We start from the raw sequence: 143,857 nt of genomic DNA on the forward strand, positions 1-143,857 counted from the left end.
GAAGGTTCTTGAATGCGTTGTGTTCTGAGAGGTCAGCCAGTGTGTGGCTGCGTGTGCTCCATTCATAAACTGCACAGGCACTGTTCACTTTGTCCCTGTTGGCCGGAGCCACAGCAGCCAAAGAGGACACGGCACCAACCAGGCGCCACCCAATTAGCACATTTGGTCTTGTTTTGTGACTGTCCTTAAACAAGCAAAAATCATCAACCTTAAATGCTCTAACTGGTGCCAGTCTGGCACATAGGAGACTCTTGAAATCAACAGGCTGCCTGTTCCCAGGAGACTGGATTTTGGAAAAGAATCCACACTGCAAAAACAAAAATTAAGTATTTTGTTGTATTCTTATATTTAGACTTTTCTATTCCTTTTTTGCTGAATAAGAGAATAAATATTATCAGATTGACTTTTGTGTGGCGTTCAGCTTAGTTTCTGTCTTTGCTTCTATGGGAGTACATCAATGAACACTGTTCGCGGCAACTTTGACAGATTTTACCTCACAGTATGCATTGTGCACCTTGTCTTTGGCCTGTCTGTCTTCAGACCATCTGAGATGACGTTAACTCTTTGAGTTTGGAAGGGTATGTTTGAGTTCTGTATTAGAAAGGCTCTATTAGTCTAGTGGTACTGCTGTGCTAATAGCTCAACACTTGACGTAACACTTTTGGCAGCAAAGTTAAGTTTTGTAGTCAGCACAGCATGGTTCAGTCCAGACTGCAGGCATTGTGTCACCATACAGAATATGCCAGCAGCAACAACAGATTATTTTATAGGCAGATGCCTACCAGAGATGATTTAAGTGGAGAAAATAACGTCCACCAATCAAAATTATTAATAAATCCTTCCAACGACAAGGATCCCTAAGCATTGTATATACAATTCTGTTACACTAGATATAACTGGTTTTTAATATGCTTATTCAGAGTGTATCCGTGCTCTCCCCTCGCAGAGCAATGCCGTGGTATGTCGGGAGAAAGAGGAGTCTGAGATGGTGCGGGGTGTGGCGGAGGACCGGGCGGGGCGGTTGACCCAGGAGGGCGAGCGGCTGCGCAGGCGGGTCCAGGAGCTGGAGAACGAGGTGGCCAAACTCAACCGCATCATCGACGAGGCCAAGCTGCAGGAGAGCCGCCTGACTGAGAGACTGGGCCGGCTGGAGGTGAGACCGTGTTCAGTGGGTCCTGAATGTCTTTCAGTGTGGAAAGGCTGCAAAAATGGACCATAAGAAAGGTCGCTTTAACAAAACGCTTTTTTTAATATAAAATACTGCCTTAAAATGACAGGCAATTGGATAAACAAATCATTGCACCTTTTCTCTCATTAATCTGGCTGCTATCATTTTTATGTAACACCTAAACTGGAAGTGAATTTGGAGTTTTCTGGAAACGTTGAGAATGGACTCTCGGCAAAGCTGGACAATCAGAGCCCATCAGATGTTTGTCTCTTTTCAGTGAAGTTGATGTGCACATATACTTGTTATTTTTCCTCACAGAAAGAGAAGGGGGAGCTGGAGGAGGCACTTGCAGAGGTGAAGGAGCAGGAAGATGAGTTGTTACGTGCTAACAGAGCTTTAACTACGCGCTTGGAGGATGTGCAGGTGAGAATTAACTTTGGTCTCACCAGGCAGTGTAACAATCATGCAATTATGTCCAATATATTTGGGCATCTCCAAGCATCTTGCGAGTGCATTGGGTGTTATCTGTAAGAGAGACCTTTTTAATGGTATTTTTAAAGCATTGTTCTTGCCCACTCTCTCATCACAGAGAAACTTGACCAAACTGAACCATGACCACAAGGACCTGAACGAGAGGCTGAGGGAGGAGAAGAGTCAGAAAGAGCAGTTCAAGAAAACGAAGAACGAGATCGAGGAGGAGCGGAGACTTCTTGACCGCACTGTGGAGAAGCTGCAGAAGGAGGTGAGATGTGTGTGTGTGTGTGCTTGTGTGTGTTTGTATATATATTTACACCTGCACGCCTGAGTTTTCCTGCCTTTGTCTTTGCGGCCCACCCGTTGAAGCCTGCATTCTCTCGGTCTCTCTTCAGATGGGCGACATTGTGGAGGCCTCTCAGTCATCCACCCATGAGCTGCAGCTGCAGATAGATGAGTACAAGGAGAAGAACCGCAGGGAGCTCACCGAGCTACAGAGGCAGCTCCGAGATAAAGGGGTGGAGCTGGAAAAATCCCGGCTGACAGCCAAGAAACTGCAGGAAGAGGTACGCGAGGGTGGCCGGAGCTCCGTGTAGAGGGTCCTCCTTTGTCCCGGGGCAGTGTGTTGTAAATCCACCTTGAGCAGAACCGTGAAGTCATGGCTGTGGAATGCCTGCTGGGAATTTTAGGGTGGGGTGGCAGGAAAGCCTGGCAGCATTATTGGGTGAAAGGGAAGAAGAGCGTATTCAGTGGAGGAATTCTCGGTCAGTCGGGTCATCTTGGGAGAGGTGAGAGGTCAAAGGTGAAGGTCCAGAGAAATTCTGTCTCTGTGTATCCTTCTGTGATGGACTGAATGATATTCCCTCGGGAATGCAAACCCCATCTGAATTCGAGACCCGCCTTCCTGCCCAGCTGTGACATCAAATGGGATTTAGTGATATCAGTACAAAAATGGGACTGCTTGTCCTCCCTAATGAGTTCTCATAAATTATCATATCATATTTTTCTAGAGTATACACAGTCATCTGGGAGAATATTTCACATAGGTCCCAAAATGGCAAACCATATGAAATGTTTTTTTAGTTTACTTAGGTGCATATCTATGTCTGTCTTTGGAAGGAAAGGTAATGTAGGACATTCATTTATCATTACTACTTGTGTGTGTTTGTGTATGTAGTGTGTGAGTGTATATACAAATGATTATTTTTCTTATTCATAACAGCCAGCTGGAATGCAATGCCTTTGCCCAGGTTTTTCAAGGCAGTCAGTGCACAGTGTAGTTTGTAACCTCCCAGCTCTCCTGTGGTGCTGCTCCTGCTCTTTAACCTTGTCTTCATGCAGGAATCTGTGGAATGTTTTTGTGGTATATGGGAACAGGCAATATGATTCTTCTGATATGGGTGGGGTCGGGAATGTTTTTGGTAATATGTTTCTTCACTACCACCCACCCCCAGAATTACTCCCCTGGCTCATTGTTATGTATCCCCGTCACATGACAAGCATGAGGGTTATTGTAGACCAAAGGCTTCCAGTGATTTAACAAGCGCTCACCTTTTGAAGCTATGCTTATGTTTTATATGACGGCTTTGTAAATCACTCGCATTTTGGAGGGAAAAAAATATGTGCCGTTTCTGTAGGAATGTTTTAGTGATCTTCAAAGGTTGAGAGGGTTATGAGTGCACTCTTGGGTGTCCAAAACACCGTACTATTGAGTATATACTGTAAGTTGAGAACACTGGATAAGAAAGTTATTAAGCAGGCAAACGTTTCTCTAAATGTAATGCTCTTAAAAATGCTGGTGATTTACTTTTTTCGGGTTTTGCCGAATGTATTCGGCAGCACGCTTTTCAGGAAGTAAACCATACTTTTTAGGGGGAACCACAGAGAGGAAGAGGTGGAGCCATCTTTGGATCCCATAAATTAGAGACAAAGGCTTTTATTATTATTATTTTTCATCTTACTACATTTTGTACATTTTTACTACATTGTCTTTTGAGGGGTGCAGCATTTACTGTACCACAGGAACCCACACTGATAACACCTAACAAGGCTGCCTCTGTAGATACCCCCCATAGTCTGCTAATAGTTTAGCTTCGACCTTAAATATCCATCCTGGGTGTGGTTTCTGCCTGGCCTTCCTGTCTTTTGTATTGCATTTTTCATACTCTTTTACATACGCTTTTTTCTGTGTTTCCTCAGGAAGCATGACTAGAACATCTGTTTCTTTTGGCAAGGCACTTGGTGAATGAATATTTTGCACGGGTTGCAGGCAATTTATCACTGCTCTTGAAACCAATGGTTTCAAGGATTGGCCTACATTTTCAGTTTGATTCGAAGTTGGATTTAGAAAAGCACTATATAGCGTTGAGTGTATTAATGTGTTAATCTATACATTTTAGTGTTGTGATTATGCTCAATAATAGTATTAATGAATGCATGTTAGCGGTGTGAGTGTGTGAGAGAGTGTGTCTGAGAGAGTGTGTCTGAGAGTGTGTGTGTGAGAGTGTGTGTGAGAGTGTGTGTGTGAGAGAGTGTGTGTGAGAGAGTGTGTGTGAGAGAGTGTGTGTGAGAGAGTGTGTGTGTGAGAGAGTGTGTGTGTGAGAGAGTGTGTGAGAGAGAGTGTGTGAGAGAGAGTGTGTGAGAGAGAGTGTGTGAGAGAGAGTGTGTGAGAGAGAGTGTGTGAGAGAGAGTGTGTGTGAGAGAGTGTGTGTGAGAGAGTGTGTGTGAGAGAGTGTATGTGAGAGAGAGTATGTGAGAGAGAGAGAGTGTGTGTGTGTGTGTGTGTGTGAGAGTTGATGCACACCATATGAAAGTGTTCAGGGGCCGCAGTGTGGGAGAGGACAGGAAAGGGCGGGTGTGGTCACATTGCAGAGGCAGTGGAGGCTGTGTCTCTTTCCTATCCCTCCATAACCCCAGCGTCGCCTCACAACAAGCCCCCTGCTTCCCAGCAGCTGCCCAACCCAGGGTCTGGTCATGCTAGGCAGGGAGATTAGAGACCAAATCTTCTCATTAGTTTGCACATTAGTTCTTGGCAATGTGAAATGTCATCATTACCCTCCCCCCCCCCTTTCTCTTAAAGCATTTACTCGCCCGATCAAGTTCCCTGCTTCCATTTTAATTCCGCTGCAGATCAGCCCTGGCAAACTGAAAGAAAAAGAACCCCAGATGCCCCATGGCCACTGAGGAAACTGTTTCATGACTTCCAAAGTTGTTTTTCAAAAATTTTTAACAGTTTTCTTTCCTTTGGCTTTGGAGATTCTAAACTGAATGTAGTAAATGATTAAGGCAACATCTTGTGGCCAAAGATGTAACTGCTAAATGGAAAAGGCATTTGTATGCAGATTTTTAAGATTAAAAAAAAGAAAGAAACGAAATACCAGTTCACTTTCAGACACGTTTGAATTATGAGCTTTTGGCTAATGTGACTACATTATGAAACCTGTGAGGACTGTTGTTCCATCAACAAGTCCTCACAACATTTGTTAAATGTATAATTAAGGCGCTCTTATCGAGAGTGATTGACATTGCAGAGCATTCACTAAGGATACACTAGATGAACACCAATCTGGATAAAATGACAATGAACATGATGCTGCAGTAGACATCGTGCTACACTGAAAAGGCAGAATTGTCTTAAACGGTGGCTGTGTGTGCCTGCAGCTTTCCCACCTGGAGGATGACCTGCGGCACTGCAAGAGGGAACGAGACGAGGTGTTGGAGAGGGGGAAGGGTCTGGAGCAGAGGGTGCGAGACCTGGAAGCCGAGGCGGACGTCAAATCCCACGGCAAGGACGACCGGTCACGACAGATCAAGCTCATGGAGGTACCCGCATATGGAAGGAGGAGTCTCAACACTCCCGTCTCAGTTTGTCATCGCATCATCTGCGTCTGTCCCTCTGTGCTTCCGTGGGTGCTGCGGTGCGGCTGTATCTTTCAGCATCTGTTTGTGCGTGTTTGTCCCTTTGTTTGCGTGTCTGCGCACCTGTGTACCTGTTCTGGTGTCCCCCCCAGAGCACACGAAAGAACAGTGTGATCGCACAGAACAGCTGGTCAGGGGCACGGCAGGTCCTGTGCCTGTCGCGTTCTTGTTGCTGGTAAAACACGGAAGCTCAGAACTATAAACATTGCTATGCTGCGCTGACTGCCTGGAAGGTCAAACAGAATGTTCTCCAGCATGAAGGAGCATGGTGACAGTGAATCCTCCATTTTTTTTAAATCCTTTTTTTGCTCATCTGTATTAATACATGCTTCATGATGTATATGCTGGGAATATGAAATATTTTGTTATCGTGTAATCTGAGATGAAGAATACTCCAGAGGTGGAAAGTCCCAGTGTAAGAAAGCAAAAGTTCCACCATGTGTTTCTTTCAGCCATAAACTCAGGCAACTGATTTCACAAATTTGTTCTACTTGTGCTAATTGTGCTAATTAGCCAATGCAGATGATCAGAAACAAAATTGAGAGGACTTTTACTTTCTGAACATGGATTTTCGACCTCTGCCAGCATCAGTAACTGTAGCAAAGACTGTTTAATTAACTGAAATGGTGGCCTGGTTTCTTCCAGGACAGGATAAAGCAGCTGGAGCAGGACTTGGAAGAGGAGAGGACCAATGGGGACCTACTGATGGACAGAATTGACCGGGGTCGGGAGCAGGTGAGCCACACCTACACTGGCCAGGACCCACGCCCCACCCCATGGTGTAATTTACTAGTTCTGCCCATGTTCCCCTTGAATCCACCGGGTGAACTCCTGGAATTACTCGGTCCAACACAAAAAAATCCACCCCCTCATCCATGTCCACTGAGGTGGAAGAGAACATTTTGTTTGGGTCACAAGTTTGGCAGATTGATTTCCCAAAAGCTTCCTGTTAAAATGCTTTGTGCCAAGGTGTCAACTCTTATTTGGCCTGTGACAAACCTCCCCCAGACCTGACCTTCTAGACAAAGGCTGTCATGGCCTTCGCCATGCGTGGGCTACTTCTTATAAAGCCAGTTTAAAAAATAAGAGTTCATTTAAGTTCTGATGGGGAGCGGCGTGTTATTGAATTGTAAGAGGATCTTGCATAATAGCCTGGCTTTGGCAGTCAGACCCTCTGAGTAACTGTGCCCTTTTTCTGCATCATTTACAGAACTCTCTTTATAATACACAATTCCAGCCAAAATATGAAAGCTGCCAAATAGCTCAAGTTTACAGGCTTTGGAATTAACTTGGCTTGTTACTCTGCTATAAAAATTAAAACACAGTTCTGGATATTGCGTTTTTTCCCCATCTTTTTCGGGGTCAGAAGAAAATCTAAACAACGGAGATGATGCCTGATATGAAAGCTGCTGATTGAGCCGTTTTATAACCTGAGACCCAGGGTGAAAGCACTTTTCCAAGGGAAACCAAAGTCGTCAGCAGCTGCTGCTAAGCCCCGTGCCACTGTCTGTCCTCTGTTAACGAGGGAGCGCTGTTGATGCAGGCGGCAGTATAGATTGTATCTTTGGAGTAAATCATTTCAGTGTAAGATATGTCCCTGTCCAGTGCAGTCCTCATTTTGGCATGTGGACAGCCAATTTACTCTGTGTTTCAAGCTTACCTCACCCCCAATCTGTGTCTTTTTTTTTGGCTTATTTTTCTTTGGCCTGGTTGGCCATGTACCAGAGTCGTATCTGTGTCAAAGTGGGTCACAGTGGCTGTTTGTGCACAGCTGAGTTCCTCAGGTATACCTGACCGTGGACGACTTCAGCAGAATGAGATATCAGCTGACCCACTCCATCCGTCCCTCCATGCCAGTGTCTTTAGTTGTGCTTGTGGATTTCAGCCTCTTGAATTGAATGCAGTACAAACCCTTACTGGTACAGCAGAATCTGTGCTCATATAAACGCAGTCTGCGGTCACCTGTATGGTGTGACACTGGCGGAGAAGGCCCCTCCAATTAAATACAGGATCAATGAAATCCTCCAAAGTAGTGGTGTCAGTGTCAGTGCTTTGAGACAGAACTGCAAACAATGTTAGGAATCGGCCTGATTGGTGCAAGGAGCTGAGGTGGCGTTGCCAAGGAAACAGCAGGGGGAGGAGGAGGAGGAGAAGGAGGAGGATGAGGGGGTGGAGGGCCTCCTGGCCGTGGGGTCTCGCAGTGAGCAGGCTGGCGGGAGGAACACCTGCGCCTCTCCTGGCACCAGGTGCTGCGCTCCTGTCTAAATGAGAATAATCTCTCCGCATCTCCGAAAGCTGATTAGTCTCAGCGGCGTGTTCCGGCTCGCTGACTCAGCTCCCCGAGCGCGGGGCTGCGTGTCTCTCTTATGTGGGCCATCATTCATACGAGCGGGGCCCAGTCAGCCTCTAATTGGCATAAAATATCACCCATTCCGCGCTCCTGTTACAAAAAAAGAGCCAACTGTTCTATATCGATCAGTTGTCTCTCTCTCTCCTGTTTCTCTACCCCCCCTCACGGGATCAGCGCTATTGAATGTCATTAAAGAATGGTGGCTTTCAGTTCACATTGAGTTCATGGTCTAGTTTGGTTAAGGGGTGGGGAGGGAGATTTGGCTGGAGTCCTTTTCAGAATGGAACGTATCGGTCTGGAAATCTGATTTGTGTTTCTTGGCGAAGGGAAAGCGAAAAGCTTCTCCTGCGTTTGCGGACGGTATTTGGAATCGCAAAGTTGGGAAGGCCTCGGCTTGCTTCTTTTTCAAACCAAGGTCGATGGATTTTGCTGTCTGTGAAGGTTTTTGCTGAGCAGAATGCAGCTCAGTACATTGTTTCCTTGGCGGGGAACAGGCTATTCTTACTGCAAATCTTGTTACACGGAGAGAAAGTTCTAATGCAACATTTAGATGGAAATTTCTGTCTGACCTTCACACTGCTGAAAGACTCCGGGCCCTGGGGAATGAACCAGATTTGTCACATCCCTGTCCTTATTCTGGAAACATAGCACCAAATATTATTTATTAACCTTCACTTCCACAAACGGGGCTTACAGAGACGTCATGTGATGGCAATTGGTGGATATGCATCTGTAAATGAAGGTGCATTTAAATAACGGTTTCTAAAAACAAAACCTTTTAGAGTGAAATCAGAAAAACTGAAATTTACATTTTCCCCCCACTTTTTCAGTGCCTGGGTGTCTGTGTAATATCTCTCTCTCTCGTTCTCTCTCTTTCATCCTCTTTCTTTTTCTCTCTCACTCCTTTTCTCTCTTTCATCCTCTCTCTCTGTCTCTCTCTCTCTCTGTGCTGATGACAGTTGGAGCAAATGAGGAATGAACTCCTGCAAGAGAGGGCTGTCAGACAGGACCTGGAGTGTGACAAGATCGCAATGGAGAGACAGGTAGACTATCCATCCCTTTCATCTCATTACTGCCTGGGGAAGATGGCGCGTCCTATTAAAACTCCATTAAGCCCAAATAAAGGACACTTCCCATTGATTCTCCTTTTTCCATCTCCGTCTTTTCTGAAGCACTCAGACTTTCTCTCCTGCTGGGGCTGATGCCTTGCAGTCTGTCAGAAGTCTGCACACTTTCACAATAGTCCAGCCATCATTCAGAATATAAGTATATATTGGGGCAGAGTGAGTATAGTTGCTCTATCACCAAAGAACAAGCTGGCTGTGGGGCACCTCTTTCTCCCATTAACAAAGATAATTTGTTTTTATGTGAAGTGCAGTGTACATACAAAACACTACCCTACACTTCAAAGGTAGGAGGTGGTATGAAATTTCCACCTGAAACTGATCGACTGACCTAGAATCAGTTTAAGGAATGTAAACACCTGTCACAAATTCAAATAAAGGCCTGCAGCTTGCAGATTACATCTTTTGGAAATGACTCTTCTTCTATCCTCCAGAATAAAGACCTGAAAAGCAGAGTGTCCCACCTGGAGGTTTCCCAAAAGTCCAACAAGGAGGGCCTGGTGTCCCAGCTGGAGAGCAGGGTTCAGGAGCTAGAGGAGAGGCTGGAGGGAGAGGAGAGGTACCGCGTTTCACCTGTGCATACCTGCAAAAATACTTGCAGTGAAAAACTGCTTATCTTTGATACTTTTTGTATTATTTAATTATATATTTTGAAGCAAAAGACATGGGTCTCACTTTTGTAATGACATATTTCATCATAGCTACAAGTATTTCCTGATGTAAATCCAGTGTCAGCAAAACAATCCTCAAATTCAAAAACCGTGCACCTGTGAGAACTACTTTCCAAATTCCTTGTCTGCTGAAGTCACTTTTTCTTCTTAGAGCAATAATGTAAGGAACATGTCGAGCCATGTTAAGAACATTATTCCTGTTTACCAAAGTTAGTATTATTTTGGGGGAAAATAAAAATAAATAATGTGTTCAAAATAATAGCAGTGTGTTTAAAAACGTGAGTAAAGCTCAAAATCCTTATAATAGTTTTTATTTCGATGCATTGGGAACACTGCACATTATATCCTAAATCAAAAATGTGTAAATTTTTAAATTACTTTACAGAAAATGAAGAAAAATGAATATTGGGCTGTTCAAAAAAAATAGCAGTCTGCATTTTTCTTTACAAACTCAAATATTTACTGTATAAACTGAAAAATCTTCAGGATTTAGCATTCCTGTGAATCACTAAACTAATATTTAGTTGTATAACCACGGTTTCTGAGAACTGCTTCACATCTGTGTTGCATGGAATCGACCAACTTCTAGCACCTATGAACAGGTATTTCAGCCCAGGATGATTTGACAACATTCCACAATTCCTCTGCATTTCTTGGTTTCTTGGCCTCAGAAACAGCATTTTTGATGTCACCCCACAAGTTTTCAATCAGATTAAGGTCCGGGGATTGGGCTGGCCACTCCATAATTTTAATTTTGTTGGTCTGGAACCAAGATGCTGCTCGCTTACTGGTGTTTGGGGTCGTTGTCTTGTTGAAACACCCATTTCAAGGGCATTTCCTCTTCGGCATAAGGCAACATGACCTCTTCAAGTATTTTGATATAGGCAAACTGATCCATGATCCCTTGTATGCGATAAATAGGCCCGACACCATAGTAAGAGAAACATCCCCATATCATGATGCTTGCACCACCATGCTTTACTGTCTTCAGAGTGTACTGTGGCTTGAATTCAGTGTTTGGTGGTCGTCTGACAAACTGCCTGCTTCCCTTGGACCCAAAAAGAACAATCTTACTTTCATCAGTTCACAAAATGTTTCTCCATTTCTCTTTAGGCCAGTTGATTTGTTCTTTGGCAAATTGTATCCTCTTCAGCATGTGTCTTTTTTTTTAACAGTGGGACTTTGCGGGTGCTTCATAGATTAGCTTCACACAGGCGTCTTCTAATTGTCACAGTACTCACCGGTAACTTCAGACTGTCTTTGATCACCCTGGAGCTGGTCATTGGCTGAGTCTTTACCATTCTGGCTATTCTTCGATCCATTCCAATTGGTACTCTTTCGTTTTCTTCCACGTCTCTCTGGTTTTGCTTTCCATTTTAAAGCATTGGAGATCATTTAGCCGAGCAGCCTATTATTTTCTGCACTCCAATCAACGTTTTAATCAAAGTACGCTGTTCTTTTGAACAATGTCTGGAACGACCCATTTTTCTCAGGTTTTCAGAGAGAAATGCATGCAAACATGTGCTGGCTTCATCCTTAAATAAGGGCCACCTGATTCACACCTGTTTTTTCACAGAATGAATGACCTCACTAATTGAACTCCACACTTCTATTATTTTGAACACGCCTCTTTCAATTAATTATTCAATTACACAGACTCAGGAGCATGTGTATCATGAATGTTGGGTCTGTTGGTTTTCTATGACTCTACTACACCTACTGGTAAATTATTTGCCATGTAGTAATATATTTTCTACCAAAAACAGTGATTGATCAGGTAAGTCATGTTGGACTGCTATTATTTTGAACACAACTGTACATGGCAGGGTGCAGCATAGTAGTCTAGTGGCTGAGGTGCATGACTGGGACCCGGAAGGTTGGTGGTTCAAGCCCCGGTGTGGCCACATCTGCACAGCTGTCGGCAAGGCCTTTAACCCCACATTGCTCCTGGGGGGATTGTCCCCTTCTTAGTCTAATCAACTGTAAGTTGTTTTGGACAGAAGCATCCGCTAAATAACGAAATTATATAACTGAATTAAAATAAGAAGATTTCAGTGCATCCTTGTACCTGAGCCATGCTGACTCATGAAGCTGGCATTCTGGCTCTCCTGCCCTGGCTGTGGAGGTCTGTCGGGTGGCTGTGAGATTGAGTTACTGTAATATCTCCCACTCGCCTAAGAGATAAAAATTTACCATGTACTGCACGTAGACCAATGCATTTCTGACTCTCACTAATCCCACTGTGCTTGGGAGCTGACCTGTTGATGAGGTCCCTCTGGCAGAAACCTGGGCTGGGTGTATCAGGTAACGTGCAGCCCTGTGGGGTTATTGTGCAGTAAGTGTGCCAGGTTGGAGTGCCAGGCCGCACAGACTCTGTCCCGGGGGAAATGGCAGGCTCACCTAGGGCCCGGTCTCCTTTCCAGGGAACGTGCCAACCTGCAGCTGATGAACCGCAAGCTGGAGAGGAAGGTGAAGGAGGTGATGATGCAGGTGGACGATGAGCACCACTCACTGCAGGACCAGAAGGACCAGGTATGGGGTAATCACAGACAAACGCACATATACAGACGCACGCGTACACACACACACACACACATACCGTACATTCACACACTCACACACACAAACATACACTCACTCACACACATACATACAGTACACTCACACACTCACACACTCACACACACATACAGTACATACACTCACTCACACACATGCATACAGTACAGTCAGACACTCACACACGCACACACACACACACACACACACAGACTCACATACACACTCACACACTCATTCACACATACAGTACATTCACACACACACACACACACACACACACACAACCAAACACACACTTCCTCACTGTCTGCGCCTGACGCTGAGGTCATTTGCATGGAGCCGAAAGCATGATGCGTGTCCTTCTGGGACTCCCACTTAGCCGCTGTTCACACTGTGCACACAGCAAGTGCTCACCTGATCAGTTCACCAAAGCTAAACATTCACGGTGTGGATTAGGATCTTGAGTGGGGAAAAACACACACAGGCCTTTACCGCCATACGTGTACAGAAGGAGAGAGCACAGTGGTGTGTTCTCTAGCTGCTGTGCTTAACCCCAGCGCTTCTGACACAGTGGTGTGTTCTCTAGCTGCTGTGTTTAACCCCAGCACTTCTGACACAGTGGTGTGTGCTAGAGCTGCTGTGTTTAACCCCAGCACTTCTGACACAGTGGTGTGTTCTCTAGCTGCTGTGCTTAACCCCAGCGCTTCTGACACAGTGGTGTGTTCTCTAGCTGCTGTGTTTAACCCCAGCACTTCTGACACAGTGGTGTGTGCTAGAGCTGCTGTGTTTAACCCCAGCACTTCTGACACAGTGGTGTGTTCTCTAGCTGCTGTGTTTAACCCCAGCGCTTCTGACACAGTGGTGTGTTCTCTAGCTGCTGTGTTTAACCCCAGCGCTTCTGACACAGTGGTGTGTTCTCTAGCTGCTGTGTTTAACCCCAGCACTTCTGACACAGTGGTGTGTGCTGGAGTAGCCGGTTTTAACCCCAGCACTTCTGACACAGTGGTGTGTTCTCTAGCTGCTGTGTTTAACCCCAGCGCTTCTGACACAGTGGTGTGTGCTGGAGTAGCCGGTTTTAACCCCAGCGTTTGTGAAACTCCTTCCAGCTGAACCTGCGCCTGAAGGCCTTGAAGCGGCAGATGGACGAGGCGGAGGAGGAGATCGACCGGCTGGAGCACGGGAAGAAGAAGCTCCAGAGGGACCTGGACGAGCAGCTGGAGGTGAACGATCAGCTCCAGGGGCAGCTCAAGGCCCTGCGCAGTGAGATGAGGTGAGTTTACTGAGAGATATCCTGCATGCAGAGCCAGCGGCTGGTGTAAACACCTTATGTAATTATCGAGGGTCACAACCATTCCTGTGCCACAGAATTTTGCGATGGACTGGCGACCTGTCCAGGGTGTATTCCTGCCTTTCGCCCAATGTATGCTGGGATAGGCTCCAGCCCCCCTGCGACCCTGTTCAGGATAAACGGGTTAAGATAATGGATGGATGGATGGAAATCCTATAGGTGTCTGCCTGGATCCTCTTTGGGTCAGAATGTATTAAAGTGGCTTTCTGGCTTCACCTTATGTGAAATCCAAATCTATACCTGTGTGTTTGAACATGCAAGATGTGGGTTTCATGGACTACTTTTTCCCCCCAAAACATATATTTTTTTTTCCCCAGTTTGGGGTGACTAAGTGTGCCCATAGGCCCAACCATGTGCTGCCCAGAAACAGATAAATGTGTGCCCACATCCATGAGTGGTGCCGTGCGAATTGTGTGTAATTAGTCATGCTAATTGCTAAGTGGCTAATTGAGATGGCTCAGGTACAGCAGTATAGGGCTAATGGCTGCACAACAGGTGATGCATGAGGCTGGACCTGTGCTGACACCTGGAGGGACACATGGGGGCGACATTGGCTCAGGCAGTAAGAGCAGTCGTCTGGCAGCTGGAGGGTGGCCGGTTCGATCCCGCCCTGGGTGTGTCTAAGTGTCCCTGAGCAAGACACCTAACCTCCAAATGCTCCTGAGGAGCTGGTTGGTGCCTTTCCCATCGCCGTTGGTGTGCGAGTGTGTGTAAGAATGGGTGAATGAGAAGCATCAATTATACAGTGCTTTGGATAAAGAATCTTTTTTACAGAATAATTGTAATGTCAGGTGATAAACAGTTAATTGTGCTTTTAGGGCAGTTCATGAAGTATATGTGTATGGCTAGTCCTGTATGGTATCGTAGTGCCTCTGACAAACTGAAAATATACCCCCCCCCCCCCCCCCCCCCCTCCCCTTAGGCGCAAGAACGCTCCTGTCCCACTCCTGAATAGTCTGGATGATGACGATGATGATGACATCAGCACCGATGGGGAGATATACTACAGTTCTACTTCTGGGTACAGAAGGTCCAGCCAGGACCCCATTGCATGAACACGTTGTGGTGACGGACACTGCATGTAGCTGGACTCCGGTTCAGGCCCGGTCCAGATGATGGGGAGAAGGGACCAACTGGAACGATGGCCTCACCTACGAAGTCCATCAGGTCCTGTGCAGGCATGGGTGTGACCTCTGCACATTATGACACTAAACAGGGTCTAATGCCTGCTTACTGTGTGCTGAGAGGCTTGAATTTAATTTCCATTTCAGCATAATAAACTATTATTTTATTATTATTATTATTATTATTAAGCTTCACGTTAAGTATAACTTCCTAGGTTAAGTTCAATAAATGGCTTTTTTTAAATGTTGTACATAACAATAATCACAGCCACTTTTTATTTGTATCCATGCGTTGCTCTATGAACTGGAAAACAAACGGAGGCTTTGTTGATTCAGAATATTTATTTGCTGTTGAACACATGAAGGAACTCGAAAATGAAGGTGCATGTTTTTAAGGGAAATTGACATGAGGGATTAATCATATTACACAAGTCATTTTAATTCATTGAAATGTATTTATAAAAATGAAGTCATTTTTGCAACTTTCAACAACTTTCGACAAAAAAAAAAAAAAACGACAAAAAAAATAAATTCTACTGAAATGGCTAACCTGCAAATAGTGGAAAAAAAGTAATCAATTTCCTTTATGTCAAAACTTTTTAGAAACTATATTTATAAAAAAATACAAATAATAAAAACTAGGCTAAGTTTCAGTCAGCAGAGCCAAATTGATACACGATATTAGAGTCTACATAGAACGCAATTGAAAAGCATGTAAGCTTGCTGATTACTTTTAATAATGTTTTTTATATAGCAGTTGTATTCAGGTTTATAAATCAGGTCTAACACAAACTGGACGATGATTTATGATTTATGATTTATGTGACTGACCCTCATTTATTAAACAAAAAAAGTATATATTTATATTGAATGACAACTTTATATCACTCAGTTGGAAAGTGTTTTAATTTTCTTCAGTGTTTTTCCTTTGACTGAAGAGTCCTTGAACTTTCTATGACCAGCTTTTTTTGTGCTACAGAAACATGACTTGTTCACAATGAGTAAACAGTGTAATTAACTTCACAGCTAAGTCAGAGCTCCTCAATATTATGTTCCAAACATTCCTTTGAAATTTAATTAGCCCTTATACCAACCTTACCTTTCAAAGTATAAAATGGTATAAAAAGTATATAAGTGGTGAAACTTTCAGTTTTCTTCTAAGGTGAGTTTGGTGACAAGAAACACAGTATTAACATTTGGTCAAGTCCACCTGTTTCCATAAAGAATACTGTCTTGTGTGTGTCTCTGTGTGTGTGCATGTGCATGTATGTGTGTTTGTGTGTGTATGCATTTGTGTGCATACGTGCAAACATTGTATGTGTATTGGGGTGACTCTTGTGCAAGTTTTGTAATGAGGGAGTTTCTATAGAAGTGCTATATTGACAATCACTGACCTATTTCAACACTGTGATGATTTGCACTGTTTGTGGTTCCACTTATGAAGAGCCAAATGCCACCACTGCCATTTAGGGCAGAACAAGCTTTTAGTTCTGACTCCTTGAGTCATTTAGGGGAGGAGACTTTTTAGAAAACAAAACAAACAAAAAAAACTTGCCACTACCTCTGTACTATATTGCAACTGTGCAAAGGCTTAAACCATGTCAATGTATAATAAAGTTATTCGCTAAATTCATGTACCATTTGTCTTTTTTAACGGACACCACAGTATATTTTGGAGACGTTTTCAAAATATTCTTCTACAATCAAAAACATGAATTTGACTAAATGTCTGCCGCTACAGTTTGCAGGCATTTTTGCATGAAGTATCCACCCTCCTCATTGCAATACTGCTTGCAATCTAACCCACATGCAACTGATGCCGACATTTTGAAGTTGTATTCTCAAGGCCTCATAATGTCTGGCCAGAGCAGCTGTATCAATATCTGGGTATTTATTTATATATTTTTTTAGCAGTACTTTGATGCCTGGTGGTGTTCTCCTGCGTACATCCCCAATGCCCTTCCTGAGTTTGTGTGCGTAGCCCTCTAGATCCAGGGGGAAATCTAGAGGGGACGGACAAGATTGATCCCCAGTGTTTATAGGGCCAGAGAGTTTATATGACTTCATCCTTTAGGGAATTTTGCAGCAGGGAATCCAAAAGGAAGGAGGGGGGGGGGGGGGGGGGTGCATTGCTGGCCTATGTATTCAAACGAGACCCAAAGCTTTTGTTCTTGGGCTGTGACCTACATTTGTTGTCAGCCTGCAGCTGACAAACAATTTAACCTCTTCAGCAAAGGGGTACCGTCTCTGCTACCCACCCCCCGTCGGCTTCAGGCCACGTACATTAGGGAGAAATGCAGAGAAGGGACCCCTGCTGTTGTCTGGGGTTTAAAGGGTGGCCATTCCTAGCATTCTTGAGCTTCGGTTGGGTGAACGCTCAAGTGTAGGTATTCTGACAACACGCTGTGAGAGGCGCTTTTTACAAGAGCGGTGTGATTGTATTGCAAACCTAATTTTGCATTTGATGGATACACTTGTAAATTCATTTGTTCAGATCACTTGCCTTTACCCGAAGGCCTGTTTTCATCATAGCCAGAGAAGAATGCGTCATTCAGGACGGATGATATTCAGTGCATTGCCGCCCTCTACCGACAAACTTTGGAAAATATATTCACGCAACTTAAAAAAACAAAAACAAACAAACAAACAAATCAAAAAAACTAAACCACATTAAAGTGAGATTAAGTGTTTAGGGAAAAATATAAACAATAAACCCGTTTCGTGGCCCGGGAAACCATTCGGAGAGTTACACGTTTCAATAAGAAACACGCATTAAACGAAGAATGTATTATCTAGCTATGTATACATAAATGCCCTACATTACATATACTGCAGAATCTGATTTCCATGAGAAAACATTCAGAGTAGACTCCGATGTCATTCAGTAGCTCATTGTATTATTCTTCTCAGTGAATTGGTATATGTATGAAAGTAGCCTGAAATAACACTGGGTTCGTGAGACTGACAAACGTCTTTATACTTCGACTGATGCGTGGCGAATCGATCATGATGCATACGAGTAAATTTTAACGACGAGGTGGTAACAAGCTAATGACTTCCAAAAGAAGGATTCTAACCCCGTGGCAGTTGGGTTTTATTACCTGCCTGTCCGTCAAGTCAGTTCAAACCCACAAAGAAAAATGTGGGGGGAAAGTGGGATGTCCCCTTACGATTCTTCAGCCGTCCCTCCCATTTGACGGCTATCACAATGCTCGCAGTGAAGGGGTAGAGAGCTGGAACGCATTCAAGCCTCGGGGAACAGTGTCCCTTAGATTAGCTCGCGGCTTTTAAACCCGCGTCTATTGCCTTTCTTTTGTGGTTCAGAAAATAAGTGTGTAAATATTGCGCCCCCACTACACGATCTGAAGTTTTGGTGGGTGGGTACTGTGCTCCGCATGCTATGGGAGAGGATAAGGGCGTCCTGTTCCCACATAGATGAAAAAGTAATGGGTTTTAAGGCCGGAAAAAAAGCATTTTCCTTGTGTGAGTTTCCACAGCATAACTGAGAAAGAAAGTAAGCAACGGCTACCTTTTGTTTCATCAATGTAGAAAATTTAGAAAAAGTAAGCAGGCATAACTTCATTTTCGGGGGGTTTAATTGATGAGCATCTTTCTTCATCAATGTGTTACACATACGTAGGCTCAGCTTAATGGTGTTTAGTTTTACATGGTTTGAGCTGAGATCTATCTTGATAAATAGGTTTGCTTTTCCAGGAAATAAAGCTTCAGAAAAGCATACAATAGTGGAAAGACACACAACAAAAAAAAAGCTTCTATAGTCATGAGCTGGTGCATGATTGCAATGATAGATAGCAAATGACGACCAAACGGCAAGTGTCCTGCAAGCTACGAAACACAAATCAGCAATTGTCAAGAGACAAGAATGGTGCTGGGTCAACAAAGTCTCTGTTGTTGGTTACATCACCAGCAGACCACTTGAGCCCTTCTCTTTGACACTCGAAGCATCTAGTGCTGCATGATCTGAGCTGCGTGGCTGGGGACATTTTTAGATAACGCATTTAGAGTACTGGCTATAAAAATACCCCAGGCTGGCCTCTGGCTGCTGTGGACTCAGGTGTGTTTCAACAGTGCATTCACAATTCACAAATGAAAAACTCTGTATTCAGTTCAATGATTCATTTATTGATTGTTTTTTGTGTTGAAATAACTTTGTTCAAACAGGTTTGTCAACTGCGGAACTCAATTCTCATTTAATTGGGGCTCAAGGGGACACACACACACACACAATCAGATGTGGTGGGTGTTATTGTGGGTGGTTCGTTTGTTTACATTCTCCAAAAAGTGACAGATCCATTTTTTTTCTTTTTAAACAGGGCGTTAACAAATCACCCTGGAGTCGCATGTCTTAGCTATCGGCTCAGATTCGTAATGCATCCGGTTGTTCCTGTACAGCTAGAATGGCAAAAGCAGTACAGAGTGAGTAACCTGCCCCATGCATGCAATGAGATCACAGTCAAGGAGGTGCCAGCAATGAAATACCATTTTTTAAAAAGCTACATTTTGCTTTTTAAAATCTGTTCATTTTTTGGAAGCTTTCAGTTGTGTGTGTGTGTGTGTGTGTGTGTGTGTGTGTGTGTGTGTGTGTGTGTGTTACTATATAAGTTGGTGGTGAAAATGTGGTGAAATGGTGACCTTATTTGAATATGGTACAAAGCTGTGTGTTTGCAGTGCTGGTTTTCTGTTTCATCGCTGCCTGGCTTGTTTGTTTCTTTTTTCCTTTCACTGCATTTCATTAAAGCAAGCCCATTGTTCCATGCCTTCATAAAACATCACAAATGCTGTTCATGTTATTATTTCCTTGTTATTCAGTTTAGATGTACCGTCTGCTTAAAAATCCATCATTTTGGTGCACTAAAACTTATAGAATTTTTAAGTTGTTCTGATTATGTAGTTCTTAATTAGTCCTTGAATTCTCCAGTGGGGTGTGTTATCAGCTGTGTAATTAGTTGCCGTCATATGGAAAAACTGGTTGAAGTATCGGGTAAACTCGTCCCACTGCCTGCACGGCCGGGGCCACAACACTGTTGTGATTTCACTAGAGCTGCTTTGAATCCAGATTCCCTCTCCTGTTTGTCCCTTCAACTGACATCTGAAGAACAATTTCACAATTTCAAAAGTTTTGTCACTTCTTTTTTATTGCAAATTCACCTTTTCCTTGAATTCCCTTTTCTTTTCACATCGTAAACTTGTTCCACTTCAATATGTAGAGCCACAGGCAACTTCTTGTTCACTGTATAAAATTAGCTACATTGCTACTGGTTCCCCTGACCATGGCCAGATGTGAGTGGGATAGAGAGTGACCCTCCCTGCCCTAAACTGTCCCTGCGCGATGCTATAGCTGAATTATATGGTTACCCCTGGTGCTGCCAACTTAAGTGGACATTTTCACGGTCAGGATCTGGATCTGGATCTGGATCTGGAGTGCAGAACTATACTGGGAACAGGTGCCTCAATTGGATGTGTCTCCAAGAAGTTCCAGTGAGGATGAAATATTGGCAGAAGTATTGGCAGAAATACATCCAGCCACTACATCTCTGTACAACTGTCACTGATTCTGCTATATTCATAGACAGCTTAAACAAAACACGTTTATCCATCCTTAACTGGAAATATAACTCTCGGTAACATGAGTAGCTGGAGTCTGACAGTAGAGAAAAACTACCAAGAAATATAAAAATAAAGTATTTTTTATTACAGTCTGTTAACTGTTTCCTCAAAGTTACTGATAGTTTTTTGTGGAAAGCACAGCTGAAAGGAAAGTTGTGTTGAGGTAAATCACAATTTCTTCAAAATGATGCTTCACAGAAGGAGAATGGGAAGACCAGTGTCTCAGCAGATGAACATTTCTACCCAACCTCATTGTTCAGCAGAAAGGAAGCAGGCACATGTTTTTCTGTATCTCCAGTTCCCCTTAACTGAGCTCACCACTTCATGTTGAAGGATTTCTAGTGTGCCTGCCATAGAGCAAGTTGAATTTGCAGAAGTTGGAATGACTTGGAGCCATTGTACTGTGGCTGGGAAGTGCAGTCGTTCCGCCTATGGCTGAACCGGCCCAGTCACATCATTCTGATGCGGGTGGGCGGGTCAGTGGGTGGGGCGTGACGCAGGTGAAATGCGGCCCGACTGGTCTGATGAGGGGCCAGGCCCTGAGATGCACCACGGTTGCTAGGCTACCGGCAGCTCCCTCTCTCCAGGTGTGGTCTCTCTGGGACGATGTCACAGAACTCCTCAGCAGGGAGAACCAGACAGTGGATTTCTGCTCCCCTGGCACCGACAGGAATACCAAGGCCCTGCCGTTCTGCCTCTTATCAACCGGCAAAGGAATTCTAGCGCTGTGCCATCAGAGTGGACCCTCTCACCTCTCTCTCTCTCTCTCTCTCACTCACTATCTCTCTCTCTCTCACTCCCTCCCTCGCTCTCCCTCGCTCTCCACCTCGCGGTGTGCAGGTGGTGTCAGTGTGTGTTTGTGCAGAGGGGAGGGTAAGCGACCGGCGGGTCGGAGTGCAGGGCTCTATTCCGTTTCAGAGGCGCCATGTTACGGTACGGCTCCACGGGGAGTGTCACCGACACCCAGGAACAGTCCAGCAAGGTAAGAGAGAGGCCCTGCCGTCCCGGGGTGGCAGCAGCCTCCCCCCGTTCGCCCACCCTGTCCTCCTCCTCCTGCTGCGAGTGTCTCATTGATAGTCTTCAGGGCGCCATGTGATAAGTTTAATCGCTGGCTGGTTGGTTTCTCTCTTTCTCCCACTTCATTTCTTACTTCCCCCCCTTTTCTCTTTCGCTTGATTCACTCTGTCTGGGCTTCCCCCTCACTCACGGCTATGTTTTAATGGCTGCTGATCTCTGTTCTTTTTCCATATGGGTGGCTGGGTATAATTGGAAGGTGTATGTTTGTTGGCTGATATGTTTATCTGACGGAGGCTGTAATGAGAGCTCTCGGGCTGGAGGGGAAGGCTTGTCATGTTTATTTCATCAGCTCCGTGCGCTGAGCAGCGTTAAACTGCTGTTAAAAGGCACTCAAAACTAATGAGCTAATGGCTCTGCTCTCAAATGCGTTTTTATTTGTTGCATTTTTAAATACTATTAAAGCCATAAAAAGTAAAATAAAATAAAATTCTAAGAAACAATTAATTTAATGATTTCAGACATATGCAAGTTATATGTCCCCAGCAAACAGATGGTTTGGGGAATTAACTTTTTTGGCAGAAGAGCGAGCAAATGTAATGCCTTGTGGAAGTTAGATATTTTTGTCTATGTGAGCCACTTTTTAAATTATATAATTAGAGATTGTCTTCAAACAGTCAGCCCTCTGACTAATGACACTGATGGCACATTTTGGTGTTTGTGTAGGCATTGTGCTCGTAGTTCACGTAGTTCTCTCAGCATGACCTGCATGATGTGGCTTGATTAGCATTTTATATTGTCAAACAAAATACCTACCATTACTGTGACTAATAACATTCCCATGTGTTATGTATGTGTAACATGGAATTGTTTTTAAATGTATGCCATTACAATAACTGCTGCTTAGCCCTTACTGTACTTGTAAAAATATGAAAATATTTTTACAAGTGTATGTTGAATGCCTGGTCTGATTAATTCTAACAACTTAGGAATTTGGTAGCACACTATTAGTACAGTAGTAATCTACTAAATATAAGGGACTTATGCAATATTTTGTTCATGGGAAAACATGTGAGTGCTTAGACACGTGGCTTGTTCTATTGATTCTATGTAATAAAGACAGAGCAGGAGCTGAATGAAACTAGAATGTGCTTTCCTGTGTAAAGGAAGCCTATTCTTGTCTCACTCTGTATATCTCAGATTTAGTGACAGAAAATAGTTTTGGACTTTGGACCGGTCTTTTAAAGCTGCTGTTGCAACAGCTGTGAATAAAGGCCTTGATATTACATAACCGCATAACCAATGTTTGTGTTGCCCCGCAGTCACAGATGCTACGTAAATGTGGCCTTTAATTTAAGGTACTCCATACTAAAGAGTACAGTTTTCTGATTTCATTGTATATGCACTTGTTATATTGCATTACTTTGAATTAAATCCCAGCTTTAATATTTTTTTACCTTATTTATCCCTATTTTTAAAATTCCATTTCCTCCAAATTTGGAATGCATTTGTTTTGTCAGAATGCATTTACTATATGTGTGTCTCAGGGGTTTTTAGACACTTAGACAATCTTAGACACAGGATCTAATTTTATAGCACAATCGTGCGACTTACAGCCATATAAATTTACTGAAGACCTTAAATTTATGCACACCATTCTTGGATAACTGTAATAAATGAAATTAATTTAAAATGATTTTAAGCAAATCTGTGCAACTGTTTTATAAATTATATCTTTACAATAGAATTTCAAATATTATTTTTTATAAAGCCATGTTATTAAAGTTGAAATGGAGGGAATGTGAAATTCCTCACCCAGTTCTGATGTGGCCCACAGTAGCTCTGTGAAATATGACACAGATACATGTACAGTATTCCTGAATTACTCCTAAATTTGCATATAATGCAAAGATCTGATTACTATCTTAGAGCAGTCATGTTTTTAATATTAAAATCTATATTTAGCAAATCTATCACAGCACTACACACAGTAGATTCACTTTTGTGTCAATCAGCACAGCACCTGGGCTCATTATTTTTTTTAAATTACAGTGAAAATAAAAGCACCTTCAGAACTCTGCCTGAAACAGTATGTCACTCAATGAAAAAGACACTTTAGTTATTTAAAAATGAATGTAATTTATTTAAAAAGCATTTTTTTCACTGTTTCCATTCTTAGTGATAAACACTTTAGGTGGGTAGAGAGAGTGGGTATGTAGGAACCCCCCAAATACACCAAAAAGAAGTATCTGAGAGGCAAAGGAAATGTGTGTAGTCTTAGCAGGCGCTACTGGAACAGGGTTAATTAAATGTTTTCTAGTTCATCTGACTCCAAATGATTAGTTTCACTGCTCCATTGTTCTAACAGTTCAACATAAGGAACTGCAAATTTCCACCAATAGTGTGGCTCTATACGATCGCTATCTATCTGTGTGGACAATGTCATGGCTCTGGCCTGTATAGCCTACAGGACGGTGGTAACAACAATGTTCCTACTGATGTACTGTCTTTTTTCCTTACTGTGAAGAACTTTGGGCTGTGGGCTGACACTTTGAATGAAAGCTGCTGCATCAACAAAGTTTATGATGTCAAAGTTCATGAATGTTTCTTCATAAATTAACCGTGTGTTTTTCTTGTCTCTGTCCGTGGCTGTGTGTGTACAGAGATATATCCGCCGTTTAAGACTCACCCTGACGGACACGTCTTCTGGACAGGATGCGGCCAGGAAGGTCAGTGCAGACACGTTGAGTCTCTCCACGTGTGCCACACGTCCTCACACGCTTAATGTCCTTAACTACCAGGCCAGAATTATCCACAGGTTCCCTACACTGTGGATGGACGAGGGTGTCAGCAATTTGCTGGAGACACCCTAGTTAGTCCACTATGTAGGAAATGAGTGCACCGTTTGTTTCATGCAGCCTCTTCCTTTCCCTCACCCAACTTAGGAATCTCAACCTTTACCATTTCATGCTTGACCTTTACTCCTACTCCCTGTTTTACAAATTATTGTTTTCCTTTTTATGTTCTATCTGTCGATCTATCTATCTATCATTTTAGTCTTGCTCTGGACCACACCTACTCCTTCTCCTACAACCAACCCCTGTAATCCAGGCCTTACCCTTTGGCCCTTCATCTGGGAACCTGTGAACCATAACGCCCCTTAATAAGTATATAAATTACATAGTCTTTTTCCACAATATCAATCACTTCCATGAGTACCCTTTTATCCTATAAGCCCGTTTCACAGACACAGACTAAGCCTAGTCCTTGACTAAATTAAAGTTTGACTGGCGATTCTCCGTACAACTCAATTTAGTCTTGGTTGAAACCCATTTTGTGTTTGGAAAGCGCCCCTTAGTCTTACCCAATGTCTGTGACTCAGTTTTTTACTATCCTTGTAACTGGATGGCAATACTTGCTGTAATGAAATCTTGTTGACATACTGTACTGTAGTGTTTCTTCAACACACCAGTCTCTCTTACTGACGCTGGACTGTGATCTCTATGTCATTTGATGAACAGCATTCCACAGCTTTTGCGCTCAGACAGGAACCCAAAGAGAGTTATAGTTCTTGTCTTCTTCTTGCTGTGTAACAGGCTTTCGTATTTGAAGAGAACCGATTTTTATGAAAAGGCTCTGAAAATTGTTTTTGTGTGCTGAAGGAAGAAGGGAAGTCTGTGTGCTATATTCATTCAGCTAAAATGTATTTATTTACCATAATCACCCCCAGATTAGTTGATAGCTACAGTATATGGCCTTGTTATTTGCTAGTTTGGTCCCTGAGTTTAAGACATTTGCACATATTTGCAGATTATTAAAGTCTTGCCCATTGTAGTGATTCCTCGCATGTTAACACGAGTGGGTCAGGTCTGTGGTTTACTATGGGTTTTACTGTAAAAAAAGAAAGCCAGCTCAGATTTAACAGAGGTTTAAGCTCAGGGGATACAGGTAGCCTGGAACTGCAAGGGCACATTGAATATGACTATGATTATTGCATTATTGCAGCCGATTGTGGCTAACATATGCAACACTGGAGTTGTGGAGTCAGCAGCAGGTCTGCTTTTCATATTTAGCTATTGTAGAACATAATATTTATATATTATTACTTATGTGTGTGTGTTCAGAACCAATAATGGTTGAGGACCCTGCTACTAACTAGTTGAATATACACTCACTGAGCACTTTATTAGGAACATTATTATTACTTATTCCTGCAATGATCTAATCAGCCAATTGTGTGGTGGCAGTGCAATGCATAAAATCATGCAGATATGGGTCAGGAGCTTCAGTTAATGTTTAAGCCAGCATCAGAATGGGGAAGAAATGTGATCTCAGTGATTTCAACTGTGGCATGATTGTTGGTGCAGATGGGCTGGTTTGAATATTTCTGTAATAGCTGATCTCCTGGGATTTTCATGCACATCAGTGTCTAGAGTTTACTGAGAATGGTTTGAAGAACAAAAACCATCCTGTGAGTGGAAGTTCTGTGGACGGAAACACCTTGTTGATGAGAGAGGTCAGCGGAGAATGGCCAGACTGGTTCGAGCTGAGAGAAAGGCTTCGGTAACTCAGATAACCACTCTCTACAATTGTGGTGAGCAGAAAAGCACAACATGTCGTACCTTGAGGGGGATGGGCTACAACAGCAGAAGACCACGTTGGGTTCCACTTCTGTCAGCCAAGAACAGAAAGCTGAGGCTGCAGTGCACACAGGCTCACACAAACCGGACAGTTGAAGACTGGAAAAACGTAGCTGATGAATCTCGATTTCTGCTGAGCCATACAGATGGTAGTCTCAGAATTTGGCACTAGCATCATGAATCTATGGACTCAACCTGCTTTATGTCAACAGTCCAGGCTGGTGGCAGTGGTGTAATGGTGTGGGGAATGTTTTCTTGGCAAACGTTGTGCCCGTTACTACCAATCAATTATCACTTGAATGCCCTATTTGAGCATTGTTGCTGACCATGTGCATCCCTTCATGGCCACAATGTACCCATCTTCTAATGGCTACTTCGAGCACGATAATGCACCATGTCACAAAGCAAAAGTTGTCTAAAACTGGTTTCATGAATATGACAATGAGTTCAGTGTTCTTCAGTGGCCTTCCCAGTCACCGGATTTTAATCCAATAGAACACCTTGTTAGAATGGGAGAATCTCAAAGGAATGTTTTCAGCATCTTGTGGAATCCATGCCATGAAGAATTGAGGCTGTTTTGAGAGCAAAGGCAGGCTCCTATGCAGTATTAGTTCCTAATAAAGTGCTCAGTGAGTGTATGTGTACATCATATCTGTCATCAGGGGGTGTGTCCCATTTTCATGGCAACGTGCGCCTGTTTCTACTGCTTAAACCGGGGTGGCAGCGAACAAGAGAACCCATTGTTTTTACATGAGGACAAGCAAACAAGAAAAAACAGGTGGGACTAGACAGCCAAGAGAGCGAGAAAGGGGAGGATGGAGAGAGAAAGAAAGAGAGGGAGAGAGAAGGCCAGTAGCGCTGTCTAGGGTTTAAGATGAGAAGATTCTATTACGCCCGTGACAATGACAGAATAGCAGCGGTCTTGAAATTAAAAAGGGCGTGTCTTGTAACCCTATCCTCCAAGGGGGGAGGGCCAATGAGCAGGCCCACTGCCTCTGTGTGTTGTAGCACACCTGTCCACAGTTAGCTGCCCAGCTGTCCGTTGACCCATCAGGCAAGGAGCTGATGTGACGACAGCAATTCTTTTAGTTCCCATGAAGCCTGGCTTCCATGTCAGTGCAGTCGAATACATATGGTGCCCTCCATAATGTTTGGGACAAAGACCCATCATTTGTTTATTTTCCTATGTCCTCCACAATTTGAGACTTCAAATTGTTTTTTGAGAATAAATCACATCATATTGTCAGATTTTAATGAGGGCATTTCTATACATTTTGGTTTCACCATGTAGAAATTACAGCAATGTTTGTACATAGTCCCCCCATTTCAGGGCACCATAACGTTTGGGACACAGCAATGTCATGTAAATGAAAGTAGTCATGTTTAATATTTTGGTGCATATCCTTTGCATGCCATGACTTCCTGATTCCTGTGACCTATCAACATCATCAGAGTCTGGAAATCTTATTTTCAGGTTGTCCAACAAGAGATACTAAAACACTCTGCACTTCAATGGATCTCAATGGGAATTGGGGGGTGGGACTAGATTCAGCTGTAAATTATGCTAAGACAGTATGGCTAAATGGCTTTAAGTCATCAAGGGTCCAAGGTATCAAATGCTGCTGCCAAATATGCAGTAGATACGATAAGAACAATGGTTCGAAGTTATTATTGGCAGTGATCCGTGTTCGGTTTCTGTAACAGCCGTTGCCCTCCATCCCATCTGCGGCAGCAAAGGCTTTCCGTCTCGATAGGCATGGGTTCACAGTTCCCACACCGACACCAATTTCTGTTCCCACTTCTCTGCTGTCAGTTAGATTTGGCTGTCTCGTCCTCCGCTGTCTCTCTCACTCACACAATTCTTCCTCTGTAAATTCTGGTTCAAAACTGTAAGGTTGTACTTCTTTGTCAAAATCGAAGAAAACTCGTCCTCTAACTCGGCAAAGTCAGAGCTGTCCGTTATATCACTCAGGCTAACCAAGTTAGTTTACGTGATATTTATATGCTAAAGTTACTGTATTTTTGTGGGAGTGTCACGTGATCTGGATTGGTGGCTGTCCATAAACCAGTCTCGGTGTTCAAGGGTGGAGTTTGAGCGCCCGTTACCTTCTGGGTAACACAGGCTGGGGATTCAAGCCAAACACGTCCAGTGACGCCACTGGACATGTTTTCCCTTGGAAGTTTTCCCCCATATTTAGGACACAGCTACACAGTGATTCTAAAAAGGCCTACAAACATAATTTAAGCATTTAATCCAAATAATCTCAACTGAAACAAGCGTGACAGTGCTCCTTTAAGTTTAATATCAGTTAACATACCAGTTTCTTCCAAAATGCCTCAGGACTAAATAAAGCTGCACAATGTTTTTGAATTGTTATTGCGCAATATCATCCCTTTTCTCAATATCCTTGAAAAAATCTGTGGTATATTGATAGGCACATTTGTTACATTTTCTCTGGTGAAGCTCACAAAAAGTTGCCGCTAGGTGCATCCGCAACTTAGAACTGTATCTTTATAAAACAAATTTGGTCAATTTATGCAATATTGACCAAAAACATTAATTTAAACATTTATTTTTGGGATTTTCTTTTCAAGTTAACTTGTGACCACTGTACAATATCCCCAGAGATTGTACTACTTTTGTATTGCAAATTCTGCCAGGATTATTACAGTAAACATATCTAGATATAAACTGCCTGTCATGCATGACAAAAATGGCACCAAAAAAACCTAAATAATGAAAAGCATCCAATAACTCTGTCCAGAATGATCATGTATAGATACATTATCCCAAGTCTGAAGGAGATAATTATACAGCGGTAACCTATTGTGATCATCTGGTCTTCATGACAAACCCTTTTGATGTTGTCGTAGTGCTCATTGCCATCAGCCTTATTGTATATCCTAAAACCATGATCATTCTACGGGCATTTCATCCTCAGGTTTATCTACACTACCGTACCTATAATAATAATTAACTCCTTGATACCCCAAGCATCTATAGTTCAGGAAAATTAACCTGCTTTTCATATTAAAGATTTATACAACAAACATTTTTGTGTTATGTATGTTTTAGTTAAACGTTGTATCAGTCCGTTTAGAGCACTGAGGAACAGGTCCTTTTTATTTTTAATATATTCTGAAGATATCAATATACATTTCCACCTCGACATTATAGAGTGTTATAAAGTAGAAGTTAGAACATCCAATTTGCATATGGAAGGGAACTGTATATATTTTGGAGAGCATGCTGTATGATTATGTATATAATAATATACTGTCACATTACACTAAATATACTGTATATGAAACTGTATATACATTGTATACTTATGACATATACTTACAAAGATCATGATATATATTCCTTAGATTTTGGATGTACATTTGTATTAACATATATTTTCATCAGACGTATAAATGTGTAAGGAATGTATTAAATATACGGGTCTTTGTTCTACTCCAGGTGGTCAATGGCACCCAGAGGAGGAAAAACGGTTATGCCCAACAGGAGAGGTCTGCTGGCACAGAGCCGTCTGTGCAGGTAGGTGGGCTCTTTGACATGTAGCCATACCCCCAGAATACCATTTAAAATGGGATTCAATCCCTGATTTCTCAAAGAGAATCTATTATCTGTATGATATAATCCCTTTGTTTCAGTCCATGATGCCCTTGTGGGTTGACTATATGGGATATGATTGCCCATTAAATTAATACATAAATAATTTAAATATTCTCTTATAACCCTTCAGACTCATAGACAGGTAACATGTGCACTTCTGAAATGCACATCAAAGCATACAAAAAGAGTACATTACACAAACACAAGATTAAAAATTTTACAAGATTTAACATTTAATTGGTTTGTGAAAAATATGTACACAGACGGAATTAAACTTTTTTTTAAAATGTCAAAGCACTCGTAGCAGTCACCCATTTTCTGGTGCTGGCCAGTAGTTCCGTTAGTGAGTTATTTCTGATTTTTTTTTTTGTTTTTTTGAATTTTCCTCGATTTCGTTTTGCAGCAGAGCAAACTTCCACTGGGTTGATTGGAAGGTGATTTGATTCACCTGCAGTGTGGGAACTGACTCTTAATTGGTAATTGAAAGCAGCCTGGTGCATCAGGGTGTGACAACGCTCTTTCTTTTGGGCTTAAAAGAGGTGGAAACCTGCGCGACTTGTTGATTTTCTGATCCTACCTTCTTGCAGTTAAACCTCAAGGCAGAAACCATAAGTGCACAAATTCTGAACCTTTAGGGCCACTTTAGAGAATTCTTTCCTCTAATTGCTTTCAAATGTGAGGCATATTTTTGTGCTTATTTGCCTGCACCAGGGCTTGAGGCCCTATCATTGCAAAACCTCTTGGCTAGCCCTAATGATGTCCTTGCCCTGCAAGTTTTGTTGTTTTGTGTTTCATTTACTGTTTATTTAAAAATTCTGTTTCCTTTATTATTGAAGGGCATTTATACATTATTTTACTGAAGAGACATTTGTTAAACTTTGATAAGTCTTTCCTGCTTCCCCTGGTTGGGAACTGGTTTGATCATCAGTACTGCCACACACTGTACATAATGTTTTTCAGAGAGGGAAAAAAAATCTGGCAAATTGGCAACAAAAACTGGAAATTGATATGTTGAACCAACACTGAAATCTCCTGGCAGTAGCAATGAAATTCTATGACTTCTGTGCTGTAGACATACAAGTAAAGGTCTCTACACAACTGCCTCTATATGTGTTTATACAGACAGCATGATAGGGCTGCTATCTCCATGAGTCTGTGCTTATTTACCAGGCTGCAGAAACTTGACACCACCCTAGCATAGCATTCAGGACATTTTCACACTGTTGTCATTCCTCAACCTCTATATTCAATCACTCAGCAATGTTTCAAATTCCTGAGTAAACAAACTATCACACCCTCTCACTGACTGGCTGACACACACACAAACACACATACAGTACAAACAAAAACATGGCCGAAACACTCAAACACGCATACAAAAAAAACCACACAAACATTCACTTGCACGCACACACACATACGTATACGCATACACGTGCACATGCACACACACACACATACAGGCGTTGTTAGGTGCCAGGAAACCTCACCAGGCTGATTCTCTCCTGCAGAACACTGGGGTGGTCACGAACGGGGTGAGAGGGAAGCCCCGGGTGTTCGCCGTGGTGCAGCGGGTGGGCGTGGACAGCCAGGAGGAAGTGACGGCGTGCGAGTGGCCCGTCGATCACCTGAGGGACGAGATGAAGTACATCAGAGAGGTGAGCGGGGCGGCTGGCTGCCAATTGGCCAGAGCCCGCGGGAGAAAAGGCCTAGACTCAGCCAATCCCTGTGCAGTATATCTGAATCCGTCCACTGCTGCAAACTGCAGGGATCTTACACTGACTGCGTGTGCCCGAAAGCGGATTCACCTCTGTGAGTAGAAGGGCGTGTGGGTGTACAATATACAGAATCGGTTCGTCAGGATAATATATTGCTTTGGCCTCTCGATGGTAAATACTTTACATCCTGTCTGGTCTGTAGAGCAGGCGTTAATGAAGGGGCTCTGACTCTCCCTCTCTCATAGGTGCGAGAGTCACTGGAGAAGGTGCAAGAGAAGATGAGCAGTCAGCTCGACGGCATGCAGCAGTCGGCACAGAGGCTATCACAAGACATGAAGGTGAGGGGGCAACATCTCACAAAGCAAGAGGGGACGGGGTTACCGAAAAAGAGAAAACATGGTGACAGCTAACACTTGAATTTTGTGCAGTATTTCTGCAGCCATAGTGTTCATTAATGAGGTCATGCCTTGGCAGCCAGCGGGTCATGTGACATCCGTCTCGCTCTTCCTCCAGGTAGCCTATGATCAGAGGCAGAGCCTGGAGTCGGAAGTGCGGGTCCGGACTACGGCGATGGACAGCTATGACCAGATGAACAGCTCCCTCATTACTTCTAACATAGAACTGCAGGTGAAGGAGGAACACTAATGTCATGTGGAACTGCCCCAGTGCAGCGTAGGGGACCTTAACCACATCATCTGCTGCCATTTCTTAAGCTGAGAAACGGTATCATAATTAATACTTTTTTTAAAGTACTGTATGCAGTAAGTTTTAATATTTATTTTTGAAATGATGAATTTCATCTATACATAGATTCTTGAAGATGACTTGAAGAAGTGTCTCCAGTTTGTCACAGAGTGAATTATTCACTTCCCTTGACCTTGGACTGAAATGTAGATGTGTGTAATGGCAGAAATCCCTGCTGGAGAGCTGCTCGAGTCGCGTTCAGAACCAGGAAGACCTGAGGAGTCTCCGTAGCTCCCGTGAGCAGGCTGAAGCGAAAGTGATGGAGCTGGAGCACCAGCTGGCCACTGCCCACGTCGAGAACAGCAACCTCAAACTGCAGGTACTGCACTCCCCCTCACATGCAGATGGTATGGCCTAGACATGCTATTTACAGAACTGCTGAGACGCCTAAAATGAGAATTTTGAGGGGGGTACAGAGCCAAGTAGTTTCACTGGTAATGGCACTGCTGTGACTAGTATTTGACAGCATAGTGGCAGTTATTAATAGACAGGGTAGGGCGGCCTATAGCGTAGTGGTTAAGGTACGTGACTGAGACCCGCAAGGTTGGTGGTTCGATCCCCGGTGTAGCCACAATAAGATCCGCACAGCCGTTGAGCCCTTGAGCAAGGCCCTTAACCCTGAATTGCTCCAGCGGAGGATTGTCTCCTGCTTAGTCTAATCAATCTAATCAATCAATCTAATCTAATTCTTATAGAGCATCAGCCAAATGCCAGTAGTGTAATGTAATGTAGATGGATTTACCTGGAGAATGCCACTGCCCAACTTGTGACTTGCCAAGCACCTGAGGGAACATTCCAGAAGTATTTGGGACAGACGGCACATTCCAGTGGCTGTGAGCATTAACAGGGATGCCAGCGAGATTTTGGCTGACAGACTCAGTGACAGTCGCCTGAAGTGTCAAATGTGTCAGGTGATCAGAAACACTCTGACTCCACAAGATCACATGCAGCTCAAACGAAAAGCATTGGAAGCAGGTTATAATCATGAATTAAGTCATTTTAATAACATATTTATGATTTAACACTTTAGAGCAGGGTTGACCTTCCAGTAGGTTTTTACTCCAGGAACAGGGTTGGGCAGCCCTGCTTTGAAGCTTTGCTTATGTACCTCAGAGGTGGAGTCTGGTTCTATTGTTCTCACCTGTGGTTCCTCATTCCCTACGTCTCTTTCCATTTTATCACCCCGTGACTCCTGTCACTCATCCACACTCCAGTGTCTGCATTCACATCTGATGAGAGGCTGCTTATTCATAGAATATTTGTGTATGGTAACTGGGAGTCTCATTCGATTAGGGCGCTGATCGAATCCGGACATCATTGTGAATCGCGCATGAGCACAGCTGCAGCTCCAGACATTTGGCCATTCTACATTAGTGGGGTGATTTTAGTTTTAATTTTTCTTTATTCAAGTTTTCTATACAATTTTCCTTTGCATTTCAATTTAGTTTCAGTTATTTTTCTGGGCATTTTTATTTCAGTTTTAGGACACACATTTCTGTTTTGCTTCAGTATTTGTTCTGGTTTTAGGTTAGCCTTCATCTGCACCACACCTTCCTTGAAGCACCAATATTTGTGATCGCCTGTGCCCATACAAAAACATGAAGGTCTCACCAAACTAAAATTATTAATCTTGGGAGCTGTCTGTCTGTTCTCTATTTTGCCTACTGCAAAACATATTTGTACTGTCATATTTTGAACAGTGGAAGGTGAACAGTTTTTTTCATGGTTTTAGTATGCTTACCACACATTGAGAAGATCCTCGACAGCTGGTTGCCACATTGTGTTTGCAGTAATAACTATGCACTTGCTTTAATCAGGAACATTCATGCATTCAAAATGTTTCCAAACCATACTACTTTCTCTTTTATGCTAACCAGATGCTCATGAGCTTGTGGCTGTCTCCATTGTGAAAAGTGTCCTTCTCTTTGCAAAAACATGTCCAGAATCTTCCAAATCCAAATACAATACCTGTATTTTAATTTCCGTTTAGGGTTAGTTTTTATTTTAATTAAGGAATTTCCATTTCTGTTTTTTGTTCTAGTTCCAGCTAACAAAAATAAGCTTGCAAATTATGTTGGGAATTAGACCTTACCTTTCAAAAGTTTTATGCCATCAAATTAACATTAATTTAACTACGCTTAACTGCACCTTCAGTCAGCATTCAGGTAGTTGTGCATATAAATAATGAGAAATATTATCTTCTATTGTGGAAAAATGGTGTGTGACCAGAAAATGTCACCTGCATTACACAGCCAGTGTGTCCTGACCCTCTAACCATGTTATGCTTACAATATTTGGTCTGAATGGTCTGGCTGTTTCCCATGCAATCCTGTGCATTAGGTAGAGTCCTGCCAGGAGACCACCGACAGGAGGATGAAGCTGCTGACTCAGAGACTGCACAACCAGTACGAGGAGCAGCTGGAGGAGACGAAGAGGAGGCACCTGGAGGAGATCGAGGCTCTGCAGGTGCTGCCTGATTTGTGTGCTCCCTGCTACTGGTCCGAGAACTGATCTGAGATCGGCTTACCCAGCCCCCTGATCCCCAGCCAGCTCTAGGATTTTGGTGCTCCAAAACAAGACAAAACAAAACCTGGGGGCCAGTGCTGGGAATACTGCATAATTAAAATGTATTTTAAACTTAAATTGTGTGGCCAATTGAGTGGATGGTTGTGGCTCTGAACTATTGCATAGTGTTTATGCCAGCAGCAGACTACCCTGATCACAGAGCCTACTGCTGTCATTCCTCTCACTAAGTGAAGCAATAACATATGAATCAAACATACCACCTCTAGTGGTGACTTGCTCAACTGCAGTTTACTATCATTATTGGTCAACGATTTTTATGGTCAATGGTCTGCATTTATATAGTGCCTTTATCCAAAGTGCTGTACAATTGATGTTTCTCATTCACCCATTCACACTCACTCACACACCAACAGCACTTGGCTGCCATGCAAGTCACTAACCAGCTCATCAGAAGCAATTACTCCTGAGCAATTACTACTCTGACCTCCTGAGCCAATGTCACCCCCTAATCAGACTAATTTCCTGTACAGTCAGAGTAACATTCAGAAATACACTCAAGCTGAAATAAGAGCAGAACAAAGTAACATTAATCTAACAAATCAAAACTAGATTTTCCTCTGATTGAAAACCAGGTGCAGATCTCAGAGTACGTGAGGCGGATTGAGGAGGCAGAGGAGAATGTCAGGATCGCAGAGGCGAAGATTGCTGAGCGGGATGAGAGGATTAGTGAAGTGGAACGTCTCCTGGACTGCATGGGCAAGGTCAGCCCCGAGTGCCTAACAATGCCTCATTGTGAACTTTAATTAGCAAAACTGCCAAAAACACTGCACTGTACTGTTTTTATGGGATGTTCCGTCTGGATGCTTCTTTGTTTGATCTGTGTGCGCATATCTGCGCATGTATTTTGCAGGAGAAGACACAGCTGCAACTGCAACTGCAGGACTGTGAACGCCAACTGAACAGCCTGAAGCAGGCCGATCAAGTGGATGCAGCTTCAGTCAAAATGTAAGGAGTCCTATTCTCCTCAGTGTTGTAATAAGATGTAACACCTTCTGATCTGAAAAATGTCCTTTTGTTGGGCTATACTATCATTTGAGTGTTACAATAGTATTATATCTCTATAGCTCTTCCCATCTATCTGTGGAACTCAAGCATTTGTATGGTTTCTTTGTTGGGTATGAGCAGGTGTAGAGCTCACAGTGTGGAAGGGTATGAGCAGGTGTAGAGCTCACAGGATGGGTGTAGGGTATGAGCAGGTGTAGAGCTCACAGGATGAGTGTAGGGTATGAGCAGGTGTAGAGCTCACAGGGTGAGTGTAGGGTATGAGCAGGTATAGAGCTCACAGGGTGAGTGTAGGGTATGAGCAGGTGTAGAGCTCACAGGGTGGGTGTAGGGTATGAGCAGGTGTAGAGCTCACAGGATGGGTGTAGGGTATGAGCAGGTGTAGAGCTCACAGGGTGAGTGTAGGGTATGAGCAGGTGTAGAGCTCACAGGATGAGTGTAGGGTATGAGCAGGTGTAGAGCTCACAGGGTGAGTGTAGGGTATGAGCAGGTGTAGAGCTCACAGGATGAGTGTAGGGTATGAGCAGGTGTAGAGCTCACAGGGTGTAGCGTGGGAAGCTAAGCGGAGAGCCAGGGGCGACCAAAGGTAGAACTTTTTTTAACCAACACGCGAACGTGTTAGTCACTAAATCCCAGGGAGAACCGAAATAGGGATACCCAGCTAGGAACAGGACTTCTCCCGGAACAATGGGAGGAATAGAAATTAAACAAACCAAATTTCGAAAATAGTAAACAGAAAGGTAGCTCAAAAACGGCTAGCGAACGTAAAACAACCCTTAAGTAACCAGGGCGAACCAATAACTTTGGTACCGTGCCAAATAGCTGGGCACTGAGTGAAAACCAAAAGAAAATACAACCTAGCGAGAAAAGCTAGGCACGAAAATAAAAACCTCGAGGCGCAGCGGGGACAACGTCCCTCTACCATCGACTCACACGAGTCCAAAAGAAAAAACAAAACCCTTGAGGAAGGCGCCAGCACACACAACTCTTCCAGCTGTACGCCTTCCTTACCTTTTAGATATTTCTCTTACTTTAGCAATGAGAGAATTACCCACCAGCACCGTACCTGACTCGTATAGGTTTAGAGTCTACCGGGCGCTTTACCGGCTTTGTGCCAAGGGCGAACGGTTGAACACAAAAGCACAGAAACTAGTCCATGCTGGTCTTAAATACTCTCCCGGGAGGTAATTCCCCTGGCGTAAACGAGGAACAGGTGGAAACAATTATCCTCGGCCAACTAGTGGCACCAGTGAGAATTACCTCCCACCATGACAGGGTGAGTGTAGGGTATGAGCCGGTGTAGAGCTCACAGGATGGGTGTAGGGTATGAGCAGGTGTAGAGCTCACAGGATGGGTGTAGGGTATGAGCAGGTGTAGAGCTCACAGGGTGAGTGTAGGGTATGAGCAGGTGTAGAGCTCACAGGATGGGTGTAGGGTATGAGCAGGTGTAGAGCTCACAGGGTGAGTGTAGGGTATGAGCCGGTGTAGAGCTCACAGGGTGAGTGTAGGGTATGAGTATGTGTGCAGCTCACAGGATGGGTGTAGGGTATGAGTTTGTAGAAGGCTCATAACATGGTGTAGGATATGAGTAGGTTTAGAGCTGACAGGTTTGAGGGTATGAGTTTGTATTTGGCTCAAAGCATGGTTGTGTTTCAGGTCAAAGCAGCTGGAAGGGGAGGCTACAGATCTGCAGGAGCGAATCAAACATCTTAATGACATGGTGTTCTCTCAGCAGAAGAAGGTGAAGGGAATGATTAAGGAGGTACGGAGGTTTCTCAAACATGGCAATGCCAACACACACACACACACACACACACACACACACACACACGTACTGTATGTACACACACACGCGCACACACGCACACACACACACACACTCACACACGTACTGTATGTGCACACACGCGCGCACATGCACACACACACACGTACTGTATGTACACACATGCACACACACACACACACACACACACTCACACACGTACTGTATGTGCACACACGCGCGCACATGCACACACACACACGTACTGTATGTACACACATGCACACACGCTCACATGCACACTCCCTTTCAGTCAAATTATGAAGTGCTATGCATTGTGAAAATTGTATTGTTAACATATGACAATGTTTCACCTTGTACCAGTTTTTTTCTTTTGTGAAGAGTAGAACTCGTAACCGTTTCTTCTTTCGCTGTGAATTCACAGATTGATGCACTACGGGCAAAAGTGGCTCAGAAGGACACAGACATAGCAGATTTGCTGGATAGAATTGCCATTGTTGAGTGTGAGGTAAGACCCAGCTGGAACAACATAACTACAGCCATGAAGCGCAACCTAGGGACACTTAAAATTGAAATGATTGGTCATACCAAACATTTATAAATCTTCCTGATTTTTACAGGGCGATAAACACATTTCTTGGAAATGATTCTCACTGATGAAATGATTCCAGATTCCAGGTCAATTTCAATGTAGTGTAGATACACAAGCTAAAATGATATGTTATAACATATATTACGGAACAACGCGATAGATTTTGACAGTTTTCACAAGAAGTGTATCATATGAAACAGGTATGCAGGAAATACGTGGATTCCTCTGTAGAAATGTGAATGTCACGTCAGAGCAATTGCATGATAAAAAAAACACTGAAACATTTTGGTTTGCTTCTTTCCCCAGAATAACGAACTGGAAGACAAGCTGAAGTACTTCATGTCTCAGCAGAAGGATCCAGAGGCCGTATCCACCAGAGACATCGGGGTGGACTGTGAGCCGCCTCTCAGGTGAAGAACACCACACCGTCTCATCGCCAAATATATTCCATATGCCTTTTCCTCACACTTGTAATAGCCAACCACACTGTGCCCTTGCGTCACAGTGTGGTTGGCTATTATAAGTGTCCCCACCTGGCCCACCTGGATCTACACGGTTAGCAGAGTCGCTGACGCCTGTCCGCTCCTCTAGTACACCTGCCCTCCAGCCAGTGATTATTTTCCACACTGCTGGTTATACCTTGTAGGAGCCACTGCTGATCAGTTGAGTGGCACTCCCCGGCTCACCTCACATTGTAGCTGCTTGGAGAATCACTGCTAATGCTGTGGTAGGAACTGAGGAACCTGGGGAAGTTTAAGCCCACTTCAACGCTTTATGGTGGCGGGGTCGAGCCAACTATGTCCTGCTACTGCCGGCTAATTCCCATACACAGTCCTCCAATGACAAATATGCATAATATCGTTCATGCTATGAAGTTCAAAAAGACATAAAGAAATGTATGTTGGCAACTGCAGAAATCGTTATTTTTCTAACTGATAATAACACTTTTATTTTCACAGCTCTGAAGTTGAGCCAGAGGCCGCAGCCCCGGTCTTGTCCAGGCCCGCGGGGCCTAGTCCCGTTCCCCCGAGGAGAGTGGAGTCCAGTGCGCTGAAGTACTCCCAGAGCTCCCAGTACGGCTCACGGCTGCAGTCCAGCACCCTCCAGCACAGCAGGGTGGTGACCAGCCGGACGCAGTTCAGCCCCGGCCCCCACACCCTGCCGCGACCATACCTGCCTCAGCCCTACTCAGCACAGACCTCCCTGGGCCTCTCCCGTCCACAACCCTCTCCTGTCTACTCATACCCACGGGCAAGAACCCAACCGGGTAGTGTTTACACTCCCTACATGAGGCTCATGGAGATGTCATCAAACGTTAAAATTGTGTGAGGCGAAGGTCTCGCTGCGTTTGGGAGTGGGCTACAGGTCTTGCTAATGTGCACAGTATTGCAGTAGATTCTTGACATTGTACGGAAGTTCCAGTGTTACCTACATCTGTTTGCCTCGGTGGTGCCGGACATATCAACTCTTATAGCTCGGTGTGAAGAAAGGATGCCATTAGATTTGTGTAGTGGGCTTCACACAACATGTACTCAGTGAGCACTTTATTAGGTACACCAGCAAGCTAATACAAACATTTAATCAGCCAATCGTATGGCAGCAACTAAGCATGCAGACGTGGTCAAGAGGTTCAGCTGTTTTTCAGACCAAATGTCAGAATGGGGAAGAAATGTGATCTAAGTGACTTTGACCATGGCATTGGTGCCAGACAGGGCGGTTTGAGTATCTCAGTTTTGCGGGCAAAAACGTGTCGTTAATGAAAGAGGTCAGAGGAGAAGGGCCAGACTGGTAGAAGCTAACAGGAAGGTGACAGTAACTCAAATAACCACACATTACAACAATGGTATGCAGAAAAGCATCTCTAAACACACAACGTCTAATTGGATAGGCTACATCAGCAGAAGACCAATGAGTCTAAAATACCTAATAAAGTGCCCACTTAGAGTATAAACATAGTAAAAACAGTATGATTATGTGCACATGTAAATAATTATTGATGTACTATACTGTATGTAAATGATGCTATTTTGATGCATTTTATGTTGACTTTGTTTACAGGAAGTAGTGATAACTTTTCATACTGTTTTAGACTTTTAAAACCATAACATTTTTTAAAGCTTAAATTTGTAATTTAACGGTATTATATTTTTTCCCTGAAGGGTATTTTTTGTTAACATTTTGTGTGGATAAATGTACTTACACAACATTTTTTCAAATTATTTACATTATTTTTATGCCTGTTATTTATATGGTTTCCTAATTTACTGATACCCTGAGCAAAACAATGGAGTGGTATATGCTACACTTGCTGCTTGAAGTGAGCAGTACACTGCATTAAAAATGGGTAATAGTGATATAAAATGACTACCACCTGACATTCAATGGCACCGAGACATATCATGTGATGACACTGCCAGACTTGTGTGAAAATATTTGTATGAACTCAAAATATTTTGAAAGTGACCATGAGTTTGGTTCCATCAAGTGCCTAGTATACTAAATGCAGAGATATGTGCTTTGTGATGTAAAAGCCAATATAATTTATGGTGGCAAAATAAATATACTGTGATCAACCATTAAAGCTATTAAAGTTACATTTTTCATTGTGCTGAAATAATATGATGAGCTGAAATGTACCATTAGTTATGATCAGTGGTCAATAGATAATGATGAAGTAATCATTTCAGAATGCAAACATGTTGCAGATACTGCCTATGACAATTCATGCACAGTAAAAGTTCAGACATCCCATAATTCCAGGTCCATAACAACGCCCCCTACATGACGTTTGGCTCAATGTTATTCTCATACTATTCTCATAATATCTCAGCTTTTAGATATTAAGCCTTTCATGCAAATTCCAAGGAGTATATATTGATATATTGATTAATGTAAAATATAGCCCCAGGTGAAGGACTCATGGAAATGAGGTAGAATGTGGCAGAAGGAAGCATTTAATTGTCATTGTCATGAATGGTTAAATTGCTACTGATACAGTGTCAAATGTAAACTGTACTCAAAAATAATGAATCATGAAAACACATTTGCTCATGGTGGGGATATTTTCTTTTCAGCTGTCTTTATTATATTAAAAAAATAGGATTATTCAATTTGGGCATTACCTCACTTGGACTTGTTTTATTCCTCCAGATTCTCTCATAATTAACTTTGAACTGAAGTGCCATTTAGGATTAACAGTCAACCACATGCAAACACACTCACATGCTAATGCCAACACTCACACTCACATGCTAATGCCCACACCCACACTCACATGCTAATGCCCAAACTCACATGCTAATGCCCACACTCACATGCTAATGCCCACACTCACACTCACATGCTAATGCCCACACTCACACTCACATGCTAATGCCCACACTCACACTCACATGCTAATGCCCACATTCACACTCACATGCTAATGCCCACACTCACATGCTAATGCCCACACTCACATGCTAATGCCCACACTCACACTGATTAGAAAATTCAGTGATGGGCTGTCAGACACTGAAAAACCTTACAGGACCTGGGTCACTGGCTGACTGATCTTGTACATGTGAGCTACATTTTATTCTACTAAAAAGCCCAAAAGAGGGTCTTTGACTGCGGCAACTGACTACAGTCACTGCATAAACACTAATCACCAACATCAAACCTATTGTCCCAATGAAGACATTACAGAGCCCTGTTTCTTTTGCAAAATCTTAGAAAAGAAAATGCATACAGTAGGTGTCAGATGTTTGAACAGAAGTTTGAACTTTGCCTGTTACACTGAAACAGTATATCAGAGAGGCTCCTTGCCCCTTGAATACTGGTCTTAATTAGGCACTCATATTTTCCAGGCATAAATAAAATGACTGGTACCAATTCAGTTTGTTCCAATGTTGGATTTCTTCCATGATATCCAGCCAATGCAATCATTAAGTGCATTGATATGACTGGGCAGGAAATGAACGCTGCAGTCAATATTAGCCAGTGCCTTTTTATTTAAAAAAAATGCAGATGGAAATTACATTGTGGATACTTGTGCAGGCATCCATCTCCTTCATATTTTATATTAAATGCAAATGTAATGATATTTGTGAGACACCAGATGGCACTAGAGAGATGATATGGTTTCTCCAGTCTCCTTTTGCCAATCGTTATAGTTGTTACCACATAAGATGTGATGTCACAGGGCACAATATTTCTTGGAGGATCTCTTCGTAGTACGACCATTCAAAGAGAGTATGTTGAGAGGAGATGTTCTGAACAGACAGATAACAGACAAATGCATTCCTCTACCCAGTTTGATGGCACGTCGTCAAGCCCTAATGCAACAACAGAATGCATCCTAGAGCTCCGTAACGATTGGGACAAATACACATTTTTCTTGATTTCATTCCATTCTTTGGTATGGGACCTTCACTGTCACCCCAGTGAGATAAAAAATGTTATTTCTCAAAACATACATAATTTAGGTAAGCGTAATATAAAAGCCCCCTCTTGGAAACAGTCTCAGAACACTTGATGCCGTAGATTGCTGGCTGAATGGCTGTCAGCTTCATTCCAGTTTTGAATCTAAAGTATTGAATTAAGTCATACATAATTAATCTTGTAGTAAAACAGACACCTCTGGCCTCGCGTCTGGCAGTGCTGAGGCCCCAGCGGGTCTGGATGTGCTCAGAACCGGATCGTTAGCGTCACGCAGAATCTATTTCCAAAAACCTTTTACATGAGGAATTTATCATGAAGTTTTAAAACTTTTATTTGATTTCAGTCCTCGGCTCCCAAACGACAGGAAATCTGATAATATAGCAATGTGTCTAGAGCTTGACCCATACAATATTGAAGAGAGGAACAGTGTTCCACAATTTATGTTTTCTATTCAAGTGAAATCATGCCTTCTAATTGTGTACATTGCAAATGAAGCTTGCACATCATAAGAATATGCAGATTAGATTCTCTACAGCTCTACTGCCATTACTGTTAATGTTATTGGCACGGTTATACGATTATAACTAACTATAGTTGTGCCCTGTAGGGGACTTCAGTGTTAATATTGACAACCATATTTTCAACTAAGGCGGCACGTATGGTACAGTGGGTAGCACTGCCACCTCACAGCAAGGAGGTCCTGGGTTCTAATCCTGGTCGGCCGGGGCCTCTCTGTGTGGAGTTTGCATGTTCTCCCCATGTTTGCATGAATGAATGGTGTGTGTGCCCTGCGATGGACTGGCGACCTGTCCAGGGTGTATTCCTGCCTCTCCAAATGTATGCTGGGATAGGCTCCAGCCCCCCTGCGACCCTGTTCAGGATAAGCGGGTTAGGATAATGAATGAATGAATGAATGAATGAATGAATGAATGAATATTTTCAACTATGCTGAAACCTACACAACAAGGAACATTCAATAGAAATGTAAATAAATCATATTTTTGCAAATGTTTTGTCATCCATGACCCTTGTATTTCAGAAATGTGAATATTTCCAAAATGTGCACAAGTTTCATTTGAGGTTTCAGAGAGAAATTCAGAAACAGCTGTTGTGATGGGCTCGTATTGCATTATTATGAGTGAATTGTATATAAAACAGGGATCGGGATGAGAGGGTAACAAGAGAAGGGATCATAGCCCAGGGGTAGCCTGTGCCCATACAGAGGACTTGCATTTGGCAAAGTCAGCTGCCCTAAAGACTACAGCACTCGACTCACCCAAAAGTATTTTAAAATTGAATCAGTGCCCAATGCGGCTCAAAGCGTGAGGTTGTGCAGCAGGCTGGGGGTGTAATCAGGAGCAGAGCCATTAGGCAGTGAGAGGCATTAAATGAGGAGAGCTGTTTTATGATCATGGTCCGGAGCTGTGGGCTGTGTGATTTGTATATGCATTACTTGCTTTGCTCTTTGGGTACTCAAATGTCCTTGTAAAGACCTGGCGGTGTTGAGGTTGAGATTCATTGAGAATCATTTATTTTTAACCGTTCACAGTCAAGAGTATTTTAAAGACATTGGCCAGTTTCTGCCTTCGTTTTTGCTGAATCATAGATAAAATGAATTTATGATGAATTTTCAACACTGTTCGATTTTCCACCCTCAGTCAAAAAAAGGATTTCACTGTTTTTTTTCCCCAAACACACTGTCATGTGGAATAACGGCAATAGCTCATTATTTAATGGCCATCTCATAAAATAACAGGATTTATAAAGTTAAATAACAGAATTTATACAGTGTATTCCCTTCATTAAATGTTTTTTTTTTTTTACAGATATCCACAGGATATATTTTTACAGTGTGAGATGGAGGATGGGTGAAACTGCATAAATGTATGGGTGCAGTATTTCATCATAACACATTAATATACATTATTTCAATGTCCTTTGATGCTCTTTTCTGTCTTTTCAACATGGAGGACAGCATAAACTGCAGATTCCTTGTTTGAATCTGAACTGTGACAGCTCCAACTGAGCAAGGTACCCCAAGTAGAAATGTAAAAAGTCAAAAAGCATAAGCAACATAAGCTGTGTCAGTCATTGTGAATAAAAGTGTTTGAGAAGATGTCCTAGCTTATTGATTATTCACCATAACAAGCAGTAACACAAGCAATCTTTTAAAATCATTAAAAGATTGAATCACTCCACGCATTTGCCTCATAAGACATTAATGAGAATAAATTCCGAAGAACTTGCTTAGGCCCAAATTACAAAGCTATGAGGCAATAGCCAGTTTATGGCTCCGACTGCTAAATTTGAGGCCCCAAATTGCAAATAGCATTTTTTTCCACCTCATATTTCTGTCCGATTTAAATAGTCAGTGTCCTGGAGGATTGAATCAGCGCTGATGCAAACTAAAACACATTGAGAAACAGAATAAATATCTCAGTGGGAATGGGGGGTATCCCACGCCCAAGTGCTTTTTAAATAACGATCCTCAGCAGTTAGGCAATCTCCGTGCTGACTGACCAGGATGAGAGCAGCCTGCTGGGAGGATCTGTTCCCAGTCCAGGGCCTGCCTGTGACATCATCAGTGCTGGACTTGAAAACCAAACTTGAGTGTAACATTAGTGTGTCTGCCCAGATTGCCTTGCCAAGTAAAGACCTTGGTGTGCAATGTTTTTTAAGAACTTCTTGGCCAATAACTAGTATCCTAAGCACAATTATGTATTCAATGCCCAGCACTGAAAAGATCTAACTGATCCATTCATTCAATGGCCAATTCTATGTGTGCTACTGTTTAATGTAAAGAGCTCCCACCTTCATCATCTTTCAAATTGTTTCAACCTGTGCATTCTACATTATGTGGTCTGAACCAAATAAAGACAATCTCTTCTATTTTCAAGCCACTGTTCTAAAAAACAGTTCCCTCTAGTATCCTGTTCTTTTACATTAATTTGTGCCCTAAATGTTATGAGATGGCAGAAACCAGGCCAAAACCAGGCCTAAGCCAAGCCTAAAAAGCAAATAATTGAAGAACCCTGTCAAAAACGTCAAAGTGTGGTTAGAAAAAACTCCACCTTATTCTATTAGTTTTTAGTCCTGAGGATTACTATAAAAAAACAATTCTATTCCACGGTAACACCTGCACATATTTTTGATATACCTGTATTATTTACAGTCAGCAGGTACCACCTAAACTGGCATTTGACACATATACGTTTTTTTATTTATTTTGACTCCATTTATGGTTTGGGGCTTCTGAACATTTATTTAAAAATGTTCAGTTTCTCAGGAAACCTCCAGACCTTTGGCAAGGGAGCGGGCCGATAATGGGATGTGGGCGACGTGTCCCAAAAAGGAACAGACTGTTTGTCTGTTCTCTCCTCCTTATCACCCCATCCCACCGCCTGATATTGCATTCATCACCAGATAGGACTGCTGATTACAGCCAGGCAGCCGACTCATTAATAACTTCCAGATGTGTTCGGTTTTCAAACGAGAAACACCTTCCTGGTTCTCCAGAGATCTGTAACACGTCCACAAAATGTGACAATTCATAAAAGAAGCACATTTTCCCACAAGCCGCTCCTATACCCAGTGGGCTGAATGCCATCGACCATATGGGAGACCCCATCACCTCCCCACAACGTGTGCTCCATGAATCTATCCACGCTTCGTAAACACAGTCCTGTGTACTGGAGCTCTGTCTGGAGGTTTTATTTCCCGTTTTCCCTCATTACTCGCTAGGCTGAGAGTGGAGTGCATGTGAATATACTGTAAACATACACCATACTTCCGCTAATCTCTCCATCTCTGGCCCTGAGTCCCGTGGCGGGCATCCCATCCTCACAACCCCTCTGGCCTCTTGTTCTCGTCTTCCTCAAACTGACGAGGGTCAGGGTCTGAGATGTCTCTCTCTCTTTCTCTTCCTCTCTCTTTTTTGTTAATTTATCCGTTTGGTCTTTGCGAGGACCACACAGAGGGACGATACGTGAGGAGCACGTCTCGTCCGGGGTGGCCCAATTACGGAGGAGACGCAGGGCGACAGGATCACACGCGGGTTGGCGGAGAGTAATCGGCGTAGACAGTTTAAAACCAGCCTCACATAGAGGACGGAGAACAACCTGGCAATTCCCAAATGGAGTTAAAATAAAAACAACGTGTGTGTACTTTGGCACCGTCCTCAGTTGGCCTCCCACCCAGTGACGCAGCCATACGTATGAAGCAGGACACCAGAAGATAAATGTGTCTCAGCACCCCCCTTTTCCACCATAATTCATCTATGCCTCGGTTTGTTTTAATGGTGTGGCCAGCGGCTGGAGGAATTGAGAGTCAGATTAAGAAATGACTCATCACTTTCAACTGGATTAAATCAGATGAGATGTTTGGCAATTTAAAAAAAGAAGGGTAATCATTTAAATTGTTTACGTGTGAGGAAAAAGATGGCAAGGCCTTGTAAATGTACTTGTTGAAATCAGTGACTCGTACACTTGCAAAACATCAATCCTTTTTTCCAGTATCCTGATCAGGAAGATTGATGTTCTGGGGGCAGTAGTTATTCTCACTGGCTAGCAGTGGTATAAATGGCAGATCAAGCCATCGTCTCAGGTGAGAATAATGTCACCACCATCATCATCCGAGCATCACTCACGGGTCACACATGAGGAGACAAGAACATACAGTAGGCAGAGTCATATAATACATCACAAATAAGAAACCTGTTTTACCAAGCCCTGGTCTTCTCTGTTCCTGGAGTGTCCGTTTGCGGATACACACACTTGTTTTTGTTCCAAGCAATTCACCATTCACTCACACACTCATACCTACGGGCAATTTAGACTCTCCAATCAGCCTAACCTGCATGTCTTTGGACTGTGGGAGGAAACCGGAGTACCCGGAGGAAACCCACGCAGACACGGGGAGAACATGCGCACAGAGAGGCCCCGGCCGACGGGGATTTGAACCCAGGACCTCCTTGCTGTGAGGCGGCAGTGCTACCCACTGCACCATCCGTGCCGCCTCTGTTCCAAGCAATTCTCCTTTTTGATTTTATGAACTATCCATCCATCCATCCATTATCTGAACCTGCTTATCCTTAACAGGGTCGCAGGGGGGCTGGAGCCTATCCCAGCATACATTGGGCGAAAGGCAGGAATACACCCTGGACAGGTCGCCAGTCCATCACAGGGCACACACACCATTCACTCACACACACACTCATACTCATACTCATACTCTTACTCTTACTCATACTCTTACTCTTACTCTTACCTACGGGCAATTTAGACTCTCCAATCAGCCTAACATGCATGTCTTTGGACTGTGGGAGGAAACCGGAGTACCCGGAGGAAACCCACGCAGACACGGGGAGAACATGCAAACTCCGCACAGAGAGGCCCCGGCCGACGGGGATTTGAACCCAGGACCTCCTTGCTGTGAGGCGGCAGTGCTACCCACTGCACCATCCGTGCCGCCTCTGTTCCAAGCAATTCTCCTTTTTGATTTTATGAACTAGGCCATTTTAAATGTTTTTTTTGTCATCAGCTGTAATGTATTGACTGATGGATACACGGCAAATTGTTTCCATTATTAGGCCAATAAAGATATAAAGTTCATAGGTAAGATCAAACCACAGCATAAACATCAACATCAACAGGAATTTACTAAATATTGATTTGCTTGGTCTCGTTAACCTTCAACAAATTACTCTGTCACCCCTGCCTATGTGTCCCACAGCCTGGTGAGTAATAAACCACTTTTAGATTACTATATATATATATATATTTTTTTTTTAAAAATATATATATATATATATATATATATATATATATATATATATATATATATATATATATATATATATATATATATATATAAAACAAAATATATAATTAGATTCTGATTAGTTTTTCAAGTGTTTTGTGACTCCTGTCTGCAGATCAGTTTATTCTGTGCCATCTCACACACTCTGAGTGAGAGGCTGGCAGGTATAGGAGTGAATCTGAAAAATGTAAAAGTTTTGTTTAATTGTGTTCAAATAGCCCTTTCATCCAATTCTCATTGGGGCAGTAAAACATGAGAAAACAGGAAAAAAGCTTTTGAAACACTCTCACTCTTCTCTTAAAAAGCTAGAGAGGGCGGTGCTTTGGCTCACCTGGTTGACAAAATGGAGAGTCAATCGAGCGACAAAAAAGAAATCTGAAACCTCGCCGTAAGCCAGGAATTGGTCCCGGCCCTTTTCCATCTGAGTGCAGCACTGGCATAGCCCTATATCACCTGTTCCAAGGGCCTTGCTCGCATCTGGCTTGTATTTATAATTGCAGAGAGCAATTTTATTTTTCAGTGTGCCTCAGCAGTCCGCTCGTATTTCTGAGGTAGGCAACGACAACTTACAATGAAATTTGGACCAGTGCCGGTCTCTAAATTTCTCGACGGGACCCTTGGGAGGTGTCCTTATATTACTGCAGATACTGCAGCTTAGAAACATGCCTGTTACTCAGCTGCTGATGTCACAATCCACCGATGACCTCATGTTTATTTTTATGATTTTAGCAGGGAAACTCAAAACAGAAGTGCCATTAGCCACGTCTGGAGAGGATCACGATAGAGTTCCTTCCTTCCTTCAAATTATATCAGTTTTGTAGAAGATTTTCATTCATAATTTTATTTTTATAAATTATTTTGACTATTTGAAGGTCGGTTTGGAAGAAGCGTCACTCACTTCACCCCCACTGATAAGCCAAATCAAAAACCTAGTAAACCTTGCAGATTTGTAAAAGCTTTTTTTTTTGCTTTTTTATGCATTCAGGACGACAACAACCCAGGTTACAGAGAACCTATAACTTCCTGGTTACAATTTCATTAATTCATTCATTCATTATCCGAACCCGCTTATCCTGAACAGGGTCGCAGGTGGGCTGGAGCCTATCCCAGCATTCATTGGGAGAAAGGCAGGAATACACCCTGGACAGGTCGCCAGTCCATCGCAGGGCACACACACCGTTCACTCACACACTCATACCTACGGGCAATTTAGATTCTCCAATCAGTCTAACCTGCATGTCTTTGGACTGTGGGAGGAAACCGGAGTACCCATGGGAAACCCACGCAGACAAGGGGAGAACATGCAAACTCTGCACAGAGAGGCCCCAGCCAACAGGGATTTGAACCCAGGACCTCCTTGCTGTGAGGCGGCAGTCATACCCACTGCACCATTTGTGCCACCATGGTTACAATTTAATTTTCATAACCTTTCAGTCCCTCAAAACTAGGAAGTACTAATCCAGCAGCTCAGTCCAGATGCATATTGAAATACTTTTAACATCATACCTAACCCTTGTGAACTCTTGTACTTTGCATAAGTAGCTGTTAGTGGCTGATGTTGGGAAGGGCCTTCAGGCCAGTGAAAGGGAGTGAATCTCCCACTGCCGTGCAATGAATCCCTGTTGTAAGAGGAAGAGAGAATCCAGCTAACTCCCAACTGAAGATCAAAGGTCAAATTTGAATTGGCAGCACAGATGTGCTGCAGCTTTCCTCTTTACTTTAAAATAAATCACTCCCAAATCAGGGGGGAGGTGTTCCTCCAGATTTCCATATCAGCTGTACTTACTGACCCTGAGCAACAACAACCAGCAGACAGTTTCAAACATTGACTCCAGCAAAAGAAGTATACTGTCAAACGTACAGTTCGAACAGAAAACAGGTCTTCTACATTTGAGGGGAGAAAGAAGCTGAATTATCTTGCCACAGTAGTGTTGTAATGTATCAAGCCATCCTGATACAGCAGGACTGATAGATCAGGGAAATTGGAAACTTAACCACTGACTGGTTAAGTAGGCACACACACCTGGGTTGCATTACCAAATCAGCTCAGGGTTTTGAAAGTGTGCTTCTACTCACAGTTGGTGTCTGAGCATGGGAAACAGAGACTTCACATGGGAGAGAGTGACTAGGGGCCAGTTTCACTGACAAAGATAAGCTTAGTCCTGGACTAAATTGGGTTTTATATGGAGAATTACATTCAAAATAGGATTTAGTCAAGGACAAGGCTTAATCTGTGTCCATGAAACTGGCTCTAAATATATTACAAAACTTCACACTAGCTTTTCTCCTGCTGTTGTTTCAATTCATTATTTAAGTCATAACCTTAAAGAAGGGTCCTCAAACCCTGTTTCTCTCAAAAAGATAAATATATATTCTGGAGAGCACCAGAACAGCTCTCTCTCCCTGTATCCCGCTATTCTGTCCCTCCCAGAAGTGTCGCTGGTTGTGACACCTGCAGAGTCTCTCACAGTGATATATTGTTATAATTTGCACCTGGAGAACGCTGATAACACAATTAAGAGCTGTACCAAATGAACTCTCCACTCTCTGCCTCAAGCACCTGTCTTAATTCCACCTGCCTTGATGGAGTGACCCGCACAACTGTGCCAGTGTCTAGTGGTTTGTAAAAGTACCCTTGCTTGGGTCCACCACCCAAAATGAATAATGTTTGGATTGCTTGCCTCACTGAGGAGGAAAATGGAACTTGTTTTTCTACTTTTCCAGGATTCCACAAAAGGCAGCGTCTTATTTATCCTGTCCAGAGTCAGATATGAATTAAAGCTTTGAGCTTTTAACAGGCTACAGTCATAACTCTGGCCAAAATGGAATGGCGAGCTTTTGACAAATCAGACCACCACAGAACAAGGGGACATGATGCCTAAATAATGAAGTAAGTCACTGCAATCAGTTTAATATTCTTTAACATTAACATAGTCACATATGTTTTGTTCAAAATATTTTAATGTAAGTACAATCTCAATTATGGAATATCAATCTTGAATTATCGAGTTCAGCGTACAAATTCACAGTAAGACCCTTTTGCTGAGCCCCACCTTTTTAAGGATTTTCTTTTTTACTGCTATACAGGTACAGATAACAGAAATGTCCAAATTATCACAAACAGGATGATAAAGAGTGTCATATGGTCAAGGTTCGAAACACAAACAAGGAACCTTGAAAAAAAGGGGGGCCAGCAGTCGTGCTTACATTATGTCAAAATGGTAAATAATAAATTACTTTGTGTAAAGTTATATCTACCTATATATAATTTATTTTTTTCCAGAGTTGAATATGTGCTTTTTAATCACTGAATTTATTGAGCATTGCATTTCCTGCAATGTCCTACATTTCTTACAAAGGAAATATAAAAGAATGTAATAGAAAAATCTATAAAATGTGAGGGTTAAATTGGAATATGATCAGAGAGGAACGTAGCCTGTGTCATGTGGCAGAGGCCACGTACATGAGAACTTTTGAGAAGTGCTATATAAAATGAACAATTGAGCTAAAATAGTGAAATTGCATGTATTCCAATTGCTCCAAAGCAATAAGGAAGCTTCCGGATGTAGTATTTTCTCTCCATATGCAGCATGTCTACTCATGGTGATAATCAAATGGTAGATATCGTAGATTCTCATCTTGTTAGTCCACGTCAGCATAATGTTGCTTTTTCCTTTTAATTTTTTGGAATTTGAAATGAACAAAACTAAAACCACTTCATGGTGTTATTTCATTTAAAACTCAACCTTCATTTAAAAACCACAGGTTTGTCTTCATGTGTGCAGCATACAAATCTTCAAGTTGGTACCAGGGAATAATGTTAAGCTAGCTTGCTGGGACTCTGCAGTTTAGGCACTTCAGAGAAGCTAAAGCTCACTCATGTCACCACTGATTGATTTGGCTGGATGTCCTGATTGAAGACTTAGACAAGCACAACTACCTGCATCGATGTGTTTGTCAGATTTGGACTGGAAAGCAATTTGCCGGCTTTCTTTCTTTCTTACAACCTGATCTCAGGCAAACGCATCGTTTGTAGCAAAAGCTTGTGCAATATGAACAAATTCTTCTCTTAGTATACCTTTAAATAACCCCTGTCCGAATCAATTTTCTCTCTTGCAGGCATTATAGCAAGTTACCAACAGGGGGTGATGCTGTGCTGGGAGTGAGAGGCAGCAGCAGTGACGCAGGGAAAGTCTGTCCAGCAGAATGCCCCCTACGAGTTCTTCTCCAGCACCTTCATCGTGATAGTCTTCACCTCTGAGTACTGTCTTAAGCCGTACTCACCCCTGAAAAACACCCAGAAGCATACATATTAAGAATGATACTGATTTAACATTTTGAAGAGTAGGCTTTTAGAATGTTTTTTTCCCAAAAATTCTAAGTCAGTGTTCTAGAACTGTACCAGCAGTGATTGTTACATTGGTGTCAGAATGTTCAGTGAAGAACATTCTTGTCATATATTTGTGGATCTAGGATCTTAAAGGAAGTAGTGGTGCTGATACATTGAGTTAGATGCAGACTTCCCACAGTTCCATGGGAGGTAATTTAGGCATTACGCCTTTGTATCCTAGTAAGCACCAGCAAAAGTGAAACATCCTTAAAAGGGCAGCCTCATGAAATAAACCCAGGTGAAGCAATACTAGTCTGTGGTTCATTCTTAAATATTTATTAACATTATTCAGAAGTTCTAATTAAAAGCTTCAAGATGACACACAAATTAAATGTATACACGTTAAATCAAGATTAAGTGAGGTGTTGATCATTTTCCCAAGAAAAGAGAGCTTTAATCTAGAGCATTTATGCGTGTTGATGTTTAAACCACTTGGTCCTGGAGTCCAGCAATGTATGATGCTTTTCATTTCACCTATTAACAGAACTGTAACAAGCTATTCGTCATCGTTAATTAGACACTTTAAGTATCTAATGAGCAATGATTTACCCTTTTAAAGCCATATTATACCAGAAATAGCTTTACACACAATGACAAATATGGACATTTAATCAGTTTAATTAATCCTGATTTGTGGAACGGGCCCCACGTCACTGAAACTAAATAATTTGCGGAAAAATACAATATAATACAAATTGCAGCAAGCCAAACCTGTATTGCATTAAGTTTAAGGGAAAAATCCAAAAGAACATGAATATATTGTTCATAACATCATAACAACCTTTATCGAAACCGACTTCAAATCGATCAAGAAATTGGATGTAAAATTAAACAGCATGCATAGTTTGGGAAACACTGGTGTGAGATGTTTATCCAGAGAGGGAATTGCAAGCATGACTTTAATTCACACTCTCAGATTCTGGGCCAGGCATCATGGGGGGCGTGGACTTACATTTCTCGCCCATTTCCAGACATCTTGAATCCTCCAAACGGACACTGGGACCCCAGAGCATTGAAACAGTTTATCCTGCAGAATACAGGCACAGGCTGTCCATTAACTCCGCAGGTCCTCTCCTATGTTTATTTGTTTAATCACTTCTTCCAGCAAAGCTATCTGATTGTTCTCACACGATGAAGCCTTTACATTGGCAAAGACGGAAGACCCACAAAAAACCAAAACAAGTGATGTAGTTGTTTATACTGTAGCTATGGACCAAGTCTGACATCTGAGAAAACACAAAGCACGAATTTATGTATTTAAACGCGGGTCCCCAAACAATCACTAAAGCATACAATAGGCTGCGTCATAGGTTAAATACCCTGGAGGATCATTAAAAATGCCTTACCAGACCGTACCAGCCTGCAGGGCTGTGGATACCGTCATGGCCTTGTTGATGTTGCTGGTGAACACTCCCGCCGTCAGGCCATAGTCAGAGTTGTTCGCTCTTTCGATGACTTCTTCTACGGTTTTGAACTTCATGATCTGTTGAACGGGGCCGAAGATCTGCAGGAGGCCATACAGTATGTCATTAAAGGAGAGAAGAGCACTAGGATTCCATCATTACCGCAGGCCTTAAGAAATATGTCTTTGGCCCAAACATTATGGAACTCACTGTATGCTTCACGTTAAAATTAATATAGTTAGAGCTCCCATGCAGTGAGTGACGATGGCTTGTCTTCCTACCTCTTCCTTGGTGATGCGCATGTCATCTGTGAGGTGTGAGAAGACGGTGGGCTCGATGAAAAAGCCCTTGAGCCCCAGAGCTTTGCCCCCACACTCTAGCCTGGCCCCCTCCCTGATTCCACTGTGGATGTAATCCAGTATGCGGCTCTGCTGCTCCTGACTGATCTGGGGTCAGAGAAAACGGCACATTCATCCATCCATTATATTACATTACAGGCATTTAGCAGACGCTTTTATTCAGAGCGACGTACAATGAAGTGCAAGTCAAACCCAGGGACAGATGCGATGTGGACCCTAGAGGAAAGTACAGGTCTGAGTCCTAGCATGATCACATAGATACTACTTGAACTCTTGAAGAGTACATCAACTTACCAACTAGCAAACCATGGTTGGCAGCTAGAATACTCCAATACTCCAATAACTATAAATAATGCTATTATAAGCTATGGCATACACAAGGCTAAGCATAGTAGTATAGTCATCCGTTTTCCAAACTGGTCAGGGTTATGGGTTTTTTTGGGGGGGGGACACATGAGCCTATCCCAACACCCACCAAACCACTTCCGTACCTGCGGTCCCTGCTCGGTGGTGGGGTCGAAGGGGCTCCCCACCACCCTCCTCTTGGCCCTCTCCACGCTCCTCCGCACAAACTCCTCGTAGACGGGCTCCTGCACGTAGACGCGGGAGCCGGAGGTGCAGCACTGCCCGTTGTTGAAGAAGACGCCCTGGTGGGCCTGCTCCACCGCCACGTCCACTGAGGAAGAGGACAGACAGTGAGAAAATACTCCTCCTCACCCAGGTCTGCTGTCTGAAGGATGTACTGAGGATGAGTTCCAAATGAAAGACTCATATCGTATAGTGACAATATGAACATGTCTGCCATTAAGTCTGCCAGTAATCACAATGCTAAACAGGTACAGTGTAGCTTTCTTCTATGGATTAAGAGGAAAACCCAGGCAATTGCTCCTTGGTTGCTAATTGATCGCCTATTGTTCCAGTAAAATGGGCTCAAATTGTTACAGTCTTGGTATACAATCTATTGCAGTTACTCTAGATGCCAATATGAATCTTACACTCAATTAACACAAATATGCAAGCATGCATGCACAGACACACATGCACACACACACACACACACACACACACACACACATACAGTTCTGTATGTACACGGACCCCAATTGTGTAGTGTTTATCCCAAAAAATACACTGGGATATCTCTGGTCCTCTTTTAAATAAGAATTTGTTGGTCATACATCTACATTCTCCTGGGATAGTGCAGAGCGACACTGAATGCACCCGCACGCATGTCTATGTGCAATTTTGGGCCTGACAGAGAGCCATGGAAAGGGCCTAGCCAAACAGAGACTTAAGCCTTACAATCCGCATCCGCAAAAATTATGTTGGGATTCTTCCCTCCCAGCTCCAGAGTCACTCTCTTTAGGTTGCTCCGTCCTGCTGCTTCCTGGATCAGCTTTCCCACCTGGGAAGGAAACAAAGATTCACAGAGATATTTGTACAAATATTAGTACAGTACTTACATGGATATTGTAAACTACAACATAATTATATGACACAGAGCAGGCTGTTGGCAGAAACTCTCTCTACATCGTTTAGGGCCACAACCTTCCCTGAGCTTCACAATTCAAGTTTGATGTTTTTTTCAAAGACATTTTAATTTCACAGTTTTGCTATTATGTGTCTGTGGTGGTTGGCTCCCCGTTCCGGGATCGCTTACGCCTCCGACCCAACCCAACTCATTCCCACACCACGATCGCAACTTTGTATAAGACCAGTTATACTACACCGATGACCATATGTTTCATTCAGAGTGAAGGAATCCGAACGGGTTAAAATATTTAACTAGAAATGGAACAATGTTTATTCCATGTCTGGTTATCACACACTTACTGTATTTTACTGTTTGTTTGTTGCTGTATTGTGCTGTATAAGTGTTATATTGTAACAATAAGCATATTCTGAGATATCATGCCAAAAAAGCAGATTTTTAATTGAATTATTGTAGGCAGATTGAATTGTAGTAATCGGAGCACAATTTGTGGGTGGCAGGAAAGGGTAAGAAAACAATGGACTGAAAGTGTCTCTCTTTTAAATCAAGTTGAGGACAATTGAGTACAGGGCCCACATATTATGTGGGTGGAGACCATACTTTCTGGAAGAAGGTCTGGTGGAGAAGTGTTAGGAGCACTTGGTTCTGACTAAGAACCAAGAAAGAAGGAGAGCAGATTGTGTAACAAACCCACCTTCTCCGAAAGTCTCGCCTTGCCTTACGGGGTTCCAAAATATGACACTCAACCAATGATTTACATAGTAAAGTGAGTGCTTATTACAATGACTGTACGCATTGCTATCGCTACAGTAATCGCGGTCGTCACATTTTCATTTTTGTAACATTTTCCCAGAAAATGCGCAGAGCCGGGAGGGGGGGCGGGGTGGGGGGTCAGAGGGTGTATTCATCCCGGCGGGAGCAGGTCAGACGCCTCTCTCACGCGAAAGATGACGTAACGGCGGAACGTCCGTCTGTCACAACACCGCGGGCTTCGTGCATCTGAGCGAGGAAATGAAAAGGGAGTACTGACCGGAGCAAGAGGGCCAGGCGAGAGAACAGCTGCTGGGGCCAGAAAGCATTTGTCTGGCATGAATCATCCACCCCCCCGCCTACCCTGGACTGGGAGCACCACACCCACGTGTCCAACTGCGATGCTTTCAGACGCTTCAACACCCACCTAAACGCATGCCATCCTGCAACCCCCATCCTGTACCACCCCATTGGCCACTGGCCGTTACCTACACTGTAAATGCAAAGCTGATGTGAATCACTGTCTCTGCATTTGATGCTCAATCTCTCTCCCAACTACACGAGCGCTAACATAAGTTAGCTCTTCGGGGAAAATTCCCTCATCACTCGTAATGGTCAGAGGAAATACCGGCGGGCGCTGTGGTGTATGAGATACGACTGCAGGGGAACGATAATTTGTCACCGCCCGTGGCAACACCTCTCAGTCTATCGCCCCAGGGTGGTTCCTGTTCTGGTTATTATTTTACAGGGACTTCAAAACTGTCTTTCAAAGATTAATACTGCCATACCCCACTTCCATCCCCCGAAATAAACTTTAAATGTCCAGATTCAAACCATTTTCGATGCTTGGTTTTTACAACAGTTGTAACAAAATCAACAAAACTTAAGTCTTTCTGATCGACCGCAATATGTGACTATATTAAATATTAAAACTGTCTGAAACTGTCTTTCAAAGATTAATACTGCCATACCCCACTTCCATCCCCCGTAATAAACTTTAAATGTCCAGATTCAAACCATTTTCAATGCTTGGTTTTTACAACAGTTGTAACAAAATCAACGAAACTTAAGTCTTTCTGATCGACCGCAATATGTGACTATATTAAATATTAAAACTAGATTTTTTAAAAATCTGTACATTTGTATATGGCAATAAAACATCAATAATTTAGGTTACTTTCTCGAGCTAGCATGGAAACACACAGTTCATGTGCACACATAGTTCATGTGAAACGGTACATTTGAAGACACGAAAAGCCTGTAATCTTTCCCGAGTACCATTCAATTAGAGCTGGTGCCGGAGCTTTTGCTTTGGTTACAGTTTCTGTTTTTCCTCCGCAATGGCGATCTGTCATGTTTGCAGCCATGTTGATCCTTGCAGGGCACCACACACAAACAGCTCTGCTTGCCATGACATAACTCCCCTCCGCTGACACTGAGAATAAACACAGAGCTGGTCCCACTGTCAGGAACTGAGGCAGAAACATGATACACCTGATCTATTCTAAACACGCAGAGCTGAGCCTCACAAACGGCAGAAATATTTAACAGTATCAACTCATTACATCCAAATATATACAAATAGGGTGATTTAGAGCTGGTGGTTAAGTACTGTAAGGACAAGCAGCTTTGCTCAGCTAATAGAAGTGTCATAGACCTACAGTAAAGCTAATCAAACTCCATAGAGGTCCAATGGAAACATATTCAGTGTTTTGATTTGGATGAGGATGGTGCTTATGTCAGATTAAGAGCTGTTCTTGTTTGTGATCGGTTCTTTCATTTACTCAGAGAAAGAAATAAGAGAGAGAAAGAAAGCCAGAGATGGAATGTGAATGAGTGAGAGTGGGAGAGAGAGAGAAAGAGAGGAGGCATGGAGGTGGGATCATTATTATGCAGCGATAGAACAATAATCCAATCAGAATTATCACGTGATTGGCCAACATGGCTGTGATTGGTCAGCAGGGGTAAAGCAGTGCCTATGACTGAAGCTCACGCGGACAGCCTGAGACCAGCATACAGAACAGGCCCAGGTCTGCACGAGATGGGTAGCCCCACGAGGCCTTCTCCCTTTCCGACCGGCCTCCTGTGCCCTCCCCGGTCTAATTCCTCCAGTCCCAGGCTGCTGGACATTAATCAGAAAAGAATCTTTAAAAACAAAAACAGGGCAAAGGAAAATTCCGCTGGAGGTTTTTCCTCCTGCACGTGACTGCAATACCGTCTCCCACAATGACCATTTCTAACATAACTCCAAGTAGTTTGATCACAAGGCCCTTCAGAACTACCAGCCGTGATCGCTCTCCTGTCTGTTCTGCACGTCTTGGCACCTGCACCAGTTTCACCACAGAAGAAGAGACAATGAGAAGATAGGGAGTGATGGCCTCCCCGCTGTGTCTCCGGATCGTTACCTCAGTCGATCCTGTGAAGGCCACTTTATCCACGCCCATGTGCTCGGCTAGGGAAGCTCCTGCCGTTGGCCCGAGTCCCGGTACAATATTGACGACTCCCGGAGGAAACCCGGCCTGTCAAAATAACGCGAAAGGAAACAAGCCTCAGAACAGGGGGGGGAGGGGGCGGCGTAGCCAAGCTAAACTTCACCGAGAGATAGAGAGAGAGTCGCGCCCAGCCCTCCTTCTCCTTCTCCACAGAGACTGGGGCTGGGCCGTTAGAGGACCGTAAAGGCTGTCAGTGTCAGCGAGGTGTGGGACTGCCTGTTGCACTACCTCTCTGATGAGCGCCCCCATGTACAGGCAGCTGAGAGGAGCCAGCTCCGATGGCTTCATGACCACAGTGTTCCCACAGCACAGCGCCGGGGCCAGCTTCCAGGCAGCCATCAACAGGGGAAAGTTCCACTGCACACAACGGAGAGAGAGAGAGAGTGGAGGGAGAGAAAGAGAGGGAGAGAGAGAGTGGAGGGAGAGAGAGAAAGAGAGGGAGAGAGTGAGAGAGGGGGAGGGGGAGAGAGAGAGAGAAAGAGAGGGGGAGAGAGGGAGAGAGAGAGTGTGTGTAATGTAATGTAATGTAATGTAATGTGTGTGTGTGTGAGAGAGTGTGCAAGAGAGAGAGAGATCACTAATTTGACCACTTGCAATCATTGCTATGCCACTCTTTATTTAGAGTACACACTGTGTAATCTTCTCATGCAGTGACTCAGTGGCTCCATCCTTCACTCATACATTCACTGGAACACAAACACCATGCCCCCCATTCCCAAACAAATCATATAATACTGCTGTGAAATTCTCATTCAAAATGGTGAAACATTGACATGGCAACACTGATACTAACCACAGATGTTACACACACATACAGCACACACAATCTCTCTTAAATCCTCAATCTGTCTGTACGTAATTTTCTGCCAATCCACACAGCACCGATACGGGCCCATCCACACAACCTGTGCAGCAGACAGCCTGGTCTGGCACAGCCCTTCCCCTGCGTCTTCACCCACATACTCACTGAGTGATAAGTGTTTAGGAGACTTCCAGGAACTTCATCCATCTGTTTCCACAATGGGGTTGATCCGGGCCCCCACCTTCCAGACCACCCAGGTCCCCAGACACACACCCTGCCCCCCCCCCACCCCCCAGGTTCTGACACATGGTTCAATTTTCTGAGTTGGAAAACTAGCAGGACAAATTTCTGCTTTATTGGACTTCCTAGAAAGTTGACGCAATGCTTACGGGTATGATCTGTCCACACACTCCAACGGGCTCGTGTCTGGTGAACGAAAAGTAATCTCCGTCTTCAGTGGAAAAGACACAGAGAGAAATAGAGAGAGGGAAAAACAGAAAAAGAGACAGAGAGAGAAAGAGAGAGAGGAGAGATGTGGGATCATCATTACGCAGAATCCATGCTTTTATACTTTACAGCATCAACAACTTCTTATGTTTTAACCAGGCAAAATAATTGTGATCGCTTCATATCAGTCCTGTTATTCCTTTGTTAAGTAAACATTTCTGCCCGGGAATTAACTGAAACTACATCCTGAAAAACGTCCTGGCTGGGAAAAATGAAAAGAGCTATTTAAAAACTTATGTCATTGTGTAAAATGGGGAAGGATGCAAACATATGTGTTAATAATCTGCTAACATTTCATGCACTGCAGTGTCTGTGTGGAAACAGTTGACCGTCTGACCACACAGTAAAATGTCCAGCGTTCATTCAACTCTAACAGATTACAAATGAGGGACCAATAGTTACTACAGTAGACCCAAATTGTATGCACCCTGTAAAAGTCAATCTAACACTGAACAGTTTACTGTGCAGAAGACCATGTGAGGGTGATGACGAGGCTCTGCTGACTCAAATAAATTCAGTTCACTTTTTTTTCTTCAAAGCATTCCTGAATGTGCCCCACTGTGACATACCCATCGGAATAGTTAGGCCATGGATCTTATCTGCCCATCCAGCGAAATATCTGAAGGTCTTGATGGTGCCCTGCAGATCCACATAGAAGGCTGAGAGGAAGGGCTTTCCACTGTCCAGGGCCTCCAGTGTCTGTGGGAAAAGCATGTGAATATGAGATTGGGGGCACCCAGGACCTGGTTTGGCTGCTTTTGGAATACTCTGTGGTTTCCGGGTGGTTATTTTGTGAGTTTATTTGCACGATGGCATGATGAACCTGACAACAGAGTGTTAAAAGGATAGTCTGCTTTCTGTGTGAATTTTGTAAAATATTATTTAAGTATAGATTTAGTATATGCTTAAGCATATGCTTTAAAATGCATATCCTGTGATAAAGGATATTTTAGGCACTAATGAAAGTTTATGAAGACCTGCAAAGGCCTGAAGACCTTCACTATGGCAGGCATCACGGCATTCAGGGCCTTGTGGTGCAAAGCGATTTTAAACAATCTAAAACATAGACTCAAACTGAAATAACAGAAAAACTCCAGCGAGTGGACTCTGCCTTTAAACCCTGATCCTAGAGGGTTTTGTCTAATCCTTAAATGGTCCCATTAGCTGATTTTTCCCAGTAAATGTATACCCTTTGCATTTGCCCAAAATAACAATTCCAAAAAAGATGCAGCAAGGGATAATGTTTAATCCTCAGCTGGGAATGATCATTTGTGAACATTTATTTAATTGTGATATATGCCAGGCTGGGTAAACCAACTGAGCTCTTAAATGGGAAATAAAGCTTGTATTGGGTAATGACAAAACCACATAGATCTAAAGCGATTTGACATCCCAAGGTCTGGAATGAAACTACTGGTTCATTTTAAAACAAAAAAATCTTTCAAAATTTCTCTTCAATGCTTTCTCTGTAATGTTTAAATCAACAAGTTTTTCTTTTTAATACGATTTTTTGTCATTCATATTGATTGGAAGCATGTGTAGCTGCCCTCAAGATTGAAAAACTTCATGCGACGCAAACCACAAGAATTCTCTTGCTTGATTCAAAGCTGTTCCTTCTGCAGTCATTAGCGTGAACATGGCACATTTCACACCCCCCGCATCAGTCAATGAAGACTTCAATCATCAGCACAATGAAATGCCCAACAGCTGTACAGATCTTCTCATGACTACACTAGAGCTTAAACACCAACCTTCTGGGTCCCAGTCATGCACTTTAACCACTAGGCTACATGGTGCCCCCAGCGTGTTTTCCCAGCTTTTGAATGCCTTTTTTGGGGAACACTTGGCTTTATTTCATTTCATAGTACTTACATTGGAAATCAAAACAGTTTACCCAGTAAATACTAGATAATTACCAGGCCGTAAAATAATGGATGACCCAATGTTATTTTACACATAGCCCATTCTCCGACCCAGAGCAGCTGTCCAAGGCAGAAGTAACTGAGCACAGAGTACTAAATCCTGGTGACACTCACTGCAAGGTAGGCGCCGTCTCGCTCCACCAGGTCGGCCATTTTGGACAGCAGTCGCCCACGCTCGGAGGCGTCCATCCTCCGCCACACGGAGCCCAGGGAGAACGCCAGACGGGCTGCCTGCACTGCCTTATCCACATCGGCCTAGCAGCAGGGCATGGCCAAACCACAGGAGGGCGAGAGAGAGAAAGGTGTGAGTTTGGGTGGGAGAAAACTCCTTTCACTCCCAAACTCACTGCTATAATTAGCCATGTGTGCCATATGTATGTCATATGTATGCCATAGGTTATAATAGCACTTGCATATAGTTATAATAGCACTTATAATATAAATATTTTAGTATTCAGGGTATTCTAGCTGCCAAACCGTGGGATGCTAGTTGGAAAATTGATGTACTCTTCAAGGGTTCAAGTTGTATCTACGTGATCACTCTAAGACTGTACTGTACTTTCCTCTAGGGTCCTCAGCGCACTTGTCCCTGGGTTTGATTTGCACTTTATTGTACGCTCTGGATAAGAGCATCTGCTAAATGACTGCAATGTAATATAATGTAAGTACGAGTTGGGGGTGAGATCGGGATTAAGTGAGATGGGGAGGGGGGTGTGTGTAGAGGGGATGAGGTAGGGGTGATTTCGGCAAGAGGCGGCTGTGATATGGGGTCACATGAGGGATTGACAGAAAAATACATGAATTCTCCTTGAAGGAGGGAACCCATCCTCCAGGATTCAGTACCCAGGTGTCCTTCCCTTCCCTTTTCTGGGAAAATCAAAGCTGCCTGTTCCTGATTGAATCCTGACAGGCCCTCTGTGTACCCCAAGAACAGTCCGTTTCCTCGAAGGGCAGCCGTTTTCCACACTGTGCTGCTGGGGGAGGAGTGGGGGGGCCTGCATGCCCCGACCACATTAGACTAAACTCGAGCTGTCATTTGCTTTTGTCTTTGGACAGGAGAGGAGAAGAGGGTGCCAGGCGGAGAGGCGGTGGAAACTCAACACGGCTGTACCACCAGCCTGCCATGCCGGCCACATTCAGCAGGAACTATGAAAAGCAATTATCTTCATTTTCTACAAAAGGTAAATATGATGACAATTGTTTCTGAAGCTCTTAAGTAACGATTCCTTACCTTCTCCCCTTCGTGCACATCGCAGATCTTCTCCCCGTTGGAAGGGTTGTAAACGGGAAAGGTCTTTCCACTCACTGAGTCCTGCCACTCGTTGTTTATGAAAATCTGCAATGGGAGAGAGGGAGAGAATTCATATGTGGTACTAAGCTGGAAAGTACTCAAGATGGTTATTTGAGATACTTATGAAATGGAAATGAGCAACAAAAAAAACCGATGGCCAAAAATGAACATGGAAATAATGTTTTAAATCTCCCCTCTGACCTGCCACAAAATAATTCGAATATACTAATACTGTGGCTACAGAGCCCCCTCGTCACCATAGTTTCAATATAAATATATATATATTTAAACGTGGAAATCTGGACTCTTGGTTTTGCAATCCGTACAAGGCAAAACGAACACATGGATTGCAAAACTGAGGGTATGAGGTATTTTCACTTTTTGTTTTTCACCCAGGGTGAACAGGGGGGCTCTGTACTGTGGCAAATATACATAAAGGCCATACAGGTCAAAGGGTCAAATGACATGTTTATTACTTTGCTGAAGCACTGGGAATTAAATATTTTATCATGGACACCCAACATCATATTCTTAAATGGACTGTTTATTCAGTTTTTGTCCCAAACAACCTTCATTACTTTATAGAACTGATATAGAGGTAATGGTGCTTTACTTTATAAAACCCATATAGAGGTAAAATATTGGAAAAGTGGAATTTCTAACATCAAAAAATGAATATCCTGGTAGCCAAAGAATGGTCTGTGGGAAGAATTCTATCCAGAATAGTCCAGTTTACATAAACATGTCTAACAGGACAAGATATCGAAGGGAGAACTATAACACATGCACATATGCACACACACGCACATACATCTACACACATGCACACACATGCACATACATGCACACACATGCACATATGCACACACACGCACATACATGCACACATGTGCACTCACAGGCTGCAGTGACACCGATCTTGTGAAGTAGTGAAGTCTTCCTAACTGTACCCGGAACCACCTTCAAAATCATGCCCGCAAAGAGACCTTTTAACCTTTGCCTGTGTGCATGCAGTGGACTAAAGACCCTCTCTCAACAGTGTGGGGGTCACTAATTTCCACCACATTGTTAAAATTAAGTATTGAACCCTGAAAATGGAGCCATTTAAGCTGCCACCAATTTGCGGAGCTTGAAACTGTGAGTTCAAAGTGTTTCAAAACACACTCTCTGTAGGAAATGGCCACTGCCTAGATCAATATCCAGCTTTTAAGGTCTAATAAAACTGGATGAAGCAAGAGGTACATAAAGGCATGTGAAAAACATTACTGTAGCGCGAGGAAGAGACACTGAGGAAGTTCACATCCTTTTTGCCATTGCATGGAAACATCGTTTTTGGAAACATAATTTCCAGACACATTTGAACTGTAATAATTATAGTAACAGGCAGTGAGGGAAGAGGTGACCTGTCCCCTGGCCTGTGTGTGTGTTTTCCCACCTCCTCCAGAGTGTCTGGCACAGTGAAGCCACACCCTTGTCCCATTCTCACGCCCCGCGACCGTGCCCTTTTCTGTTCTCGGGCACAGTTGGGGGCACCTCTCCAGAATCACACTTCTGTTCATATTTTTTTCCCATGAGTACGGATTGTGAGAAAGCTAAAACTTTCCCTTCCTACACTTTAAAAGACAAACACTCATTAAAAAAGACATGGGGGAAAATGAAAACTTGTAAACCTTTCCAAGTCGTTATACTTCAAAGCTGATGCGACAGTACGGTACAGACAGCTGCTTGGCTATCGGTTCTATAGCCTGGAGCTACACAATAGCATTGCCTGCTCCAGGCTAAAACCATGTACTGAATACTGTGCCGGTCAATCAATCAATTAATCAAAATTCACGTCAGGAGCAATTGTACAATCACATTATACTGCACTACACCAATTTAAAGCAAAGCACTTACATTTTTAACCATATAAAAAGAAATAAGAAAATGGCAAGAGATCAGATTAGGAAGACTTCACTACTTCACAAGATCGATGTCACTTCAGCCTGTGTGTGCACGTGTGTGCATATATGTGCGTGTGTGTGCACATGTGTTATGGACTCTCAATCAAAATGTCTCAAGGGTTTATAGAGCCATTTATTGTTACATAGGGAACAATACAGGTCTTCCAATAAAACATAAACAGCAACTTTCTATTTTATTTCATTTTTTCCTCTACATCAGGGGTCTGCAACTCTAGTCCTAGCCAGCCACAGACTAGTTTCCATCAGAGCAGTTGACTGCACAGTTGCCTCATTTCACCTGGTTACTTGGGTCTAAGTTTGGTGCTGATTTTAAGGTGAAAACAAAAGCCAGCAGACTCTCCAGGACCAGGGCTGCTTTACTGTACTTAACCCAGTCGAAAGTGTAGCAGTCACCTATCCTATGGTGCTTGCTAGTTTCCTTCAGCGCATTCGCTTGTTCGATTATTTCTTCGATCTCGTAACATTCAATTTGAGATTCCTTTGACTCAGCACTTGATTATAGGGCAATGTGGATCAGCTGTTGATCAGAGTATTAGTGGCAGGTAAAGTGGTCATTGAGAGCAGCTGTGGTACATTTTCTCTTAGCCAATGAAGGTGTGATGACACCCCTTCCTGTTAAAAGAGGCAGGAAATGGCAGATTCTGCTTGATTGCTGAGCCCTCTTACATGGTCCTTGTGTCAGCTGCTTTATTTTAGTTGCCAACTAAACTGGTCTTTTAGAGGTTTCTCTTTAAGAAGTCTAGCTGTTTTCAATATGTTTTATTTAAAATAAAATAAAAACACCTATGCTAGGGCGACCAGCAGAGCTAGTCTTGGCGAATCACTGCAAGTCTGTATCGCTTGATCGCTTGCCTAAATGGTTGCTTAGCCATGCATGCTTTATTCCTGTTGTTTATGGGTGTTAAGTTCTGAAAAGCCTGAACTTATTCCTTTCACAAAAATAAAACCGCTTCAACTGTTCCTTCACATGGCTTTCCACACCAGCTGATTTATCAGATATACAGATGCTTGGCTATAATTATTAGATCAATTCTTGCAACAAGATAAATACAGGGATTGACACGCACATACACGCACACATACAAACGCACGCACGCACATACACATGCGCACACACACACATACACATGCGCACACACGCACATACATGCATACACACACCCATTGTTCAAGATTAGACCAATAAGGTCTCGCATGAGGCTTAAGGTGAAGGTGTGAGCCAGGAGCACAGGGTGACACCTGTGGTGTAGTGGGGCGACTGTATGTCACTGGCTGATCGATCATGAGTCTCCTCAGTGGGATGGTGTTGTCTCTTTCCTGCTGGGGAAGAGCAGACCTCCTCGCCCAGGGTTACACCTGCAGCTTGCGGTGCCGTATGGGGGGATGTATTGCCCAGAGTACCCAGCACACACTGCAGGTGAGCAGCTGTTGCTAGTGAGGGATGAATCTCCCAGCAGTAGAGCTCCTGTTTGACACCTGTGTGAATTGCAGCCTTGGCAATTATCATCGGCTCTAATGCCGGAGCAGCTGTGGCTGGCTGAGCAGAAACCACTACTATTCTCATTATTCCAAACGGGAGAGAAATGGGGACGCAAATCATATTTTACAAAATGTGTACGGGAGCATGGTTGTGACCCCCAGATAAAGCATTGATTCCCATGAAAAAGCTGGTTTCCTCCCATTGATTCTCTCCAATCCACACTCACAGGCAAGAAATAATTATTTTTGCTGTATAGCTTTGTTACACACTGTAGTTAAACAGAGTTGGGTACCACATGAACCAGAGATTGCAGTCGAGAAACACACAGCTCATAATATTCGTCTTAAGGCCCACTGCCATATAGCCCCATTGTCGTGGGGACCAAGAGTGTGCACAATAAATAAAGCCCTCTGGCCAATGGGTCTGCCTGATGCCCAACTTTTCACCCAAATGTCCAGTTTTTCACCCAAATGTCCATATTTTGATACAGGTCTATTAGTTTGTAATGCTTTCGTGTCTGAATCAGCCCCTGGTCCATTATGTTTCCATATTAACCCCCACCCCCTGTCCACCACCAGTTCAGAAAGTTCCCACCTCATAAGCTTCCGGCTGTAATTTTTGGTTTTGACAAATCCTAAAAATGACCCTGCTGTTGGCCACTGTTCTCAAATGGAGGGGATATGTGGATGAATTGAAGACTAATAACCAACACAAACACAGAGGCATGTGCTAGTTCAGTCGAATAGGCCAGTGATTAGGCTCCATATAGTGGTATTAAGACGCACAGAGGGGATGTACCCCAACTGAACTGGGGAAAGTGAACAATCTCCAGGAGTGGTATTTATCAGAAGGAGAAGTGCAAGGAGAACAGCCTCAAATAACACCTGACTACACACCTGGCACATTAACCACATGGTCAGACATATGGGCCAAAGTCTGTCGGTAACTGCATGGAAAACAGATGGCCACTGCTGCCCTCCAGGACTTGTTTGAAATCTGTTTAAAGCAGGAAGCTACTGTATAGGCCCTAGTTATTAAGTCTGCAAAATATTCCTGATAATTATTTTTCAAATTAAATGACTTTGAGCATTTCTGACAGTTGGCTCCTCATATGTAAGTTAATTGTACACTATTGAGCGTGGGCATGTCTTAGTAGCACTGGCTGCCTTGCAATAAGATGACCCTGTCAGTCAGCACAGCTGATCTTACAGTAAATAGGCTGAAAATTGCCTGGGAACATTCCAATCAATCAGTTGTCTGCAAGATGCACCATAAGCACTAATCAAACAGTCAGTTCATGAAAACCATGAATAAAGCTTATGCACACGCACACACACACACACACTCACTCACTCACTCACTCACTCACTCACACAAATTATGTGCCCTCTAGAAGGCAACTAATTCACATACAGTTATTATTGTTTTGATGGAATTAAGTATTAAGAAATATGAGCCTGAACTGTCTCCCATGTATAACCAAGAGTTGTAATCTATTCAGAAGTCACCCACAACCTGCAATGAAGCCATTTCATGCACCTGTTTGCCCAGGATCTGCTTAAATGTGACAAAATACTGTATCGGCTACTTCAGCTCCGAATATTTCTCTCTCAATTTGACAAATGTGTTCCTACAATTGTATTAAAATGAAAAATTGCCATGTAATAGGTGGCTATGGTGATCAAATTTCCTCTAGCACCAATTTCTGGCATAGAGCAGCATTTAATTGCATTACTTTTCTCCATCCATAGGCACTTACAAGTTATTTATGAATCCAGTTTTCAAATCATTTCAATAGAGAATGTATCTGTATCGTTATGGGCTGTCCGGTGTTACATGCTACATCTTAAATAAAAACATTTCTTAATATTCAAACAAATCGATTTCATTTTTAAAATTACACAAAACACGTAAATAAAGAGGCGTCTTAAGTTCGCATCTGGAAGACTCCGATTCATCAGGCATGCATTTTCTCATCAGCAAACATGCGCTAAAGTGAAAATTACTGTAGTTACTGTACTATCCTACTGCGACAGAAGAAATCCCATGAAACAAACACTTAAAAAGGCAGAAACTGAAAGATTTAAAGAGAGTTTGGAAAGCGGTAAGCCAACCTTCGTGTATTTTATCTCCGGGTTCTCCACGGGCGAGGGCATCAAGTGGAGAGATGCCATGAGTTCAGCGGTATCGGTCCTCACTTCACCGATGAGTTGTACTTTACTAGACGTCATTACGCCTGGGTTGCAGAGTGCACTGTCTTTCACAGACTTGTTTTCCCAAAGATGTCTGAGTATCACTTTTGAATCCGTCTCGTTTATAACCAGATGTCAACTTCGGTCCATTTTTATTGGACAATCAGCAGGGCCGCCCTCCTGATATAATCAAAATAGAACGCTTAGAAACCACTTGTGCCTACTCATAGTGGAAGACCCCCCCCCCCCCCCCCCCCCCCCCAATCTCCCAAGAAATCCTGGCAGACTATGTGAGAAGATTTCTTAAAAATATTCTGACCGTATTAATTTGGCTTTTATCTGAGTTGGATACACAAATTACGCCGAAAGGCAAATTAGTAACTGAGGGTGAACAAATTGTATAGAGTTGAGAGTTTTACTTTACCATTTTCATTTTGTATTAAAAAACGAAGCCTAAACCTAGGCGCCCGTGTTCAGGCTGGCGTTTCTTTTGATTAGAAAAACATATATCATAGCTTGTGTTTAAATGGTATCATAACTGGTGACATTTTCCAATAAAACAAGCTGGAGCTGTGAAGGTGAATGCGTGACTAAAAACGAAATGCAACGGAAAATAACCCCCACAAGGTGGCGCTGTGTAACTACTAGAATTGATTCAGCAAGCGTGTTCCACTAGCAAACCGTAGTCTACATATGTTCGTCAGTGGTCATTATACGGCCCAAGTTTGGAATTGCTTGACTCAAATCTTGGGTTAAGATTGGGTCTGCGGGAAAGCTGTCAGTAATTGCGATGGAAATCTCCCAGAAGCTCTCCTGAGGGGAATAACTTTTTTTCTCCTCCGTGTTAAAAACATCTCTGCGCGCAGAATTATTCCCTGTGGTGAATTAATTAGCGATCGCTGAGAAAATGTGATGACTTGCACGTGTGTGCAAGCGTAAGTGCAAAGATGTAATGTCCGGGAAAATATCCCACTAGTACTTCAATTATTAATGTAATAATAATTTTCTGTTGGCTTCTGTCCTAAAAATGTCTTGTGTGTTCTAGTCAACGCCTTATGTTGGAAACGCTTAATCAGGACAGGCTATCCTTAATCTGTTCCTCGAGGATCATGAATATGTCATCATGTACATTATATCATCTTGATAACAAGTATATGAACAACGGTTTAAACATTATGAGATTAATATGCCCCTCATCTACACACGTGTCCTATTACTGTATATTTCTTGCGTCTGACCGTTGAGTTCAAGGCTGTCTCCCATTCTGGCTGTGTAGTAGAGTAGTAGATTGCACTGTAGCCTATCACATAGGGTACATTTCTGGCATGTAAAATTCTGTATTCGTCCCATTCAGTAAAAGGACATAACTAATGTATTTTCGAAACACTCTCACCTTGTGATTTAATGCTGAACGGCACACACGAACGAACTTTTGTCATTGCATTGCATTCATTGTCATTGTTTAAATGATTTGAAATAAGTAATTTAATGTAAACAATGATGTAGGGCACTTAACCGTGCTACTATATAAGGTTATAAAATCAACTGAAGGTTGCATAACACCGCCTTTAATGTAGTTCATTGTAAGTATAAATGATGCATAGAGGCACTCTTGGCACACAAAATGACCACATTGGGCCAATTTTGATGAAAACTTGATCCTTGAAGGCTACCAGATGCTTTACAACAGTGTTTTATTTTTTTTATTTTTTTTAAGTAATGCATTGTTGCTTCTTGATGACGGCTTTAGTTTTATGATTCGCTGGTGATACAAAGTTGCAAACTTGTCTCGCCAATGCCATGCGATATTTATTGGTTCCCAAAGTGCCGCTCATTAAAGTTGAAGGTGTAGATATAAAATGTATTGTTTATATCTACAAGTAATATATCTGGAGGCAATGCGAAATAAGCAATTGTCCCGCAACGTCAACATAAATCCTCTGCGTTTTGTTTTTGCTCCGGTGAGAGATAATGTAAATATGTCTAATTAAAGGATGCAGACCAATGGCATTCATGGCAACAAATTCACACATTGTTGTCAGTAAATCAAATAATGTGAGGTCATAAACAGCGCTGCATGTGTTAAAGATGCCGGGGGTCAAAACCAGCATTAATGGTGCTTGTCAGACCAGTGTGCAGAACGTTGTAAGGGGAGGTGGGATTATATGCCGTGCAGGCACAGAAGTAAGCGCACTTCTCGTCAGTTCACTGTAGTGAAAAGTGTCGGTGGTCAGTTTTATTCTAAAATATGGAGTTGGAGCAGAAGAAACGCAGGAGACCCCGCTGTGGGTTCAGACATAGCATTATCAAAGAATTCTTGGCAGAATTTCTCGGGACATTCGTATTAGTTGTGAGTATGTCCTTGATTTAATGTTTGTTTATATTTATATAAACTTGGTGATGGTGATGGTGACGGTGATGATGATGGTGATTATTTTCATTACTATTATTTTGAGATTCTTAAATTCTAAGAAATTATGTGTACATCACATGATGTCAAAAGTGCTTTTGTTTGGGTACATCAGGTGTATGATTGCAACTATTTCCATATTTATGTTGTTCCATGTATCTGCAGTGTATAGTGGAAATTAATGTGTTTACATTAATGTGTGTTACAGTTGTGACCAATGGTAGTTTTATTGTTGCACAAGCATGCCTCTGAATGTTAACCCTTTGCCCTTGGCAATTGTGCTTTTTACCACTTTCTGTGGGATCTCTGCAGGGAAGGACAGAAGGAATTGTGCTGTTAAAAATTATTATTTGTACTTCATATAAACTCAATATAGGAACACGTGGGACTGCTGTTAATGTGATTTTGCATTTGCACCTGACCTAATCGCCACCCTTCTCCACTTGAAAGACACTTCTCACTCTGAGGTGGGCGATCTGCTGAGCCTGATTTGTCTCTTTAATTAGTAGCAGCCTACTAGAATTCCCAAAAAATTTGAACTTAAAATACTAGAGCGGCCTATATTTAGCCTGTCATCTGTATTATTTCTCATTTCGTCTTAATGTGTAATTAAATGCTTGATGTTTATTTCTTATTCATTTATCTTTCTGGCACATACCCTTCTGGGAACGATTCTTTTGAGCCTAATTAGACAGTTACTCTTGGAAAAAAGAGAGTTCCTCTTCATAAAGTGCACAATGACAATAAATGGAAGCGGGGGTGCAGCGTTTAATTCTGGGCGCTGTGCAGATGCTTTTCGTGGACCCCCTTCTGAAAGCCAACCATTTAGACCAGGCTGTTTGAGGCCCCCTTGGGTAGGCAGTTCCACGATTCCCACAATGCCCCTGAACGGAACACATTGCCTCTGTACCTGCAAACCCTGGCGTGTTTGTTGACCCCCTTCTCTGTGCCAGCTGTTTGGGTGTGGCTCAGTGGCCCAGACGGTGCTCAGCCGGGGGGCTCTGGGCGAGACCCTGACCATTCACATCGGCTTCACCATGGGGCTGATGATGGCGGTCTACGTCGCGGGGGGAGTCTCAGGTGAGAGCCTCTCTGACAGAATGTCCGTTTATCCACACAGGCGTAGCTCAGAGTATATGCCGGGAGAATATTCATCCCTGTGTTAAGTCCTTCATGTTAACATCTTAAGCTTAGATGCTGTTTTGGAAGTGTCTAGGGCGGCCTGTAGCGTAGTGGTTAAGGTACGCGGTTCGATCCCCGGCGTCGCCACAATAAGATCCGTACAGCCGTTGGGCCCTTGAGCAAGGCCCTTAACCCTGCTTTGCTCCAGAGAGTATTGTCTCCTGCTTAGTCAAATCAAATGAACGTCACTCTGGATAAGCACGTCTGCCAAATGCCATGAATGTAATGCAATGTCTAAAGAGACTAAAGGACATACACTCACCAATAATTTTATTAGGAACATTTTTACTTTATTACCCCTACTTATTTATGCGATTATCTTATTTGGCTAGTTAAGCTGTTTACTCATATTTGTGTGGTGAGGTGTGTGTGTATATATATATATCTATAAATAATAATTCTGATTATCAAATAGGCCCTAGTCCTTATCTTTGTTGTACTGTTAGTAGTTGAAACTGTACTTTCCTCTAGGGTCTTTCAGCGCACTTATCCCTGGTGATGGGTATGCACTTTGCACTGGACGTTGTACGTCGCTCTGGATAAGAGAGTCTGCCAAATGCCATTAATGTAATAATGTAATGTTATCTAATCAGCCTATTGTGTGGCAGCAGTGCAATGCATACAATCACGTAGATACGGGTCAGGAGCTTCAGATAATTTTCACATCAGCCACCAGAAATGGGGAAAAAATGTGATCTAAGTGACTTTGACCATGGAATGATTTTGGTGGCAGGATGGTTTGAGTACATCAGAAACTGCTGATCTCCTGGGATTTTCATGCACAACAGTCAGTTTACAGAGAATGGTGCGAAAACAATAAAAGTGAGCAGCAGTTCTGCAGACAGAAATGCATTTTTAAAGTCTAAAATACCTAATAAAGTGCTCGCTGTGTGTATATGTCAAGGAATGTCTTCATAGGAGCATTTAAGAATGAGCTTTTTTAGTCTATTTCAATGCAGGCATTTTCTTTATTGGTGCACAATATAATTAATGATTGGTGTGTTGTGCACTGGGCAGGAAAGGGAAGTCAGTCACCCCTATGAATAATGGCTATGTCTCAATGCCATATTGCTTGTATCTTATTACTTACTAAGTATTAAATTATGAGCTGTGCAGGATTATGAAATATAAGGTTAACTGGGAACATCCTTGGGGGTCACTGCAAAAAGAGAGCTTTGATGCGCTCGTAATAAAGATATAAGACAGGCAATATCTTTAATGTTATGAAGCAGCTCAGAGGTCTTGCTGAACAAGATACATTTGTAAGCGTTATTCATTTGATGAAGTGGATTTTCTTTTTCCAAATCTAACAAATGAGGTTTTTTTTCTTGCCTTTTCTCAATGAGGCTAACTCCTGCACACCCTGTACATTTATTTCACATTTGTGTATTTGTTTGTGCTGCAGGGACCCTGGTGTCCCCCGCCCAATATACTGAAATGGCAAATATGATCATTGACAGCTTTGTTTATAAGCATGCTAGAGAATGTACTGAAGTGACAGTAAAACTGCATACACAGACATTGGACCCACACATGTTATGTAACGAATGGATAATTCATGGAAGCCAAACGAGGGTAGAGTTCTTCAAATGGGAAAAAATGCTCTCTGGCAAATGACAGAGAGAGATTCTTCACCTCCAGCGATTTCCTCTTGCCCGCTAGCTACAGACCTGGAGCAGCTGTGAACTGCACAAAGCCTCATGCCAGGGTGCTGTTTTCTCTTCTCTATTTAACCTGTTACATTGAGAATAGTCAAACAGGCAATGTATCTAAATAAGAATAGATGTCTTTATTTGACACTGCAACCCTGGTCCTGGAGAACCGCAAGCGCTGCTGGTTTTTGTTCAAATCAGCCCCCAATTCAGACCCAAGTAGCCAGATGAAGTGAGTTAACTGTGTAATCAGCTGCTCTGATCGATTAATTAAGTGCCGATTAACAATGAAAACCACCGGAGCCTGTAGCTCTCCAGGGTTACAGACCCCTGCTTTGCTGATTTGTTTCTGTACTAAAAGGGAATCTTGTCTCTGACAACCATTGTATAGAGACTGCACTGCAGAAAACACTAAACTGTGTTTTATGCAGTGCCACAAGCTGCAGATCCCCAGGAATACCCTGTCGGAGGACTTCAGCGTTTTTGTCTTCCGTGGCGCGATGCCACCCAAGCACAGTCGTGTTTGCTGTCCTCAGATCACCATGGCGATGGGATTATCTCACTATCCCCGCAGTTGAGGCAGATTCAGAGAGATTATATCAGGCCCTGTTTGGGCTCGCTGTTTCAGCCCGCTGTTATGGATGCTCGTGTACGGGCTCCACAGATCAATGTCTGGTGACCGCTCGTGGGCTGACAGAGGGCGTCCGTGACCTTGAACATTAAATGAAATGCCCGCCAGCACCATTGATCCTGGACCGGGCTTATCGCTCCACAGCGACACTGGCCAAATGTGTCATCGATGGGCTCCAGGCGTTGCTCAATTGACACAAAGCCATAAGAGTAACAGAACTGGCTTTGTGGGCTATGTAGCCGTCCTGCCAGCTGTGCATCTGTAACACTTGGAGGTAACCAGCGGGTTCTCTAGCTGCCAGGGGAAAACATTTCCAAAAGAATGACTTCAAAATCAAAACCTATAAATAGCATTTTGGCCATGCATTATCAAACTGGAATAGTAAAACTGTCCATGTTCAGCTAACTGTGGTAGACAAAACAAAGCATTCTGATGTAAATAACTGACATTTCTGCGGCCATTACTGCTGATGCCACATTATCATTACCGCACACAACCCTGTTCTACCATCCGCGCCAGGGGCCCATGTCAACCCTGCCGTGTCCCTGGCCATGGTTATCCTGGGCAAGCTGAAGGTGGTGAAGTTTCCGGTCTACGTGGTCGCGCAGTTCCTGGGCGCATTCGCGGGCGCTGCTGCCGTCTTTGGGCTTTACTATGGTAGGTTTGAAATTTGCGTCGAGCGCCCTTATCGTTTCATGATCCTCACCTTATCGTTTCATGATCCTCACCTTATCGTTTCATGACCCTTAATGCAGATTGCTATCAGTTAGCTTGTGCTGAGTTTCCTGCCCGGTAGCATGCATTCCTCTGCAAGTGGAAAGCAAATGGATGGATGGTATTGATCCTTGTGACACTCCTAAAATGGGCGCCTGAGGCTGCTGCAGGGTTCAGAGACGGGCACAGGTGCACCAGGTCAACAACTGCGGCAAACCCACAGCCTAGTTATCCCACTGTAGTACTCTGCATCCAGGACAATGTAGATATGCGGGTCATTGAGTGCACAGTATCAAAGGCTTGTCAGTGTCACAAGTTTAGGAGACAAAACGCAAGTCACTAATTAGAGGCTGGTTTATACGGGCGATCGTCGCTGCAATGGGGGACATCGCTGGTCGCAATGACATTTGGTTTATACTTCTGTGAAAGTTCGTGAACATTCTGCATTTTCAGTCGAGCAACGGGGTATAAACCAGCCTTAAGCGTGCGTGGCAGTGTGCACTGGTAGGCTGTTTATGTATTAATTTACAGTCATTTTTCCTGTTTAATTCCATGTCCCCAGATGCCTTCATGGACTATTCCAGTGGAATACTGTCAGTGACCGGCATTAATGCCACTGCGCACATCTTCGCTTCCTATCCTGCCAGATACCTCTCAGTTCTCAATGGGTTCATAGATCAGGTGCGAGACCTGTGTGTGTGAGTGTGTGTGTGTGTGTGTGTCTTTGTCAATCATTGCCATGACAAACTCCACAGTGACACAATTCAAGTTAAAATATACATTGCAAACAAGGAGATGTTACCTAATACATGTGTATGAACCTGTCAGCAAAGCAACCTTTCCACCACAAAGGCAATGATTGGGCCATTTCAGGCATATCAAAACAGGCTTACAGCTCTGTCTCACCTACGTGTTTGTGAAAAGAAAATCCAGCAGTTTCTGGAAGGATATGATATGTTATATAATTATACCATATATTATACATGCATGTTTGTGATATGCAACGAAACATTTGTCTGGTATTCCTGTGACAACTGCCTGTAAAATGGAACTTTTGTTTAATTTTACTGTGCAATTTTGAGGTAATGGATTAGGTTAGTTGAATTCATGTTCAGTAAGTATGGGAGCAAACAGTCCATCTGATTTAATTAACGAAGAGCACTGTGCTCTTTCAGAATTGTAGACAGGGCGGTCAGCTTTGATTACTTAAAATTGATTGCCCCACTTCCGAAAAGTACATCCATTAGCCGATTTTGTGGATTCTGCGTAGTCACTTACCCTAATAAATTCCCCGTGAACTGCAAATCCTGACATAGGTCTGTGTCTAACCAATATACTCTATCACAAACTAAAGTGGGTTATGTCAGGGTGGCTAGCTACAGAACAAAATAAAGAAAAAAACCAAAAACAAAACAATGAACTCTTCTGTACCATGCATTCAAACGCACTGACGGCTTTACCAGCTCAGTCGTATATCAATGTGAAACCGAACGGGACACTAAGCTGCTCCCCTTGTGTAGGTGATCGGGACGGGCGTGTTGGTCCTGTGCATCCTGGCCATCATTGACGGGAGGAATATCGGAGCGCCCCGGGGGATGGAGCCTATGGCCATAGGTCTCATCGTCATGGCGATTGGGGTGTCCATGGGCTTAAACTGCGGCTATCCCATCAACCCTGCGCGGGACCTGGGTCCCCGCCTCTTCACCGCAGTGGCGGGATGGGGCATGGAGGTGTTCAGGTAATTTTCTGGGAGGTGACTCCTCCCTTCAGCTGCTGCAGGCGCTGCAAATCCAGCATCATGAGTCAGTCCAGTCTGACTGCTATAGAGCTTCCCCGGCCTGTTTCTATGATAGGAAATACACTCATACAATGTTTCAATTGGATTGGGAGCGACATGCAATTTACTTATGTACTTGTCCTCTTCCCAGGACACACAGCGGTTTTGCAAAATCTGCAGCTCGTAAACATTTATGGTCTCTGAGAGTGTTTAGAGTCTCTCTTGGTGAAATGGGAGGTAACGGTGACTAATGTTGGGAGTGTGCAGAGCTGTGATTCAGACACATTATCTTGCTGCTCTTTGTCCAGGGAGAGGGATTGTGGATGCAGGGCATGAGGGTGGCACATTGTTTTTTACTCTGTGCATCACTGCTCTCTTGCCGAATTGAATTAACACTGCCGTGTTTCCTACATCAGAAAAGACTGGACCATGTGTGCTCATCATTAACCCTTATTCTATTATAAATAATTATAATATTGTAAATTATACTCATAATACACATTAGAATAATAAAATGCATACAGTAAGAGACTCATAGAGAACAATAACAGAGTCATAGAGAACATTCATTATGTGATGCAAACTTAAATAACAGTGCCAATAACTGTTCTGTGTTCATTATACAGTATATGCTACATTGCATTGCTACATACTAGCTTTATGCTATACTGATTGTCCAAACCTTTTCCTCTGATGAATCTTATCTTGGTTTATATTACCAGAGAATACCATAATGTCCAATAGTGTCCACACACTTATTGGCTGATTAAAAATGAACAGAAAGACATTGCATGACCATGCACGTGAGGGATTGATATTGGAATGGTCATGGTGGTCCGGGTCGATCGGTGAGAGTGCACTGCCCTGGATTGCTCAGCAGAAGGCACTGTTTTCCCCATGGGCCAGTGAGCCCTCAGTCTTCTTCCTGGTGACAGATGCCTGACTCACTGACGTACGTGATTATGCAGTTATTTCTGACACAGAGATCAGGATGTTCCTCAAAGCTTTACCCCACAAATATGTATCAAGTATGATGTAATCTTCCCATTTTTAATTATGGATTGACATAAGAGCCCCTAAGTCTCTTTTGTTTCCATGGGATTGCCCTGTATAGATTGACAGAATGTTATGATGTGTAGAACAGAAATGCAAGTGCGTCAACTCTGCCAGACTGACGGGTCCATGCAGGGAAAAGTGTTTCTTTAGCTTTGCCTTACTGTTAGATACGTATGATGTCCTGGCACAGTAGCCCCTGCGGGACTCTCTCCCGAGGTTCACAGCTGAATGCAGAGTACACAGTGTGTACTCAAATAACTCAGGAATCTTAGATTAGATTTGATTAAAACAAGTAATCCACACAGATTTCTCTTTTGCTAAATGTGGCATATACAACACACAGCATACATTCCAGACATAAAACACATAATAAATACTCACAAAAGATTTTCCAACAAAAATGTGAAAATACACAAATATACACTGGTAATTATTCAGAATTTTTGGAATTCAGAATGCTTACTGCATTTGGAACAAAATACCTGATATTGTGACTCTTAATGGCTCTTATATCCTATATCGCCTTCCAGAGGGGAGTTGCAATCTTCATTTAATTGCAAACTCTTCTGTTCCAAATGTCACGTTATCTCTTGAATCTGCGCATCTTGGGAGAGAATCCTGCAGGTGCCACTGTCCTGGTGCAGATCTGCAGCTGTAGGGGTTTACAGGACTAGGGGCCTGATCACAGATGGCCTAACCCTGGGTAGCCCATGGCAGATTAATGTTCATAATCCCCCCACCTCCACCCTGAGCTCCTCAACCTCCGGATGCTTCAGGGCTGCAGGTAGCTCACAGTGGCTCAGGCACATGTTGGCCTTCCACTACTAGCCTCATTGCACTGAGGCATTAGAAGCATGTAAAGACCGACTGTTATTAACAGGGGGTTGATTCTGGTCTGTTGAATCTGGGAGATGTGGTTTAGGAGCACACCACAGCGGTGGGGTGGGGGACGATAGGGCAATGAGCTCTCTGCCTGTGAGACACATGTACATGATACACTGTTATTACCATTCTTATTACAACATGATTTATTAAGGAGGTAGAGAAACAGACATTTATGAGTGAAGAAATATGGATAGCATTGACCAAAGGAGGGATAGAAAATGAGATGAGAGATAGCGATAAACAGAGGGAACGAGTCAGAGGGAACGAGTCAGAGGGAACGAGTCAGAGGGAACGAGTCAGAGGGAACGAGTCAGAGGGAACGAGTCAGAGGAAGAAATATCAGAAAAGCCATTAGAGACACAGTAATGGGCAGATGAAGCACATTCCCTCCTTGTCTCTGTAGCACGGCAGGGTACTGGTGGTGGATCCCTGTGGCCGGGCCCATGGTGGGGGGCATTGTGGGTGCAGTGGTCTACTTCCTCCTCATCGAGCTGCACCACGCCCGGCCGGAGGAGGAACTGCAGGAGGAGGAGGAGGAGGAGGAAGAGGAGGAAGAGGATGACGTCAAGGACAAGTATGAGATGATCACCATGAGTTAAAAGGGAGCCGGCTGGGGAGGGTCACTTCACAGGGAGCTCCTCTCTTCCTCCTCCTGGACAATAAAACGAGTGTCCCTGTCGACGGTCCTGAGAAGGGACCGCTTTGTAAGTGTGCTGAGAGAACACTGAAACCCTCCAACTTCCCTAAAACACACTTTTCTGTACTGTATTTCACACAATGAGATTTGTACTGAGGAAGCAAACTTGCCTGTTGGATAACTGCACTCCATTTGTTTTGTCATTTTGTTTAGTATGCAATCATTTGTTCAATAACATATACATGCTATTGTTGTTTATGGATCTACTATATTTATTTTGGTAAGGGGCTGGACAGTTTAAAAACCCACTGTTGGAAGAGGAGTTGATATTGAGGAAGCCCTCAGATATAAGGTCTTTGGGTAAACGTTCCCTTTAAAAAACAAAAAAATCTTTTTTTACAATGAATACCACCGCAGTTCTGAAAAATGACAGACTTTTACCAATTATGCTCCACTCTTTTCATTTATTCATTTTTCATTCTTAGTGTGCCATCAATATGTATGTTAAATGTTACCGGAGTCAGTCTGAACATACCCACAGAGCCATATTTCATGGTAATGCAGATGAGAAGACCCATAATTCCTTTTTATGTTGCTGGAAATCATCAAACTTGTCTTGGTTTAAGTGATGTATGTGAACATTGTTTCCACGGGAGCATGACTAGAAAACAGCAGGGGCTGCCCATAAGTTTTAAAACAATATAGAGCCATGAATGCTTTCACTCAGCATTACATCTGTCCCAGTACACTCTGGAGGTCCCTTGCATGTTAAAGTTATGTGTGGTCTCCTGCGATTTACTGTATGACTGTTTTGGCCATTGTGGGGGTGATGTGTGAAGCGTTATTATCTGTTTGCGTATTGGCAGTGATGAAACCCTGGAGTGAAGTTAGATCTGAAATGTTAATACTGAACCAGCTTGTAAAAGCATCATTGGCCCTTTACTCTATCAATGGTGAAATTGTACACTTGATACTATGCTGGTTGTAGCCTCATGATTCTTTGGTTTCTTCTCATTCTCCTCATCCTCCTCAGCCTTCTTCTCGCAAAGTACAATTAAACAAAGCTATGTTTACCTTGACAAATAATGCCACAAATGATGAATGTCTCATTCAGCACTTTCGTTTGGTTATGCCAAGGTTTTTGGTTCTGCCAGGCAGACTTTAGTCTGACGTTTTACCCAGTGACTTGAATGGCCTGTATGCCTGAACACCCGTCTTTTCTCTTTTCACTGTCCTGGGTGTCTCACATTTCATCTGGAGATGGTTATTACACGGAGGTACAGTGCACATATTTACAGTAACCCAGTTGGAAAAATGTGGTCCAGCTGGCAGATATCACAAAAGTCAGATCCGAAAGCAGAATGAAATTGATAGTGGGAAGAGGGACAAAGTTCATTTGGCTTTGTCATACCACAACACATCCTTAAGACACCTTTCATCTGCTTTTCTGCCATAACTGTTTGCTTGTGCGTAATCACTGCACTTAATGAAGGCAATTTAACCAGTGCACTTAATTTGGATAGCTGAGCTATAATGCTTTATAGAGAGGGCTTCCATCACTTATTTTTGAGCCACATTGTCGGAGGAGGTGTACTGCCCCCACACCTGCCATTTTCAGTGCTGCAGTAAAACCATTACTTGTAAATGGTAAATTTCATTTATATAGCTCCTTTATCTAAAGCGCTGTACAAGTGATGCTTCTTATTCACCCATTCACACTCGCATACCAACGGCGATTGGCTGCCATGCAGGGCACCAACCAGCTCGTCAGGAGCAATTGGTGGTTACTCAGGGACATTTCGACACACCCATGGCGGAATTGAACCGGCAAACATGCCAGGCAACTGCTCTTACCTCCTGAGCCAATGTCACCCCACTTGTTACTTGTGATCCGCAATTCATAGTTTTTTAGCTGGCTTGATTCTGACATTTTGATTCAATTGGAAACCCCCTTTATGTATTATGTATAGAGGCTTAAAAACAAAAACAAAAAAACAGTATGTAGATATAGAAAGGTTTCTTGTCACAATATGAATTTGTTGCATGGTTGCTTTGTAACTTAATGGCTTTTGGTACATTTCATTGAAGGTTTATTTGATACTCTTCCAGTAAAGTGATTCAGCCATAAGAAAAAAGGTTTTGCTGTTATTTTCAAAACTGCTTTTGTTAAAATACTTCTGTTATTCAATGAATGCCCAACCAAAATTGTACTTTGAAGTTTTTACATTATTAAACTTTAATATGTGTTTACATTTTCTGTGACTGTCATAATTTATTTCTAAAACCATGTATGAATGTCATAGTTAGGATAAGGTTATATGAACAGGGATGCACTATTGAGAAACAGTTGTAAACATGCTTTATATTATATCAACCACTGAAATACTGTTTTTCACTAAAAATATTAACAAATACACAGCTTGCAGATATGGTCCATGACACGTGTACGACTTTTTCACACAACACAAATTAATCATCCCAAGAGATAACGCATCAAATATCTAGGGCAGCCTGTAGTGTAGTGGTTAAGTTACATGAGTTACAAGGTCGTTGGTTCGATCCCCGGTGTAGCTACAATAAGATCCGCACAGCCGTTGGGCCCTTGAGCAAGACTCTTAACCCTCCATTGCTCCAGGGGAGGATTGTCTCCTGCTTAGTCTAATCAACTGTACGTCACTCTAGATAAGAGCGTCTGCCAAATGCCAATAATGTAATGTAATGTAATGAATGTGAACTAACATCATAATGAGCGTTGAATGGAATAAGGAACTCTGTCCTGGCAGAGTGTGTTTGCTGGTTTGTTACCAGCAAACACGGTACATTACATTTCACACTGAAATGTATCCGCCGGCCAGAATCAGTAACCAGCCACGCTGTATGACAGGGAATAAGTACGGGATAGTGACTGAGTTTCATTAGCACGTACTGGGCCTTCCTGTACAATACTGTTAGGGCTTGCCCATCTGAAAGAGTTTATCTGCTTATTTTAAGATCAAGATATACTTTATTGATGCTGGTAATTTGTCCTCTGCATCCTAGTGACTTAGGAGCAGTGGGCAGCAGCAGTGCAAAAACTGACTGTATTAACAGGCATTTTAGTCTTGTAATGAGACTCAAGATCTTCTTTTCCAAGTAGAAAATACAAGCTTGTTTTAAGTTAATGTTTGCTTGACAAGTGACTTTTCTTCCATTGACAATGTTAAAATGAGATGTGCTTAACAAGTGACATTTCTTTATTCCATTGGCAAATCTTGAAATTAGTAAAATTGGTAAATCTTGTCAGGCAGAGGATGATAACATATGTAAAATTTTTCCACGTGTTATCAGTATGTTTTAGCCATTAAAAAAATATATTAAAAAAATACATTGTGCCAAATGCAGACTTGTGCAAAGATAGTAGTCGCTATCCCTGCAATACATTTAAACAGTGAATCAGTTTTAGCGTGCCTTGTCAGTCTAGCCACAAGTACAGTCGACAAAGCCCCTTTCTTGGTATCAGCTGGCATTAAAATCTAAGAAAAAACCATTTGTCCATCTTCCATTGCATTCGAGTGTCCTCCATGAAGGTTTGAGAAAGTGCTTGAGTCTGTTAGAGCTTGGTGGCCCTTTCTGACAGATGTGCATCATCCACTGGGTTACTTCTCTTCATCTGCATTACCCTGTTGATGGATAAAGTTGAGTCAATTCAGCTGGTCCAAGTCAAAGTGGATAACGGCCTATATATAAACAACGAACAAACCCAACAACCACACTACTGTAACAGAGAAAAACAGAAGGGGAAGTGTTTGGTCTTTGGTGTTCAAAGAATGGTCTGCAATGGGCCTTGCATTGCTGCCTGCACATTGTATGATGCAAAATTAGTTCTTGATATTTGGGCAAAATGATTTGGGCAGAATGACCAAGTTCCCCCACTAAAGGAAAGAACCTTGCTTGTTCTGACTGTACATCAGGGGTTGATGTCCATTGATGATGAACTTCTAAGTAGACAATGGACATTCTAGCGATGTTTCTCTGAGCTAGCACGTTTTTAGAATTAGAAACTATTCGCTATGCATTCAGTTCGCTGGACCCTTGCCCTGAAAATGACACTGACATTACCTTAATTCTTGTCTGTGGATTTCCAAAATGCAGAGAAGAGATCCCCCCCCCCCCCCCCCCACACACACACACACACACACTAGTTTTGCCACCCACATCCAAAATCAGAAACTGTTGTCGCTAAAGCAATAGTATCTTAAAGTAGGTTCAAACAATATATCCTGGTACCAGTGATTGCACTGTGAAAAAGGAATGAATGCAAAAAAAAAAAAAACCCACACTGGCCCCAGGCCTGGGCCAAAGAGGGGTTAAACACATTAAACTAACTTTGAGAAATAACCTCCCAGAGTACTTTTGGAGTTCTGAATCTTACCGGCTTTCCTCCAAATCCTCGGTGGAATCAGGCAGCTCTTTCCTCCTGGTCTCAGGCAGTAGGAAACAGAAACTACCGGAAGCCACAGCCAAACCGCTGTACACCAGCACGGGAATGGCGCTGTGGTACACTGCCAACATGTTCAGCACTGGAGACAGCATTCCAGCTACTCTGGTTACCATGGCTGCAATACCATTGGCTGTTTGTCTGAAGAAAGACACAGACCAACGCATTTAATCAATACTCATAGATGGTGGCATGGAATAATCACAAAGAGAACCAGATATTTAGATCCTATTAAGCTCTTTAAAAATAACTTTTTATTTATTTATTATTTCAAAATGGAAATAATAATGTACAAGTAATCGGAAAAAGGACTGAATTCAAGGGGCCGACACAGCTGTAGGCAGAAATACCGGATATAGGTGGGGAACAACTCCTGGACATAGACACTGAAGGTTGTCCCTCCCATGTTCATGAACAGCCTTCCTGCAGTTGCAAGCGCTGTAATAGTGATTGCGCTGTCTGCAACATAACCACATAACGGACCCATTCACCAGCACACAGGAGCAGGACGTGTCACCTGAATGCGCTAGAATCACACCGGCTATTTACGGGGTTAACATGTCAAATATGAATCAGCTAAAGCCAAATGACAATAATAGATTATACATAACTGATATTGTGTAGAAGTTATACATCTGAAAGGGCTTGGGGTTTATAAATGTCTATGTATGTTGGTGATACTTCAAAATGCATGTCAGATAAAAAATGTAATGGTCATGGTTTCGCTCATTAATTCTGCTCATACCTGACTTAGACCTTGTCTAATTAAACTAGACAACTATTTTTTAGTCGATGTTAAAGAACAAATGGATTTTATTTTAGTTTGATTTCAGTTTTAGATAGCCATGTACATGACTCTCCATTCATTCTTAATTTCAATTACAATTATTGGAAAAAGTTATATGAATGCGAATGAAAATTCTCCATTCACAGAATATTATGAATCTATGCCATTCTAAACATCAGATACAAATAATTCAATTTAAAGTTCAGTGCAATAATTCAAATATTTTATATAATTATGTAATATCGTATAATTCATTAACATGGTTTCCCCCATTTTCTCCTCAACAAATACACCATGCAAAGAGCAATGCAACTGAAGTATGCACCCCCCCCCTCACACACACCCCATTCAGCTGCTCACCTCACACTTACCCCTCACCTGCCCCACACTTACCACCTACATGTCCCCGAGAAACCCCTCATGCACCCCTCACATGCTTGTAAACCAGTGCGTACTTACACGATAATCACACCGTACTACACCAAACTACTAGCACTGATTGGAGGAGTGATGGTTAGCTCTTAGGGTCGCTACGTCAACTCTTAAGGTTGGCAGCGGTATGAACTCTGCAGAACAGTGTCTTACTGCAGGCGGAGGGTAAGCTCATTGGTTTTTCCAAACCAAGTCGTCTTATGGCCTACCTCAAAACATACCTTGTGGAACAGCCAAGAGCAGAAGACTAATAAATCCACCCAGCAGAAGAACGGAGGCCACAGTTATCTTCCTTCCCAAGGCTTCCATTAACCAGGCACAAACTATTTGAGCTGGGATCTCAGTCAGGCCAAAAATGAGCTGCGTCAGAAAGATGTCCATGCCAAACTTTCCCACATTCAGCGTTATGGAGTAGTAGCCCACGTTTAGGGAAAACCTGTGGTTTCGTGGGAAAGACAAACCTTTACCTGAAAATTAAAATTTACATTCTGCAACATTTGTGAAGGTCCTGCATTTTTAGCAATTTAATAACCCATGACTGAATGGTACTGAAATTTATCAGAGTCTGGCATATTGAAAGATCTAGGCAGCTGGATGGCCCATTTGCTTAAAGCTCAGTGCTGTGGTGCATGGATGAGCCCAACAGTCTCAAACTGAATCCAGACCACGCTAGTGTCGACTGGTCGCTAGCTCCATAGAGCATGGGAGGGCTCAGTCAGTTCGGTGTCCACATTTCATTGCTATCCAACAACCCATGCTGGGTGATCGGGCACCAGTGGACTGCATGCTGCAGCTAAAGTCTTCCTCTGACTCCACTCTGTGTGCTTAGCTGTATATTTGGCGGTGTGAAAAGAAGGGGTTTCCGAGGAGAAGCGCAGATGTCTACACATCTCGCAAGTGGGGCTCACGCACGAAAGCATCTGTGGTTACAGATGATTGGCCGTTCCAAATTGGGCTGGGAATTGGATATGCTCAGCCCCAACAGTCTCAAAAATGAGGCTTTTTCTAAGTAATTCAGTTAACTGTACATGTAGAAATTGTTGGAGCTTTATACTGTCAGTATGTTGCTTTAAAAAAACAAAAACAAAAATCATAGTTATTCAACCATGAACCTTACCATGCAAATAATACAGTGAAGAAGTATTTTCTGAGCAGTGGTGACGTGATCAGGTCTTTCACAGTGCCTCTCTTTTCTCCTTTTTTATTATTGACAACCTGCAAAAGAAACATTTTACACCTCTGTGTTGACACCTATGCCATACATTGTATTGGACATTTGTTCATGCATGAACAGGATTTTCATGACCCTTTAGTGTCCTTGAAGAATTAAATAATCAATCAGACAGCAATTTCCATTTCATGATGTGGAGGGCCATACCAAGACTTATCACATCCTGTATGTACTGTGTAAGGCCTTCAGCTGGTAACACTTGTAATGCCATTATACTTTTCTATTTAAAATGTAATACAAAACAGAAATACCTTTTCCATGATGTTGTCAGGTATTTGTTTTTTATTGACGGCTGCAACCATGAGGATGAGCTTTTCTGCCTCTTCCGTTTTACCGCGGTCAAGCAACCATCTGGCAGACTCTGGAATTATCCTGCAGAATTATGGGAAACGGGCAGTGACCAGGGATTCCCCACCAAGCTCTGAACTGCTTCCCTGTAGCTCCTCAGTTGAGCAGCAGAGACTGCTTGTCAATCAGAGGAGTGGTTTCATCTCCCACTCAAAATCTGAACATTTATTTCACCCTACAATTTAGACAGGCATGTAAATAATACATAGCTATTGTTGGTTTTCCTAGAAGCAGGTTAGTGCTGCATTCTCTACTCAGAATCTGTATGCTGCAGAATCTGGAATAACTCAATCTGCACTGTTCCACACATCTGTACATACAATCAGTGAGCAATTTATTAGTAGACCGGTACACCAGCTTGTTAATGCAAATATTTAATCAGCAAGCTATGTGGCAGTAACTAAATGCATAAAAGCATGTAGACGTGGTCAGGAGGTTCAGTTGTTCTTCAGACCAAATGTCAGAATGGGGAAGAAATGTGATCTAAGTGACTTTGACTGTAGATTGATGGTTTGTGCCAGACTGGGTGGTTTTAGTATCTCAGAAACAGCTGATATTCTGTGGTTTTCACAGTTTGCAGAGAATGGTGCCAAAAACAAAAAACATCCAGTGTCCAACAGTTCTGTGCGCAAAAATGCGTTGTTAATGAGAGAGGTCAGAGGAGAAGGGCCAGACTGGTCAAAGCTGACAGGAAGGTGACAGTAACACAAATAACCACACATTACAACTGAGCACACAACGCCTCAGACCTCCAAGTGGACAGGCGACAGCAACACGAGACTAATAAATACGTAATAAAGTGCTCACTGAGTGTGCATTCTGAAAGGTAAAGACGAAACCGTTTCTTTGTGCCTGAAAGCAGGCCGGGGCAAACTGTAAGTCAACTAAAAAGCTCATGAATACATAAAGCACACTTGCCATATGTAGAGGATGAAGAGAGCCCAAGGGGAGGCGATGACGTACTGAACGCTCCTCCAGTCACGGATGAAATAGGCGACGCCGGCGAGTGCAGTCTGCCCGACGCCGCCCAGCATCGCGCACAGAGCAGAGGGGTAGGTCCTCTGGGCCACACCGATCCACTCCGTGGCTGCACGGGAAATCCTCACTGAACGACAGCCCCGCTCAATACATCTCCACCAAACTATGTCGACAAGCACTTCAGTTTCAGCCTCAACGATCGTATACTTAAATCACAGAAGTGGTCACTGTGTGGAACAGCCTGCCGGGACATGTAGTGGAGGCAGAAACGCTGGGGGGTTTCAAGACCGGGCTTTTATATGTGTAAACTAAGCTTTACAGTTTAGTGGTGGGAAAAGGCAAGCATTGCTGGGCTGAATGGCCTGTTCTCGTCATTTTGTTATGTTAACTTCTGAGCAGAACATGGTGCACCAAAGTTGTGACCTTTTCATAAAATATAAACTTTTTCCACATTGTGCAAGTTGGAAATCATCTTTAGAATATTTATATGAGTAGGCCTTAGAAATCATCATAAATATTACTGCATCCACATGACACAGAGCTGTCCGGACTGAACAACAGCTTCATCAGCAGAACAATGTGAAAAGCAGTCAGCCTCTATCATATGACAGCAATAAAGCAGTCCTGGGAAAACCCATTTGGCGATAATAGACTAAGAAAAGAACATATGAAACAGATTTACACCTGACCTGGCAGAATGATGCAATGCATGGTCTATATAAATGTTACATAATACGTAGACGCAGTAATGTGTCAAATGCATTATTTATTTCACATTCCCCCTTTGTTTTCCTTGATTATGAATTGCGCCCTTCTAGTCCAGTCAAACTGGGAACACTTTGCATGTGTTTTTAACATGAGCAAATCTCAGATAAATCGATGCCATAAATAAAACGTTTTGACAAAAATGTGTTGCCTACTGTCTAACTACTGTAAGGTGCATCTCTTACAGACCACAAATACAATGTGTCAGTTATTAGCAGGATCTACTGTAAGGTATAGGTAAAGCAGGGATCCTGACTTAAAGCCACCCTACCCTGAATCATCTATTCATGCATCTCCAAGCTAATGACCAGGGACAGGGGTCACAAATTAGCCTTGGCTAGAAACCCTACATGCAACACATCTGCTTGATGGTGTTGGAACCTGTTATAATGTGCTCTGCATTGTCCCTGTCAAATAAACCACTAAATAAATAAAAAACACAATATTTCTATATATGTGTCTACATTTTCTTTCTGTTTAATCATGCACAAAAGTAAATGACAAAGAAATTAATACATTACCCAGAATTATGTAGTTCACCCGATAACCTCCATATGAAGTTCCAACAATAAACTGGGCTGCTAGGTACACATAGAAATTGGGGGAGAGTGCGGATCCAACACTGGCGATGAGCATGAGGACCACTGGAATCTGCACTGCTCGCTTTCGCCCAAACCTGTGGGTACATCATGTCCACGTACAACATGAGCTGATATACACTACATACATACACTCACCGAGCACTTTATTAGGAACATTTTTACTTTATTACACCTACTTATTTGTGCGATTATCTAATCGGCCAATAGCGAGGCAGTAGTAGGGTCAGGAGCTTCAGAGGTCAGAGGCGAAGGGCCAGACAGGTCAAAGCTGACAGGAAGGTGACAGTAACGCAAATAACCACACATTACGACAGTGGTATGCAGAAGAGCATCTCCGAACACACAACTCATCATAACTCTAAGTGGATAGGCTACAGCAGTAGAAGTCTAAAAAAGAAGTCTAATAAATACCCAATAAAGTGCTCACTGAGTGTATATATGCACAGTATATACCTGATTCAGTTCATGAAACAGTCTTAGTCAAGTGTACAACTCTTTAGACCTTTTGGAACATTTCTGTGTTACTTAAACTTATGTGTGGGGTTTATATGGTGTAATTATGTGTACTTACGACTCAGCCAGGGGGCCAAAAATGAAGGAGCCAAGAAGGATCCCACCCATAAAAACAGACTGCGCCATGCCAACAAAGTTTGCCTTTTCACAGACCAGATCAAACTGGAAAATGAAACAACAGCACGCTTACAGTAATTCTCCCTTACTGTACTTGCTACATCACCCTGCATTCGGCACATGCTGATATTGTTGATATGAGATCACAAATGAATTACACAATGTAATCTGAGTTTCATTTAAACATGGATCCTCTATATTTATGATCTATTACTGTACACTCAAAATAGCTTATAAAGCGTAAACACTGAATGTGCGTGATGGCATTAGACTATCATACAATGCATTCACGCTGTACTTACATCAGAGACGATACTGGACTTGTACACCGAGGTGTCATACACCCAGCCGTCTGAGCAGCGAGTGGTCAGGTTGATACCGTACTCCCTGATGGATTCGATATCCCAATCCACGGGTGTGAACATCTCGCAGCTCTTGAAGGACCCATCCTGGTCCCGGGGCAGAGTGAGGTTGAGCTGCTCCTGGGTGCTGAGGTTGGGGCTGGCTCTCAGGATCCAGTCCGTGTTGCAGTGGTGAGCAGAGCCGGCGTGGGTGAACATCACGCTGTAGAAATGCATTGGCAGTATCATGGTGGGGAGAAGGAGTCCCGCCAGCAGGCGTTTCTGGAACCGGCCGTAGTCGCCCGCGGCTCTCAGGATCTCGCCGAAGTCTGCCATCTCCGGAGACCTCTCCTTCATGAATGCAGGAGAAATGGTATTTGGCCGGGAAGCGCAATCTCAAGCAATCTGAATTAATGTTTAACCCGGTCTCCGGTCAGGCCGTGACAGGGTAAAGAATATGGAAATGGAATATGTTGGGAACGAAACAAACACAGCAGGCCAACCAGTAACTCCGGTCTTATAAATATTTAAATAAATAAACCTCCGGGCTCGAAGTGGCGTGTAGCCAACTCCCAACAGAGAGGTCTCCTCCCAGGATTGTTTTCAAAGATTATAAAGAACAAATAAAAAAGTGTGCTTTTGGAAGGATACAATCCAGCTTGTAGGAATTTGGTCCTTTGTGAAGTAAAACTAGTAGTCCGATATTCAGGTTAGCAACAATGTATTAATATTGCAAAAATAGTATTTAATTACAGTATGAAGCATACCAGGTAAAAGCAAGGCAGTTCAATTACAAAATCATGTTAGAAAGGGATGAGCTTTTATGCCTCAAGCCTCCTGAAGTAAAATGCAGGTACTTGTCCCTGATTGGGTGACAGGCAGAGGAATACACATTATTTTGTATGCATATGATCTGATCAAGGAAACCAAATGGTCATTCTCAGCAAAGCAGACAGTGAACCCCCCTTGATCATTCAGTACGATTGAGGTGTTAGGTGACCATCCAAGAACAATGAAGCTGGAAATGTATTCTTCCCTACAAGCTGGAATCACCTGCTGCCTCTGCACAATTCTGCCACCTCAGTGGAATGCTCCCAGAACTGTTAAGTCGAAATAGTACTGTATAGATCATGGGTTTTCCACATACACATGGCACACTGGGTGCAGAATAAAGATCTTAAACCATTTAGAAATAAACCACAGGTAATGCAAGTTACCTGTGAGTCAGCATCCAGCTGTGTTACAGGTTAACCATGTTTGTTAGAAGTACAGCGATAACATCAGCAGGAACATTGTTGCTACTGCCATCTTGTGACTCGTTATTTGATTTGTTGCTTTCCTGTAAACCCTGGGTATATAGAGGGGAACTGGGAATGGTTTTAGGAGACGCACAAATATGACCTCCTGCACACCATGCGCATATAGCCATTCACAATACACCTTTGCACATTGTCATTCTATTTTTGCATTGCACGTTGTTAAATGAATTGTTTTCATTCTAACCTGCATCCGCTTGACTCGCACCACTGCACACCAAGTATTTTACAGTTTATATTAGAGAACAGACATAGAATACATGCACTCTGTAGTTACTCGCCTATATACCAGTGCCGTCACAAGATACATAATTGTATCACTGTAGGCTATACAGGCCATAGGCAAGTCCGCATCTACACAGACAGCAATCGTATAGAGCAGGGGTGCACAACTCCAATTGCCTTGTTTTTAATTTGCTGACAGCTCTATAAATTTCCCTGGTTCAAGCCTGTACTTGAGCACAGTAAAATCATTAGGATACACTTGCAGTTTGCAGCTGTGGCCGGTACTCATACACATGTAAGATAAGATAAGATTGAGTCAATTAAATAATTAAGACCAAAATTTGGCACGAACACCTGAAACGGATCGGCCCTTGTTGTATACCCCTAGTATACAGTCACACTATTGGCAGACAATTGCTGTTCCTTTTGTTGAACTGTTAGAACAGAGGAGCAGTCAAACTAATCTTTTGGAGTCAGATAAATAAGAACATTGAATTAACCCTGTTCCAGTAGCGTCTGGTAAGACTACACACGTTTCCTTCGCCTCTCAAATACTTCCGCTTTTTGGTGTATTTGGGGGGTTCCTACAATACACGGGAGGAAACAACCCTGCACAGGAGTCCTAAAGGATAAAGCAAGAGTCAAAATCTGATCAGTAAACAAAACAAAAGGGGCTAGGAGAGCGTCAGAGTCAGAAAAGAAGAGGCAATGGTCATACACAAAGTAAATCAGAGTAATCAATAATAGGGGTTTGCAGAGCTAGTCTATGTAGATCAGTACGACTGCCGGCCTTTTCAAAGAAAATAACAGGAAACGGAAATTGCCAATCCCAGGCAAACTGGAAGTGAACGAAGATAGTCGTGCATTCAGCAAAGATGCAATGTAAAGAAACTGTGAACAAAAGCTTACGACAAAGGTCATAACAAACTACTCTTAAAATGATTTGGCATGGGTGATTCAGCAGATATGAGGATGAGTCATCTAAATACAAAAGATTAACTATATTAACAAAAGGTGAAGGGTAGGCCTGGACATTAAATAAGTTAGTGATAAAGGAAATGTATGAAAGAAGCATCTATTTGTGTCTCCAAAAGTATTCCCAAGAATACCCAACAACTACTACTACTACGAACAATAATAATCATGATCATCCAATGACGGATATGATGAGAAAGAAAAAAGACTGATGAAGCAGGCTTGAGCTTTGGTTAATGTCAACTACATTAAATCAGTACAGCAACAGACGGCACTGTGGGTGATGTCTGACTTGTTAGAGAATACCTGTTCAGTTTTGATCAGTCAGTTCAATTAGTATTTGATATACACTCAGTGACCACTTTATTAGGTAGACCTGTACACAAGCTTGTTAATGCAAACATTTAATTTGCCTTTAATTTAATGTGTGGCAGCAACTAAATGCATAAAAGCATGCAGACATGGTCAAGGGGTTCAGTTGTTTGTCAGACCAAATGTCAGAATGGGGAAGAAATGTGATCTAAGTGACTTTGACTGTTGGTGCTAGACAGGGTGGTTTGAGTATCTCAGAAACTGCTGATCTCCTGGGATTTTCACGGACAACAGTCTCTAGTGTTTGCAGAAAATGTGTGAAAAACAAAAAACATCCAGTAAGCAGCAGTTCTGCGGACAGAAACGCCTTGTTAATGAGAGAGGTCAGACCAGACTGGTCAAAGCTGACAGGAATGTGACAGGAGAAAACCAGTAAGTCTAATAAATACCCAATAAAGTGCTCACTGAATGTATACTTGATCTCTCATTATGATTGCATTGACAGTGATAAGTGAGGAATCAGATTCACACTCTCTGCCATAGGGAGCAGCATTGCTCCCTCAGATAACCTCCAGGGACACTGGCAGGCAGAGGTGTGAAGTCCAGTGGTCAGAAAGGAAAAGTCCTGCCATGTGTTTCTTCCACCCATCAACTCAGCTGATTTCACTAAGTAGTTCTGGCTCCTTGCTGAAGAATTGGACTTATTACCAAATCTAAGTGGTTGGAACAAAATACTGGGGAGGGTTTTTTACTTTCTGGACTGGATTTTCTACCTCTGCTGGCAGGTGTATGAGGGGCTGAGGGCTACTGGCTTCTGTCTGAGAGATGCACAGGACCCTGCAGAGTACTACAAACAAGCCCTGTTTGTGTCTGACGGAAGAGCCAAAGGTACTCTCTGTTTGCCTTCCTCTCATGTTTACTATCACTGTGATAACAGATAGGCCCTTAAACTCTCTTCACGACCGCTGGATCTAAACCAGGGGTTCCCAGGCTTATTCGAACACGGCTGATGTGGATGCAGCCAAGCACTAAGCCACTCGTTCCTACTTACCGAGGTCTTGATTAAAGACTATAATTAGTTAATTAGTTGAATTAGGTGTAGTAGGGCTGGGCTAAAACAGAAACCAGGAATGTTAGCAGCTGCAATTTACCAGAAGAGGAAAATCTTTTTTTCCCATTGATTAAAGATTTCCAGATGGCTGGATTTACATGAAATGTTATTTACACTAAATGTAAATTAATGCTCAATGCATTTAATAAAGTGAATCCATTAAATAATACAAAAATAACTAGCTTACACTGTCTTTTCAACTGTTGACAAATTATTTCATGGTTCAGTGTACAGTGATTTGTTTTTAAGGGGCAACATATCTGGTAGTATTTCTTATTTTCACTAGATTTATATTCACTGGTAGATTTTATTAAACTGTTATAGCTATTCAGTAAGTTCAGCCTACTCAAACATGAAAATGATGGATCTGAATTCAACTGAGTAAATACAATTTTTGTATTGCTAGTATTTTCTTAGTGCTCTGCCAATTTGCATAAATACTTATTTGTTCTCTATAGCATCTCTAAGCTTTTGGGGAAGTCTCAGTATATGTTAAAACACACAAATTACTTTGATGCTATAGCGTCTGTGTGAATTGGCAGAGCACCAAAAAAAAGTTTGCAGAAGGTACAATATTACCCCATGGGACTTCAAGGTTATCAGTTGAATCCCACAACAGGGGACATGGGTAGATAAAAGCCACCATTGTTTGCATATCCAGTGAACTCCTGGAATAAGCGTAGGTGTAATTTATGGAAGTCACTGGAAAAAGCTTATGTGGAACAGCATCCATTGAAGACACACACGCACGCACGCACACACGCACGCACACACGCGCACACACACAAGGACAGGATGTCTGAGCCATTCCCCAACCTACATCCAATGGTGCCTCAAGCTCTGTAGATAAAACATATTCCACGGCGCTAAGGTGTTCACCACTAAATTAATTATTTGGGCAACAGTGGTTATGTAAAAACATTTTCACAAACTTTGCTAATTCAAAACCTTTCAGTCAAATAGACAAACTCACCCAAGGCATAAAGAGATAAAAAGCTCTTAGAATGAGTTCTCCCAGCTACAGCATGCTGAAGAATGTTCCATGTGTTTTTTTTGCACAACAATGTAAATCTATATGGCTTTCAGATAAGCACATATTACACACAAGGCCAACAGATACAGGGTTAGGGTTAGGGTTCTTTTTACTTTGTCTTTTTTTTTGTTTTCTAGACAAGAGACTAAAACATGTCAAAGGAAGTCTTCGTAAAAGTCATTTACGAAGACTTCTTCAACACCAAGTTGTTTTTAATCCCCATAATTCATGTTTGCGTAAAACTGCGAAGCACACAGGTCAGATTTGTGACTCCCTCTGTCTCATTAACTCTTCCCTTAACACACTCCCACACAGCCCTTCTGTCGTGTGGTCCAATCCAGGGAGCCCCTGCCCCTCCCTTCTCCTCTGCCCCGCGTGTACACCGTTCCTCCTCACCTTTCGGCACCGCAAGCCTCCCCTTCACCTCCCGGCAGGTTCTGCACCCCCTTGGGCTGACTGCCAGCCTGACCACCTCCCCCTCCCCAAAACTATCCACTCCCTTCCACCTGCCTTCCTTACCTACACCATCCTGAGGGTTTTGTTGATTCCCTTGGAGGTCTGCAGCAGCACCATGGGAGCCCTGCGGTGTTTTATACTCCTGCTGGCAGTGTACCACCTGTCTGATGGAGGGAGGACAAGAGGGAGCAGAATAGGTGAGCGAAACACTACGCCTTTAACTGCGTCTCTTCGTATCCAAAACAAGTTTCAATTGTGCCCTCTGGGAAAAGAAATAGCACTTTTTGATGAAGATAAGCTGCTTGATTCTGTGTTTGGCTGTAGCAGGTGACTTCTTTTTAAGTGATATTTAGTGCCGGATTCAGATACTTGAAAGGTAATGATATGTGTAACAGACATTGGTATAGACCCCATTAAATAGACCCCTTATATTTATTTTACAGTATTTGTCACTGGTGTACATTGTGACTGTTCTATTTCTGTTTGGAGCAATGCTTTTATATAGCCTAACTATTAACTAAATGACTTTTGGGGTTTAGGTGATGTGATTGCATTGAATTCAAGACTTCAACATATTTTCCAAATACCTGGGGAAAAAAGTGGCCTGGGTTAATTATTAACATCATAGCAGAAACCACAGTCTGTGTGGAGTTAATTCCACGTTGTTTCAATGAAACGCATATATAATTTTCAAAATGCTCACACACAGACATTGGACATTCACTACATAAGAATATGTACCGTATCAAATTTTAATAGTCCATTTGTTTTTTCAAGGCTAGCTTTTAGCTTCTGAGCATGTCAGACATTAAACATTAAACTGAACATTGACACAGCCTGGGGGAGACAAGATAACTCTCTCCTCCAGAGATTCAAACAAACAGAGAGCAAACAGTAAAAGAGACTTGAAATGTACACTGTTTATGTATGGAACAGCTCAATAGTGTTTGTGCACGAATACCCATTGGGTTTATCACCATCATCTTGGGGTGCTTTACTGCTACATAGTTTAAATGAGTTCGGTGGTAACGAACTACACAACATGTATAGCTGTGGAGAGAAGTTAAATAGGCAGTTTCTATTCATAAGTACATTGAACGATATACCACTATGAATATGTGGTAATACTGTAGAAACAAGTTGAAAACCACGGGAACTGAATAGTGTCTCAATCTGAGTTGACAAACAAAAGGACAGCCTTATCATTAAACCTGCTGTATTACACATTTTTACAGTTTTAGCTGTTTCAGAAACAAAGAAAAACAAGCAGCACTGTATATTGCTGACTCAGGGGAGGTTCTTTGAACTGATACACTGATAATAATTGTTGTATTTGCACAAGCTAATATATGAACCTGCTTAGGAGGAATGTCAGAATTTGATCAACTCTTGATCTTTTCTACTCAGATGTTTAAATTCCTCCCTATAATTCTATTAACTCGCTGGTTATCTGATCTGTGGGCATGCCATGGAGTTCATAAGCATTCAGAGAAGCTGAATAGCTGATTTGGCATTTTTTACAGAACAGAGCAATAGATATCACTTCATACCAACAATACATTGACAGGCAGCAAATAACCACATTATTGCTGAATAGCTACAGACAGACAAACTCACTAACAAGCTGCCATCCAACAGCTGTATTTTGTAAATGACATTCTATCCGCAGTTGTAATGAGAGACAATGGCTGCAATGGGAAAAATATATACTTTTATATACTATATTATAAATTATGACATGATTCTTTAACTTGTCACAACAAATACAATTATTGAAAGATCGTTTCCTTTTCCTCAGACAACAGAGAACCAAATGGAAAAGTAAGAATGAAGGCCCCGTACGTTCACAGATCCAGCTTCCAGCTGTATTCCGACGGAGACTCAGTGGAGGAAGCCTGCACAGTCCTGCCTTTTCAGCCTCAGACACTGGAGTCCTGTAGCTTCAATGCGAGCAACCCCTTAATCATCATCATCCATGGATGGTCGGTACGGGAGGCACTGCTGTTCACCCATTAAGCACAGGTCCCCAGCAGCTTGACTGCCACAGAAACAAGACGGAGATTAAAGGTTTACCGTGGCACTGGCCACATGCATAAAACCTGCTCTCACAGGAGTTTCGGTTTGAATGTGAGCAGTGGTAGCCCAGTAAATATTGCGGGCACACTTTACAGTAAGGAAACATGAATTGGGATTAACTAATGTAGTTAATGACATGAATCAATTGATGTATAAATACAGCAATTAATCATGACCAATTAGCAATCAACCTTTGGAGGGGTTAGCCAGTCACCATGCAGTTACACAATCACGACCACTAGCGACCACTTTAATGTCTTGGCTTTCATAATTAATATGTCTCAATGTCAAATTCATTTCTAAAATAGCTATAGTTTTAAATGTTTAAAAGGTAAAACGACGAGGTAGCAAGGGAGTTAGGAGGCTAGTCAGTTTGCCACCATTCACAACCACTAACAACCACATCAACTGCCTTAGCTATTCGGTTTCATAGGATTTTACTCAAATGTATTCGCTTTCGTGGTCTGTATGTCTTAATGTGAAGAGTAAATGTTCAGAGTAAAAATATAGTTTTATACATACGATGACAAGGTATAGCCCCAGAGTTTCGTTAGCCCAGTGTCGGTCTCCCAGCCTCACTTAACTGCCATCTCGCGACAACACTTTGAAGCCGTTTTTCTACATAAAAAAAGCTGAAACGTTACATATTAATTCGGCAGTAGTTAGTTAGTACATTAGTTCATGCCAATTCATGGTACCGTCGTTGTAAAGTGTTACCAATATTTCTAGGGTAAAATATGATCATTTCAAAATGTGTAATTTTTTAAGTCACTAACAATGTGCCAGATTATATAGATATATTCCACAATGAAAATAGAGGCTGTGGTAGGATGACTGAATTTGGGCGTTTTGGGTACAGGTGGACGGGTTGATGGAACCTTGGGTGCCCCAGCTGGCCGGGATCCTGAAGTCCTCTCTGAGGGACGTTAATGTGATGATCATTGACTGGCTTTTCCTGGCCCACCGGCACTACCCCATTGCAGCACAAAACACCAGAGTGGTGGGACGAGAGATCGGCCAACTTCTGCAGTGGCTCGAGGTGAGGAACCCAACACCCCCATCGGCCCATAGCCCGGTGCTGGTAAACTTAGGGCCAGGTGATGTTGTCCATAGGGTGGCCAGCTCTACACCCATACTGTACTGTACCAATTCTGCCATGGTGCCAGGGGCTTAATGCCCCATTGTAGGACTTTCTGTTCTGTGATCCAATCTACAGTCCCTGCCAAAATATTGGAACAGATAGGTCAATTCCTTTTTTATCTTAGCTATACACTGAAGACAATTGAGTTTGAGGTCAAAAGATGTACATGAGATGACCGATCTCACGGAACATGTGACGGACAGGTGTTTCTTGTTGCCAAGATGTGTCCTGTTAGATTGATTGGTTAAGCAATAAATACTACTGAATGTCTACTCTAAGTTTTAGCCTTGGGTTTTGCCTGTGAAGACTGCATTTGTGTTAGAAAAAATAAACCAACATGAAGACAAGAGAGCTGTATTTGGGGAAAAAGCAAGCCATTTTGAAGCTTAGAAAACAGGGGAGATATTGCACAAGCATTGAAGAGAGCTTCTACAACCACTCAGAATGTCTTGAAAAAGAAAGAAACTGCTGGCATACTGAGCAGACATCGGACAGGTCGACCAAGGAAAACAACAGCAATTGATGACAGAAACATTGTGTGAGCTGTGAAGAAAACCCCCAAAACATCAGTCAGTGACATCAAAGACAATCTCCACAGGGCAGGGGTGAAGATGTCTAAATCAACCGTTGAAGGAAAGACTTAGAGAGCAGCAATATAGATGCTATACCACAAGATACAAACAACTCATCAGTCGTAAGAATCAGAAGGCGAGATTACAATTTGCAAAGAAGTACAGAGATGAGCCACAAAAGTTCGGGAACAAAGATTTATGGACTGATCAGACCAAGATTAATCTCAACCAAAGTGATGGAAAGTGTAGAGAAAATAGGGAATAAAAACATACAAGCTCATCTGTGAAGCAAGGTTTGGGGTCAGTCATCTTTATTGATGATTTAACTCATGATGGTAGCAGCAGGATGAATTCAGAAGTCTACAAAAACATTTTGTGTACTAATTTACGGAGAAATGCGTCTAAACTATTTGGGAGCACACTGGCAACACGAAATAAGACTTCATTTGGGAGAAGAAGTTTTAGGCTGGCCAAGTCAATCACCACACCTTAACCCAGTAGGGCATGCATTTCCCCCCCTTGAAGAGGGAATTGAAGGGAAAAGCCCCTGAAACAAACAACCGAAAGAAGCTGCAGTAAAAGCCTGAAAAAGCATCACAAAAGAAGAATGCAACAGTTTGGTGATGTCAGAGGGTTGCAGGCTTGACACAGTTATTGCAAGCAAGGGATATGCAACCAAATATTGTGTTATTTACTAATTTACTTAAATATGTTCCAATACTTATGCTCACCTAAAAATTGGGTGGTCTGATACCAAAGGTGCTATGTTCAAAGTAGTTTGACTAGGTGATCAATACCAGGAAATCACCCAAACTCTCTGGACGTGATAATAACAACTGTGAATTAGCTATGACGTGCCCCAACTTTCCAGTAGGCCAGCGGTGCAAACTGTGGGTCATAAGTCTATAGGGGAGGGAAGGGGAGTGGTTATCCTCGTGTGACATACTACAAGGAGAACATTCTCAATCGGCTGAAAATAGGACAATACATTTAAAACGCTTATTTCTCCAAAACTAAAGAACGGATATATTTAATACTCTCATTGTGTCTCTTCAATGCTCTCTTGTGCAAATTGCATAGAAAACCCGAGAATGTGTGACCAACCACCATGTTACTCCTTTAAGGAGTTACTCTCTTTCTTATGCTTATGGCTATGCATCATGTTAAAACACCTGAAAGTACTTTTTCTAATGCTTAAATCTGGGACTTAGTGTCTGAAAGTTGTGCTTTTATTGACAGGAGCATTCTCACTTTGCCCCAGAGAAGGTTCATCTGATTGGCTATAGTTTGGGTGCCCATGTCTCAGGGTTTGCTGGCAGCCACTTGACTGGATCCAGCAAAATTGGAAGGATCACAGGTGGGACACCTGATGTACTGCATCAATGCTAATGAAAATGTAACAGTTCAATTTCAGTGTAACCATATTTCTGTATTACAGGTCATTTTAAACAGTCATTTAAAAAGCCATATTATGTCCTCAAATAATGCCATTGCTTTATCAAAGTTTACTTGAATGTGCCATTTTCAAAACGCACCTTAACATCAGAGCTCAGAATCAATGATTCATGAATGAACTCCGTTTGCCAAAGTATCTGGTGATGCTTGCCCTCCAATCATTGGCTGTAGCAAATGATGAGCAAGAGGCATTTAAAACAAAACACACGTCATTTGTTCTGGTCCTGCGAGATAACATGTTTGTCAATTTTCTGTTTTATTGTTCAAAAGCCAAAAATCTGTTGCAACTCAGTAGGATAACTGCCAGCCTCACCCTGATTCACAGAAATCTGAGTTGACTTTGGCTGAGTTGAAATTAGGCTTTAAATGGGTTCATTTGACCATATCAGGGCTGAAAATAACCGGATGTTTGCCTTGTGAAATTCTGAGTAACTTTTTTTATTTTTTATTAATGAGAGCCAAACATTTTAGACATTTTCATCTGTAAAAATGCACCTGTATCCAATTTTGTCTACTTAGTCTCTGCTGCATGATTCCCAATCCCTTAGATCACCACCTTGCTGTACTACCTGTTCGCTTTCCTGTTCACTACCTGTTGTCTCTCCAGGCCTGGACCCAGCAGGCCCCCTGTTTGAGGGGATGTCCGGCACTGACAGGCTGTCTCCCGACGATGCTGTATTTGTGGACGCCATCCACACCTTTACCCAGGAGCACCTGGGCCTGAGCGTGGGCATTAAGCAGCCGGTGGCTCACTTTGACTTCTACCCTAACGGGGGCGCCTTCCAACCCGGGTGCCACTTCAAGAACCTGTATGAACACTTATCAGAGTATGGGCTGCTGGGTATGTGCGTCACGGAAATAGCAACAAAATGTCTACTTTTAAACATAAATATCTGCGGAATTTCATCTGCTCCAGAATCATTATCTACTGTACGGGACAACAGTTTGACCTCTGTATGTTTCTTTAAAAAATTAGTTGATTACAGTTCATCTAAAGGGCAGTCACACAATATTGTCAAAAGCACCCACATGTAGTTACTGATTAATAACTCCACACAGGCATTGATTGGATGATACCTACAAACAGGTACTTACAGATGGAACTCAAGGTAGAGAGCTCATGGGAGAAATTAAATTGTGATTTATTTTAGCTAAATAACACACAAGCAAAGAATATCATATGGGCATGTAATATTGGTCTGTTTTACATGGAAAACAAGCTGTCACTGCAATGGGATTTTTCTTCGCTCTATTGTTCAACAACATTTGAAGGGTTCTCAATCTATTTATTTTTTTACAAATATTAAGCAGTAGTATTGTAGTTTTTTTGCTGTGGCCAAGTTGAACTTTACCAGTGGTGTAAACCTAGTACAAAGTACACACCTTACTGTCTCAAATAAAACTTGAACAAACTGTACACTTTAAACTAAATGTTATAAAATGCAGCTGCAATATAATGCTCATTTTATGAATGTTGGCCCACTGTATGTCATAGCAGATGGCCTGACAGTAAATTGATTGGAAATGAGCTGTGTCTGATAACTGAAAAATGTTGTGTAAGATCTAAACTTCTACTGCGCTGATTCTATGATTCCAGTGTAAATATATTACAGCTATATTTACTCTAAAATAATATATTATGACCATATAGTGTACCTCTTTAATGAAGGCTGTTTAATGGGGAAGTAAGCTGCAATATTGATTAATCTAAATCTGAAGTGAAAATAAGAAAATGAAAAACATACATACAAACTATCATAAAAAAACTTCATACATTCTGAAATGTCTCGCATACCCTAATCCTCCACACACACATGCGCACATCTAGGTGTCTATTCATATAAACCTTTCGAGGCATTTTTATTTGGGCTGTGATCAGTTAAACACGTGCACGCTCTCTCCTCCTCCGCGGGCAGGCTTCCAGCAGACGGTGAAGTGTGCCCACGAGCGCTCGGTCCACCTGTTCATCGACTCGCTGCTGCACGGGGACAAGCAGAGCACAGCCTACCGCTGCAGCGACGACGGCTCCTTCGACAAGGGCGTGTGCCTGGACTGCAGGAAGAACCGCTGCAACACGCTGGGCTACAACATCAACCGCGTGCGCACCGCCACCAGCAGGAAGCTCTTCCTGAAAACGCGCTCCCGCATGCCCTACAAAGGTCAGCTCGAGGGCACTCCCCGAGACCCTCCCCCCCCCCCCCCCCCCCCCCCAGCCACAGGATGGCGCAGCTCTACACAGGAGTCTGGCCGGCAGGGGTTCTGTGCGTGTGTGTGTGTGGGGGTGGGTGGGTGGGTAGGATGATTCCCAGGGCCCCGGCTGACAGAAAATGGTGCTGTAATTGCACAGGGATGGGCTGGTGGGGCCCAACGATTTGTTCATGGCAGCACCCCTGCCTGTCAGACAGGCATTTCAACATTGTGACGTGCATGATACTAGAGATGGTGTTACTCTCAAAGCAGTTACTTACATCTCATTAAAATGCAACATAGGCGCTTATTTTATCTGCACTATATATACATGCTCAGACAAGTACATACAGTACAGTGGAGCGTGACGAAAAAAATTCAGTTGGTAAATTAGCATTTGCAATGTTTCGTTTCCAAAATTACATTATGGATTAGCCTTATACCCTTACTGCCTGTGGCCATGCCATGATCTCACTCAGGCTTCAGAGGAGATTAACTGTAATATACTTAAATAATCACTCAACCACAGCAACATTTGACCACTCACTAATTTATCACGCAGTTATTCTTACAATACTTCATTTATCATGTGTATATTAGCCAGTTTAACATATGTCCCTTAGAAGGACATTCCCCATTTGATAAATATTATATGTGTATGTGTGTAAATGGCTTCCAAGAGAATTTGATTAGTTTCTTTCTTCCCTGCAGTCTATCACTATCAATTCAAGATTCAATTCCTGAACCAGATCGAGCGCATTGAACCCTCCCTGACCATCTCTCTCATTGGGACCAAGCACGAGAATGAGAACCTGCCCATCACTTTGTGAGTCCCCTCTGTAGGACTGTCCACTGACCTCTGACCTCCCCAAAGATCAGACAGCATAGTGCTGTTTTCCAGTATGTGGCCACAGCTGGGTTTACTCAGTAAAAACAGCAGAAATGTGTGCTGTTATGGAACAGTTTACAGTGGCAGCAGCTCTGCAGACAGTAGCTAGAATTACTACAATGGAAGCAGCCCCTGGTCTCACCCTTTACACCCTTTACCACAGAAGAAGAGCAAAGTGCCCGTTGAATGATAGCAAATCAAACAGCTGGGGGCCTGAATAATTGAATCTTTAAAATTTTAAGAATCATTTTGAAAGGGAAGCTTTGATAGTCCACGTGTGGGCAACGCAAGAGACGGGGCTTTCTCTGAAAGACAACTATGCACCTGGCTGGCTGCCCTACCATGTCCTGTGCACACCACCCTGAGCAGCACAGAGCCGCGCAGAGGTACAGGACTGTAGCGGTGTGTGCTGGAGGCGGGGAGCCCGGCTCTGCTTCCTCCCGTTGGATTGGAGGGGGAGGTCAGAGCTCTCCCAGAATACCCGGTCGATCCTGCAGGGCCCCAGGGCGGAGGAGGCCACAGCCTGCCGCTGCGCTTTTCGGCAGGCAGACGGGAGCGGAGCGCCGCCCGAGCACACGCATTTCCCATATTAGCAGCGATCGAAGCGAGTGATCGTTATCGCGCCACGCGCAGCAGCATGTGTGCGTTCACCGTGCACGCCAGACGGGGGTTACTCCGGGGCGGAACTGTGAGGTTTCCACTTCAATATAGCTTTAATTACACCAGTTGTGTAGGAAAACGGAAGGGGAAAAAAAAAAAAACCACAATGCCTACATGCCCTCAATGACACCAGTGTAAACAACATCTATACCACGGCAGGATGAAATCCGCTCAGTGGAGCCAGTCTTAGTGAAGGACAGGCCAAACAAATACAAGTATCGTTTTTTTTTTTTTTTCATTTAGCGAGAAGTGCTTTTTAACCTTTATCCTGTGTGTAATTCTCTATCTCTGTTGCTCCGTCTCTCTCAGTGTGGAAGAGATCTCCGGTAACAAGACCTACACCTTCCTGATCACGCTGGACTCAGACATCGGCGAGCTGCTGATGCTGAGATTCCACTGGGAAGGCAGCGCTGTGTGGGCAAACTTGTGGAATAAGATGCAGACCATCATTCCCTGGAGCAAGATGGCGAAGGCCCCAGAGCTGACTGTGGGAAAGATCTGCGTCAAGTCAGGAGAAACACAGAAGAAGTATGTCCCGTTAAAGATGCTCCCTTTGAGCCGGGGTTAGGCCAAAACAGAGCCACAATTGCTAGAGCGCATTCATTGGTGGTTTGGTTATAGCCAATGAGAGGCGAGATGACTGGGAAGCACAACACTTGTTGTCACGTTGGGTCACGAGAGTTTCTGAAAAATCCCATCTTGTGAGAGACAGGATTGATTTGAGAGATTGATTGTGAGTGTAAACATTAAGTGTGTGATGCATTATCTTAGCCCAACCGTTGTATGTGCGTTCTGAAAGACAAGAAAGTAGTGAAATCTGTTGTTATGTGTGGGGTCTCCCACATTGTGAATATTGGTTGGGATCTGACATGTCCTGTAGAGTGCACCAGGCTTTAGTTGCTGATGAAAGGTGTGTTTCTCCCCTGGAGAGAAACATTATGCAACCAACTCTGACATGGCATAATGCAGCCTTAGTTACATAAGCGCGTTAAAGGCAAGGGAAATGTGTAGCTTGTGAAAATGCACATACTCCTGAACGGGGAGGACGACGCAATAATCTTCTGTTTGATGTACAGGTCGTATCATTGCAGTGCCGGCCCCGCCCCGGTGCAAATTATAGTCCGGGCCCCCCTCCCCTTCACGCATACTTGCAGTGCGCATGCACCAGCAATTCAGAACCACAGTGAACAAAACACAGGGATAAGCTCTAACCAGATAGCAGTAATGGTGCAAACAGATGCGAGACAACATCATAATACTACATTACTCTTTCTGATTAACAATGGCTTAACGGTAAAAAGCAAAAATTCTGCTCACTCATTGAAAAGGACATCCAGTGCAACTTGCGGTCCGTGAAATCATCCCCCAAGCTTGACAGGTGCAAATTTCGGGCTCTTGTCATTTTAGATTTTAAGTATGTACAACCGACTCTCTTGTCCCATTCTGCTCCTTATGCAGTTTTGTGTTTTGTTTTTAGTTTTGAGAAAGAGCGTTTCGCTGTTGCGGCAGTTACTAATATGGTGACATTGAGAACGCAGTGCACACAAGGCTGTTTCTAGTAAAAAAAAAAGGCTCTACCTTTGGCAGTTTTGTTGCTTTCCCAGTTGCTCCTTTTTTACTTTTCTTTTTTTTGTGCACCACTCAATTATATTCAAGCATTCTCTCGAATTTTATACAATAAGGTAATCACGATAGATCAAAGCCCAGTCCAAAGCAGGCCAATCATGTGATTAGTCGTCAAAAACAAAGTTTCCAACAAACCCATGCTTAGCACAATTACAAACAGATTCAAATAAAGTATTTTTTATAAAGTAGTTTTACTTACAACATTAACGTGTCATTTGCTCTACTGCCAAACTAAAACAAATGAAAATCACACATTGGTTTGAAAACATGGATGAAATATGATATGCTAATGATAGGTATTTTTAGCATGAGTTCGTCTCTCGGCTCATCTACACAGTCTTTGTCACTGACACACAAGCTCCGCCCCTGTATCACTGCCTCTTTATTTGGTCTTGTCTCTGTGCCAAAAATAAATCAGTGTGCCAAGAATTATTGTATATGAGAAACAGGGGGGTAGGCCACCACATACTGTATACCCGTCAAAGTTTGAGATCTATATGCCACGGTAATCTTCTAAATTCTAATTTCATGCCATAATTCATCCAAATGGCATGGTGTGTGTTATTTAGAAACCCTCTGGGTTGGCATATATACTGTATTTTCAACATGGGGAATCCCACACCGTCTGAAACAAACACATCACACATAAATATCTAAAATAAAACATGACATGAAAGGTTTGAATCAATTAAACTAAATGAGCAAAAACAGACAGTTTACAGCTTGCCCAAAAATGTACTAAAAACGTGTACTCAGCACCCTCTAGTGTAGAATGTATTCAGTTGCATATATACAGTAGATATAAAACAAATGTCAATATAGTAAAGTAGCACAAACAGGTATACAATTATTTTTTTCTTTTAAAATAGAAAATATGAATAATAGGACTATTAATTTTGAGTTTTGTCATTTGTGACTTTCAGTCTGACTTCGTTAAAATATCAAGTATCTGATTCATTTAAAAATATTTTTTCACAGGACGTCATTCTGTGCACAGACGGAAGAAGAAAAACACATTCCACCGTCGCAAGAAAAAGTGTTTGTGCGCTGTGAAAGGGGTCGCAGAAGACACGGGAGAGTGTACAGCTGATTCCTGTGGACTTTTATAAAGGACGCCAGTAAAGAACAGGGCGACTCGATTCAAGAAACAAAAACTGTCTGAATTAAAATTTCTCCTTCCACAAGGATCCTCTGGAGGTTCATATTTCGTGTGAACAATATTTTACAAAATACAATTACTATCGATATGTATATGTGTTTTTGAAAGGTAATATTTTGTGTGTATTTATATGTTCACACACACACACATAAAACATTATAAAGACAAAGGCTTGTGCTGCAGGCTCAGGTATAAGTGTGCATTTATACTGGATTAAGCTCATTTTAAAGGGGGCAGAGTAGGCTGAAGACCTGACTCAGTAAGATACAGTAAAATCAGCTGCATCCAAGCAAGATTAAACTTTTGTCAGACAGAGGAAACGCTCATGCGAGTGCACAAATTCCCACCGCTGGTGCTTAGAAATCTGGTATCGCCTGGCTTTCTGCACAAAAAGCACTTTTCCACATTGATGGTCTGTTGCCTTTGGTGAATGAGACCCACAATTTCAAGCATTAGCCAGAGCTAGAAGCATTCGCTGTGTCATAATCCACAAAACCAAGAATAAACTAAAAAGTTAAAATGAAAAATCTGTGAACATGTCTTTGAAAGTTTCACTGTTGACATCAACCGGAGCTCTTTGTATGTGCCAACCAATACAAGAATCCTCTAAACTGGTGGTTCCCTAACCTCTCCACAGATATCCCCAGCCAAATCCAGGCATTTGATGTGTTGCACCTCATGCACACCTGACACAAATAGTCAAGAGTTTGACCAGTTGTATCAGGTGAGTTTGAGGTGGAACACATCACAGACCTGGATCCAGTAGTGGGCATGTGAGCAGAGGTATAGGAACCACTGCTCCAAACCATCTCCTCCGCATTCACTGCACCTGACATTTCTGTAGTAACCCCTTCAAACAGACAACAGCGACATAGCTTTCTTTTGGCTTGATTTACCTCTTGCTAATGCAGACCCAGCTCAAGGGAAGCTTGTTGCATGAGTGTTTGTGGGTAGTTGCCGAATAAATTCTCCCACTCACAGTACAGCCAAGTTGTTCTCGGAACAGGTTTATTGAAGCAGGAGTTGAAGAAGTATGTCTACTGTATGCTGTATAAGTACACCGAGACCCTTACTGCACTGAGTTTGTTCCCAAAGCATTCATGGTTTTCTCCCAGCCCGACCGTTGGGAAGCAGCGGTTGTGGAGATGGACCCTACACACAGATGTGATGATGAGCACTATCCATTGCAGCACAGTCATATTCCTATCCCATTACTGCAGCTAAGAGATATAAGTTACGCCATGATTTCCCCCGGTATTTCTTTCATGACTTGAGAATAACGTGTATGCATGAAAAAATAATTATTAGTTATGTCTTGGGGGGAAGTTAAAACAGGTCACTGGAGCCTAACCAACCCAGTCATCCTGAAAAGAGTATAAATTAATTACTTTCATATCTACCATCCTGGGTTCTGTCCTGGACTGTGCACTATGGAAGAAACGGGATAATGCACAGCATACACATACATATACTTGTCTTTGCAAACGCACAGGTATTAGTGTGCACCACATACTTGATTTCACCAAATAAACTATTTTACTTTTGGCTACAAACTACCAATCAAAGGGAAAAATATACAGTTCAGCAATATACAAATAAAGCTGTCAACACTATTTTCATCATGTCTATTTTTATTAATGCATTTCAAGTACTTCAAAAAAAAAAAGACATATCTTTGCACAATACTTTCTGCAATTTTTAGTAAAAATTTTCAAAGTGAACAAAATGCAGAACAAAAGAAAAAAAAAAGAACAAAGCAAATTGTATATACTGTATAAAACACAGCGGACATTAAAATCAGACAGTAGTATTAGAGTTTTTCACCTTGTGATCTCCGCATAAATCACCTACCACATTTCAACTCAAATTGGACATTTCAGTGCACGTTTCTCTCACAGAATTTCACTGAGACAAAAGAAAGGAAGTACTGGAAATAGTGATGTCAGGCATTTTTCTCTTTCATCCACTTTTACCCAGACCATACCACAGGATAACACAGACAAGAGAATGAGAAAAAAAGTATCACTCTCGAGATTTACTGTTGAGACAGAAAGAAAGAAAGAAAAACTTACATATCACTACGCAACACAAGCCCCATTCCAACCAGCACAATTCCAAAATAAGGTAAAAGTAAAAAATGGAAACCAAACTCAACTTCGCTTGAAACATTTCTCTGCGGAGATCAGATACAAAAATTCGATTTTTATACATGTATAAAAATGCCTGTTATAATCTTTAAAAGTAAAGTGAGTTCTTCCATTAACTGTACAAGTTTACAAGGAAAGGGTGTGGGTGTGGGTGTGGGTGTGGGTGTGGGGGTGGGGGTGAGGGTCGGGGGTGGCTTCGACATGGTGACCTGCATGGCTTCTCCGGTTGTTCCGGGTGAACTCCCTGATGAGTTGTGTAGGAGAACAGTCCTCCCATCTCGTAGCATGATGGCCCAAACATATATGCATATATAACTGGGACTTTTATCACTATAATTTTAAAAAACAACAAATGCTAGGCCTCGTCTTTGCTCCGTTTACACCGCAAACACTAGTCTATATCCAATCTCAGGAGCTTGCTGGACCTTCAAAAAAAGCGCTGGCTGCCTAAAGCGGCCCATTAAAAGTAGCTCACTTTACTACAGGGAGCCCAAGTCCAGTTTTGGTTTCTACAGGATGGAAAAATAAAACCCAAAAACCGAAACACATTCAGGTATTTTTTATTTTTTTTTAACAGTGCGTTCCCTCCCGACTCTCAGACTATTGTTAAAACTGATTAACCATTAGTCGCTTTGGAGATCATCTGTTCAGATGCATTGACCTGCATGATAGCCCTCTCCCTGATTCAGAGAAAGCAGTGCTTAAGTCTTCACCGAAAACAGAAAAGGCAGTGTGGGGAAGGGCATGGGGGGTTGGTACAGTGTGGGGAAGGGCATGGGGGGTTGGTACAGTGTGGGGAAGGGCATGGGGGGTTGGTACAGTGTGGGGAAGGGTATGGGGGGTTGGTACAGTGTGGGGAAGGGTATGGGGGGTTGGTACAGTGTGGGGAAGGGTATGGGGGGTTGGTACAGTGTGGGGAAGGGCATGGGGGGTTGGTACAGTGTGGGGAAGGGTATGGGGGGTTGGTACAGTGTGGGGAAGGGTATGGGGGGTTGGTACAGTGTGGGGAAGGGTATGGGGGGTTGGTGCAGTGTGGGGAAGGGTATGGGGGGTTGGTACAGTGTGGGGAAGGGTATGGGGGGTTGGTACAGTGTGGGGAAGGGTATGGGGGGTTGGTACAGTGTGGGGAAGGGTATGGGGGGTTGGTGCAGTGTGGGGAAGGGTATGGGGGGTTGACGCAGTTGGGGGAGGGGTATGGGAGGTTTGGGCAGTTGGAGGAAGGGTATGGGGCGGGTCATTCTTCATTAAATTCAGGCACATTGTTGGTGTCTTTATGCACGACTGATGTTACATTATTGATCAGATCCATCTTTTCCGTATCGTGGGGTTTGGGAAGCTGTGGTTCATGGGGGAGGATGACTATGGACAAGGGGAGGGGATCCGATTGGTCGCCTTGACTTCCTCATATTACGACCTGCATGGAGATCTGCTGTACGGAGGAATTGCAGCCAACAAAGTGTAAAGTGTGAATTTAAGACCCTCCTCTACTTTCACCCCACGGGCTGTTATATTTTGGAAACATTCACACTTTAAAGATGCAAGATGCTCATAATTACATGGACTGCTCTAAAATGGCTGCTACCTCAGCTGCCTTCCATGGCTCTCTGGGGGAAGGTGTGTGCACTGGGTGAAACCATCAGGGTATGATTTGGTCTCACCTCATACTGTAAGACTGCATAAATGTGCAACACAAGCACTCCTCCTGCTGGGCGTCTACGCACTTCCATCCCGTTTTTATTGTGGTCTTAACTCATGGTCCTCGTGATAGGACATTTTAAAAATTTTATTTTCCATAATTGCTGGCATCTAAACATCAAACTCAATGCTGGCATGTACAGAAAGAGAGATTATACTGAGTTATTATCATAATTACTGACAAGAAAGCATACTGTACAAAGTACTTGTGTTCCCAAATACGTGAATGTCCTGTTGATGAAATGGGGGCCAGCACTATTTTCTGTAGACTGGCCTACATCTGGCAAGCTAAAGACCCAATTAACAGCATGAAGAAGGCTTGTTTAATTCCTATTAAGTGAACAGAGTAGCTGAAATTGAAAGAAAGTGAAGAATCGATCAAACTGGCGACTTGAGCGCCACCACGTGGGAGGAGGACTGCGTTGCAGGAGCCGGCCCAGGGCCTGACTGCACCCGTTACTCACAGTGGGAAAGACCATTCGACCGAACCATCTGCTGCATACAGCGGAACAAAACATGGCAAAAAGAAAAGACAATGTAATATAGCATGATGAAAGACACGGATACTCTCAAACCAGCGCATTCCGACAGCTTATTGTACAGCATCTCAACAGTTTCGGAGACATCTTTTAAACGCTTGAAATTCCTTTAGAAGGACGCAACCCCTGCATGCGGCACATAGCAACAGAACCTCTCCTGCTGTCTCCTGGCCTTACTGTCATTCCCGTTTTATCCTATTACTGATGGATCCTAAATCCTGGAATAATGCCAAATGGAAGTAATTTGACATTGAATCCGTATCAGTCCAGCCAGGTAAAATCAAATTATGAAGTCTTAGGACTGAATTCCCCAATGTTCCTGTGGCCACTGTATTATAATATTAAAAAAGCGTCAGGATACCTGCTCTATTCTGCTCTCCCATTACTCCAGCCTTTCAGCCTTTCCTCTGTGTTTTAATCCTGAGAGTTTCCATTCCATCAGCAAATCGTCCTTGTCAAACAGCAGAAAAAACGAACATGACACAAGGAAGAAGAAAATGTGGGGGAAAAAAGAAGAGATTTTTGCGATAGCTGTACAAACGGCACACGCAGGGGCGGGCGCATGAGAAGCCTGCGCTTCCGGATTCTTCCATTTCTCAAAAAAATGTTAACATTGGCAAGTAGGTCTTCTGCTCTGAGGTTGGTCTGGCTTCCTAGGGGTTCATTTGGTGGCAAAACCCAAGTCACCTGCAGTCAAGTTCAACTCCACAGGAGAACATCTCGCCCCAGATGTGACGCTGGGAGAGGGGGATGGGGGGGGCTGAGTGGAAGAAAGAAAGCACTACGCTATCCCTGACTCCTTGCCTTCCAATAAAATAAAACATTTGAGTAGGGGGGGAAAAAAGTTAAGACCACATTTAGAAGAAAATCTGTGATTTTCTCACCTGTTCCTCACCGAGACCTTTTCAAGAAGAAAGGGGGAAAAGGAGTTGCTTTTTTAAATATATATTTATCTTTCCTTTTTTAAAAAGCTATGTGAAGTCAGCTTGGCTGGCTCCAGGAGCACTGGCGTGTGGTATAATTCTCTTTATTTCATTTGTTATTTTTTTGAAGGTATTCATCTCCGTTAAAAACGGGCTGCGCTCTTGAGCGTGTGGATGAAGAGGGGGGGGGGGGGGGGCGGCGCTGCAGGTAATTCTTTGGAGTGAAGTTTTCCCACTGTAGGCACGAGGAAGAACCAAGGCAAAGGGCGGCCGGGGGCTTCAGCGTCTCATCTCGCCCATCCGGTAGTTCTCTCTGTGCTGCCGGCCGTGGCGCTGGGGCTGGGCCGGGCCGCCGCGGTCTGGAGCGCTGCGCTCCGGGTCCCTGCGCTTCCTCCTCAGGGTGCCTGCGAGAGAGCCACAGCCACAGGACCGCTCAGCACACACACCACAGCCACAGGACCGCTCAGCACACACCACAGCCACAGGACCGCTCAGCACACACACCACAGCCACAGGACCGCTCAGCACACACACCACAGCCACAGGACCGCTCAGCACACACACCACAGCCACAGGACCGCTCAGCACACACCACAGCCACAGGACCGCTCAGCACACACACCACAGCCACAGGACCGCTCAGCACACACACCACAGCCACAGGACCGCTCAGCACACAAACCACAGCCACAGGACCGCTCAGCACACACCACAGCCACAGGACTGCTCAGCACACACACCACAGCCACAGGACCGCTCAGCACACACACCACAGCCACAGGACTGCTCAGCACACACACACACGACCAAAGCCACAATACTGCACCCAGACCTGTGTCCTCAATGGATTTACACTACTCTGCGTCACCTCTAACACCCATAACTCTGCTGGGCAGCAGTGGCCTGACCCTAATGTAGACACTCCACTGCTCTCTGAAGAAAGCAAGGTGATTATCTGTCTGTTTGGCTGGTTATTTTTAACTTCAGACCTTGTGAGTCATTGCTCAGAGAGATTCCTCTAAATGTGGATTTGAGGGTGTGTTCTGTGGGTACAGTCGCTGAGGCTGAAGGGATCGTATGGAGGTGCAGTCAGGGGTACTCACTGGGCAGGGGTTTGGGCGGGGGCAGTTTGGGGTTGCTGCTGGGGGTGTGGACGCTGCAGATCTTAATGAAGCCGGCCATCAGCATGATGAGAGCAATGCCCATCAGCAGCACTGCCCACCAGTAAGCCTGTAACACACACACACACACACACACACACACACAAATGACAAACACAGTGAGATATTGGCTTCTCCAGATGGTAAAATCAAGGCTTCATAACTGAGGGCAACGTCAGTTAGTGATGTGATACATTTTGTTTTGATGAAGAGGCAGAGCACGGAAACAAATCACGATAGAGAAATGTAGCTGTCATATTTTAACCGTCAGGTCATCAGCTTAATGATGTAGAAATGCCTTTTTCATCACAAGCTATGAAGTGTGGGCCTTAAGACTGTTTGGATGACTCGTCGACTGCGGGCCGTCGCGGAGACACTTGCCACTATCCACTCGGCGATGTTCTCGTAGAGCTCGGGGTTGAAGATGGCCTTCTTCAGCCTGGCCAGGGGCCCGTCTGCGTCCACCAGACGGCACTTCATGAACACGTCGCAGTAGCCCCGGAAGTCGTTGCAGGGCGAACCGGGCTGCAGGGTGATCACCCTCCTGTTGAAGTACTTCGCCCACTTCTCTGAGCCCGTGCTGCTGCAGGTGCTGGGGGTCACTGCGGGGGCGAGAGGGGAGCGCGGCTCAGCCCAGACCACACGGCTCACAGACAGAGAGGGTGTGAGCTCTGTGGTTAACAGGACAGAGAGGGTGTGAGCTCTGTGGTTAACAGGACAGAGAGGGCGTGAGCTCTGTGGTTAACAGGACAGAGAGGGTGTGAGCTCTGTGGTTAACAGGACAGAGAGGGCGTGAGCTCTGTGGTTAACAGGACAGAGAGGGTGTGAGCTCTGTGGTTAACAGGACAGAGAGGGTGTGAGCTCTGTGGTTAACAGGACAGAGAGGGTGTGAGCTCTGTGGTTAACAGGACAGAGAGGGTGTGAGCTCTGTGGTTAACAGGACAGAGAGGGCGTGAGCTCTGTGGTTAACAGGACAGAGAGGGTGTGAGCTCTGTGGTTAACAGGACAGAGAGGGTGTGAGCTCTGTGGTTAACAGGACAGAGAGGGCGTGAGCTCTGTGGTTAACAGAACGTGATGACTGTGAGCTCAGTGAAACAGGGCGTGCAGTTAAGGGAACGTGACGGCTCTGAGCTCAGTGAAACAGGGCGTGCAGTTAAGGGAACGTGCGGGACTCACTCCTGTCCTGGCAGCACACGTGGCAGAGCTCGGTCTCGTCCTTGCCGTCGTCGCTGGCGCAGGTACACACCTCCAGACTGTACTTCTCACAGATGGAGCCCGAGCAGCCCTGCGAGAGAGGAGGAGCTCTTCACCAACTACCCACACACACTGCAGTCTGCTGCACATCACGGTCCTAATCATCTGATCCACGCACATACACACGGGCAGCACATATACACAGGCATACACACACGCACGTGCACACACATGCACACACACACACACACACACACACACACACACGCACGCACGTACACACACACACACACACACACACACACACACACACGCACTCTGCACTCGACGCAGAGGGCTTGACACGCACCCCGTTGACGCAGACTTGGGTGTCTCCGTGGCAGGCGGTGAGGTTGGCCTTGGGTTCGGAGGTCGGGCACTGTGCAGTCTGCCCGTTGCACATGCCCTGGTGGGCGCACTCCGACTCCTCCCGACACTTGTCCACGTTGGACTTGTACCCACACTCAGGGGTACAGCAGGGCCCCTGGCTGGGGCTGGAGCGTGGACAAAACACCAGAAAAACCTCACATTCCAAAGTCCAAACGCAAACGCATGTCACCTACCCACACACAGGGTGGGTAGGTGCCAAATGGCTCTCTACAAAATAAAGAATAAAAGAGATGTGCCAGTGCCTGATTGGCTACTTGCCTGCAGACTTTATTAGGCTTTAGCTTGCATTTGGTGCCTTCTGGTTGGTCGGCGTCAAAGCAGCACTCTTCTTTGCACTGGTCCTTGTAGCCACAGTCGCACTGCTCCCCGTTCTCAACCAGCCCGTTTCCACAAATAGGCTGACCAGACTCTGCAAACACACACACACACACACACACAGACACTATAGTGAGCGTTCTGCTGCTGCAGCCGTGCATCACCCATTGGTGGTGGTTGAGGCGAGTTTCCCCCTCATCACTGTAAGTGCTTTGAGTGTCTAGAAAAGCGCTAAATAAATGTACTGATCTGTCTATCCATCCAATATGCAAGTGACTTGCTGTTGCTTTAGTGGAAGTGTGACATTCGTGTCACTTCTTCCAAATCTCAGCACTGACAGTGTAGTCTGGCTCACATTAGCCCGCCTTATTGCAGTTGAGTAAGATGATTCCAAGCAGTCTTCACCCCGTCAAACTCTGTCTCCACGTGGGTAAGAACCTATCCATGGAGCAGTTCACCCCCTCTCTCCCTGTCTGTCTCCCCACTGGGGAGTACTCAAATCTCTCTGTGCCCTCGTTTCACTCTGGAAGAGGCCTACTCATGAAGCAGGCGTGTCCGACTGTCACTGAGAACCCGGATAAACCCACAAAGAAGTTCTCTCTAACACTGTCTCCTGTTGGAGAGGACAGACCATGAAGCAGCCGCGTTTCCCCCCGTTTTCCCCAAACGTACCCACAAAGCAGTTCCCCCTCTTCTTCTCCAGGACCTGGCTGATGTTGCGTATGCTGCACAGGGAGAACTTGTTGTTGTGGAGCTTGTCCCCGGACGTGGCTCTGGCGTACATGATGTAGTTCCCCTTCTCCTTCAGGTCCGGGCTTTTTGACTCCCCCGGGGTGCACTCCGTCCCCGAGTCGTGCTGACAGAACAACAGAAGAAGAACAGTTTGACCTCCGGGCAGTCGCTCCCGTTTGTGCCATAATGAGAAATAACAGCGCCGTGTGGCGGATGTTTCCGGAACAGTGGCGGCCCCCTGTGGAGCCTGCCGGCGTTGTGCCCTCCGCGACCAGAGCACGGTTCCAGGAACTCACCGGGGAGCCGAAGTTGTGGCCGACCTCGTGGGCGAAGGTGATGTGGGACACTTTCGGGGGGACGTGGGAGGCGTAGTTCTGCACGGTGATGATGCCGGTGTTCAGGGATTTCCTCTTCCCGTCGGAGTACATCTTGCTCTTCTCACAGATGCCCCCGGAGCTTCCTGTGACGACACAAGACAAACCGGAACCTTACATGGGCAGTACTTGACCCCAGCCCGTCCACAGCTCCCAGCTTTTTGAGAAATATGGCCACTAGGAACCCAGCCACTCAGTTCAGCACGAACCCCCAGTATCATCTGCATGTGAGCTTTACGAACAGACCAACAGAGCCTGCAGGACAGAGGCAGGCAGTGCCACCCTCCTGCAGGAAATCAGTCATTCTCCATCGCAGGCTACGTGCGCAGAGGGGCGAGGGGAGACCCAGATGCCTCAGAATACCCTGCAGCACACATTCAGTGTGTGACCCGTGTGTGTGTGTGTGTGTGTGTGTGTGTACTACATATCCCTCAGTCCGACCTCCTGTTTGAGAGTTGCGGTGCTGTGTTGGTCCGACTCAGACCCTGTTATTGGGCCTGTCAGCGGGCGTAGCGCAGCGCGTGCTGCTGAATACACGCTGCTCATTAGGGAGCTATGCCAGGGGGGCGGGGATCAGGGGCTCTGGTACTGCAGAGGGAGAGAGATTCACTATATACAGACACAAGAGGACACGCACACACTCACTCACTCACTCACTCAATTATCCTCTCTCACTAACTCACTCTCTCACTCACTTCATTAATCTGTACACCAATCCATCTTCACTCATTCAATCATTTCCACTCTTCAAACCACACTCACCCGTTCTCTCACTCAGCTGTAGTTCCTCCAGAGCGATGTGAAAGACTTAAGACTTATAGCAAATTATCGGAAGGGTTTCCTTCCAATTATTGCTGCTAAAGGTGGCATAACTAGTGATTAAGTTCAAGGGCAATTACTTTTTCACAGGGTACTTTTGGGAGTTTGATAACTATAGAAGAAAAGAAGCAAAATAGTAATTTCAAAAATTGGTGTTTACTCAAGTTCCCTTTTGCTAATATTACATTTATCTAAAGATCTGAAACCATTTAGTTTGACAAATATGGAATGATAGAGAAAATCAGGAAGGGGGCAAATACTATTTCAGGGCAGTGGAAATGCCTACCCCCACCATTTGCATTTTATTTCTCAAACAGATTGTTCAAGAAAATAAATAACCACTGAATCTAGAAAGGGACATCTCTACGTGTGAAACGAATGATATAATTGGATGCAAGTAGAATGACGTGGAATAATTACACATTGACTTATTTTGCTATTCAGTGAGCATTGGCAATGGCTTTATCTTGTTGCTATGACAGAATACACATTTTTGGTGGTTCAAGAACATTTTTATATACTCCCAGATAGACCCTATTGTTCGATGTGTCACGCTACTTGCAGATGAGCCCAGGCAGGGGGTGCTGGTTAAATGGACTAACTATGCGACAATGGGGCTATAGCCATTAGCATGCCTGTGTGAAGGGCTTAAGGTAACAGGCCATTGCACAGGGCTCCCTGGTCTGTTTTCCTCCGTTGGTTTTGGTAGATATTTGAAAAGGCTCTCCCAGAATCCACCGCACAGGATCAATATGCATCCAGCTAACACCTCTGCTAAGCAGTCGGCATTGATTTCTGCCGTGCTCATTTTTCAGCACACGGGGTCTGTATTCCAATAAAGCACAATGATAGCTGCACTAGACATAACCCCATAATGGGGTGTACTGTATATGCTTTTTAAGTGGAATAAACACGGTCAGTGAGGAACAGTAAACTTAGGGAAGGGTTTGGAGTCTAACCAAGAGCACAGATCTGTTTCTCGGACTTGGGGCCTGACGAGGGACAACAGGACTGTGGTGTGAAGGTAATTCACACCAGAAGGGAGTTTGGACACTCTGGGAATGTCGTGCTTTACAGAAATCCCAGGCCTAAAGCCTTGGGCAACAGTGGCATGGAAAATCTCCCTGGTGAAATTTAGGAAGAACCCTTGGAAGGAAGCAGAAGGGGGAAGCCCATCCTCCACTGGGCAGCTCAGGGTGTGGGTTTTTACATTACATATACATTATACATTATACATTACATTAATGCCATTTGGCAGATGCTCTTATCCAGAGCGACGTACAGTTGATTAGACTAAGCAGGAGACAATCCTCCACTGGAGCAATGCAGGGTTAAGGGCCTTGCTCAAGGGCCCAACGGCTGTGCAGATCTTATTGTGGCTACATCGGGGATCGAACCACCGACCTTGCGGGTCCCAGTCATGTACCTTAACCACTACGCTATAGCCTAACTAACATTCACGCTAGTGAAATGGCCGGGTGACCTGAGCTGGAGGCACAGAGGGCAGGTGGGGGTAGGCACACTATGTGAAAAGCACTTCTTCGTGACACACAGGTACAGCTGAACGGGGGCCGCAGTGGGAAGAGGACCCCTGACAGGTGTGTGTTCATACCTGCAGCAGCCCCCACCCAGGCCAGACCCAGCACGCCGTCGTCAAAGTCCCGGTCCGTGAAGATGTAGGCCAGGCAGTAGCTGTCGTGGTCCTGCTCCGAGTTCAGCTCCAGGAACTTCTCAACTCCGATGTTGGCAAAGCGGAAGGGGTTGTTCATGTCCTTCTCTGAATCCGTATCGTTAATCTGAAAAGCCACGAATGCATGGGTTAGTTATGGGAGAGGACGTTGAGAATGGGAAAAACACACACACACACACACACACACACACACACACACACACTCACCCGAATCCTCTTCACCATGAAACTGATGTTGCGGATTCCCAGGAAATCTGTGCCCTGGTAGATGGAGTTGATGGCCTTCACATGACTGGAGATCTGGAATAATGGGGCAACAAATGCAAATATTAATTTAAATCAATTAGCATTGACAAACCAACAGTACCTCTATTGTGTCTCACTCAATCCGCACATATACAGCACAGATCCTCGCCTGTATTTAATCCACTAAAAAAATGCATATACAGATACTCCAATTATTACATTACATTGCATTATAGTCTTTTAGCATATGCTCTTATTATCACACCCATTCCTCATAGCAAAAAGTTGGATGTATTTTACAAAAATATGAGGTGAGACAATTTGACTCGTTTTCAAGATTTGCTAATGGGGAAAGACATTTCACAGATCACCAATTAATAGTAAAAACAAGCATGGGACAGTGTGTGTGTGTGTGTGTGTGTGTGTGTGTGTGTGTGTGTGTGTGTGTGTGTGTGTGTGTGAACAGTACCTGTGCGATCACAGCCTCTCTGGTGATGTAGTACTTGAAGAAGAGGTGGTCTGTCTGGATGAAGAGCTGGCAGGTGTGTGTGTGTGTGTGTGTGTGTGTGTGTGTGTGTGTGTGTGTGAGAGAACAGTACCTGTGCGATCACAGCCTCTCTGGTGATGTAGTACTTGAAGAAGAGGTGGTCTGTCTGGATGAAGAGCTGGCAGGTGTGTGTGTGTGTGTGTGGGTGTGTGTGGGTGTGTGTGTGAACAGTACCTGTGCGATCACAGCCTCTCTGGTGATGTAGTACTTGAAGAAGAGGTGGTCTGTCTGGATGAAGAGCTGGCAGGTGTGTGTGTGTGTGTGTGTGTGTGTGTGTGTGTGTGTGTGTGTGTGAGAGAGAGAGAGAACAGTACCTGTGCGATCACAGCCTCTCTGGTGATGTAGTACTTGAAGAAGAGGTGGTCTGTCTGGATGAAGAGCTGGCAGGTGTGTGTGTGAATTTCTGTGTGTGTGTGTGTGTGTGTGTGTGTGTTTGTGTGTGTGTGTGTGAGAGAACAGTACCTGTGCGATCACAGCCTCTCTGGTGATGTAGTACTTGAAGAAGAGGTGGTCTGTCTGGATGAAGAGCTGGCAGGTGTTCTTGGGCAGCTCCTCCGCTCGGCGTTTCCGTAGCAGCACCGGCCCGTCGGCCCGCTCCTCCTCCACCACCCGATTGGTCTCCTGTGGGAGAACATGGAGGAGGGAGCAGCGTTATGGAGGCAGAGGAGACCAGGCTTCCAGGAGGCTTTGGAAGAAACCACTCACAGTGCACCTGCTTCCTAACATTGTTCGTACTGTCACTGAATTCTGAGATCTATTAAAAAAAAAAGATAAACACTGCATAAAGACAAAGATTTAGCTAGGTTTTCTATGGAGAATCTCCATTCAAAATACAATTTCACAGAGGACCAGGCTTAATCTGTGTCTGTGAAAATTTACATAATTTGTTTTACTAAATAAGACAGATTGCCAATGAGATGAGACAGTTTAACTCATTTCGAGATTTGCCAATTGCCAATTAAAACAGATCAAAAAAGTTAATCTTATTTTTTCTCTTGAGTAGAAAATATTCATTTTCATTATGGTCTCATTACAAGACCAAAGCATTTATTAATGTGTCATTTGCAGTGTTTATATAAGTTACTCCAGCAGGTTTTAAGTTCATGTCATGAGAATTCTATAAAATTCTGAAAAGGTGTTAAATGAAGTGCACTCCATTAAAATAGAGGAATAAATACTAGCGTAAGAAACAGGGTGTAGTTAGTTAGTTACACTGCTACTGTATGTGCTCTGATGTAATGGTTTATGCACCTGTAAAGCATGGAGGCTATGCATCACACAGGAGTCAACACCGCAGCAGTTAAGAGCAGAGGCCGACAAAACACCGGATTCAACCGGTTTGAGCCATTCTCTGGAATCACAGGCTGACCATCAACGCCATGGGAACGGGAAAGCAGAGTTTATCTGCGTTCGCTTTCCTTATCTACCCTTTCATTTCTCCCCCCCACACACAGTACCTGTTGTGTGTGTGTGTGTGTGTGTAAGGATACTGACACCATTTCTAGGAGCGGACAGTTGCAGGGTCTCTGCCAAACTGTAGACACGAGGCCGGAGCACCAGGCCAGAGCCCTGACTAATGACAGTGTGAAAGGAGGTGACGTGGAAATCGATGTTGGTGTCTGAAGTAAAGTGTGACAGGGGAGGAGGGAGCAGCAGCAGGGCTCAAGGTCAAAGGGATGAAATAAGCCTGTGGCCTTTTCTGAAGTAGGACCAGGAGCACAGCGCAGAATGCAGATGAGCACACAATGCGTAATAAACACAAACTGGGATTATGCAGTGTATGCAGTGAGTATACAGTATACAGTAACACATATTCTATATGCAGTGTACAGTGAAACTGCCAGCCAGTTTAGTGAGATTGGTACACTCTGCTGAAGTCTGAGAATGTAATGTAATGTAGTCTAGACTGCAATTTTGTATTTATTATTTTTAGTATTTTAGTTTTATATTTCGAATAAGTGCCTTCTATTGTTTCTATTATTTTTATACTGCCAAAAAGGTGAGACTCATTTAATTTCAAGAATTGCCAGTGGGGTAAAAAATTTCACTTGTCAAGCAAACTAACTTAAAAGAAGCTAGTATTTTTACTTACACGGCTAAATGACTTGTTTAGACAGGTTAGTCTGCAGTGTTGGGCGTCAAACACACACTCACCTCAGGAGACTGCTCCACCGCAGACTGCTGGTACTTCTTCATCCGTTCAAACACAGAGTGGTCGGCACAGCCACCTTCAGACCCATACTTGTGTGGGTAAACTGGGGAGAAGAGATAAGACCGCACTCTGTGTGAGCCCAGACTCCCAGCACACAGCCTTTTTACCCAGTTCTTCACCCGGTTCTTCTCTTCTCTCTCCTTTCCACTTGAGGATATTTTGTTAAATGGTAGGAAAAAAAAGAAGTTGTTTCTACACACCTCAGAATAAACAACCTGACCTAACCAAGGAGAGGACTGTGTGTAACGGACTTCTTGAGAAAGATGTGATGGCACCTTCACCCTCTCTCTCCCCTGTCTGAGCAAAGCGCACGCTAATTTCGGGACACGACTAAGGGTGCCCACCCAGAGAGGCTCAAACCCCACCTCGCACACAACCTGCCTCTAATCGAAACACCGGGAAGCTCTACGTTTCACCCCAACGTTATTTCACTGTTCTTCTTCTGGAGAGAACAACACACAGGGAAGCATTCTCACAGAGAGAAATGAGACAAACCCCCCCTAACTTCATCAAGCACAGCCCTTTCAGAGAGATTTCATAAGTTGTACACATCAAGCATTTCAGGACGATTCCCCAATGGTTCCTTTATCCTTTTTTCATTTTCCTTTTATTTGAGTCTGGTGGGGTCATAGTGTCCTGTGTACATTCCTACAGCCCGAAAACACACACAGAAGCAGGTCGTCACAAACACTTATTGGACAGAGCCTGAAGGGTTCATATAGAGGACAGAGGTTTGTTGGTGCCTAGTTGTCTGCGATGAAGAAGTAGAGATAAGGAACATGCGATGTAGAGATCTTAGCTTAGGTGATAACAGAGCCCACTCACTGGGATTAATAAAGACAACATCTGCCAGCATTTCATGGTCTCATTTTATAAACGTCTAACACTCACAGGTGGATATAAATGCACTGAGACAATCAAGTGAGCGCTAATTAAACGGTTTCAAAGCGATGTCTGCGAGCGCTGGAAGCTCTTCTCCAGCTCGTTAGCGGCCCCTGCAGGGCTCACCCAGCATCCGCAAGGCGGGGCACTGAGGAGCGGGGCGCGGTCCGACCGGGCGCTCGCAGAGAGAATGCGTTGCCGTGGGGTTTGTGTTTAAACACGCCGCGTCCCGCTGCTCTTCAAACCGCTGCTCGTCACCCTGCTGTGTGCTGCTCCATTACCGCCCAGCTAAGCCCCGTCACTCAGCCGAGGCTTTGAGGCGGCGCGGGTTTAACGGGCGCCTTGGGACGGCGTTCCCCGCGCGTCTCCCCGGGGAGGCTCCGCTCAGCTCCCCCCCCGGGACCCCTCCTGCTCACTGAGGAGGCGCAGAGACTGCCAGGCCTCCTCGAAGAGGAGAGACTGTGCTCATCTCCTCCCTCCCTAAAATACGCCAGCTTCCCAGGCTGATGGAGCGAGGCTTACGTTGGTAACAGTAGCGTGGGTTCTGGTCCCAGCACCAACACAGCAGAGCAGAGCTGTGAGCAGGTTAAACGCAACGGCCTCAACACAGACAATTCATCCATTCTCCCTTCAGTGTCGACAAAACAACCTGTATTCAGTACTTAAAAAATCAGAACCGGTCATGAACTCTCCTGAATAGGATCTTCTAAGAAGGTTAGCTGCTTTGTTCAGACCAAAGCTTTCATGTACAGGATGTCCTGTCACATGATGCCTACATCAGTACAGACTGGACAGAGAGGACCAGGCTCCTCTTTAACACGGTAGAGACTGGGGAAGAGGGGCTGAACAGCACGGATCTTCCTTTATCAAGACGCAACGCAGCGTGGGAAGGCCAAGAGGAACCAGTGTTTCCACAGGGTGCACCCCCCCCCCCCCCCCCGCACACCCCAGCAAGGCTGCTCTTTTGAAAAAAGTTAACTTTTATTGCTTCACACATTCCGAATGCCAAGAACGTTTTTTCGAGTCTATTTATAGGCGGTTTCGGTGAAAGTCAGAATGGAATCGAATGGGCCAAGATCACATTCCCCAAACAAGGCAGTCCCTAATAAATTACCGCGGCTCATTTGCATGGACAGGAACGGATAAGGAGTCATCACCCAGCGGCTCGCCCAGGCTATGGGCTGTGGGGTGCGGGGTGTGGGGGGGATGGGGGGGGTTTCGTTGGGCTAGGGTCCCTGCTCCATGGTGAACAGTGGATTCCCTGAACATAAGGACCAAGGCCATGTAATTAATCACTGGCAGTATATCCTATGTCTAGCCTACCCAAACAGCACTCTTTGTCCCTGTGTGCAGGCCCACATACTGACATGCAAATGGCAGACGCTCGTAAAACTGGGGAGGGGGGCTCATTCTCTCACAACTCTCTGCTCTTAGCCAATCAGGGGCTTCCACTGACTGGAGTTTAAAGCCATCTATTCCATCCAATCCTCTATTTGCATCATGACTCATCTGATATCCTCCTGAGACATGGCAGAAAAAACGTTTTTCAAATTGTTTTCATATAATAGTGTTTCTGATTACAAAAACATATTGCAGTAATTATTTAAAAATATGTCCCTCTTAGTGTAGGTTTCAGCATGGGAGAATGTATGGTTATTGAGACTAAGACCAGAGACTCAGGTCTCCTAAAGGGGGCAAAAATTAATAGCTAGGCCTGCTGATTAATTAATTTATTCACAAATAGCAACTGAATGAACCCTTAATTACTCTGGAAGACCTGTGCTCCATATTCAAAGCCATCGATTTGGCAATAAAGTGAGATTTAAAATGAATTAAATTCCTCCATCTTGAACTGCATAAACAGAACTGATAAACTGCAGGAATAAAAACAGCACTCTGCCAGTTTCTGTTCCGACTGAATTCTTTCTGCTGACAAACACCTTCTATTGTACTGCATTGATACACAAAGCATATTTCGATACCGCATTTGAGTTTACTTAAGGAATTAATATGCATTTTTTAGTTGCACTAAAACAATAACAAAGTCATAATCAGCCTAAATAATTTGAGAATGAACATGATTAACCAGAGTCAGACCACAGATTGCTATTGCAGTGTACGCAGTGTACTATCACTCACCACATGGAGATGCTAAAGAGCACAGAATCTGTGGTTATTCAATGGCTCGTCTGGGTGATTAATCAAAAGAAGACATTTTCCTGGTGGCATTTATCTGGGCTGAATGTGGTGACACATCAGCTAATGGGACTGCAAACGTCCCGCAAAGTCCTAAAATCCTCCTCCCCTGATTAGACCAAAAATAAACCTGGGACCCTCGTCAAAACCCACTGAATGGGTGAACGTCACCTGCATTTTCTGCTTTACAAAACAATAACCCAGGCAGGATTAAGGGTCTAGTAATTTTACACGACAACGCTCAATTCAGCATTTGTAAATATCTTGTGAAGCCATGAAAAGAAATGAAAGACGGCAGACATGATAGGCATGACAGCTGGAGAGAAAGGTGTGTATAAATACTGCTTTCTAAGGCTCATAATATTGCTGTCTATGTCAAGCAGTTATGTCAAAGCAAGACGCTGCCATTTAGTGCGCAAGAGAAGAAAACAACACATGCTGTGCTGTAGGACGTCTGAAAGAGCAGCAGATAGAGTCTAACCACGGCACAGATTAATAATGAAACTACTGTGAAGGTTGAAAGTGAAACAGGCTTGATTGCAGCCACGTTCATAGCCAGCGTGACAGAATTACACAGAAATACCATGACACAGACAGAAAGAGGAACACAATGTGAAACGATAAAAACACACCACACGCACAGGCATCGTGGGGCAAAAGGAGTATGTAGCTATAGACCAGTGGTCTCCAACCCTGGTCCTGGAGAGCTACTGGGTCTGCTGGTTTTTGTTTTCACCTTAAAATTAGCACCCTGCTGAGACCCAGGTAAACAGGTGAGGTGAGGTAACTGTGTAATCAACGGCAGATCAGAGACAGAGCTATTGTGAAATTTACAGTAAATGCTATTATGAGGTGCGTCAGGGAAGTGTGGATACGTTTACTTCTGTTTCCGACACAGTGGTGACAGTGTGTGAAAGCCTTCCTGGTGAATCGGCTACGTCAGAAGAGAAGCTGTCCACATCGTGTCCTTCCCATTGCCATCTGACATGCCGATTCCAGTCAAGGGGGAAACTGAGACTTATTTAACTAAAACAAACACAGGGCGGCTTGAGACTAAAAATCTGAATGTCCATGGAGAAAGATCCCAATATTCATGCCTCAAGAAGAGGTTGGCTTAACATAACATAATAACATCTCCCACTCACAACAATAGCAGTAACACCAATATAACAGTCAAAATAAGTCACTCCTTGTAAAAATTTTTGAAGTGCAATACAGAACAGGAAATGTAGTCGCCCTCCCATTTCCTAACTGCAGCTGAACACTGAGCAGAATTAGCTGCTGCAGCCTCTACCCGCGGGAGGTCTACACTGACAATATGATACCAGTTCTACACTATCAGAGTCAAAAGAATGACCACTTAATGGTCACACTGATATCTAAGACCAGAGAAATGGGAGCAGAGGTGGTCTTCCACAGTCAGACTCAGAGCAGCGTGAGGTCAGGAGCAGGGCGCAGACTCACCGATGTCGTCCTCGTGGTAGATGACGGAGTGGTAGGGCACGTCCCGGGCCTTCAGGTACCTCTCTGCGGGCTCCACGTAGTAGGTGCCCTTGTGGGTCTGGATGAAGCCCTCGAACCGCCCGTCCACGATGGAGCCGTGACTCAGGCTGCCCTTCTCGCCTGTGCCAGGAACAGACAGGGGTCAGGGGTTAAGGGTCAGGGGTCATGACAGCAACAAACAGAGATGTCCTCTGACGCACGGCCCATTTAAACAGGATGGATAGAGGAGCGTGTTTTTCCAGTAGGCAAATGAAAAAAACATTTGTAGGCAGAACTCATTCCTATTCCGTTTCCATAGACCACGACTCCCTCCCCCACACACTTCTCCAGTGACCTTCAGATCTCAGTGATAATTACTTTCTTCAGTTCTGTATCACCAGTGATAATCAAAGCATAGCAGGTCGCTTTTCTGCAGCAGTACCGAATACACCCTGAGCATGTCGCAGTCAATGTAAGGGCAGTGCCCATTGGCTGGAGGCAAAAGTGCACAGAAGCAGGCAGCGTGGTGTGAACGAACCCAGTAGTGTTTATTTCACAGTGCAGGGATCCCCAAAATGCAGTCCAGTATTTACAGTAGACAAAGAAATCAAACGAAGAAAATAACTTCCAAACAAAGAAAAGAAAAATGCTGAAATGTTCAAAATGATGCCTCTTGACATCTATCTTTGAGAACTTTCCCTCTGCCTGTTGAGTGTAGACCAGAGTGTAGCTCTAAACACACCAATGTATGAGAGCAGCTCCTCCTCTAGCCAGTTAACAAAAGCAAAACACAATAAATAAACAATACATGAAATGTGGAGCCACAAAAAATAACCATCTATAATGCAAGAAGAGGAAATCAGGGCACTGAAGCGGTACTGAAAAGGCAGATGTTAAACCACTAAAGACAATGCTGTGCAATACTCACAATTATCTCACAAAACCAGGGCTTTTAAGGAAAACATTTACATTTGGTGTCAGAGAAACATTCTGTGAGTCCATTAAGATTGGACTGTCGTGGCTGATGCAGTGATGGTCAAAAGCAAGGCAACACCACAAAAGCCTACTGTCTTTAAATCTTTGATTTCATCTGTATTGGAGAACTAAACACACTGTGACACACAGACTCAGAAACAGGGCTAAACCACCAATTCCAAGGAAGTTCCAAGCAGGGGATTGTAACTGATGGGCCACTTGATTTTAAAACTTTCTGAACAGAACGTGCTGCAAGGAATTAACTGAGGAAGAGAAAAGCCTTGCATCATCAGGCACTGTCCAATAAAAGCCTTGAATCTTAAGGCACTGTCCAATAAAAGCCTTGCATCTTCAGGCACTGTCCTATAAAAGCCTTGCATCTTCAGGCACTGTCCAATAAAAGCCTTGCATCATCAGGCACTGTCTAATAAAAGCCTTGTATATCCAGGAACTGTCCAATAGTATATTGATATTCAATCACCCGAGATCCTATGCACAAATTCTACAGCCAATCCAAATGAACATTGTGAGTAAGCGCTATGGCCCTCACCGTTACACATCAAATCCACATGCAAATGGGTGGGAGTAGGGGTTCGTCGAGACTTCTAGTCTTGTACAGCACAATGCTATTGTGTTCTGCCTGTAGACTTCCTGTCCACCCCCACTTCATCATTGCCTCTCTCGGCCAGGAACTGCCAAGATGTCTCTGGGGCTGTAAAATGTTGTTCTCATCACAATTTTCCCCATCCAGATGGAAATATAAAGATCCATAAAAGTGGGAGTCATTGAGCGCTGTCTGTTCTCGGCGCGGTAGATAATCGGACTGTCAGCACGTGCTTCCCAGCCTCACAGCCTTCAGCGCGCACTCCAGGCGCTCTGTCTGACAGCACCGTGACACCGCGCCTGCATACCGAGCAGCTCTCCCAAACTCTCTCCAGCTTTCCCCAGCCCAACTCCACCCAGCTCTCCCCAACTCTCCCCAGCCCAGCTCCCCCAAACTCTCTCCAGCTTTCCCCAGCCCAACTCCACCCAGCTCTCCCAAACTCTCTCCAGCTTTCCCCAGCCCAACTCCACCCAGCTCTCCCCAACTCTCCCCAGCCCAGCTCCCCCCAGCTCTCCCCAACTCTCCCCAGCCCAGCTCCCCCCAGCTCAGCTCCCCCCAGCTCAGCTCCCCCCAGCTCTCCCCAACTCTCCCCAGCCCAGCTCTCCCCAGCTCTCTCCCAACTCTCCGGAACTCTCCCCCAACTCTCCCCAACTCTCCCCAGCCCAACTCCACCCAGCTCTCCCCAACTCTCCCCAGCCCAGCTCCCCCCAGCTCTCCCCAACTCTCCCCAGCCCAGCTCTCCCCAACTCTCCCCAGCCCAGCTCCCCCCAGCTCTCCCCAGCCCAACTCTCCCCAGCCCAGCTCCCCCCAACTCTCCCCAGCCCAGCTCCCCCCAACTCTCCCCAGCCCAGCTCCTCCCAACTCTCCCCAGCTCTCCCCAGCCCTCCCCGCTGTGAGGGGGAGAAAGCGGTCCTTTCACACCGCCCGACAGCCTTACACAGAAACAAGGCTTAGAATCGTAATCACCTTCAGCTGGAACATATTCTCACACAGAGCACATATCTCAATAATAAAAACAAAGAGGCAGTTTTTTTTAAAGAGGATGCTTGGCTGGTTTCCAGCAAAGACTACATCCTGGGTTTTAAGCTCTTGGCTACTTTCAGAGATGCACTTAGCAACAACTAAAAGGACGAAGATAACACTCTGCCTTGGAGGAAGCAGCCATAAGCCAAACACACCAGTTGTGCACAGAGCGCCGCCTCACAGCACGCAATAAAACAATTTTAGGGTTTAAATGAACACCGCAAAACCTGTAATATTGAGGTCATTCCCTCGTTTGTGTGTGTGTACAAATACAAACAGAAACAAATGGTGCTATACCACTGAGAGAGCTACTGCAGTGGCAATGGGTGATAAAGGTTAAGTCATCTAGGAGCTGGTGTGCTCCATATGGCTTTTTACTACCTCAATTCATCATCTCTCCATATGGACCCTCTCATGAACATTCGCTACAGTCGATGATTTCCATTTCCTATTTCCTTCTGGTTGTTTGTGTGAGCTTCTGTGTATATGTGTGCGTGTGTGCGCATGTGAGTGTGAGTGTGAGTGTGAAAACAGAGAGAAACCTGTGGAAATGTACTCAGAAGTTTAAAAAATCTCCAGTCTTGCCCTGTGCTCGAATTACAGATGGAATCCTGCTGCAGTTGTGATCTTCTCTGCTTTAACTTCTGCTTATCTCCCACCACAAAATAAGCTCACAGAGCTGAAAAAAGACAGCATCCGTATGCGTACACACACACACACACACACACACACACACACACACACAGGAGGTCAGGACATCAGCCCCACACAGACTGCAGGCTTCCTCCTGGGGGAGGGGAGCAGGAAGGTGAACACTTGACCTCTAACTGACCCACAGGGCAGGAGCACCGACTCTCCCAACCAGCAGAGCACTGCGGCTCCCTGAATAAATATGCACAGAGCATTCAGACATCATCATCATCGAGTTCCAGCCCAAATCACCAGCTCCACACGGTTTAATATTTATCTTTCCGAGGGGGTACAACACAGAATTCTAATGCAACGGACTCTCAGCCACTGAAACATTGATCCCACTCATTAACGCGTGAGCCCAAGAAACGTACTTAATCTCCACACCGAAGCAAACACACTTTCTCCTGTGTTTGCTTGTCAAACATCCACTGACAGCGGGTTGTAAATACGGCCGTTTCCAAGATCGGTGTCCAGATGCTGAGGCTGTAGTTGATGTACACAAGTATGAGCCCCACACTGTCGCTCAGCGCGTCAGAATGAATGTGGAAAGGCATTCCCTGTCGTCGTCCATTTTGTTTTGCAGTAGTTCACTCTGGAGCAGGAGGAGGATGCTTACCCTTAATGAACCAATCAGAGCAGGAGGAATGGCTTAAATCAGGGGTCTTATCCAGTGTAGGTGCAGGTTTTTGTTTTAGTCCAGCACTAAGACATTGGATTCTACTCATCAAGGTCTTGACTGAAGTCCATGGTTAGTTAATTGGTTGAATTGGGTGTCATAATACTGGCCTAAAAACAAAACCGGCACACATACCTTTTTGTATAAGACTGGACGCCCCTGGGTTAAATCCAATGGACATCCTGCATCAGTCTGCTGGCTAATTTATCAAAGACAGGCCACTTAAATTCAAAGAGACCATGCAGAGTCATCAATTACACAAGTGTTGATGAGCTACATTATGGCAGCAGGTAGCCTTGCAGAGCATTAGCAAAGGGCAGGATGTGGGCTAGGTTTATGATAACAGTGCTCGCTGGTTAGCCAACCTTTATTTAGCCACAGAAGGCCCTACACAGGTCGATTTCGTCAACAACGTCCTTTGCATTTAATCAGATATCAGATATTAAATCAGCTGTGCAAAACATAAATAACTGTGTTTGGGGATTTGATGCACACTGCACCCATGCTGAAGTACTCTGAATGATAACACTGAAAGTTTGTTTGCATTCTCAGAATGTACAAATGACCAAAATGAGCACATCAGCAGTCAGCTCCTCCTGGACTTGCCTTGAACTGCTGCTGAATAACAAAATAAAAAAATAAAAAAATACAAGAAAGGTTCAGTGGAAATTACAGCACATTGATAGAACACATTTTATTTCAGCTCTGCTCTGAATGTAAATGTTGTGTGTCCCACAGAAAGGTCACATCACCTCAGCTCTGCTGCTTCCCTGGACGCTAAATTAGCGCAAAGCAAGCATTTGTATCCATGAGCAGATACAAATGAACCGACACCCACACCTACAGACCACACCTACAGACTGACAGACCAAAACACAACACACCCTGCAGCTAAATCTTCAGGCTTACAGAGGGCTGACAACAGAACTCAGCTCAAGAAAGAAATCAATAAAACTAACAAATTAATAAATGTATAGCATCATACTTCACAATTTCAAAGACACTAGAAGTCACACAGTTGAGTGTGAGGGGGTGGGATGTTTCACACACACTGCATAAACATCTTGAGACAAGATTGGACTGGGGGTAGCTCCCATGTCAGCACCACCAGTTCACAGTGTGTGTGTGTGTGTGTGTGTGTGTGTGTGTGTGTGAGTCCCCCCCCCAGCAGGGGGTGCTTTGGGGCAGGACAGACAGGACACATCACGCCCTCCTCTGGAAGAGAGGACAGTGGTGGGAGGTTTAACGGTTTTCCACACGGCAGACACACCAACGCATCACATGCTACTGAGGGAGCTCGGGTGGGCTAAGATCCTGTGGAAAAAAGGGCCTTTTTCACTTCGGCACCGGAGCCAAGCGCTTTAGTCCAACTGCTCAGGCCTGAATAAGAAAAGGTTTCTCAGAGACGGGGAGCAGTGCCGAGGTCCTGGGAGAGGGAGACTGAGAGGGAGGGGTCACGCAGGTCTCTGCCGAAGGGACACCCTGCCAACGCAGCTCCTATAATTAGTAACTTATTTCTCAAAGAGTCATCCATCTCCTCTCTTCTGATATACACGCACACACACAGACACACGCACACTCACACGGACACACACGCACACAGACACGCGCACACGCGCACACATGCACACACACACGCATACACAGACACCCTGCCAAAGCAGCTCCTATAATTAGTAACTTATTTATCAAAGAGTCATCCATCTCCTCTCTTCTGATATACACGCACACACACAGACACACGCACACTCACACAGACACACACACGCACATAGACACACTCAAGCACGCACGCACGCACATACACACAAACACACGTGTGCACACAAACACACACACTCAAGCACGCACGCACGCACGCACACACGCACACACGCACAGACACGCATGCATGCACACACTCAAGCACACACACGCATCCACTCCTTTTCGTATTCCAGGAGGGGAAGGCCTGGGGTTTTTATTATTTATTTTTCATAGGATTATTGAACGCATTCCCGCTCACACACACACAGACTCACACAGAAAGGACAGCAATCCGTTTCCCTAGTAACCATCTTCACCGTTGCAAAACCAAGGCCATTCTCAGAGTAATTGTAAGACTCACCATAGATTTCTCCGGTATAGATGTGAGAGGTATCATAATGCGTTTCTTCTCCCGACACTTCCAGCTTAAAATCCTCTGCAAACAGGGAGGTGTCCCTCTTCATTCGGAGATTGAAATATCTGGGTGGAAAACAAACAAATAAACGGTTAATTCATACTGTTAGAGCCCTCAGGATGATTGCATAACAAAAACATTCTGTGCCAATCTTTTGGCTCTTTCAATTTTTTGACCATAATCACTCATGATAATTTTCCTAAATGCCATCGTATTTTAAGGCACGGGTGGGCAATTCCAGTCCTGGAGGGCCGGTGTGTGTATGCAGGTTTTTGTTTCCACCAAATACTCTGGCTAAATGAGCTTATTGGCCGTATACACCAACACTAGTTCACTCAGATTAGATCACAGTAAAACCATATCATACAGGGACACAAGAACAGTCTTTGACTGGCATTCATGCATTCATCAAGAAATGTAGCTAAAATGTCAGATGATGTAAATGTTAGAACCAATTAAGTAATTAAGACCAGCAGTTGGCATTGCCCACCTCTGTATTAAGGTATATTGGCTTCCCCATTCATTGGCGAGCAGGCATGCCATGTATTTTTGAATATCGCTGTAGATTGTTTATTTGTTTTCCGATTATAATTCCTAATCCCTCCCTCCTCGGGTGCAAATGTCCACACTGCCGCATGCAATTGGTGGTGGTTTGAGATCAAGGGATGACAGATGCCATACACATGCAATCAATCGTAACCAGAAGGTTGCAGGTTTGTCCGGAACATTCTGAATAATGGCGCTGGCTAAGTGTTATTTCGGTAGCAGAGAGAGCGTACGGGTCACAGAAGGTCGCGATGCGGACGTCGAGAGTTCAAGTGTCGCTAGACTCGCCCGCTGAGGTGACTGAGGGCACCTTCAGCCCGGTGATTAACGACAGCCCCGGAAAACCCGCGGCGCGCACAATTTTCTCACTGTAATTGGATTTGGAGCCGCGGCCGAGCACGCTGGCCTCTCACAGTGCTCCTTTCACTCTGCCCGAGAAGCGCTCGCGAAACAACACGGACACATTACGGCCAAAAAGAAAACTGCTTTTGAAGACATTAGTACAATGCAGAAGGGACACTCAAAATTATTCATAAGTTCGTGCCATTAACATTAACGGCAGCATATAGAGTGTGAAGCGTTTATTATATTATTGATTTCTGCAAAAGAACAAATAAAATCCAACACGAGAAGCCTAACACCCTCACGCACATTACTTGGCAACAATTTCAAGAATAATTGGATAAAAAAATTTAAGTCCACTCACCAAGCTCCTGTACTGTTATTTGCCAAGGTTACTATCCCGCTGCTGGTTCATTTCCAGTGGACCGACAGCAAATCTCACGCACTTAAAAGATAACACTTGAGCGCTATGCTCCATGTTGCTACGAGCAAAATTGTGGGTATAAGGAGTCTTCGTTCAACAGCAAGTCCCAACCGAACACCTTGTTCCCTGCTACTCCATCTCCTGCCTGCAGGGTGGGAGCCATTTAAAGCTATGGAGGTTTGGCTCTTCAGGCCCATAGCCGAGTAGCCATGAGCCATTCTGACAACCTTACTGCTCCTCCAAAATCAACACCTCTCACAGAATCAGTGTCAGATACCCCCTTTTATCTGCCACTTCAAGCGTGATACAGAACACTGAAAATAAGACCATCACATAAGCACTAAGTATTAAGAGGGACAATTAAAATATCGCAGTAGACAATAGTCTGCAACATCACAATTATTAAAGTAGCTGTAGTCAGTAAGGTAAAAACTGAAATATATATCGAGCACCACAGGGTGTCCAGGGACTTGGACCCTTTTACAGGCCGTCTCCATGCCATGTCCACACTCCCTCTGCACAACCGCGCCGTTCAGAAGCACGCCCCAAACGCCAGAGGAGCACTTGACTGAAAGACGATTACCGGAGAGGGTGTAAGAACAGCTCTTGAGCTGGCAGGCCGTGCAGTAGAGGTGTACTTGCGACTCCTCCCTCGCCAGTGGCCCACCCAATCAGTGGAAAGCCCTTAATGGGGAGACTGGAACCGCATCTCATTACATTACATTATTGGCACTTGGCAGACGCTCTTATCCAGAGCGACGTACAGTTGATTAGACAATCCTCCCCTGGAGCAATGCAGGGTTAGGGGCCTTGCTCAAGGGCCCAACGGCTGTGCAAATCTTATTGTGGCTACACCGGGATTAGAACCACCGACATTGCGTGTCCCAGTCATTTACCTTAACCACTAGGCTACAGGCCGCATCTCAATACGCACTTAACTGCGTTCCCATCAAGGTAGGCCACGCTAACCCGAAATCCTGCTGATCTGATCAAACTACAATGATTTGATTTATTTTCATTCAAAGTAGCCTGACCAGAAATAGCCATTGAATTAGTGCCTGGCAGCAGCTTTTGGCAAGACCTATTGTGAGCTGTGGTTCTCCATTGTAGGCACAGGGAGTGCATTGGCTAATGAGAAGATGCACAGCCAGCTATTAACAAGGTGCAAATCAACAGAGGACACAAAGAGGAAGCTACGCCCTCCTTCATTTCTTTAGTTAAATGCCCTAGCCATGGTTTTCAAGGGGACAGTTAGAACAGAATATGAAATCTGCTATCAATCCGACATTCACACAAGATACTTATAATATTTTGGCATAATTACTTTTAAGATTCATGTTCTTAATGGACATGCCGTACTGCTTTCATTCAAGGACGTCCTTGTATGGCTCACAAATACACTATGCTTAAAAAATTTTTAATTCAATTAATGTGCAAAAAAAGGTGATAAAAAGAGAAAGGATCCATTGACATACAGGACCTTGACAAAAGATGAAGAGTCTACCCCCACCCAATTCTTACTGGCTCATTTTCCACTGAAGAAAGTCCTGCAGACTGAGACCCATTGACAGTTTGAAGTGCAAAAAAAACAATCAAAGGTAAAAAGACATTTCTGTTTAGAAAGCCCAGTAAATCAGACCGTCTGGTGAAACTGTCTGGAAAGCTTACCGGATGCAGACCTCTCCACACCTGTTAATAGTTGCTATGAAAGCCACAGTACGGTTGCATAATCCTGTTTTTGGACATAAACTACAAATATATTTTGCTTGAACAAAATTAACAAAAAGGGATTTTGACAAGATTTAGCAACCTCACTTCCAGATTCTATATTGGCCTGATTCAGTCAACATTTGTCTTACATTTTTGTTTGCGATTAAATCAAACTGTTATTTGTTTTACCATCACCAAATGAATCAGCACAATTAACAGGCCCGAGTGAGCTGGGGAAGAATAAAGAAACACTCGCGTTTCTTCAAGCCGTGTCCTCAAGCTGAGGACAAACCCTGATTGAATCCGGACCATCAATTCACGAGGATGTCGTCTGTTCGTTTTTTATGGCTGTTTACATAGCTGAGGTTTTTAAACAACGCTCGGATGGCTTAGAAGGAAACTGCCAGGTGAGGTGTGAAGGTATGAGAGAGCACATCTTCATGATTTAATCACCGCGCCTTCTGTTTTCTGTTCGCTCGTCTGGTTTCTAATGGAAGTGTGCAATCAAGGCCATTTTTCAAAAGACCACGGTCTGCTGACAGGAATTTACTTGGGCAAACAGCTAGGGAGAACCAGAGTAAAGGCGTGTCAATAAACAATCCCAGCAGCCCCTGCACTCTTACCGCCGGTGCTGTAAACAGCGGGATTAAAGTGTGACGTAGGGGCTGGCTGGGGGGTTGTTGTCACTGGCCTGTCCCCTGGTTCCCCTCTGGCCTGAGAGAACCTGTCTGGAGGCGGCCACATAAATCAGCGTGGGGCACGACAGATTGGAAAGCCGACTCAATCGCCCGGAAAGGGGAGAATGGTACAGGACGACGATAAAGAAAGAGGAGCTTTAACATGACCGGCTACAAGAAAGATGCTTTCATGTGCCCTTTGAGAAATTAGCTTTTCATTTTAACATCAGAGAAAAAAAAAAAAAAGAACAAAACAAAGATTAAAATCAATGACAAGTGAGCCGGCAGCCATTTTCTCCCCTCGGCAGAAGATAGAAATGTGAAAGTCGAAGAAAAATGTCAGTTGTTGTTTTTATTAAGCCTATGTTTGCCGTACCGTCGACTGAAGTGCAGTGAAAGAAATCCAGGCCTTCGGCAGAGAGCAGCACTTCCTGCACTGTGCCAGCGCCCAGACAGCTGCCCATGGGAGTTCTTACAGCCCTCGCACTGCCAGCCTGGCACAGCCAACACACATCCCCTCCTCAGGCTCTCCGGGGGGACCGGGCCTCTGCAGGGGAGGGGTGAGGCCCAGGGGGCTGACACAGCTTTTACAGGCCAAAAAACCACCGTCTGAAACGGCCAAGGCCCAGCCTGGCACTGTAAACACACCTACCCTCCTCAGTCCCTCCAGGGGGATGGGGGCCCAGGGATCTGACACAGCTTTCACAGGCCAAAGATCCCCATCTCAAATGGTCAGGGCCCAAGGGACCACAGACCAGTAGGTCCAGCACAACCGCCACCTCCACACAGGGTGAAAGCAGAGAGGCTCGCAGACAGAAATAGGGCCTTCAGGTTAAAGCGCAACAGAGAAGCAGAAGCAACATGAACCCTCAGAGCCAGATTCTACTTTTGAGAGAACTCCACAGAACCATCCAGATGTCTTCTACAGTTTTTTTCCTGTTTGTTTGCTGATTTGAGGCCTCTCCCCCATAGTAACATTGGCAGTGAACATCTGAGAAATGCAAATGGAATGCCAATCTGTAATCCACACCAAACTCCCCTCCAGATGGCCCATTACCGACTCTGGCAGACCTGGGAGGGGGACCAACTGGCTGCTCAGGAAGGAGCAAAACTTTTAGCCGGAGGTGGTGCCGCATCGGAATCACAGGAAATTCCTAAACGCGCGCTGAAATTGGCCGTAAAGAGGAACATGATTTGAAATAATTGGATTAAAAAGTGCAACTGGAGTGATTATCAGATAGTATCCTGCAATTTAATCTGCTGTGAATCTTAATAAAAGGTATTTAGTAATCTGGCTCTGCACTGGCTGGCTATGGCTTTCCTCTAGGAGCTACCTACCTCATCACAAACCTAGGGGATGTCTCCTGTTCTGATAACAAACTGCTGTGAGCCAACAGCCATTAATGAACTGCCAAGGGTTCATAGCACATTCTGTTAGAATAATCCAATTTAGAATAACATGCCTAGCCACCGCTTTTTTTATATGAAAAATAGATTCTAATCAAATGAAACTCAGCCAAGACGAACAACAGAAGTGCGCTAAAACGCAAAGGATATAAAAAAAAAAATCTAATTAATCATAATCCTACAGACATTTCAACAAAGTGCTTCAAAAGCAAATTGCATTTCCGTGTTCAAAAGGGCTGTGTGCACTACTGTTATCTGTCAATAAATCAAATCTTATTTTAGAAAGAATGTTTAAAATATGCGTCACAGGGTAACCTGGCTGAAACCCCCACAAAGATGACAGCGGGGAGGAAAAACTGGATGACATATTGGACAAACCAAGAACCAGACTCAAGAGTGGAGCTCTTCACTCCAAACTGTAAGCAGTATACATCAATATCAGTATATTAATGTAATATTAGTGTATGGTTATTATCCTTTAATAGGTTCTTGAGTTGTCTACTGAAAAGCTTTTTTTAAATGCCGTTTTCCGGCGGGGCGAATGGCCTCACGCAAGAGTTCTCCTCATTATTGGCTGGTGAGAGACATCCTGGTACACTGACTCTGTCTCTCGTGACAATGTTGACCCTGAGCACTGTTAGCCCGACAGGGCTAGCCAACTCCGTGCTGCTCAGGCGTATCGCACGTAATCCAGAATTCAAACAGCGGTGCCTCTGCCTGGTCATTACACACGTCACATTCCCCCCGTGGTCTGGCCAGGTCGCCCGGCCCACGGGGCGAGAGACACGCGGCGTGACCGAGACTGGCGGCCGCTCCATGTCCACAGCCGGCCGGCTCATTCCAGCGGCCGGAGGACCCGCCAGCCCGCCACACTGACTGCCACTCCAGCGGCTGGAGGACCCGCCAGCCCGGCACACTGACTGCCACTCCAGCGGCTGGAGGACCCGCCAGCCCGCTACACTGACTGCCACACTGACTGCCACTCCAGGCACCGCTCCAGAAAATCGCTTCTTGTCACATTCTGACAAAACTGCAGCTCGACAAATAAACAACAAAAAAGGGAAAAAAAGTGGGCCATTTCCCAGGCCTCTGTTTTACAAAGCAGAATGGATGTGGCTTGAACCTTTTTCCGGTTGCTAAAGAGGGTGAAGGGCACTAATGGGAGTTGCTGGAAAAAATAATATAACTCATCGTTTACGGTAAACAAGGATTCCCTGAGGTGCAGGCGTGCTCACCGACAACCTCAGCTTGGACTAAATTTACCACACAATAACTCGCACGCTAACTGACGCCACAACAACACTGCAAGTTAGAGACAACTGGGACCTCAGAGTGGTATACCTGGCTGATGCACGCATGTAAGACCGCAGAGGAGCACACATCGTAGCAGTACCCACGGGCCAAAACTCCAGCACTGGCCAAAGCAGCACCCAGAGACAAGGTCTCATCAACAGGAAAACCCCTCCGCCCCATCTCCATGGACTCCATGTTTTATTGGGTATAATACTCAATTTTAGTCATATAGCGCCTTTGCAGGCCCCAAGGCAACCTCACAGTGTTAAAATGCAGCAAGGATATGTTCAACTGCACCAGCTGCACAGAAGCCAGGTTGAGAGAAGCAGAATGCAACAGCATTTCACTGTCCCCCTGATCTGGGTCCCGGACCTTATTTACCCACCCCCATCCCCCCCTGCCCCCCTCCCAGCCTCCTCCCCTTCCTTCCCCCCTCCAACATCCAGGCTATTTTTACTCCCTCTGTTCCAAATACATCTCTGCTCAGGTAGAGGACAATGAGGGGAAAGCCATTTACACCCAGAACAGTGACAAATGGCAGGCAATTCCACCTCCAGGAGCAGGAGAGCGACACGGTGGGAATTTACCGCGTGATATCTCGGGCCGTTAAGAGAGGGTCTTCACATTCTCCAGTCACATTTGATTAAATGTGCACTGATCCACCACAACGGACTCCCTTTACTGTTAAAGTACACCCTCAGTGCCAATTCCACACAGTGTGACCAGACTCATATGGAACCTGACATAAAGCTCAACAGATCTTCTCAATCGTCTATATACAGCCGATGCACTTAAGCGATCAAGCTATGTGGTGTGGGACGTCACAGAGCCCCTCAGACAGTGTAGAACTGGATCTGTTGGGGAAGCATGCACTAATCCAGCTGATCTGTTGCCCTGGATACAGCGGTAAGACCACCTATCCAGGATGAACTCTCTCACAATGAAAGAGAAAGAGGATTAAGAGACTTAGTCATGCACAACTCTGCCATTTTGCCAGGCAGGAATATCTGCTAATAATAAGGAAGGGGAAGGACTTGGAGACTTGTCAGGGAGAAAATCTATTTTTTCAGAAAAATATTTTTTTAATTAGAGGAATGAAACAGTGATTGCGATAAGATCCTATAGGTCCGGGCTATGTTCACCTTTATGCTAATGTGCCAAAATGAATATAATCTGTTTACCGGTTCATCTCCAGCTGGAGCGGGCACATCTCTGTGTCTGTAAACGGCTTTAGTTCTGTAAAAACAGCCTTGAATGCAGAACACCGGGGAGAGAGATAAAGAGGGGGGTTGGAGTGTGATGGAGAGAAAGAGTGAGAGAAACAGTGGGAGAAAGAGGGGGATAGGAGTGTAATGGGGGAGAAAGAGGGGGGCGTCCCTGGGTGGAAGTCATTCCGTCATAGCATGTACTGTAGAATATTACAGGGTTGGGGGTTTTCTGTACTAGACAGGGTGGATGGGGAGGTGCATTGTGGGATGCAGCAGAACAGGAAGTTAATGAAAGCAAGTGGACAAATGAGAAGAGGAAACAGGTTTGCGCCTGTTATTATTAACACATCCTGGTTTCAGACGGTCCAGTGACCCTTCAGGTTACCCGTGAAATGTTACGCCTTTTTACAGCCGTTTCAGCAAGTAGATCCTGTAGACGCTAGGATCTCAAAATGGAGTAAGAGAGATAAAGAGAGTGCCAACTGCAAGCAGCCAATTATGACCCTCCCATAAAGTGGAAAAACACTCGGCATACAGTAAAAGAAAAAAGAAAAAGCCACTCTTTCTGAACAAAACTGTACAACATGCATCGCCCCATTCTCTTCATAAAATCTGGATGTTTCTCTATTATTTATAAACGTGCTGCATGCAGAAAGAACAAGAAACCAAAATCAAGTTTAAGACCAAAGCAGATGCAAGTAGTTAAAGTTCCAAACAGCTATAGAATCAGTGTCTGTAGTCAGATATTCAGCGCTGTTATCCATTTCAGAAACCTTTCTGTGAGTGGCTTTTCCTCAACACCCGCATTTTCCCCTGGCTGGTGTATATGGAAAGACTGAATGTCTGTAACTGAAGAGATTCTCCTTTAACGGGTAGGCACTCCTTTCTTAGTGAAGACATTGAATACACCAGCAGGCTACGCACAGTAGTAGCACACTATTCATTCAGCACACTCAGGGAGGGGGAAAAGACGTTAAAAAAACGTACTGGTCAGTTGAAGAGAATGAGAATAGCATCCACACTCACTGCACACTGACGTACAGTACAAACACTAATAAAGAGGGGGTGAATACAGAATGTGTGCTCTTGACCCTGGGTGGGAGATACTACAGTCATGTGCTCTGCCCCCATCACCCCCACACCCCCCTGCCAGAGTGAGGCTCTCCCCTCAAATTCAGCCACACGGAGCTCCCAGTCTACAAGCCACAGATTCTCTTCTCAATGATTACATTACATAACATTAATGGCATTTGGCAGACGCTCTTATCCAGAGCGACGTACAGTTGATTAGACTAAGCAGGAGACAATCCTCCCCTGGAGCAATGCAGGGTTAAGGGCCTTGCTCAAGGGCCCAACGGCTGTGTGGATCTAATTGAGGCTACACCAGGGATCTAACCACTGACCTTGCGTGTCCCAGTCATGTACCTTAACCACCACGCTACAGGCCGCCCCAATGATAACTGAGTTTCATTAAACAAGGACTCAAAACACAGGCTCTTCCCTTCGGGGACTGAGACAGGGTAAGTGCTGAAATTACGGCTCTGGGCTTCCTCTGTGATTCCAGGAGGCCACAGGGGGAGAGATGTGAGAGGCGCTGAGATCGCTCACGGCACACAGCAGCCAGACTCACATGTTAAATCTCTCACGTTCGGCCGGTCTCCAGCGCGCAGGCACACCGCAGCGGAAATGACTGCGGGCGGCTGGCGGGGGGGTTCCCTGGTCAACGGAACAGCCGCATCAATCACTGGGTTTCAGCTCCATTAGGGACAGCGCAGGTGATTACCGCACGCGGGCCTTTCTGCAGCACGCAGGTGCAGGCCAGCGTGAACCCGAAAAACACCCTCCTCACACCAGAACCCCCGAGCGCTCAGCCACAGCGAACAGCTGGTACCTCGGCTCTAATGCCCCAACATTTAACATACCAGCGTCTGACTCATGTGAGCCAGTCACAAGGTGTTAAATCCATTCATGTGCGTGTGTGTACCTGTGTGTGCCTGTGTGTGTATGGGGGACTTCTCTCATTTCCCTTGTACGAGAAAGCAATCAGTGGAAGGGATTTACTGTATCACATGAACACTATGTGACACTCCAGTTCTGAAAAGACCAGACATCCCATAAGGTCCTCAGGCACCATCCAAACTCTCTCTCTCTCTCTCTCTCTCTCTCTCTCTCTCTCTCTCTCTCTCTCTCTCTCTCTCTCTCTCTCTCTCTCTCTCTCTCTCTCTCTCTCTCTCTCTCTCTCTCTCTCTCTCTCTCTCTCTCTCTCTCTCTCTCTCTCTCTCTCTCTCTCTCTCTCTCGCTCTCTCTGGAGAAGTGAGTTGGTATTTAAACTATGAGGGTAATGGGATAAAAATACTCAGTGTATGGGTTTGTGGACAGTCCATTCAAACGCACATGGGACGTCATCAGTATGCATCACCGAAGTGTATCAATAGTGCTTCGGGATCTCCGTTT

At 44.0% G+C, this 143,857-nt stretch overlaps 7 protein-coding genes across 9 annotated transcripts in view; 4 read left to right on the forward strand and 3 right to left on the reverse strand.

Moving 5' to 3' along the window:
* cgnl1 (cingulin-like 1) overlaps positions 1-16,368 on the forward strand; it is a 35,976-nt gene extending 19,608 nt beyond the window's left edge. For both annotated transcript variants that reach the window (XM_061222282.1, XM_061222283.1), the window contains exons 9-19: positions 947-1,153; positions 1,487-1,591; positions 1,758-1,910; positions 2,038-2,208; positions 5,303-5,464; positions 6,206-6,295; positions 8,870-8,953; positions 9,469-9,593; positions 12,129-12,237; positions 13,374-13,537; positions 14,538-16,368. In XM_061222282.1, coding sequence (XP_061078266.1) covers positions 947-1,153; positions 1,487-1,591; positions 1,758-1,910; positions 2,038-2,208; positions 5,303-5,464; positions 6,206-6,295; positions 8,870-8,953; positions 9,469-9,593; positions 12,129-12,237; positions 13,374-13,537; positions 14,538-14,670 — 1,503 coding nt within the window. In that variant the 3' untranslated portion in view covers positions 14,671-16,368. The remainder of the gene's footprint in view (positions 1-946; positions 1,154-1,486; positions 1,592-1,757; positions 1,911-2,037; positions 2,209-5,302; positions 5,465-6,205; positions 6,296-8,869; positions 8,954-9,468; positions 9,594-12,128; positions 12,238-13,373; positions 13,538-14,537) is intronic.
* Positions 16,369-21,151: 4,783 nt separating this feature from the next.
* LOC133111729 (myocardial zonula adherens protein-like) lies at positions 21,152-41,117 on the forward strand. Of its 2 annotated transcripts, XM_061222285.1 has the most exons (14): positions 21,152-21,349; positions 24,045-24,110; positions 29,488-29,565; positions 31,155-31,301; positions 31,607-31,699; positions 31,875-31,988; positions 32,272-32,424; positions 34,446-34,571; positions 35,264-35,392; positions 35,542-35,636; positions 37,350-37,455; positions 37,904-37,987; positions 38,378-38,481; positions 39,031-41,117. In XM_061222285.1, the coding sequence occupies exons 1-14, from the start codon at positions 21,293-21,295 to the stop codon at positions 39,398-39,400; spliced, it is 1,722 nt and encodes a 573-aa protein (XP_061078269.1). In that variant the 5' UTR covers positions 21,152-21,292; the 3' UTR covers positions 39,401-41,117. The 2 variants fall into 2 exon arrangements, with proteins under 2 accessions (XP_061078269.1, XP_061078271.1); XM_061222287.1 differs by lacking the exons at positions 21,152-21,349; positions 24,045-24,110; positions 29,488-29,565 and adding an exon at positions 30,216-30,318.
* A 10,148-nt stretch (positions 41,118-51,265) lies between these two features.
* LOC133111205 (retinal dehydrogenase 2-like) lies at positions 51,266-69,519 on the reverse strand. The gene is made up of 13 exons (XM_061221393.1): positions 69,277-69,519; positions 63,659-63,763; positions 62,542-62,682; positions 61,075-61,204; positions 60,388-60,449; positions 59,425-59,553; positions 59,110-59,223; positions 55,765-55,867; positions 54,954-55,138; positions 54,385-54,549; positions 54,047-54,204; positions 53,653-53,727; positions 51,266-52,596 (listed from the first exon to the last, which is right to left on the reverse strand). Exons 1-13 carry the CDS (start codon positions 69,391-69,393, stop codon positions 52,524-52,526), a joined length of 1,557 nt encoding a protein of 518 aa, XP_061077377.1. The 5' UTR covers positions 69,394-69,519; the 3' UTR covers positions 51,266-52,523.
* A 2,083-nt stretch (positions 69,520-71,602) lies between these two features.
* LOC133111206 (aquaporin-9-like) lies at positions 71,603-80,260 on the forward strand. The gene is made up of 6 exons (XM_061221394.1): positions 71,603-71,704; positions 72,718-72,844; positions 75,749-75,886; positions 76,506-76,624; positions 77,464-77,681; positions 80,065-80,260. Exons 1-6 carry the CDS (start codon positions 71,603-71,605, stop codon positions 80,258-80,260), a joined length of 900 nt encoding a protein of 299 aa, XP_061077378.1.
* Positions 80,261-83,246: 2,986 nt separating this feature from the next.
* Positions 83,247-91,316, reverse strand: slc22a13a (solute carrier family 22 member 13a). Its single transcript, XM_061222639.1, has 10 exons — positions 90,851-91,316; positions 90,490-90,593; positions 89,838-89,992; positions 88,492-88,660; positions 87,477-87,597; positions 87,112-87,209; positions 86,216-86,430; positions 85,126-85,234; positions 84,710-84,916; positions 83,247-83,957 (listed from the first exon to the last, which is right to left on the reverse strand). The coding sequence occupies exons 1-10, from the start codon at positions 91,244-91,246 to the stop codon at positions 83,888-83,890; spliced, it is 1,644 nt and encodes a 547-aa protein (XP_061078623.1). The 5' UTR covers positions 91,247-91,316; the 3' UTR covers positions 83,247-83,887.
* A 4,932-nt stretch (positions 91,317-96,248) lies between these two features.
* On the forward strand, positions 96,249-108,609 carry LOC133110981 (hepatic triacylglycerol lipase-like). Its single transcript, XM_061221107.1, has 9 exons — positions 96,249-96,514; positions 98,116-98,303; positions 99,253-99,432; positions 101,346-101,463; positions 102,169-102,402; positions 103,478-103,720; positions 104,460-104,574; positions 105,607-105,825; positions 107,902-108,609. The coding sequence occupies exons 1-9, from the start codon at positions 96,433-96,435 to the stop codon at positions 108,011-108,013; spliced, it is 1,491 nt and encodes a 496-aa protein (XP_061077091.1). The 5' UTR covers positions 96,249-96,432; the 3' UTR covers positions 108,014-108,609.
* Positions 108,610-109,695: 1,086 nt separating this feature from the next.
* Positions 109,696-143,857, reverse strand: part of LOC133110979 (disintegrin and metalloproteinase domain-containing protein 10-like) — a 64,699-nt gene continuing 30,537 nt past the window's right edge. The window contains exons 3-16 of the mRNA XM_061221106.1: positions 133,743-133,861; positions 127,647-127,805; positions 123,047-123,147; positions 121,355-121,513; positions 120,307-120,399; positions 120,022-120,205; positions 117,513-117,676; positions 117,157-117,340; positions 116,428-116,578; positions 116,090-116,273; positions 115,723-115,831; positions 114,928-115,148; positions 114,490-114,616; positions 109,696-113,790 (exon numbers count right to left, since the gene is read on the reverse strand). Coding sequence (XP_061077090.1) covers positions 113,666-113,790; positions 114,490-114,616; positions 114,928-115,148; positions 115,723-115,831; positions 116,090-116,273; positions 116,428-116,578; positions 117,157-117,340; positions 117,513-117,676; positions 120,022-120,205; positions 120,307-120,399; positions 121,355-121,513; positions 123,047-123,147; positions 127,647-127,805; positions 133,743-133,861 — 2,080 coding nt within the window. The 3' untranslated portion in view covers positions 109,696-113,665. The remainder of the gene's footprint in view (positions 113,791-114,489; positions 114,617-114,927; positions 115,149-115,722; positions 115,832-116,089; positions 116,274-116,427; positions 116,579-117,156; positions 117,341-117,512; positions 117,677-120,021; positions 120,206-120,306; positions 120,400-121,354; positions 121,514-123,046; positions 123,148-127,646; positions 127,806-133,742; positions 133,862-143,857) is intronic.

Source organism: Conger conger, chromosome 15 (genome assembly GCF_963514075.1).
Source record: "Conger conger chromosome 15, fConCon1.1, whole genome shotgun sequence".
NCBI lineage: Eukaryota > Metazoa > Chordata > Actinopteri > Anguilliformes > Congridae > Conger > Conger conger.

What these genes read in the sequence shown, in the direction of transcription:
- LOC133111205 (XM_061221393.1), bottom strand. Translation starts at nt 69,393, where the DNA reads ATGACGTCTAGTAAAGTACAACTCATCGGTGAAGTGAGGACCGATACC. An exon ending in CTGCAGGCTGGTACGGTCTG is followed by an intron (nt 53,728 to 54,046) that starts GTAAGGCATTTT and finishes TGTATTCTGCAG; the next exon opens with GATAAACTGTTTCAATGCTC. An exon ending in TCTGGAAATGGGCGAGAAAT is followed by an intron (nt 52,597 to 53,652) that starts GTAAGTCCACGC and finishes GGTGTTTTTCAG; the next exon opens with GGGTGAGTACGGCTTAAGAC.
- slc22a13a (XM_061222639.1), bottom strand. Translation starts at nt 91,246, where the DNA reads ATGAAGGAGAGGTCTCCGGAGATGGCAGACTTCGGCGAGATCCTGAGA. An exon ending in TTTGGCCCCCTGGCTGAGTC is followed by an intron (nt 89,993 to 90,489) that starts GTAAGTACACAT and finishes ATGTACCCACAG; the next exon opens with GTTTGGGCGAAAGCGAGCAG. An exon ending in GGTGAACTACATAATTCTGG is followed by an intron (nt 88,661 to 89,837) that starts GTAATGTATTAA and finishes TTTCCCGTGCAG; the next exon opens with CCACGGAGTGGATCGGTGTG.
- LOC133111206 (XM_061221394.1), top strand. Translation starts at nt 71,603, where the DNA reads ATGGAGTTGGAGCAGAAGAAACGCAGGAGACCCCGCTGTGGGTTCAGA. An exon ending in CGTCGCGGGGGGAGTCTCAG is followed by an intron (nt 72,845 to 75,748) that starts GTGAGAGCCTCT and finishes CATCCGCGCCAG; the next exon opens with GGGCCCATGTCAACCCTGCC. An exon ending in TCAATGGGTTCATAGATCAG is followed by an intron (nt 76,625 to 77,463) that starts GTGCGAGACCTG and finishes CCCCTTGTGTAG; the next exon opens with GTGATCGGGACGGGCGTGTT.
- LOC133110981 (XM_061221107.1), top strand. Translation starts at nt 96,433, where the DNA reads ATGGGAGCCCTGCGGTGTTTTATACTCCTGCTGGCAGTGTACCACCTG. An exon ending in TCATCATCCATGGATGGTCG is followed by an intron (nt 98,304 to 99,252) that starts GTACGGGAGGCA and finishes TTTTGGGTACAG; the next exon opens with GTGGACGGGTTGATGGAACC. An exon ending in TCAGGAGAAACACAGAAGAA is followed by an intron (nt 105,826 to 107,901) that starts GTATGTCCCGTT and finishes ATTTTTTCACAG; the next exon opens with GACGTCATTCTGTGCACAGA.
- LOC133111729 (XM_061222285.1), top strand. Translation starts at nt 21,293, where the DNA reads ATGTTACGGTACGGCTCCACGGGGAGTGTCACCGACACCCAGGAACAG. An exon ending in GACAGGATGCGGCCAGGAAG is followed by an intron (nt 24,111 to 29,487) that starts GTCAGTGCAGAC and finishes GTTCTACTCCAG; the next exon opens with GTGGTCAATGGCACCCAGAG. An exon ending in TTGCCATTGTTGAGTGTGAG is followed by an intron (nt 37,988 to 38,377) that starts GTAAGACCCAGC and finishes TTCTTTCCCCAG; the next exon opens with AATAACGAACTGGAAGACAA.